The 125761-nt window shown below is 40.0% G+C and overlaps 2 protein-coding genes and 2 long non-coding RNA genes across 4 annotated transcripts; 2 read left to right on the top strand and 2 right to left on the bottom strand.

Moving 5' to 3' along the window:
• Positions 1-27692: 27692 nt before the first annotated feature.
• LOC140504442 (selenoprotein N-like) lies at positions 27693-60170 on the bottom strand. The gene is made up of 12 exons (XM_072609374.1): positions 59880-60170; positions 58852-58969; positions 52096-52238; positions 45448-45651; positions 44807-44931; positions 41911-42048; positions 40971-41064; positions 35819-36001; positions 29374-29479; positions 29106-29218; positions 28897-28998; positions 27693-28184 (listed from the first exon to the last, which is right to left on the bottom strand). Exons 1-12 carry the CDS (start codon positions 60063-60065, stop codon positions 28032-28034), a joined length of 1665 nt encoding a protein of 554 aa, XP_072465475.1. The 5' UTR covers positions 60066-60170; the 3' UTR covers positions 27693-28031.
• A 41-nt stretch (positions 60171-60211) lies between these two features.
• Positions 60212-68599, top strand: LOC140504443 (uncharacterized). Its single transcript, XR_011967106.1, has 3 exons — positions 60212-60573; positions 61571-61708; positions 68309-68599. It is a non-coding gene; the product is annotated as an uncharacterized lncRNA (long non-coding RNA).
• A 7260-nt stretch (positions 68600-75859) lies between these two features.
• On the bottom strand, positions 75860-100491 carry LOC140504440 (selenoprotein N-like). Its single transcript, XM_072609373.1, has 12 exons — positions 100306-100491; positions 99856-99967; positions 99366-99514; positions 97493-97708; positions 96596-96720; positions 94123-94260; positions 93006-93081; positions 79980-80168; positions 78994-79099; positions 78656-78768; positions 78452-78550; positions 75860-77490 (listed from the first exon to the last, which is right to left on the bottom strand). The coding sequence occupies exons 1-12, from the start codon at positions 100489-100491 to the stop codon at positions 77323-77325; spliced, it is 1677 nt and encodes a 558-aa protein (XP_072465474.1). The 3' UTR covers positions 75860-77322.
• On the top strand, positions 100479-103279 carry LOC140504441 (uncharacterized). Its single transcript, XR_011967105.1, has 2 exons — positions 100479-100578; positions 101227-103279. It is a non-coding gene; the product is annotated as an uncharacterized lncRNA (long non-coding RNA).
• Positions 103280-125761: the final 22482 nt, after the last annotated feature.

Here is a 125761-nt window from a genome sequence, read left to right as displayed (position 1 = left end):
ATCATTCTTTGGTGTTTAGAAGTCACATTCAGATCAGTTTATTATTTTTAGGAAGAGATACAAATTTAGAAGCTTCTGTTCATTATCAAAACCAACTCTGTGTGCCTCCAGGTCTTAATGGTATGCCATACCCCTGAATTTGGGTTCTGGTATAATTATATCTGCTTTCTCAGATTTTATTACTCTTTGTTTTATCAATCTTTGTATTTGACTAGAGTTACAAACTCAAATAACCTTTTCCTTTTTTTTTACCCAATGATAGAATGAATTTTGGCATGAATTTTCTTATCAATTTGACTAGCCAAGGACTTCCAGGGTAGAGTAGAGGAAGCATTCAACTGAATCCTCCAAATATTTCCCTCCAAACAACTTTAAGATAATGTCTCAAATTGAATTCTGGAGTGGCAGAGAAAATAAAAGGTCAGGGTGTGACCCTCTTTCAGCCCAAGAAAACTTAAGAAATTAGACAGAAAGATCTATGGCATAAGGGTAGAGGCTGGCCTAGAGCCCATGTAAATGAAACAGTGGAACTAGGTAGTGTGACAGAAGCAGCAGCAGCTTTAGGAGCTCTCAAAACAAAGAAGGTCCCCAGATCACACCATCTTGGAAGCACTGAAAACTTCCAAGCCCCCAAAATTAGCTCTGAAAATAGCAGACAAAAACATCTTGAAGCTAGAAATGCTTCCAAACCCCACTTCTCACCCCCTGCAGGGCACAACTTTAACATAAATTTTAAACTCAAGAAATAGAGTGAAAAACAAATGAGCACACAACTAAGGAAAGACAAAACAAAACCCTGACTATAAAAACCTACTATGATAACAGGGACAATAAAAATACAAATTCAGAAGAGGACAATGAAGTCACAATAGCTACAAGCAAAACCTCAAAGAAAAATGTGAATTGGATACAAACTCAATAAGAATTCCTTGAAGAACTAAAAAATGATTTTGAAAATCAAGAGCGGTAGAGGAAAAATTAGGTGGAAAAAAATCAGAGTCAAAAAGAAATATGAAAAGCCAATTAATAGTTTGGTTAAAAGAGGCACAAAAAATAATGAAGAAAATAGCACTTTATAAAATGGAATTGGCCAAATAAAAAGAAGGTACAAAAACTCACTAAAGATAAAATTATTCCTTGAAAATTAGAATTGGACAAATAGAAGCTAATGACTCCATGAGACATCAAGAAACAATAAAAGAAAGACAAAAGAATGAAAACAATAGAAGAAATGTAAAATATCTCATTGGAAAACTGACTGATCTGAAAAATAGATGAGATAAGATAAGAATTATTGGACTATCTGAAAGCCATGATCAAAGAAAGAGCCTAGACATCATATTTCAAGACATTATCGGGAAAACTGCCCCAATATCTTAGAACCAGAGGGTAAAACAGAAATTTAAAGAATTCACCAATCACCACATGAAAGAGGTAATGAAATGAAAACTCCCAGAAATATTATAGCCAAATTCCAGAGCTTCTGGGTCAAAGAAAAAATACTCCAAGTATCCAGAAAGAAACTATTTAAATATCATAGAGACATAGTATCATACAAAATTTAGCTACCATAGTAATGGAATATGATATTCTAGAAGGCAAAGGAGCTAAAATTACAACCAAGAATAACCTATCGAACAAAGCAGAGTATGATTCTTCAAGGGAAAAAATGGATATTTAATGAAATAGAGGATTTTCAAACATTCCTGATGAAAATATCAGAGCTGAATAGAACAAGAGAAAGCATTATCTGTAATGGCAATAAACTTGAAGCCTTCCAAATAAGAGTAGGGGTGAAGCAAAGATGGCCAATATCACCACTATTCAGTATTTTACTAGTAATGCCAACTTTAGCAAGAAGACAAAAAAAAAAGTGGAAGAATAAAAATAGGCAACAGGGAAGCAAAACAATCACTCTTTACAGAAGATATGATAATAGACTTAGAGAACCCTACAGAATCAACTACAAAACTAGTTGAAACAATGAACAACTTTAGAAAATTGCAGGATACAAAATAAACTCACAGAAATCCTTAGCATTCCTGTTTGCTATCAACAAAAGCCCAGCAGGGAGAGACAGAAAGAGAAGTTCCACTTAAAATAACTGCAGATAATATAAGATATTTGGAAGTCTATCTGTCAAGAAAATCCTAGGTACAATGTGAACGCAATTACAAAACATTCTTCATGCAGATAAAGGCAGATCTAAAGAACTGGAAACATGTTAATTACTCATGGATAAGTCAAGCCAATATAATAAAATGACAATTCTAATATAATAACTTGACAAATCTAAATCAATTTACTTATTCAGTGACATACCAATCAAACTTCCAAAGAATATATTAAAGAAGAACAGAAGGTCAACAGTATCAAAGGAATCAATAAAAAACATGTAAAGGAAAGGGGCATGGCAGTACTAGATTTCAAGCTATGTTACAAAGAGGCAATCCTCAAACTGGTATCATCTTACTGGTATTCAGTAAGAAATAGAGCGGTTAATTAGTGGGCTAGATAGATTAGGTACACAATACATAGTAGTAAATGGACAATGGTAATCTAGTGTTAGTTAAATTCAAAGATCCAAGCTTTAGGAGCAAGAACTCACCATTTGACAAAAATTGCTGGAAAAGCTGGGAAGCAATTTGGAAGAACAAGGTGAACACCAGCATTTCACACCTTATACAAAGAAAAGGTCAAAATGGATAAATGATTTAGATATGAAGGGTGATATAATTAAATTAAGGGAGCATGGAAAAATGTACCTGTCAAGTCTATGGATGAGAACAGTTAATGATAAAATAAGAGATAAGAGAGGATCATGGGAAGTAAAATGTATAATCTTGATTGCATGAAATTAAAAAGCTTTTGGACAAACTAATGTAGCCAAAATTAGAAGAAAAAGAGGAAGTGGGGAAAAGGTTTTTTAAAATTAAATTATTTTGTTTTCAGTGTTCAACAATCACTTCCATATATCTTAGATTTTTTTCCCTTCCCTCCTCTTTATTCCCCCCTCCCTCTCCACTCTCTCTCTGAGATGGCATATAGTCTTATATAGGTTCTACACATACATTCCAATTAAATACATGTTACACAGAAGAGTTAAAATGAATGGGAGAAACCATAAAACAAAACAAAACAAAACAAAACAAAACAAAACATAATGCAACAGAAAATGGTCAGCTTCTATCTGTGATCCAATTCCATAGTTCTTTCTCAGGTTGTGAAAGATATTTTGCCTTAAGAGTTCATTGGAAATTTTTTAAGTCCTTGCATTGCAATGAAGTACTAAGTCTACCAGAAAAATTCCTCGCACATTGTGGTTGTAGCTGTGTACAAAGTTTTCCTGGTTCTGCTCCTTTCACTCAGCATCAGTTCATATAAGTTTTTCCAGGTCTCTCTGAAGTCTTCCTATTCATCGTTTCTCATAGTACAATAGTATTCCATTACATTCATATATCACAACTTATTCAGCCATTCCTCAATTGATGGGCATCCCCTTGATTTCCAGTTTTTGGCCACCACAAAGAGAGCTGCTATAAATATTTTTGTACATGTGGGACCCTATCCCATTTTTATGATCTCTTGGGGATACAGTCCCAGAAGCGATATTGCTGGGTCAAAGGATATGCATATTTTGTAGCCCTTTGGGCATAGTTCCAAATTGCTCTCCAGAATGGTTGGATCAGCTCACAGCTCCACCAACAGTGTATTAGTGTTCCAACTTTCCTATATCCTCTCCAACATTTATCATCTTTCTGTTTTGTCATATTAGCCAATCTGATAGGTGTGATGTGGTACCTCAACGTTGCTTTGATTTGCATCTCTCTAATCAATAGTGATTTAGAGCATTTCTTCATATGATTATAGATAGCTTTAATTTCTTCCTCTGAAAATTCCCTGTACATATCCTTTGATCATTTATCAGTTGGGGAATGACTTGTATTCTCGTACATTTGACTCAATTCTCTATATATTTTAGAAATGAGACCTTTATCACAGACACTAATTGCAAAAATTCTTTCCCAGTTTTCTGCTTCCCTCCTAATCTTGGCTGCATTGGGTTTGTTTGTGCAAAACCTTTTCAATTTAATGTAATCAAAATTATCCATTTTGCACTTCATAATATTCTCCATCTCTTGTTTGGTCATAAATTTCTCCATAAATTGAAAAATAACTATTCCTTGCTCCTCTAATTTGTTTATAGTATCAATCTTTATACCTAAATCATGTATCCATTTGGACTGCATTGATCTATGCCCAGTTTCCGCCACACTATTATCCAGTTTTCCCAGCAATTTTTGTCAAACAGTGAGTTCTTATCCAAGAAGCTGGAGTCTTTGGGTTTATCAAACAGCAGATTGTTATATTCATTGACTACTGTGTCTTGAGTACCTAACCTATCCTAGATCAGTGGATCTACCCCTCTGCTTCTTTGTCAGTACCAAGTGGTTTTGATGTTTGCTGCTTTATAATACAATTTGAGATCTGCTTTATAATACAATTTGAGTTCTAGGCTACCTTCCCTAGCAAGCATTTGTTGTCATTAGCTCCCTTGATATTCTGGATCATTTGTTCTTCCAGATGGATACTGATTTTATTTTTTCTAGCTCTAGAAAATAATTATCTGGTAGTTTGATTGGTATGGCATTGAATAAGTAAATTAATTTAGGTAGAATTGTCATTTTTATGATATTAGCTTAGCCTACCCATGAGGAACTGATGTTTTTCTACTTACTTAGATCTGACTTTATTTGTGTGAAAAGTGTTTTGTAATTGTGTTCATATAGTCCCTGGATTTGTTTTGGGATTTGTTTAATCCCAAAGGGATTAAAATCCCTTTAAATGGGATTTCTCTTTCTATCTCTTGCTGTTGGGCTCTGATAGTAATATATAGAAACACTGATAATTTATCTGAGTTTATTTTGTAACTTTCAACTTTGCCAAAGTTGTTTATTATTTCAAGTTTATTATTGTTCTCTAAGTATATCATCATGTCATCTGCAAAGAGTGATAACTTAGTTTCTTCTTTGCCTATTCTAATTCCTTCAATTTCTTTTTCTTCTCTTATTGCTAAAGCTAGCATTTCTAATTCCATATTGAATAACAGTGGTGATAATAGACATCCTTGTTTCACCCCTGATCTTATGGGAAATGCATGTAGCTTATCTGCATTGCATATAATGCTTGCTGATGGTTTTAGGTAGATACTGTTTATTATTTTATGGAACTTTCCATTTATTCCTATGCTTTCCAGTGTTTTCAATAGAAACGGGTGTTGTATTTGATCAAAAGCTTTTTCTGTATTTTTTGAGATAATTGTGGTTTCAAAATTGTAGTTTTGTTGTTGATATGATCAATAATGCTAATAGTTTTCCTAATATTGAACCAGCCTTGCATTCCTGGTATAAATCCTACCAGATCATAATGTATTATTTTTGTTCTAAGTTGCTGTATTCTTTTTGCTAATATCTTATTTAAAATTTTTGCATCTATATTCATTGAGAATTGAATTGAGAGAAATTCTAATTCATTGAGAGAAATTGGTCTATAATTTTCTTTCTCTGTCTTGCCTCTTCCTGGTTTAGGTATCAGAACCATATTTGTGTCATAAAAAGAATTTGGTAGGACTCCTTCTTTGGCAATTTTCTGAAATAGTCTGTATAGTATTGGAATTAACTGTTCTTTAAATGTTTGATGAAATTCACTTGTAAATCCATCTGGCCCTGGAGATTTTTTCCTAGGGAGTTCATTGATGGTTTGTTCAATTTCTTTTTCTGAGATGGGGTTATTTAAGTATTCAAATTCCTCTTCTGTTAAACTGGGCAATTTATATATTTTTTAAAAATAGTCGTCCATCTTATTTAGATTGTTGAATTTATGGGCATACAGTTGGGCAAAATAATTTCTAATTATTGTTTTAATTTCCTCCTCATTGGAGGTTAATTCACCCTTATCATTTTTAATTTTGGTAATTTTGTTTTCTCCTTTCTTTTTTTAAATCAAATTGACCAAAGGTTTATCAATTTTATTGGTTTTTTTCATAAAACTAACTCAGTTTTATTTATTAGTTCAATAGTTTTCCTTAATTTCAATTTTATTAATCCTCTTTTGGTTTTCAGTATTTCTAATTAGGTATTCAGTTGGGCATTTTCAATTTGTTCTTTTTCTAGCTTTTTCAGCTGCATGCCCCATTCATTCATCTCCTCTTTCTCTATTTTATTCATGTAGGCATTCAAAGATATAAAACTTCCCCTAAGAACTGCTGTTGCAGTATCCCACAGGATTTGGTAGGTTGTCTCATTATTGTCATTCTCTTGAATGAAGTTGTTGACTGTTTCCATGATTTATTGTTTGACCCACTCATTCTTTAGGATTAGATTGCTTAGTTTACAATTAATTTTTGGTTTATCTTTCCATGGCCTTTGATTACATATAATTTTTATTGCATTATGATCTGAGAAGGATGCATTGACTATCTCTGACTTTCTGCACTGGATTGTGAGGTTTTTATGACCTAGTATGTGGTTAATTTTTGCATATGTGCCATGTACAGCTGATAAAAAGGTATATTCCTTTCTATCCTTATTCAATTTTCTCCAGAGATCTATCACATCTATCTTATCCAGAGTTTTATTCACCTCCTTAACTTCTGTCTTGTTTATCTTATGGTTAGATTTATCAAGTTCAGAGAGGGGGAGGTTGAGGTCCCACACTAGTATAGTTTTGCTCTCTATTTCTTCCTGTAACTCCCTTAACTTCTCCTCTAAGAACTTGGATGATATACCACTTGGAGCATATATGTTTAGTAATGAAATTGCTTCTTGTCTATGGTGCCTTTTAACAGGATGTAGTTTCCTTCCTTATCTCTTTTGATTAGATCTATTTCTCCTTATGCTTTGTTTGAGATTAGGAGTGCTACCCCTGCTTTTTTACATCAGCTGAAGCACAATATATTCTGCTCCAACCTTTTACCTTTATCCTGTATATATGCCCCCATTTCAAATATGTTTCTTGTAAGCAACATATTGTTGGATTATGGTTTTTAATCCATTTTGCTATCCATCTCTATTTTATGGGAGTGTTCATCCCATTCATATTCACAATTATGATTACTATCTGTGCCTTTCCCTCCATCTTCTTCCTCCTGCCCCATTTTGTGCTTTCAGTTCTCCCTTCTCCCTTCCCCTCCCCAATAGAGTTATAATTTTTGACCACCGCCTCCCTCAGGCTTTCCTCCCTTCTTTCAGCCCCTCCCTTTTAATCCCCTTTTCCCTTACTATTTCTCCCATCCCTTTTCTTTCCCCCTTCCTCTACTACTGCCTATAGAGTTAGTTGTATTTCTGTACTTAATCGAGCTTGTTGTTCCTTCCTTGAACCCAATCATATGAGAGTAACTCTCAAAAAATGTTCATCTCCCTCCCCTCTTTCCCTCTACTGTAATATATTTTTGTGCCTCTTCCTGTGAAGTAATTTACCTTTTTCTGATTCCTCCTTTTCACATCTCCCATTACAATCCCTTTGCTCTCTTAAATCACATTTTTATCATGATATCATTAACTTTATACTGCTCCCTCTGTCTATGTATATCCCTTTTATATATCATAATAAAAATACAGTTCTCAAGATTAACAAGTATCATCTTCCCTTATAGGAATGACCATATTGAATAACAAATTTTTGGTTTTTTTCCCCCTGTTTACCTTTTTATGCCTCTCTTGAGACCTGTGTTTGAAGATTGAATTTTCTATTGAGTTCTGTCTGGCCTTTTCATCAGGAAGGTCTGGAAATTCCTTATTTCATTGAATGTCTATCTCCTTGCCTGAAGTATTATGCTCAACTTTGCTGGGTAATTGATCCCAGCTTCTTTGCCTTATGAAATATTTTATTCCAATCCCTCAAATCTTTTAATGTAGAATCTGCAAGGTCCTGTGTGATCCTGACTGTAGTTCCTCGATGTTTGAATTGTTTCTTTCTGGCTGCCTGCAGTATTTTCTCCTTCACTTGATAGTTCTGGAATTTGGCAACAATATTCCTTGGTGTTTTTAGTTTGGGATCCCTTTCAGGAGGTGAACAGTGGATTCTTTCAATGACTATTTTGCCCTATGGATCTAGGACTTCTGGGCAATTTTCCTTGATGATTTCTGGGAAGATATTTTCCAGACTCTTTTTTTTCATCATAGTTTTCTGGTAGACCAATAATCCTTAGATTTTCTCTCCTGGTTCTATTTTCCAGGTCAGTTGTTTTTCCAATTAGATATTTTACATTTTCTTGCATCTCTTCATTCTTTAGATTCTGTTTGACTCATTCTTGATGTCTCCTAGAGTCATTAGCTTCTACTTGCCTGATTCTAATTTTTATCAAATTGTTTTCTTTAGTTAACTTTTGCATCTCCTTTTCCATATGTCTAATTGTTCCTTTCAAGGAGTTATTTTCTCCAGTTAGGTTTTGTACTTCCTTTCCCATTTGCCCAGTTTTCCTTTTAAATTCTTCTGTGATTTCTTTTTTTCTATTTTTAAAATCATTGGTCAGTTTTTCTTCTATTTCTCTAATTTGGCTTTTAAAATCCTTCCTTAGCTCTTCCAAGAATGCTCTTTGTGCTTCAGACCAGTTCACATTCCCTTATGAAGTTTCACATGGGAATACAATCTTAATGCTTACCTCTTTGGTATTAGCGTTTTGGTCCCTGTCCCCATAGAAAGATACTATGGTCTTTTCTGTTTTGCTTCCTACTCATAATGATCACCCTTTTCCTGGCTTTTAAAGTAGATCTCTGCCTCTGAGGCACAGGGGACTCTGTTCCACATTTCTTATACCTAAAACTTGAGGCTTTGTGTGTTGTGACCTCTGGTTCTTTCAGCTAGAAGCTAAATTGCTACAGCTTACCTGGTGCTAAACTGGCTGGTGTTGGAAAGCTGAGGCCAGTTGAAGTCTTTTTGGGTTTCCCTGGAATTACCTTGGAGCTTGCTGTGTTAAATGTGGGTGAGGGGTGGTCTGACCACAAGAGGTCTCCTCTGCTGAGCTAGAGCAGCTAAACTCAGCAGATGGTGATCCCATCTGTGCTAGTGTCTTCCTGATTCCCCTGGGATTCTGAGGTGTGCCTGGGGTTCTGGTGTTGGTGGTTGTAGGCTCCCCACCTCTCCCTCCTGGGGCACAGGATCTCCTCCTGGTTTGCTGAGGTGGGGCTGTCTGGGAAAACTTCAGTCCTGCACTGGTCCCTTTCAGCCACAGCAAGAGGGACCCTCCTTAGAGATTTTCCTAGCCTCATGGGCTAAGTGACTATTTACCCCTTCTTCTGCTCCCACTGTTCCAGGATTTTTCCTGGGGAGATATTCTCTGGGCTCTTCAAGGTCAACAAAGGGAGGGGAATAGCAATTACCATTCACTCCCCCATCTTGGCTCCCAGAAGTGGAAAAAAAAGGATTTTGTGACAAGTTTCTTTGATAAAAGCTTCATATATATATGAATATTCATATATAGGGAACTGAATGAAATTTATAAAAATAAGAGTCCTTCCCAATTGATAAATGGCCAAAGAGTATGAACAGGTAGTTTTCAGAAGAAGAAATCAAAGCTATCAATGGTCATGTGGAAAAGATGCTCTAAATCTCTACTGCTTAGAGAAATCCAAATTAAAGCAACTCTGAAGTACCATCTTACATCTTTCAAATTGGCTAATTTGAAAGAAAAGGAAAAAGACAAATGGTGGAGGGGATGTTTAAAAATTGGGACACTAATTCATTATTGATAGAATTGGGAACTGATCCAACCATTCTGGAGAGCAGTTTGGAACTATGCCTAAAGTGCTGTAAAACTGCATACCCTTTAATTCAGCAATACCATTGCTAAGTCTGTATCCCAAAGAGATCATAAAAAGGGAAAAGGACCCATATGTATAAAAATATTTATAGCAGCTCATTTTGTGTTGGCAAAGAATTGGAAATTGATGGGATGCCCATCAGTTGGGGAATGACTGAACAAGTTGTTGTATATGATTATGATGCAGTACTGTTGTGCTATAAGAAATGAGCAGGATGGTTTCAGAAAACCTTGGGAAGACATTAACTCATGCAGAGTGAAGTGAGCAGAACTAGGACAACATTGTACAGATGCAACATTGCATACAATAACAACAATATTGTAGGATGGTCAACTGTGAATGACTTAGAACTTCTCTGATAAGACAAAGGTACAAGGCAATCCCAAAGGACCCATTATGAAAAATTCTGTTCACCTCCGGAGAGAAAACTGATAAGTTGTGAATGCAAATTGAAGCAAACTTTTTTAAACTTTATTTTTCTTGTCTGTGTTTTCTTTTGCAATATGGCTAATATAGAAATGTGCTTTGCATGATTTCACATGTATAATGGATATTAAATTGCTTGCCTTCTCAAGGAAGTGGGGAGGGTAGGGAGAGAGAGAATTTGGAACTCAAAAGTTTTTAAAGTGAATATTAACATTTTTTACATATAATTAGGAAATATTTAACAAAATGAATAAAATATATTGGGAAAAAATGTGGTCAAGTAATTTGCATAGCCTAGGGGAAAAAAATGGGTTTTTTTAACTAGTTAAAGCTGCCAATAAGCCAGCATGAATCAGAAGGCAGACTCTATTAAATGCAGAGTGTGTCATACCCCACTAGCAGTTGATGGTGAATGCATTATTGACAATTCAGCAAGCAATATTTATACATTATATGGGAATGAGATTATAATAAAATTAGATAATGTTTTTAAATTGCTTAGTAAATGCCTGACACATAGTAGGCACCATATAAATGCTTATTCCTTTCTCCCTAGGGGTTTGTAGCTCAGAATTGCTTTAATCCACATTTCTTGGGTCATTTTGATGTAATCTGCCCCCCCCTCCCCCCCCATCTAACAAACTCCAATGATTCCCTGTTACCTTTGGGATCAAATACAGAGTCCTATTTGGCATTTAAAGACCTTTATAATCTGGCCCTCTCCTAACTTTCCAGTGTTCTTAGAATTTAATTGCACTCAAATACTCTGCGATGCAGTGATAATGGCCACCTTTCTGTTTCATAGCCAACACACTCCATCTCTCAGATCCAGATATTTTTTCTGACTGTCCTACATACCTGGAAAGCTCTCCCTCCTCATCTCTGCTGCCAGGTTTCCTTCAAGTTCCAGCTAAAATTCCACCTTCTGCAAGAAGCCTTAGTGGATACCCCTAACACTAAAGCCTTCCCAATGTTGATTACCTTTAATTTATCATGCGTATAGCTTGTTTATATAGAGTTGTTTGCATGTTGTCTTTCCCATTAGATTGTGAGATCCTCTAGATCATAGACTGCCTTTTCTTTGTATCTGTCCTAGCACGTAGTTGGCATTTAATAAATATTTGTTAACGGACTGACTAATTTGAAGGAAGATAGTCAATCCATGAAGCAGAAGTGAAGAGTGAGAGGCAAATGCATTTCAGCCATGGAGGATGGTCAGGTCAAAGGCACAGAGTCAGGAGACAGCATTGTGTGTGGAGAACCAGCCAGTTTGGCTGGATCAGAGTATGGGAGAGAGAGCAATGTCCGATGAGGTTGGGAAGGTAGGTTAGGGACAAGACCATGAAGCTCTTTGAAAGCTAAAACAAGTCATTTATATTTTATTCTAGAGGTAATAGGAAATACATTGAGCAGGGGAATGACATGATCAGATTTGTGCTTAAGGAAAATCACTTTGGTAGCAGAGTAAAGAATGGACTAGAGTCAGGGAGACCACATAGGAGGCAATTATAATAATCTGGGTGTGAGGTGAGAAAGGTCTATATGTATGGGCAGAGACAAGGTATACATCGTCTGGTGCAACTGGTCACTCAGAGCCTGAGTGTTCACATAAACAATCCTTTTAATAAAAATTTCTAACCCTCAGGCAAAAGGCAATACACAAAGCAATGAAAAACAGACCAGGAAAGTAAAAGTAAGAAAAGTTCTCCAGCAAGAAAATTCAAAACAATTGGCAAGGAGGTAGCTTGGAATAACCTTCTGATCTGGAAGTCCTAAAACTTATATTCTCCTTGTCCAAACTGAGTATCAAGTCAATACATCTGGGGGAGAAAATTAACTCAAACTGTTTGTTCCATAGAATCTTGGCTCACAAGTCTCTGATTAGTATTGTGGGTCTGTAGGAGTTAAATCACACCCCCCTCCCCCCCAGTTCCACTAGAGTCCTGTCTCACAATAAAGGGGCTGGATTAGAGAGGTGTTGTAGAGGTAGAAATGATCAGATTTAGCAACTGACTGGATATGTGGGGTAAAAGAAATTCAGGGATAATGCTGAAGTTAAGAACCTCAGAGACTGGAAGAACGCTGATGTCTTTGATCAGAATGGTATGTTATTGTTGGGGGGAAAAGAATAAAAATAGAAAAGTGGATCAGTGGAACACAGCAGAAATACACTATATAGCAGTAAGTGCTTGTTTTCTCATTATTTAGTAAAAATTGTTGAGAAAACTGGGAGGCAGTCTTGCAGAAATTGGATAGAGACCAATATCTTATACCACATACCAAGATAAAGTCAAAATGGATACATGACCTAGATATAAAGGGAGATATAAGAAAATTAGAAGAACATGCAACAATTTACTGATCAGACTTACAGTTAAATGAAGAATTTATAATAAACAAGAGATAGAGAACATTGTGAGATGTAAAGCGGATAATTTTGATTATGTTAAATTAAAAAGGTTTTGTTTATATACCCAAAGGGCTATAAAAATGTGCATACCCTTTGACCCAGCAATACCACTTTCAAGTATGTTTCCCAAAAAGATCATACAAATGGAAAAAGAACCCACATGTACAAAAATATTTATAGCAGCTTTTTTTGTGATGGCAAAGAATTGGAAATTGAGGAGATGCCCATCAGTTGGGGAATGGCTGAACAAGTTGTGGTATATGAATGTAACAGAATACTATTGTGCTATAAGAAATGATGAGCAGGTAGACTTTAGAAGAAAACTTGGAAAGACATATGAACTGATGCTGAGTGAAATGAACAGGACCAGGAGAAGGTTGTTCACAGTAACAACCACATTGTGCAATGACTAGCTTCGATAGACTTATCTCTTCTTAGCAATGCAAGGATCTAAGACAACTCCAAAACACTCATGATGGGAAATACTGTCCACATTCAGAAAAAAGAGCTATGGAGTCTGAATGCAGATCAAAGCATATTATTTGCTCTCTCTCTTTTTATTTGTTTCTTCTTTCTTGTGGTTTCTCCCATCGGTTCTAATTGTTCTTTACGACATGACTAATGTGAAAATAGGTTTAATATGAATGTATACATAGAGCCTATATAAAATTACATGCCATCTTGGGGTGGGGAGAGATGGGGAGAAAATTTGGAATTTATAATCTTATGGAAGTGAATGTTGAAAACTAAAAATAAATAAATTTATATATTAAAAGGTTGTGTTTAAATAAAGCTAAATTTGTCAAGATTAGAAAGAAAACAGAAAATTGGGGAAAAATTTGTAGACAGTTTTTTGAATAAAGGTCTCCTATCTCAAATATAGAGAACTCTGTCAAATTTATAAGAATATGACTCATTCCCCAGTTGGTAAATGGTCAAAGGAGATGAACAGGCAGTTTTTAGATGAAGAAATTCTTTCTTTCTTTCTCTTTCTTTCTTCTTCTTTCCTTCCTTCCTTCCTTCCTTCCTTCCTTCCTTCCTTCCTTCCTTCCTTCCTCTCTCTCTCTCTTTCTTTCTCTCTCTCCCTGAAAAAATGCTCTAAATCATTCTTGGTTGGAGAAATGCCAATTAAAACAGCTTTGAGATATAATCTCACACCTATCAGGCTGGTTAAAATGATAGAAGGAAAAAATGACAAATGTTGGAGGGTATGTGGAAAAAATTGGGACACTAATACAGTGTTGGTGGAACTGTGAAATGATCCAGCCATTTTGGGTAGTAACCTGGAAATATGCCCAAAGAATTATAAAGCTATGTTGACCCAGTAATGCCACTATTAGGTCTGTTTCCCAAGGTGATCAGGGAAAAAGAACAAGAACCTATATGTTCTAAAATATTTATATGAACTCTCTTTGTAGTGTCAAAGAACTGGAAATTGAGGGGATGCCCATCAATTGGGGAATGACTAAACAAATTGTGGTATATAATTGTGATGGAATACAACTGTGCTAGAAGAAATAATGAGCTGGTTGGTTTTAGAAAAACATGGAAAGTTTGCATGAAATATAAAGAGTGAAATGAGCAGAAAAGAGACATTTTACATAGTAATGGCTATACTATTTGAAGAACAATTGTGAATAACTGAATTATCCTGAGTACTATAAATATTCAAATCAACTATAAACAACCTACGAAGGAAGGTGCTATCCACCTCTAGCGAAAGGACTGATAAATAGTGTAATGCCAATGCAATATCCACAGCAGCCACTATGGATATGCATGTATATTTCTAGGGTAAATTCACAAAATATAAACTCTCTTCCTCAAAGATGAAACCAAAATATTTATTCAGATACCAGAAAGCCAATTCCACCATAGTAACAATGAAATTTGTACAAATTACCAATGACAAGAGAATGGCGATTCTCAAGCCTTCCCTCTATCAGGCCTCCCCACAAACAAACTCCCTTCAGCAAAGTCACTCACTCCCTCTCTCTCTCATGCTAGCTGCTGTACTCTGCTTCAGTTCCACCTCACTCTCTCTTCCTGCTGCACTCTTTCTGCTCCACCTGTTTGGCAAGCTCCTCCCATCAGCTCCATGTGACTCAGTGGACAGGGCCAGAGCTCAAAGTAGGTCACATGGGCCTATTAAGGGGTAGGAAAGAGCTTCTAATTCCCCTAACATTACAAATAGAAATATGCACAGAATGGTTTTATATACATACACAGTGTGTGTGTGTGTGTGTGTATATATATATATATATTATGTATATACAGTATATAATATGTATATGTGTGTATATGTATAAATGTGCATGTGTGTGCATGTAAAATCTGTGTCAAATGGTGGTCTTCTCTAGTGTGGAGTGGGGAGGAAAGCAGGGAGACAGTTTGGAACTTAAAATGTAGCCAAAAAATTAAATGAAAAAAGTATGTAGAAACAAACAAAAATAATACCCCCTACCTCCCAGGATTATTATGAGGATCAAATGAGAAAGGGCTTAGCATAGTGCCTGGTGCATAGATCCTTAATAAATGCTTATTCCCTTCCTCCTCCTACTTTTAAAGGAAGTAGAATAGCTAAGAATGAGAAATATAGATCAGTCAGGGTTTCAACACTCTTCCACAAGAGGGCCTGAGAGAAAGGTTGTCACTGATGTGTCATTTCTTCTGTTCAAGATTTCTAAGTCTTAGAGTAGAAGAGGCAGATTGTTAGGGCTCTAATTATACATCAGTTATGGTACAAACGTCCAACTGTTTAATCCCTCTGAAATAGAAGCTGAGCATAAAGATGAGCCGAGTCATTGATAGGAGAAGATGGAGGGGAGACAGCTAACACCAGTGAGACAGCAGGAGACACCCCAGAGGAAGAGACCAAAAAATCTTAGGGGGTGGCATGGACTATCTGGTAGAAAAAACCATTAATTAGCTGTCTGCTGCTCTAAGACCTAAATAGCTTACTTGACCACATAGAATTCATAAGATGGCAGATATTGATTCTGAAAGTTCCATTACAACACTAATCATTGCAGACTGACTTGTAGATGATGAACTGCTGGAGATGCTAGTCTCATGGAGATGTTCTTCTCACAGATCCAAAGTCAGCCTGATACCACTCGTGTTAATGGAAATGTTCTAGTCAGTTACAGAGATTTATCCAGAGCTGAGTCTCAGAGCAGATAAAGGAATCTACTAAGAGAAACTTGACTTAAAACCAAGAAATTAATGACAACACAGGTGATCAAATCACATGCTTCTTCAGGAAAGACATCCACTGCCTATGAGTTCTTCTGGCAATGGAGCTTCTAAACTGTAGGATAATTTGTGAAGAAGTAAAAATAAGCATCTTAGAAGAAGAAGAAGATTCCAGTTTGTAATATTTCATAAATGGAAATTTTTGTTCAGTCTTTTATATTACACTTTGCAGCAGGGCTTGTACAGTTTGCTAAGTTGGCCCCTCTCTCATTTCAAGCCTTCTTACCCCTTAGTCATTCTTGTGTCCTCAGTGCAGTGACACTAACCTCTTTGATGTTGCTTACACATAACACATTTTTTTTCCCTGCTCTCCCCCATGACTGGAATTCACTCCTTCCTCTTCTGTTTCCTTCCTTCCTTCCTTCCTTCCTTCCTTCCTTCCTTCCTTCCTTCCTTCCTTCCTTCCTTCCTTCCTTCCTTCCTTCCTTCTTTCCTTCCATCCTTCCCTACTTTCCTTTTTCCTTCCCTCCTTCCTTCTTTCTTGTCTTGGCTCAAATCCTACCTTCACCTTTCCCTATCTCCCTTAATACTAGTACTTATTTTCTACAGTTTATCTTTTATATGTCTTGTTTGTATATATTTGCTTGTACATTGTCTTCCCCATTAGATTGCGAACTCCTTGAGAGGACAGACTGTCTTTTTGCCTTTCTTTGTATTCCGACAACTTAACACCATGCCTGACACATAGTATGTTTGTTTACTGACATAATGTTGTTTACTGACTGATGATTGCCAATCTCTACACTGTGCTCTCAGTTCCTTTCATTTGGAATACAGAAATGGGAAGGATTTTGAAGTAATACTATATAAAATCATTCTTTGACACTGTGTTATAAATATATCATCAGATGGCTTTTGAAAAAGTCTGTTAAACATTAAAAAGAATTACTGACTACCATAAATGTTATTTTGTTTTTTAAATATGGCAGAGAAGGGCAGAAAGGGAATTCTTTATAAAAGCATTGGCTGTTTTTGTTACATTTTAAATAATAACCATTTCTTCACTTAAGGAAAATTAGAATGGAATGAAGTCTAAAATATGTTACACTGAATTGTAATTTCTCCATTAGTTTAATCTTGAAACTATTCTATTTTAAAACATTTAAAAATGCTAACTACTAGGACACACATTTTAAAAATGAGATTTTATCGATATTTTCTGTTTCTTACATCACCATAGTATTATATGTATCCCCTCTCCTGCTCCTAGAGCACCAATTCCATTTGATAGAGTATTTGTTTAGAGAGAAAACAAATCAGTACAACTGAATGATACACTGAAAAAGTCTGAAAACCTATGCAATGTGTAATATTTATGTACTTTCCACCTCCATGAAGGGGTAGAATTGGAGTGTCTTCTCATATCCTTTCATTTGAGTTTTATTTGATCTTTATAATTTTGTTTAATTAACGTTTGGTTTTTTTTGGTATTATGTTCTTTCTACATACCTGCCTCTGGCATTTCCTTCTCTAGGAGCTCTTTATACTTTACAAGTACCCCAATGTTTATTATCTCTTGGGATGGGAAAAATACACTTTCAGGAACTTGACTCTTAGGTAATAAAGCTATCAGTAAGCATTTAGAATTTCCATGTATTTCTATAGGATATTCCTCCTGGACAGAAAGAGAGAGAGAAAAAAAATTCTGTTATTCCTTATCTCATTTTGGAAGAAAGGCTTAAAAAAAAAACACAAAATCAATCTATCAGCTCTGTTTTATTTTTAAAAATTCAATTTCATTTTATTTTCAGTCCCAAATTCTCACACTTTCTGCTACTCCCCTTGGTCCATTGGGAAGACAAGGAAAACAAGCACCGTTACACATATTTATAGTTCTGTAAAACAAATCCACACATTAGAAGAGAGACAGGGGGAGACCACACACACACACACACACACACACACACACACAGAGAGAAAGAGAGAGACAGAGAGAGAGAGAGAGAGAGACAGAGAGACAGAGAGACAGAGAGACAGAGACAGAGACAGAGAAAGACAGAGAGACAAAGAGACAGAGAGACAGAGACAGAGACAGAGAGAGACAGAGAGAGAGAGAGAGACAGAGAGACAGAGACAGAGACAGAGAGACAGAGACAGAGACAGAGAGACAGAGAGAGAGAGAAGGAAAGAAAAATATGCTTTATTCTGCACTTTAAATCCATTGGCTTTCTGTTGGAGGAAGAGAGATAGTATGTTTAATCACGAGTCCTTTGGAACTGTGGTTGGTCATTCTCTTGATCAGAGTTCTTTCAAAACTGATTATCTTTACAATGTTGGTGTTCTTATATAAATTGTTCTCCTAGTTCTGTTCATGTCACTTTCATACAAGTCTTCCCAGATTTTTCTGAAACTATTCCCTTCATCATTTCTTAGAGCACAATAGTATTCCATCACATTCATAAACCATAACTCACTTAACCAATGCCTACTTGATGGGCATCTCCTCATTTTTCCAATTCTTTGCATTGTATAAAGAATTATTATAAATATTATTGTACAGAGAATACTTTCCCTATCTTTTTGGTTTCTTTGGGTAGTAGTATCACTGTATTTTCCAAGGGTATATGTAGTTTAACAGCGTTGGGAGCATAGTTCCAAGTTGCTTTCCACGATAGCTGGACTCTATGCATAATGTACATTAATGTTTCTGTTTTCCCACAGCTCTTCCAACATTTGCTATTTTCTTTTTTTTAATCAACTTTGTCAATCTGATGGATGTGAGGTGATGTCTCAGAGTTGTTTTAATTTATTTCTTTAATTATTTGTGATTTAGAGCATTTTTTAATATGATTATGGATAGCTTGTATTTCTTTCTCTGAAAACTTTATTTATATCCTTTTCTATTTATTGGTTGGGGAATGGCTTGTTTCTTGTAAATTTGGTACTGTTCCCTATATACCTGAGAAATTAGACCTTTATCAGAAAAACTGCAAAGATCCCCTCCCCCATTTTCTGCTTTTCTGAAATTTAGCTGCATTGATTTCGTTTATGCAAAATGTTTTAAATTTTATGTACTCAAAATTGTCCATTTTATCTCCTGTTAACCTTTGTATCTCTTGTTTGGTTATGAATTCTTCTATTCATATATCTGACAGGTAATCTTCTTGTTCCTCTAATTTGTTTATGATATTATATTTTACATAGCCATTTGGAACTTATTTTGGTATATCATGTGAGATGTTGGTCAATATTTAGTTTCTGCCAGGCTACTTTCCTATTTTCCTAAAAGTTTTTGTCAAATACTGACTGTTATTCCAATAGCTGTGATATTTGGGTTGATAAAATACTAGGTTGCTGTGTTTGTTTTTGTATTATATTAGATAGTACATTAGATATTCAATATACATTATCTGTTCCACTGATCAATGTCTTTATTTTTTATACAGTACCATTTTTTTTTTGATAATTACCGATTTGTAGTACAGTTTGAGATCTGGTGCTGTTAGATCCCCTTTCCATTTTTTTAAATTGATTCCCTTGATAATCTTGACCTTTGATTCCTCCACACTAATTTTATTTTATTTTTATTCTTTATAATTTGATTGCTATGGCACTGAATCAATAAATTAATTTAGATGGTCTTGTCATTTTTATTCTATGGGTTTGGCCTACCTACAAATATTATATGTTTCTCTAATTATTTACATCTGTCTTCATTTATGTAAAAAGCATTTTGTAATTATGTTCATGTCATTCATGTATTTTTCTTGGCAGGTGTTCTCCCAAGCATTTTGTGTTTTGGTAGATGTTTTAAGTGGAATTTCTTAATCTTTTTTCTTTCTGTTAGATTTCGTTGGTAACATACAGAAATGCTGATAATTTGTGTGGGCTTTTTTTTTTTTAATATTCTACAACTTTGCTGAAGTTAATTGTTTCAATCAGTTTTGTATTTGACTCTCTGGGATCCTCTAAGTAAACCAACATATCATCTACAAAATATTATAGCTTTATTTCCTCATTGCCTATGCTTCAAATTTTTCTTATATTATTCCTATAGCTAGCTTTTCTAGGACAGTATTGAATAGCAATTGTGATAATGGACATCCCTGCTTTACCCTTGATCTTACTGAAAAGACCGCTAGCTTAAAATCATTAAAGATAAACCTGCCTCTGGATTTTAGACAGACCTTCCTTTTTATTTTAAGTAAAGCATTATTTATTCCCATGCTTTCTAGTATTTTAAATAGGAATGATATATTTTATTTGTCAAAAGCTTTTTTTGAGGAGCATCTGTTAAAGTAATTATGTTATTTTTGTTGATTTTTTGCTATCAATATGGTTAATTATGTTTATAGATTTCCAAACCATGCAAAATTCAATGCAAATCCAATCTACTCAATAGTGTAGGGTCATTGTGATATATTGCTGTAGCCTGCCAATATTTTAAATTTTTGTGTCAATAATCATTAGACAAATTTGTCTATAGTTTTCTTTCTCTGTTTTGATTCTTCCTGGTTTAGGTATCAAGACCCTATTTTGTATCATAAGAGAAATTTGATAGGATCCCTTCTTCACTTATTTTTTTCCCAAAAATTTATATAGTATTAGAATTAGTCATTCTTTAAATGTTTGGTAGATTGATTTGTAAATTGATCTGGTTATGTTTCCCCCCCTTTGGGAGTTCATCTATGGCTTTCCTGTTCTGTTAAGGTATAGGAATTTATATTTTTATAAATATTTATCCATTTAATTTAGACTGTCAGTTTTGTTGGCATGTAGGTGGATAAAATATCTCCTGATAATTGCTTTTACTTTTTCTTCATTGGTTGTGGATTCACCTTTTTTACTTTTCACAATGGCAATTTCATTTTGTTCTTTATATAATCAAATTAGGTAATGGTCTATTTATTTTATTGTTCCCCTCTGCAATAGTTATCAATACAATGGTTTTTTAAATTGAAATTTCATTAATTTCTCCTAATTTTAGGGTTTCTATTTTGGTGTTTAATTAGTAATTTGTTGCTTTTCAAGCTTGCTTTTTAAAAATTCCATACCCAATTAGTTTATCTGATCTTTCTCTATTTTAGTGATGGAAGCATGTAGAGATACAAATTTTCCATATTTTGATATGCTGGCTTATTGTTGTCATCCTAATGAAATGATTGATTGTTTCTATAATTTATTCTCTGGCCCACCCATTCTTTAGGATTAAGTTATTTAGTTTCTTATTAATGTTGAATCTTTACTTCAAAGCTCCTCTGCTGAACAGAATTTTTATTGCATCACTGTTAGTAAAAAGATGCATTTAATATTTCTACCTTCCTGTATTTGTTTGTGAGTTTCTAATGCTCAAATATATGGCCAATTTTTGTGAAAGTGCCAAATAACCTGAAAAATAGGCATACTCCTTTTTATTTTCATTCAACATTCTCTAGAAGTCTATCATGTCTAACTTTCCTAAAAATCCTATTCAGCTCCTTAATTTCTTTCCTGTTTATTTTTTGGTTAGATTTATCTAGGCCTGAGAGAGGTACATTGAGGTACCCTTCTCTTCAAGTTTTATTGTCTGTTTCTTCCTATAATTCATTTAGCTGTCACTTTAAGAATTTAGATGTTATGCACTTGGTGCACATGTGTTTGGTATCAATATTCATTGTCTCTGACACTTTTTTTGTTTTAGCAAAATATACCTTTCATGTTTATATTTTTAGTTACTTCTATTTTTGCTTTTACTTTGTCTGTGATCATGATTTGTACCCCTTCCCTTTTTAAAATTTCAGTTGAAGCATAGTAGATTTTTTTTCCAGCTTCCCTTAGCTCTGTGTGTATCTTCCTGTTTCAGGTGTGTTTCTTGTAAACAACACTGTTGGATTCTGGTCTTTGAATCCATTCTGCCATCCTTGTCTATTTTATGGATGAGTTCATCCCCTTCATATTTGTAATTTTGGTTACTGACTGTGTAATTGCCTCCATCCTATTTTCTTATACCTTTCCTTCTCTTTTTTTCTTGCCTCCTCTTTATGATTCTCTTTAGATTCTGGGTAATGCTTAGCTTAATCTACCTTCTCTCTAATCCCCACTTCTCTCCCATTCCTCTTTTTTCTTTCCTGCCTATTTCCCTGTTGGGTAACACATATTTTCTATACTCAGTGGTGTATATGGGTATTCTTCCCTTCTTTCATCAGTTCACAAGGGAGTGAGATTCGTGTGTCATCCATTCCCATCCTCCACTGCTTTCTCCCTGTTATATAAACTCCTCTTTGTGCACTCCATTTATATGAGATAATTTTCCTCATTCTTCCTCTCCTTTACCTCTTCTCTCAGTGTATTCTTCTTTTCCACCCTTATATTTTTCTTTTGACATCAGCCAAACATAACATACACTTATGCCCTCTCTCAAATTACAGTGTGTCAAATATCCATGATGATGATAGATTTCTGAGATGCTGCATGTGTCATCTTCCCATATAAGAATGCAAACATTATTAAATTCTTATAATTTAGTCCTTTATGATCTATCACTTATGCTTACCTTTTTGTGGTTGTCTTGATGTCTGTTTTTGTTTGTCAAATTCTGTTTTTGAATGTCATATTTTCTACTTAGCTCCAGTCTTTTCATCAGGAGTGCTTGGAAGTCTTCCATTTCATCAAAGACACATTTCCTCCAGTAGAATTATACTCAGTTTGACTGAGTAAGTTATTTTTTATTGTAACCTTAGATCTTTTGCCTTCTGGAATATTACATTCTAAATTCTCTGCTTCTGTATAGCTGTGACTGCTAAGTCTCTTGTGATCTATACTGTGGCTCCCTGGTACTTGAATTCTTTATTTTGGCTGCTTTCAGTATTTTTTCCTTGACTTGGGAGTTCTGAATTTTAGCTAAAACTTTCCCGGCAGTTTTTGTTTTGGGGTTTCTTTCAGAGGGTACTGGTGGGTTCTTTCAGTTTCTTCTTTGATCTCTGGTTCTAAGATATCTGGGCAGTTTTCTTTTATGATTTCTTGAAATATGATTACAGCTAGACTCTTTTTATGTTCATGGTTTTAAATTTTCAATGATTTTTACATTATTTTTCCATGATCTATTTTCTAGATCAGTTGTTTTTCCTGAGATATTTCATATTTTCATTTTTTCACACTTTTTACTTTGTTTTATTGTTTCCTGATGTTTCATGGAGTCTTTAACATTCACTTGCCTAATTCCAAATTAAGGACTTACTTTTTTAAGGATCATTTATTTGTACTTTTTTTTTTTCAAGTAGTTAATTCTCTTTTCATATCTTTTTTTCTCTAGATCTCACTTCTTTCCCATTTTTTCCTCTACCACTCTCATTTAATTTTTAAAATCATTATTAGCTCTTTAAAAATTTCTGCTTTAATTCTTCTAGGAATTCTGGTTGGATCTGTGTCCAACGTACAGTTTTCTTTGAGGATTTGCTTGTAGATTTTTCAAGTCATATTTTTTTCTGTGTGGGTTTCCTGAGCATTTCTGTCATTATAATAGTTATTTGTGGTAGTATTCTTTGTTGATTTGTTCTTTCAGTCTATTTCTTGGCTTTGGGCTTTGTTAGTGCTGGCCTCTGCACACTTCTGATGTGGGAGGATGTGTGGATTGAGCTTTGTTCTTCTTACATCTTTCTACAGCTTTCTCAGCTTATGCTGAGGAGGGTCTGAAAGTTTTCAGTACTCCTAAAGTGGTGTGGTGTGGGAGTGAGATATGTTCATTGTCCTCTTGGTCTGAGCTATTTAAGTTCCTGATCCAGGTTTGGGTCTGTTGCCTTGTGTGTGATTGACTGCTGGTGGACTCAAGTCACTGTTAGCCTGCTGGATAGTTCTGTAGCTTCAGAGCAACTGAACTGCTGGCTCTCCTTTGGACTGGGACTCCTGTTTTGGTTATTCCACTGCAGGCTTATATGCTACACTAAAGCCTAGAACTGAGCCACTACTTTGCTCCTAGGATCAGAGCCATACAACTATTGTTTTTGAACTTACTCCTTGTTCAGTACACAACTAGGGTGAATGCTCACAACTGATCTTCTCTACCCTGGATCAGTGATCCGGAACTGGGTAGAGTAAGACAGAACCACCAGATGGTGCCCATTCCTGCCTCCACTGCTAGTTCTGGGATCCTCTGCCTTGTGCTTTCAGCTCTGATGCCCCTTTCTCAGTTCCTTGGTATTGAATGCTTCATATTGCACACAATCCTGGCTAGATCCCATCACCCATGTCTGCAGATCTAATCATTCTAGCCAGAATACTCTGGAAAAATGACTCACTGTAGCTTTTTCTTGACTTTACTGATCAGGGAACTTTCCCAATAAGTTCCCTCCCTTATGAATGCATTTTCCAGGTCTTATCTTCAGGCATTTCCCCAAGGAGACCCTAGCTGGGAGGGGGAAGAGGAACTGCCCCTGTACTGGCAATAATTTATAGATAGGGAAAACTTAAGGTTTAACCAGACAAGTTAAGTGACATAAATAATCAGGGCTATATGCTAAACTGAGTGGTTTAGGTTGCAGTCTCTGCTAGAAACATAGATATTTGTAACCAGATTCTATATAGTTTATAACCAGAGTCAAGGTCTTCTGATTCTTACTTCAGTGCTCTCTTACACATTCCACAGCCTCTCTAGACTTTTGGGAATTAGATTAATCCACTAAGAGGAAGGTGTACTTTCCTACTTTTGTCCCTCCTTTGGACGTCAATCATCCAGTTGGTTAAATGACTCAAAGCAATGATCATGACTGATATTACTAACCCTCTGTGGTCCTTAAAGGGGCCTACCAAGTGATTGATGTTTGGTGTTGGTTTTCAAAGGTTTTACTAAGGTCTGTGCTAGGATGAGTACTTTGCAGAAGATTTTCACTAACCAACCAATCCTGTAAGTAATAGGCTCCTATTATTTGGGTCATTTAAGGAAAAAGTCAAAAGGGAGGACCATGTGGCTTAATTAGAAACACATTAAGGAAAAAGAGGTAGGGAAAAACAAGGGAAGGAGTAATAAGGCAGTCCAATGATCCTTAAAATGACACCTTAAAAGTATGGCAGCCCACCAACCTCCCTTACACTGGGATAAGAATTAACACCTTCAAAATGGAACTAAGAAGGAGAGGGAAAAAATAACCAGGGACACCAATAGGAAGTCTTGGGTATGATGATCTTTGAACCATCAAAGGAAGGAATCCATGAGGTATAAGTTTCATGGGTGTACACTTCAATGCAGCTGTGGTTAGAGGAATGCCTGGGTCAAAGCTGCTTGAGTATTTTATAGGAAGGAGAAGGGGTCTCTTTCAGGAGAGTGAGGTGAGTTTTCTATACCTAAGCTAACAGGAATCATGAGTCAGTTAGGAAACTAAAAGTTCTAATCTATAATGTTCCAATTAGAGGAATTCTGAGACAGAGAGGTCCTAGAAGAGGGGTAGGGAAGGAGGATGGGCTCCTGGGATAGAGAGGGGGAATTACTAGGGAATAACTAGGGAACCTGTTTGATAAAGACTAGATTAGAAAAAACTAGAGGTGTTTGGGGACTTTAATAGACTCCAGATAAGAATTTTAAAAAATTTATATATATATATATTATATATTTATTTTTCTTTTTGTAAATTACACATTAAAAACAACTTCTAACATTTTTTTTAAAATTTGAATTCTAAATTCTCATTCTCTTTCTCTCCCCTCCTTAAGAAGGCAAGTAATTTAATATAGATTATACATGGGCAGTCATATAAAACACAATTCCATATTAGCCATGTTGTGAAAGGAAATGCAGACTAAACAAACCCCCAAACAACAACAAACCACCAATTAAAATAAAGTAAAAAAAATGTATACTTTTATTGCTTTCAGACTCCCATCAGTTCTTTTTCTCGAGGTGGATAGCATTTTTCATCTTTATGTCTCACAGGGTTATTAGCTTCCACTTGCCCAAATCTAATTTTTAGAGAATTTTCTTCAATGAGCTTTTGTATCTCCTTTTCCATTTGACTAATTTGGCTTTTTAAGGCATTTCTCTTTTCAGTGTATTTTTGTGCCTCCTTTACCAAGTTATTGACTCTCTTTTCATGATTGACTTGTATCATTCTTATTTCTTTCCCCAATTTTTCCTCTGCCTCTCTTATTTAGTTTTTAAAACCCTTTTTGAGCTCTTCCAGGAATTCTTTTTTTGGGGGGCCTGAAACCAAGTCATATTTTCCTTTGAGACTTTGCAGGTAGCCATTTTGAAATGGTTGTCTTTGTCTGAGTTTATATTTTGATCTTCCCTATACCATTCTAACTTTCTATGGTCAGGTTCTTTTTTGCTTATTTTTTCAGCCTGTTTCTTGACTTTTAAGTTTGTTAAAGTTGGCTCTGCTTGTCCCAAGCTTCAGGCTTTTCATACTGCTCTTTTCAGAGCTAGTTGGGGGAGAGGGGTGTCTGTAAGTTTTCAGTTTTTCCAAGGTGGTATAATCTAAAGAGAGGGGTGGTCACTGCTTTCCTGTCTTGTGCTCTGATCTGCGAGTGACCACAAGCACTCTTTCCACCTTAGAACTGTGACCATGGTCTCTGTTCCCCTGTGGGAGTGTGTTAGTATGTTAGGGCTCTTCCTTGTCCTGGGATTGTGACCCAGAACTTAGTGTGGGCAAAGTTGAGCACCTAGTGGAGCAAAGTGTCCCCCGGAATCTCTTTCTGACCATTTGTCTGATCTCCTTACTGTTTGCGGACTGAGAGCTCCAAAAGCCTTTGCTGCAATTTTACTTACCTAAAGACCACTGCTCGCCTGTTGAGGGCAGCCTGCACTCTCTTCTCACCCCAGTGAGACAGACCTTTCCAGACTCTTAGTAGTCTTAGGCTGGAAAATTATTTTACCCCACCCTTTTCTTGGTTTTGCCACTTCAGAATTTGTTGTGAGGTGTTATTTTCAAATTGTTTAGAGGGAACTTTGGGAGAGTTCAGGTGAGTCTTTGCCATTACTCTTCCATCTTGGCCCTGCCCAACCTAGAATTTTGAAATAGTTTTCACTAATATTTGGGGTCTCCTTGAGATGTAGGGTTCCCCTACTGGCCCCTGCTTTCAACTACAGGTGCCATATTTCCACAGTGTACATGTGAAGTAGGACAAGTTCTCATGCTGGCACCCAGTTTATGTTTAAGTAAAGGCCTGCGGGCCAGCCGGGGACACTGGGAAAAAAACCATTAATGAATTTAGATGCTGAGTATAGCATATAAAACAATGGGAATCAGTTCAATGCAAAGCTTTATTGCAAGCAATTGGGAAGAAGGAGAAAGGGAAAGAGGAAAAGGGGACCCAATGTATAACTCTGGCATTATCACTAACATACAGCATAGCTCACATAAGGGCCCCATTGGGAAGCACAGAGACACAGGTCCATTCAGCAGGAAGGGGGTAGGGGTCTTATACTCTGATTTGGGGTGGCCCCCTGGAGCTGGCTGATTTGCATATCAGGGGTCAGGACAAAATATTAATTTTGGGGTTTACATATCAGGAAGAGAAACAAGCTGGTGGAGACAAAATGTCATTTGGGAGATACTTATGTACTAACCTTAAAAAAATATTACTGTCAGTATTTTTTGATGAGTATGTTCTATTGGCTTACAGCCTCCTGTAAGGGAGACTCATGATGGTCTCAAGTCTAGATCTTAACAATGGTTTCCATGCACTGATTCTATAAGTTATGGCTTCCCCTAAGGAGAGATTGTCATGGCGGCCTCAAGGTCATCAGGCCCAATCTTATAACATTATTTAAAAAAAAATTCACTCCATCCAGAAGCAAAGCTAAGAGAGCATCAACAGATTAGAAAGAGGATGATTGATGATTAAGTTGCAGGAAAATAAACAAAGAAAAGTTTTCTTTGCCAAATCAATTTATTGAATTTTTGTTTTTAAAGAATGGTTTTGTAACCAGCATACAATTATATGAATCACAGAAACATGGAATATTAAAATAATTGGGGAAGGGAGGAGGAAAGAACAGGTGTTAGGCAGAATGCCCAGAGATACTACTAGAGATGTGACTCAGACCAACTTAGGTTCTGGGGGAAAATGTGTCTTAGGATACGGTAGGCATCAGAGAAAATAACCAGTAGGGGTCAACTGAGCAAAGGCACTCCTGGGCTTCCACTGACGTTTATTACTTGTGTCTTCTTTGGACACCGGCCTATGCCCTGCTCTGCCCATTAATTCTTTTAAAAGAAACTCCCCACCTTTTTCTGAAGAAAGGGCTGAGCTCGGAAAAGTCCTTCCTGCAGGAACTGCTGATACACCTTTACTGGGTGAGTAAGTACATGACTCCTTTCCTTTGAGACTTGGTATAGATCATCAATACTTATGTGGTGGACCTGAAATTCAATTGAATAAACATTGGTATTCCCAGTCCTTGGTACAGGGTCTTGCATATAGTAGGTGCCTGATAAATGTTCATTTGCAATTGAGATGATTGCAAGTGGATCTGGAAGAGGGATCAGGTTTGAGAGAATGATGAATGATCTGCCAGTTCCCTAACCCTGGGGACCTCTCCCAGGTAGCACTCCTGACCCAGGCAGAGGGCACCTAGCTCCTGCTCTTAGCCTTCCTGGCCCTCTCTTTAGCTCCCACTTCTGCTCTTCCCCTCTTCTTGGAGAGGGACTAACACTTCCAATGAGGCGCTAGAGGGAAGCAGGAAAGGATAGAACCAGAGATGTCATGAGGACACTCTGCCAACAATGCCACCCTCTGGCTCAAGAACCTATAATCACATCATGGAGCCAAACTCCTTTCCTTGGTTTTCAGTCTCACCCAATCTGCTACTAAAGCCAGGTTTCTTTCCTTATTGCCTTCTACATCTGCTCATTTCCACCTTGATGCATATAGTGTTCCCTGCCTGAAATATCCTCCTTGTCCCCCTGGATTTTAACAAATTCTACCCGTCCTTTAAGACATTGATGATATCAGAGAAAGTATATACTGTTTCCTTTGCAAAGAGTAGGTGCAAAATCCATCTTAGTATTTACTGAATCAAGAGGAAGTCTGTGGAATGTGGGCAGGCAGAGGGGGCAGGGAGAAGGCACAAACCACAGTCCCATTGGGCAGGCAGAGAAGCATCTTCACGGGGGAGTTGTATTTCTCCAGGAGGAGCTTAGCCAACTTTTTGTGAGATTCATCATCTTGGTTTTTCTGGAGACAAACAAGAGGATATGAACTTTTTTTCTCAGCTCTTTGCACTGACAGACCTCCCTAAAGCTTGCTCTGGCTGGACGGTCAGCAACCCTACCCTTGCTCACCTGAATCTCATTCAGCTCATGCACCTGAGACCAGCTGTTGATAAAATTGTTCTTGAGAAGTTTGAGGATGAGACAATTTCCCAATACTGTGTCTCGCAGACTCTGCCCAGAACCTGTTCCCAACAATAGGATGTTATTTATACTTGAGAGAATGCTGGGGGACAGTGAGGACCTCCTCCTCCTCCTCCTCCTCCTCCCCCTCCCCCTCCTCCTCTCCCCTCTCCACTTGCCCAGTCCTCTAGATCCTGCCACCCCGGTGACTCCTCACCAAAGCAGGATTGATCATCCAGGGATCCCCAGAGCACGATAGAGTGCACCAGCTTGTTTTCAGTCCTGGCTCGTTCAAATGCTTTGATAAGAGGGAAGTAGGTGACCTGGGAGACAGGAGGGTAAAGCTTCCTTAGGCCCAGGAGGGAAATGCTAGCCTCTGTCTCCAGTCTCAGAGTCCAGTAGTACTATTATGTACAACGCAGCAAAAAGGCAGTTTGTTGGGAGTAGTTAGCCATTGTAGTTTTCAGGGGATGCTGTACAGAACTGTAACCCTACAGTACAGTTTCAGGGAAAACAATTCAATTTCCTCACAGGCCTATTAGATCTTTTCTCCTGAAAGAAATCACTTAGGCATATGACTCGGAAGTGCAAACAAGTCTCCTCAATTAAAGGGAAGGTCAATGGGCTTGACCTGTCTATGCCCCAGTTTTTAGTGAGGATAAAAAGTTCTTTGAGTGGGTGGAAGAAATTATTCAAGAAGGAGGAAATTCAGGAAGGAAAATGTTCTGAAGAGGCAATGAGTGATCAACATCATGGTTGAGAGTGGGAAAGTGTAACCCAAGGGAAAAGGAGAAAGAGAAGACTACAATGTGATGGGAACACTCAAGACTCCTATCAGTGCCATGAACAACCATGATTCCCAAAGACTAATGATGATCTTTACCCCTGACACAGAGGTAATAGGCTCAAAATACAGAATGAGATTTATGGTTTTGGACATAGTCGTTAATAATGAAATCACTAATAATTTAACTAATAATGAAAAAGAAAAAAAATGGAGGGTTTTCCTGGATGTTCTGAGTTAAAAGCAGAATCCAAGGATTAATGGAAGGATGAGGGTAATGCACAGGAAGAAGAAATATTTTATGGTGGTCAGCAACTCCCTGCTGAAGGCTATTGGAATGAAATTGGACATGGCCAATAGAAAAGCATCTAAGAAGCAGTTTCTTGGTAGAGTGAGGAGAAGCTGGGCTTGGAATTACATAAGGTCTGGGTTTGTTGAGATTCCACCTCTGATACGTACTGATCGTGTGACTGTGGATGAACCACTTAATCCTTCTGGTCCTCAAACCCCACATATATCAGGTGGCACCAACTTCCTGTGGGTAAAACACCACCTGTGGCACTTCCCTTGGTAATTGTGGGAATCTTATTAGAAGATGCATGGAAGGTGCTTTGTGTAGGCTTTGCACAACAATATCAGTGTCAATTGTCAAGATTAGTCTTTTTTATTTTAATTTTTAAAAATCCAATCTTAGTTTCAGTTCTGAATTCTCTCCTTCCCACCTCCTCTCCCTGCAACCCCAGAGATAAAGCAAAAAAAACAAACCCAATTGTGTAGCCAAGTGAAAAAATTCCTGCATTAGCCATGTAAACAAGAAAGGAAAGGAAAGAAAATGCTTCACTGTCCTCTGAGTCCATCAGCTCTCTCTCTCTCTACCTGGAGGTTATTTCTAGGCATGTATTTGGAACATAACAGAACCGGATAAGATGAATCAAACCCAATTGGCTGGCAATTTGTGTGTAGAAAATTGTATCAGCACAAAAAACCTAGAAGGCATCTGTAAGGACTCTAAATTCTAGGGTAAAAACCTGCAGGACTTGAGGGCACAAGTCATGTTTTCATCATTTCTTCCATAAGGACTGGAGGAATGGAAAAGAAAATGTGGAAATGGCTGGCTAGGGAGATGTTATCAAAGCATGAGATTTTATTTTCTGTACCATGGCCTTAGAATATTGGAATGATGGACTATTAGTGAGGTATGAATGTATCTCATGAGGATGAGGCCTTAGAAGAGTGTGTTTGGGCAGAAACTTAACTGTTGGATTAACTAAAGTTGGAAGAGGAAGGAGAGAATACTTACATTTAACTATAGCCCGGGTAATAATAAGAGAGTCACAAAGGGCCACAGGAAGCTATCAAGAACAAGTCATGCCAGATCTACCTGCTTTCCTTTTTGGACAGTGTTCTGGCGATAGATCAGGGGATGCTCTCTATAGCTTGTCTAGATTTTTGCCAAGCATTTAACAAATTCTCTTATGGGAACCTTGAGGAAAAGATGAAGAAATGTGGGTTGTATGGATATGGAACGGGTTGAATGACTAGAGCCAAAGAGGGCTTAAACAACCAAAGAGGATTTTATATTTGATTCTGAAGGGAACAGGAAGCCCCTGGAGTTAGACCAAGTAAGGAAGTGACAGTCAAACCTGCATTCTAGGAGGATCATTTTGGCATCTGAGTGGAGGATGGACTGGATTGGGGAGAGATTTGAGGCAGGGAGAACAACCAGAAAGCTAATGCAATGGTCCAGGTGCAAGGTGAGGAGGACCTGCACCAGGGTAGGGTCATAATGTCAAAAGAAAGAAGGTGATGCAATACCCAACAGACTATTTGACATATCCAACTGGAAATCCTCTAGGCATCTCAAACTCAACATGTGCAAATCTGAACTCATTATCTTTCCCCACAAACATTCCCCTCTTCCTAGCTACCCTTTTACTGTTGAGGGTACCACCATCCACCCAGTCACCCAGGCTTCCAAACCTAGTTGGCATCCTTGACTCTTCCCTCTATTTCACCACTACCAATGTGGTGCCAAGACCTGCTGATTCTACCTTTATGCCATCTCTCATCTATGTCCCACTTTCACCCATCTTTCCTTTCTCCTTGCCACCACTCTGATGCAGTCCCTCATTACTTCATGCTTGGCCTATTGCAAAAGCCTTTTGTTTATCTCCCCTGACTTAGGCCTCTCTTTATTCTAGTCCTTCTCTCACTTGGATATCAAATTGATCTTCCTATATGAAAGCATGACCATGTGACTCCTCAATTAACTCCAGTAGCTCCCTGTTACCTCCAGAATCATTTATAAAACCCTCTCTTTGGCTTTTAAAGTCCTCAATAACCTGACCCCTTCCTACCTTCCCATTCTTCTTACACCTACTGGCCACCATGTTCTCTGCAACGTAGGGACATGCAGCTTCTTAATGTTTCTCTTACTCCCTCACTGACTCCAGAATGAGCATTTTCACTGGCTATTCCTATGCCCAGAATTCTCTCCCTACCTATCTCTGCCTCAGCTAAAACTCCATCTTCTACAAGAAGTCTCTCCTGATCCCTTTACTGCTAGCAAATTTACTCTACTGATGACTACCAATTTGTCTCATACCTGTACTACATCTTGTTTATACATAGTTTTTTGCGTATTGTCTACTTTGTTAGAATACAAACTCCTTGAAATCAGGGACTGTCTTTTGCCCTTCTTTGTATTCTCAGAGCTTAACACAGTGCCTGACACATAGTAAGCATTTAATGAGTACTAGTTTATTGATGGCAGAAGGAAGGAGAGATATAGGATAATAGCTAGTGGGGAGAGGAAAATAGTTAGCAGGGATGAACAAAGCACAATTAATTTTTTGAGGATGGGGGAAATATGGGCTTGCTTGTAGGTGGTAGGGAAGCAGCCTGTAGACAAAGAGACCGAAGATGAGAGAGTGGGGATGAGAGGGACATATTGCTGGAGAAGACAGAATGGAAGAGGATCATTTGTACATATACAGAAGTTTACCTTGACAAACAGAAGGGCTACCTCTTTATTTGAGACAGAGGTTAAGGAGGAGGTGTGGTGGAAAGCATCTGAGTGATGTGAAAGGAGTACAGGGGTATAGGGGAGCTCTTAGCAAATGGTCTTGTTTTTCAGTGAAATATGAGTCAAAGTTCTGAACTGAGAGGATGGGGAAGAAGAAGGGATGAGAGATTGGAGGAACAATGAAAAGGTTTGGCAAAGTCACTGTGGCAAGTGGGATAGTGTATACATGAGTGGGGTGTAAAAGGGTTGGCTTGCTGCAACAAGAACATGGTTGAGATTAGGTAGCATGAATTTGTAGTGGACCCAGGAAGCACAGTTGCATGATGTTTTCCCATCTTCTTTCAGCAACATATGAAATTAAATACAAGGCATTAATTAGATGGTGGGAGTAGTTCAAGGCTAAGGCTTGGCAGGGCAAAATCCACAATGAGAGAAAGAGCAAGGGACTTGAGGCAAGAGGACAATGTAGAGTTGAACTGGATCACAAAGGGGTCAAGATGGCAGAGTAGGATATAGAACGTGATGGCCTGGGAAAGAACCAAGGGGTCAAGAGACTGGAGGTCATGGTGAGGACGAAGAACAGGGTTAGGGATTATAAGGTAGAGGGAGAGATGGAATGACAAGGTTGTGGTCAGATAAAGGCATTTCAACATTCTTAAACATGGAAACAGCGTCTGTGGGCGTGACCATCATTGTGTTCAGATCAGCTGAGGTAGAGGACTAAGCCATGGCAAATGAGCTGAGGCACCATGAAGTTAGAGTGTCTAAGCGAATATCAGTGTGTATATTGAGGTCCCCTAGTATGAGGGCAAGAGTTGAGGAGGAGAAATTTATTAAGAAGAATGTTCTGAAGGTTAGAAAGAAACAGGTACCAAAGGATTGTTTTGTTACAGGAAGGGCCCAATTGAAATTATACCAAAAAAAATCTGCAACTGATCCAGTAAACACAGTTTTATTTTCTCCAGCTCTGCTTAGCAGCAAGAGAACAGGAGTAAAGATAGCAAATGGTTGGGGAAAAAAAGTTTATTTGGTAAAACAAAGAGCAAATTTGTTGTTTTAAAAACTGTAGAAAAAAACAGTGATGATGTCATTCCTGGAGAGTCTGTAAGGAAAGATGGCTGAAAAAGCAGAACAGCCTCTTAAATACTGTGTCCTGATGATACAATAGCAAAGGATCCTTTAGAGGAAGAAAAGGGTGGGTAATTCAACAGATTAATGTTGGTTCATGTCTGTTGGCCTGGATAAAGTACAAACTAAGATATAGAAAAACCTTCACAGGTATGAAGGGCCTTTGCTAGTGATGTTTGAAGTAACTTGGTGAATGGAAGAAGTACTGGAAAATTGGAGACCACTTGTCCAGGTTTTTAATGAGAGAAAGAAGATAGGTTCTGCAAACTATACATAGACAAGCTTGGTATTAATCCAAGGCAAAATTCTAAAACAGATTATTTAACATATGGTTGGTGAGTACTGAGAAAGAAAAGCACCGGTCACAAGTTGACAGCTGTTCACCAAGAACAAATTATGCCAGTCTTATCTCATTTTCTTATAATAGAATTTCCTACACCAGGGGCTCAGGAGAATGATATACACTTAATATATTGAGATTTTAGTGAGTTTTTTGACAAACTCTTTTGTGATGGTCACGGGGACCAGACAGGAGAGATACATACAATCAAATGGGGTCTGGTCATCAGATTTGCAGGCAACACAAATATGGGAGGGATAGAAGAATTGAAAAGGTCTCTGGTAAAAAAGATGGGTCAAATGTGACAAGATTAAATTTAATAGATACAGTATAACATCACATGCTTAGATCTTTAAAAATAAATTATACAAATATAGGATGGAGAAAATATTAGTCAGCAATTCAGGTGAACAAAAGAAGGGTTTAGTTGACTTAAGCTCAAAGAATCAAGGGAATTCTTTTTGTTTAAATAAAAGTTAAAGCTATTTAAAACTACATTAAGAAGTACAGTGTCTGAAACAAAGGAAAGGATAGTCCTCTATGTTCTTGGGTCTGGAAGCCACATTTTAAATGAGACATTGCAAGTTGAAACACATCAAGAGGATGGTGGCCAGGATGACAAGGGAACAAAAAACAATGCCATATGAAGAAATCGGGGATATTTTACCTATAAGAGAAGACTGAATAGAAGCCTTGATAGCTGCCCAGAATTTCTTTGGAGGGCTATAGTGTGGAAGAGGGATTAGGCCCATTTCCATAACTAAGATCAATGAGGGTAATTAGAAAAAAGTTTGGACTCAATAAAAGGACTGGCATGAAATGCAATGGATTACCTCAGAGACAGTGAAATGCCCAAGTGTTGAAAGAGAATCTGAGAACCACTTGTAGGAGGGTGTCATTCAGGAGATTCATGGATTAGTTAGGGATGATATGACACTTAAGGTTGATTCCAAGTCTTACATTCTATAATTTTATTATTCTAGGTGTCTTCCCACGGAGGGACTAAGGATTCCCACCTGTATATATTCTGAGTGTTAACTTGGATGCCAATTTCCTTACCTGAGGAAGCTGACACATCTCAAAGGGTGCTGGGTGGCCAGTAAGGAATGAGAACTTTTGATAGGGTCACATTTTCTATTCTAGTATTTGGTGTTGGGAGTAACAGAAAGATGCAACGTCCCTTTTGCACACTTTCCTCCCAAATCAAAAAGCATCCCTTCCATTATTCCCACTTAGAATTCTAAAAACCTTGAATCTAACTTTTATACTCCCAACTTCTGTCCTCCTTGCCAACATCCCTAGCAACTCTCCCCAATTTTTCCTAGAAGGGTCAATCTGGGGAGCTCCTACTGATTCTGTCCTCTAATTGTTCTATATGACCTTACCTTCAGGAAGGGGTACATGGCAACTCCTAGCTGCTGGGCTGCCTTCTCCCAACTTATCTCCTGCTTCCACACAATGTCCTCAAACACAAACTGGCTGGACTGCTTAGAAGGTCTTCTGTAGGTTATTTTGCCCTTCTTGTGAATCTCAGTTAATACAGAGGGTCCCCAGGACTCCAGCTCCATCTGAGAGGAGAAATAATCAGTGATGATTCTAGAAATCCCAAGTGAATTTTCCAGTTATGGTCTAAGGATAGATTAATCCTTGTGTGAGAAGGAAGTATTTTTCTGGAATTGATACTCTGCACCCTATCCTGACTGGTCCCTATGATCTGAGAAGATGTAGAAGAGGGAAGAGACGTCTTCTCACTGTCAGAGGGCAATTGGATTAAAGAGAGTAGAAGTGTGAGTGAGACAGGTCATGTTGAAAGAAAGTCAATCTGATACACTCAAGGAGAGAAAAGGATACCAATATGACTGTGTAGTTGCATTAGCTATAGATACAAGAGCCTGGATTTTTTAACTTTAGATGGTTAGATGAAAATGGCACTACAGTCCTTAGTGGCTCCCCATACAAGCCAATTAATTTGGAACAGAGAAAACTCAGTCCTTTAACCTCAAAGCATATCCCTCATTGCATGCAGCAATGCATCAAGTACATGTGTGCTTTCTTCTACAGGAAGATTTTTTCCAATTGACCGTAATTCTAGGGCCTTCCCCTATAGATTATCATCAATCTATCAGTTGACATTTTGTTGGCACATAGTTGTTTGCAGGTTCTCTTTGCTATCAGACCATGGGCTCCTGGAGAGCAGAGGCAGTGCTTTTGGCTTTCTTTGTGTTCCCAGTAGTTAGCACAGTACCTGGAACATAATACGTACTTCATGTTACTAACTGACTGACAGATGAATTGCAGGTTATAAGGGAGTAAAATATGGAGGTCTTGTTGTCCTCACTGATGGAAGAACAATTCATCAGCTACCAAGGGCAGTAACCTTGGCCTGTACCAGCAGTGGCAGAAGTACCCAGGAGAAGGATACTAGGTTACTTCCACACCTCTCATTAAAGTTAAAAGTGTTCCTGTCTCCCAGAGTCCTTCTGGCCCTATGGGCCCAAATCCCAGAGTCTGACCTCCTGGAGTAAGAAGGAGAAGGGAGGAGTTGAAGTGAAGGTCAAGGTTTGGTTTAAGCACCTAACTGGCTCTCACATCCACAACACAGAATCCTCTGTTGGTGTTCATAACTTGGCCCCTCCTACCTTTCTGGTCTTCTTTCTCCCTACTTTTCCCCATGTGCAGTGTCACTATAGTGACGCTGGTCCCCTTGATCATTGCCATCTCCCTATTTTGGGCATTTTCTCAGGCTGGATCATCTCTCCCTCCCAGCTTTCTTGGCTTCCTTCAAGTTCCAGTTAAAATTACACTTTCTAAGGCCCTTTCCCAGTGGCCCTTAATGCTAGTGTTTTCTCTCTTTTGATTTTCTCCAGTTCTTATCTTGTTTGTATAAAATCATTTGCATATTGTCTCCCCCATTAGACTGTGAGCTCTTCGAGAGCAGGGACCGTTCTTTGCCTTTCTTTGTAAATCCAAAAGTTATTAGTACAGTGCCTGGCACATAGTAGATACTAAATACATGCTTGTTGACTCAATGAACTCTGTCTCCACAGGAATTCTATACAGAATGAGAATGTACACAATGAGCTTAAGAGGAACAATTATGGAGAACAGGAAAGGTAGCACATAATTTGAGAAGAGCAAATGTTCTAACTTGAAAAAGGGAAGAGAATGGAACCTGTAAATCTGGCCCATGAGTTTGACTTTGGTTCTTGGAAAAATATTAGAATATACTTGTGAATTGATAGTCTCTAAATGACTATATGGCTTCATCAGGAATAAGTAAGATCAGACTAATCTATTTATTTTTATATTATATATTTTTTATTTGGGTTAATTAGATTAGGAGAGGTAAGCTATAGTTATAGTTTGCCTAAGTTTCAGCTTAACATTTGACAAAATCTCTCATGTTATCCTTGTGGACAAGACGAGGAAATAGGGCTAGACAGATGTTCAGTTAGGTAGATTCATAACTGGTTGGTAGAGCTGATGAAAAGGGTAAATTATTAAAAAATGAGTTGATGTTAGCGGAAGAGAAGCATAGTAAAGTGTCCCAGGGATAGATAGTGAGCCCTTTGCCATTTAACACATTTCATCAATCAAATTAAGGCATAGATGGAATGCTCATTAAATTTGTAGATGTCACAAAACTGGGAAGGATAGCTAACATTTTGAATGACAGACACAGTTTTCAAAAAGATCTCAAAAGGAAAGATTGTTGGGCTGAATCTAAGAAGAACAAATTTAATAGGGAAAAATGTGTAAAGTTCACATTTTGGTTAAAAATATCTGCTATACACAAATCCAAGACAGGAGAGGAATGACTTGATATCAGTTTACATGGAAAAGATCTAGGGGATTTAGTGGACTGCAGACTTGAGCCCAAGGTTGTATAGTAGGCAAGCAGTAGGAATAGAAAAAAGCAGCAGTTACATGGCTTTGACCCTGAAGAGTGGTTGTGCGTTCAGTTCCCAGATCAGTCTTAGGCCAATAGCCAAGGACAGGTAGTTCAGACCAAGGGAAAGCCTGAAATTCTGTGGCAGATCCCTCCAGCCAGTAGACAGAGAATGAGGCCATCATCAGTTTACTGAAACTCAAAACAAGGGCAAGATTACATTTGTATCAACCAGACTCAAACCAGGATCAGGCACTTATAAAACTCAGAATCGGAGGGCAGCAATCAGACTTTGTCCTAAATCGTACTACTTTGGGTACACTAAAAGTTTGCAGGTCCTTGGCCTGAGCTGCCCCAGAGATTCTTGAAGAACACAGCATTCAACATCCAGAGAAAAAAGTCACAGGACTCCAGAGAATGCGAATCAAGACCAAAAAAGGCCCAGATATTCCCTCCTTAAGGGCTTAGAATCTGACCTTGATATGAAGCCCCAATTCAGAAAGTACAGCAAGGTGGAAGAATTGGTAAACTAAAAACAACCATGCCCCACCCCCCAAATAATTCCTACTTTAAGGTAGAAAGGAAAAAACACTTGTGAAGTGTCTATTACACAGGTATCTTGAAAATATCATCTCCTTTGAGATACCTAAGACCCCAAACTAGAAGAATATAATTCCAAAACATCTACAAGAGAAGTCTCAAACAAAAACAGTTTGGATCAGGGCCAACTAGAGTTCCCAAAATAAACGGAGCTAAAGTTACAAAAAGAGTGAAAATGAGTTTATAAATGAAATGAGAATGCTAGAGGAAATAATTAGAAAATAAATGAGACCTTTGGAGAAGACTGGAAGAACTGACAGCTTAGTACAAGACATACACACCTTAACCCTAGTCACAGATTCCTGTAAAACTAGAATGGATCAAGTAGAATTTAATGACTTCATGAGACAACATAAAATAGTATGAAGTCGAAAGACTGAAAAATAGCAGTAAAAGAACAACTGACCTGGAAACCAAATTAAGGAGAGGTAATTTAAGAATCATTGGACTACCTGAAAACCATGACCATCAAAAGAGTCTGGACATCATATTGTGAGAAATCATAAAAGAATACTGCCCCGATCTATTAGACCCAGAAGGCAAAGTGAAAATAGAACAAAAAATCCACCTCCTTAAATAAACCTCAAAATGAAAACTCTCAAGAGCATCATGGCCCAAATCCAGAACTGTCAGGTTACAGACAAAATGCTGCAGGCATCCAGAAAGAAAGAACTCAAGTACTGAGGTGCCACAGTCAGGATCATATAAAATTTGGCAGCTGCCAATATATAGAAAGTGGGAGCCTGGAATTCTTAGTGAAAGGGAAGAGATATCCTAACTGTGGGTGATTATCTTGGCATGTTTAGAACAGAAATACCTGTGCTGGACCCTTGGAAATGGAGAGTAGAAGAATGGAAGAAAGAAATAATGAAACATGAGAGAAGAACAAGCTTTAAGCTGTCATGTCTAGGAATGAATCTGTTCACATTCCTCTAATTTTAGGAAGAGGATTATGGTTAAGTAGAAATAAAGGTTTATATAGATTTTTAACAAAGATTTTTTAAATTCTCCTACTAGTTTAATGCTTGTGAGCTAGGAACTGATCATTTCCCATAACTACACTGTTTTGGGATTTTTCTGACTTACATCCAGGAAACTCATCACTGGGAAACCTCATCATCCTGTCAGATCAAATCAGCCTTGCTATTCCCATCTCCTCAGTACCCTCTGACCCTCTTACGGGAGAGTGGAGCCACAATAAATAAATGAATAAATAACCTCCATTTAAGGATGATTTGTCTGTCTTGGCCCTGCTACGAGTACCTCCTCCCTCCATCCTTTTTCAGCTTCTTTTTGTGCACTGTCTTTTTCCGTTAGGTTCTAAACACCTTGAAGGCAGGGATGATCTTTTTCTGAATTTGTATCCCAGTAATTAGCACAGTACTGACACAGAGTAGGCATTTAGTAAATAGTTACTGACTATCATTCAGGTATTAGGCATTGCCTTTGTGTAGAAACAGAATAACCTTTGGACAAAAGAGCAGGAATGTAAGCAGATGAACAGGCAGTCCCCTCCCCCCATTTCTCCCAAGCTGGAGTGACTACTGTCACCAAAGGTATGACTTTTCAAGGGAACCAAATCTTAAGCAAATTGTTCTTGGGGAATATCCACCATTCACTTTCACACAGAGTACATTGATAGAGTCTTACCCTGGGGCAGCTAGGAGGCACAGTGGATAGAGCACCAGGCCTAGAGTCAGGAAGATCAGAGGTCAAATCTGGCCTTAGACACTCGCTAGCTGTGTGACCCTGGCATAGTTACTTAATCCTATTTGCTGCAGTTCTTCATCTATAAAATGGCACATTGGAAAAGGAAATGGCAAACCCTTCCAGTATCCTTGTTGAGAAAACCACAACTGTGCGACTGAACAACAGCTATTGCATTCAGGCTATTCTTTTCCTCTGCAGCCAGCAGGGAATTGTGAATTTGGTAGTATCACCTTCCTGTCTGTAACATTATTCCTAGTGCATTATACCCTCAATTAGAGGGTAGGATAGAACAGAATTACAGAAAAGCCCTGTCCAGTTAAGTACTAGGTTACACATACCTGAGGGAGGTAGCCAATATCCATGTCCAGTTCACTGCTGGAGTTGCCATTTTCTTCATCCTGGTAAAGCCATTCCATTTCCACATTCAGAGGCCTTTTAAGAGAAGTATATATGAAGTTTTGATGGGTTCAAAGCAGGGAGGATGGCTTACATCAATGAGTTCAGTGGTAGCAGGGCTGAAGGCAGTGGCTAAGAATATACTATTGGATGGATGGCATCAAGATGGGCAGAAACCTGGAAAGGAAATTGGGGAGGACAAATAGAGACTTGGAAGTCTGACAAACCAGAATGATTGTCTCAAGATTTTATCGTGGATGAGGGAGGGTTGTTGATGGAAAGGAAACCCGAGTTTTAGCTAAGTAAAATTCCTTCAATAAGAATAAAAGGGTAATTCCAGAGGTTGTCCTAGGACACTGCCAGAATCTGACCTATACCTCTCTCTCTCTTCTATTTCCATTTCCCATAATCTATTACCCATAAGACTGAAGTCTGGAATATACAAACATGAGGGGGTCCATCTGCTCTCCAGGATTTCTCTAAGTGAGTGGGGGCCTCTCAGAACTGATAAGCTGAGAGAATGTCATAGGGAGGGGATACTATCATATGTGATCTTCAGATCTACTACTTTGGGGAGTTTTGACATCCCAAGGTAAGGAGCAGCTATCCTTTCCTTTCCTTGGCTACATCAGAAGAATAGATGGGCTTTTAGGTTGTGCCTGTGGGCTCCCTTCACTGTTTTTTCCTTGCCAAAGCACCTGGTTCCAAATCCCTCCCAAGAGAGTATCTCTGAGAAATGAGGAAGGGAACCTTGAAAGTGACAGTGACAGCATTTTGCTGTCTAGGAAAAGTCAGGGTCCCAAACTCTTGGAATACATAGAAGTGTATCTGATGGGGTTCCCTCCCTTGGCTAAATTGCTCCAGAGGGGCTATGTAACCTACTTGTGATTGGGCACAAAGAGTTTGAAGTCACGGACATGGGAGGAATCTTTGGAGAGAATGACATGCCCAGTGAACTGTCCTGGAGAGAACCAGAAGGGGAAGAGTGGTGGTTCGTTGAGCTGGAACTCAGCATGGATCCTACGGCCAGAAAGGATAAAGTTAGGGACTCTGGGAGTTGGAAAGGCCCTCAGAAGTCATCAGATTCAAACCATCCCTGAATCCATTCCCTCCTACCTCATCCCTAAGAAGTAGTCACTCAACCTCCATGTGAAGAATCATAGAAGATAACCCACTCCATAGAATGTTAATGCTGACAGGGACCTTGGAGATAAACTAGTTCATTTGAAGGAAGTTTCAGTTTGAATACTGAAGGCAGTATTAGGAAAATGCATCTCTACAACTTAGACCTATTATTCCTAGCTCTGTTGGAGCCAAGCAGAACAAGCCTAATTCTTTTCCTACAGCATGGCCATAATGTATGTCCTCACTAAATCTTCAGGTAAAACAGCAAATTCTTTCATCAGATCTTCTTATGGCAAATTTCTAATCCTCCCACCATTCTGGGGGCTTTTCTCTGAATGTATTCCAAAAGAAGGCTTGACTAAGAATTCTGTCTGCAGATGGGAGAAACTCACCCTTTCCTGTCTTCTCTAAAAAGGCTAGCTGGGAGTTCTGTGGATTCTAATTGTAAAGTAGGACTATATAAACTAAGGAGAGAAAAGATCCTTTGCCCCAAGGGGGGGAAATTCAAAACAAGTATAGGTAGGGAGATATTAAGAGTACACTGTCTGCCCTCAATAAATTCAGTTCATGAGACCCAGATCTGAGAAAGCTGAAAGAACTGAGAGCTGTGATTCTTGAGTCACTGTCATTAATCTTTGAAGGATAATGGAGAACAAGAAGGGTACAGCAGGAAGACTGAATAAGAACAAATTTAAACAAGGAAGGGAATAGATTCTTCATGTGAGACGTAGAGTTTGACTTCGATTTCTGGAAAAATCCTAAAATATATTTTTATTTCAAAGTATTAGGTATTGAACATCTCAAGAAAGAAGCGATGATCATTGAGAGACAGTATGATTTCATCAAGAATTAGCCACATTTGACTCATTTTTTGTCAGATTTAGTCATTTGTTAGATGAAAGAAATGACACAGATTACCTAGATCTTTTCTCCAGCTTTCTGAACATGCTCAGATCACCTAACATGGAGGCATTCCCAAGGGTGCTTGGTCAGACTGCCTAACATGGAGGTGCTCTGTACTCCCTATCATAGGTAGGTGGGGTAGCCTCTTTGGCTTTCCAGCATAGGCAGTCTTTCTAAAACTAGTGAGATTGTCTGCTTGTTGCTGCTGGTAGCTCTCTTTCTGACTTAGGAGTGAGTACATGTGGGCACCAGGAATGGGTCAGAGAGAGGAAGAACTGCTGAGAAATGGGCATGGGGATGTTTTGTTCTGTTCTGCAGCATTTGTCCTCAATTTCAGGTGCCAGCAGTGATCCTCATGGGGCCTGGCTTCTCTGGGCTTCCCTGCCAGGCTGGCTGCAACATCTTGCCTAGCGTCCTGACTCTGAGGTTGCCATGGGTTGAACTCCCAGGTCCTGTGGGGATACCCTCTGGTACCCGAAACTATGAAACAAAATGAAAGCAAATATACCCAGACCCACTTCTCAGAGCTAGGTTAAAAGACAGGTTGAATAGGAGGAGAAAGTCCTTCCCTTTTTCCCCATTCAGTTCATGGTGCCCATGCTGTGAGGGAGCTATGGTGTCTCTTGTTGCAGCAGGAAGACTCATAAGACAGAAAGACAATCCCCAGCTGACAACCTCTCCAGGTTTAATCCATGTTCTGGGCAGCTAGTCAAAGGAGGCTGCTCCTACCTCTATGGTAGAGACCACAGAGTGCCTCCATATTAGGCACTCAGGGCAAGGCCCCTCAAGGGTGCTTTTTGGGTATCTTCCAAAAGGCCCTATTACATCCTCATAGAATTTGACAAAAATCACTTATTCTGTGTTTGAACCAATGAATGAAAAAGCATTTATTAAGTACTTATTACCTGCAAAGTCATGGAAACACAAGAACAAAAGCCAACATGGTCATTGCTCTTGAGGAGCTTAGATTCTAATAGTGGCAGACAAAGCGAAAGAGGGGAGTGGAAGCTAGTGTTGGATATTATGGTCTAATGGTTTAGAAAGTTCTACTTTGGGGGGTAGAGTAACACACTTTCAAGTGGATGTTCTTAACCTAGATCAAGTCTATAAACTTGTTTTTTAAAAAATATTTTGATAACTATATTTCAAAAAAATTGGTTTCCTTTGTAAGCCAATGTATTTTGTTTAATGCATTTAAAAATGTTATTCTGAGGAGACCAGAGGTTTACCCCAGCTGCCCAAGGTGCTTGTGACACAGAAAAGGTTAAGAACCACTGCTTAAAAGAGTGTGGAGAGGGGGTAGGGTTGGGGATTGGTTTTATCCTCTGGGATGGCAGATCTATCGAAAAATTCAAATGCTGCAAACTTTTGAGGCAAGACCAGGAAGGTTTGGGAAATTATAAACTATAGGAAATCCTGAACCTCTTCAGGGACTAGACTCAAATTCCTTTTGAGACAATTTCTGGAACTTCATATCCAATCTCTTAACAGAGATGCCATTTGTACAAAGTACAAAATAGTTTGTTTCTGGCCCCTGTTCTGTGTAAGTGACTAAGACCACCTTGAAGATCAAGAGATGGAAGAGATCTCAATGTTCTCCCAGAGGGGACAAATCTCCTCCTAAACTGAGGGATAACCTTAGCTTCTCCTCTGATAGCCTGGGCCTCAGTGTTCTGTCTCTTTGTTCATGACCACCACTCTAGGTCCCCTCCCCCCAGAATCTGGAATTTTGGAAGTGGGCAGTACTCACCTAAAGGCCACCATGTAGTAGAAGTCACTGGTGGCCATAAGGCAGGCCACCGTACCCTGAGGGCCGAAGCGGGTCTTCACAAACAGCCTTGGGTGGAACATGCTCAGGAGTTTATAGATCAAGTCCTGTGGGAGGCAATGGCCCAAATATCTTGGGAGTCTCCTCAAGGTCATCTCCACTCCTGGGGTTGAAATAGGTTACTGGACCAAAATACCATCTGTGCACTAAATGATGGGGACTCTTTTCCTTCAAATTGATTGGGATAATTATGTTTTTCCTGAAAGACCTTAAGGCTTCCTTCTCTCTTCTTGGTCCCTGGGGTGGGAAAGTAGTTATCTGGAACCTGGTAGGTTCAAAGTCTCGAAGAATTATCAAGGGGTCAAATTCAAGGGAAGATATAGGGAGTTGCTTTCAAAGCAAAGACACTCATATCCACAGATTCTGGACTCCCGGTATAGATAACTTGAGGTTTGTGGCTTGGGACATCAGATCTAGTGCTGGGTATATAGACCTGAGGAATTTGAGTTAGATCTAAAGTAGCCTGGGTCAGACCTGAGGCAAGAATATTGAACTCTGATCATTTAGTGAGCTTTGAGGGGCTGGAATAGGGATGGACCAAGCAATGCAGGGCCTTTTCTAACCTCTTTTGTTTTGGACCTTGGTGGATAGAAGCGTTTGGATGGGAGATGTTCTTTCGATTCGTTGGGGATAATCCACCAGGGCTCACCCAGCTTCAGATCCTCCTTTGGTGGTAGGAAGATGACAAACTGTTGGGCTGAGAACAGGCGGAGCACTATGTCAGGGACAGTCCAATTTTGAAGTCCAGAAAGAGTGAGATGAGAAACCTAGTAAAAAGTGAGAGCTACTGTTATAGAAGAAGAGGTAGTGAAGCTTAGAGACAGACCTAGGCAGGAATAGACAAACTATTGGGGAGATTTGACCCGAAAAATGGCCTAGAAACTCAATCAAGATTTTTAATCTAAGAGTCCAAACTAGACCAAGAGTTCCTATTCCAAAAGGCTCTTGATGAGAGGGCCTTAGTGCTCTCCTATACAGTGAGATCTGAGTACTTGGTCCTCTGGCTTTGGTGCCACTTGCTTTTTACCTGGTATAGAGCCTCTACTTACTTCAGATGTATCTCATAATTCTATACTGTATCTCTTCTCTGCTGCAGCCCAACTGGCTTTTTGACTTTCCCAAGAAAATATCTCAGCCTCAATACTTTTGCTTAACATGTTCTCATTGTATGGAATACCTTTCTCTCTTTTCTCTTCTTATATTTATCCTGCCCATCCTTCAAGCCCCAAGATATGGAATATTCTCAAATTTTTTCACATTCATCTCTTTCTTCTCTGAACACCTATAGTGCTTACTGTCTATATTAATTTGATTCAACAAATCTTTTTTTCTTTACAAGATTTATCTCCTATTATAAGAATGTATGCAGAGACAAATATGACAGATGCTTTACTCTCATGGTGTTTACAGTCTAGTAGGGAACTATAATTTTTTTCTTTTCTTTTTTTCTGTTTATTTATTTTTAGTTTTGAACCTTCACTTCCGTAAGTTTTAAATTTTCTCCCCTCCTTTCTCCCTCCCCAAGATGGCTTGCAATCTGATATAGGCTCTACATATATATTCCTAATAAACATATTTTCACGTTAGTCATATTGTACAGAAGAATTATAACAAATGGGAGGAACCATGAGAAAGAAAAAACAAAAAATAAAACAAAAAGAGAGAGCAGATAGTATGCTTTGATCTGCATTCAGACTCCATAGTTCTTTCTGTGGATGTAGATGGCATTTTCCCTCATGAGTCTTTTGGAGTTGTCTTAGAACCTTGCATCCCAGAGAAGAACTGAATCTATCAAAGTCAGTCATCATACAATGTAGCTGTTACTGTGTACAATGTTCACCTAGTTCTGCTCACTTCGCTCAGCATCAGTTCATATAAATTTTTCCAGGTTTTTCTGAAGTCTGCCTGTTCATCATTTTTTATAGCACAATAGTATTCCATTACGTTCATATACCACAACTTGTTCAACCATTCCCCAATGGATGGGCATCCCCTCAGTTTTCAGTTCTTGGCCACAACAAAGAGAGCTGCTATAAATATTTTTGTATGTGTGGGTCCTTTTCCCATTTTTATGATCTCTTTGCAATACAGCCCTAGAAGCAGTATTGCTAGGTCAAAGTGTATGCACATTTTAATAGCTGTTTGGGCATAGGGGAACTATAATTTTATGTGAAACCTGGACAGTATGCCAGTGTCATGCCAGGAAACTGAGCTGCTTGCATTTGAATTGTCTTAGGAAGATTCTTAAGACTACCTAGCAGGGTAAGGTACCAGACACTGAGGTCCCTACTCATACTAAACGTCTAAGCATTCAAACTTTGCTTCAGGGAGCACAGCTCCAATGGGCTGGTCATGTATATCAAATGCAAACATATGCTTGCCAAAAAGACTATTTTATGGAGAACTCACATAAGGTAAGCGTTCACATGGTGGTCAGAAGAAGCAATATAAGGACACTCTCAGGTCTCTCTTAAGAACTTTGGAATTGATTGTGTGATATGGGAAACGCTGGCACAGGACCACTTGGCATGGTGTGCCCACATCAGAAAAGGTGCTGTGTTCTATGAGCAAAGTAGAACTGAAATAGATCAAAGAAATACAAGATGCGCAAATTTAGAGAATCCACCCCAAATGTTTACACAGACTATTTGTGCCCAACCTATGGTAGAACATTCCAAGCTCGTATTGGTCTGATCAGTCATAGGTGGACCCACTGAAACTTGACTCTAGCTCAGTGATGTCATTTCGGTCCTCTTTGAGAATGAAGGACAATAACCAATATCAAATTTTATGTATATAAGAAGTATCAAAAAGAGGAAGAAATAAAGTGCTATGGGAATAAAGAAGAGGTAATAATTAGTTTCATAAATACAGAATGGGAAAGATATGGTTAGGTAGAGAATTTTGCCTGAAAATGTTCTGGGGGGGTCTTAGTGGACTGCAAGCTCAATGAGTAAGTACTCTGAAATGACAGATAAAAAAGTTCAGGTGGTCTTGGTTATAGCTTCCAAGAATAAGTAGGTGACAGTCATTCTGTCCTCTGCTATGGTTGAACCATACTTGGAATATTGTGTTCAATTCTAGGAACCGTTTTTAAAAAATCTGTATTTGTACTGATAATGTTTTCTCATGCCTTCCTTTTCAAATATATCCTTCTTCCCATGGCAAAGAGAAAGCTCTGTATTTCCCCTCTCTTGACATGAGTTCTGTTTTAGAATGAGTTTTCATTTCATTGTGCACTGATCAAGTCATATTCCTTTCCTTGCCTTTAGATTGACCCCTGGTCTCATCTGTTTGTACAACTAAAAGTTACCATTGTAAGAGAATAGTCAGAAGAAAGTATATACTGAAAATTCAAATCTCTAAAACTTTCGTAATATATCATCTTCATAATCCTCCATCTCATAGGGATAGAGTAGGCTGTAAGATACTATAAACCCCTATCTGAAAACAGTCCACTCCATTTATCCCCCCTTGTATGGAATGTTGTAACCTTGCACCTGGCAACAGTTTGTAATTCAGCCTACCTATTCTGGATATGTATTTCTTCATTCTCTTCTATATACGTTGTAGAGATGATTTACAGAGACTTCTGCTGAAACCAGAGGATGTCAGTTTCTACCATGGCTTGTAATATAAAGTTTCTTCTTACCGACTTGTATACTTTGAGCTGTGGATCCTTGTTTACTATGATACTTAATTGATACACTGGCCAGAAACTCAAGGACGTGTGGCTGAGGAGAGACTGTAAACTCCACATCTTTCTGAGGCATAGGGCTTCCCCTATTTATTTTTCCTTCAGGTAGGTAAAAAAAAAAATCTCATTTCCTTTTTGTTTTTTAATGATTCTGTTTCAGCTGACTTGTTTCCATTAGGAGTAATTATTCTGTTTTGTATTTGGCTGATCTGGTTTTGTTCTATGCCAGTAAATTTTTAGGAGAAAGGTGCTGCTATAAGAGAGAAGCAGTTATTACCTTCACTGAATGATTGCCTAAGTTATCTATGTTGTCCATGTGCTCAAATCACTTTTAAGGTTAGAATGGCCTTTACCAGACCCTCAGAAAAAGGGCCCGTTGTCTGTTTTCTCCTTTCTTTATGTGTTTCTGAGTTTGGTTTTTGATGCCTATTAAGACTGACTGCCTTCTATGCAGAGCTTCATGAGATGAAGAGGCTATGGGATAGGAGGGACAGTGGACGTCCGCCATAGGCCTCTCCTTCTTTTGTCTCTCCCTGTGCACTCCAACGGACAGGTTGGTTTAAGTGGGTTCAAGTTTCCTTCAGTTTCAGTATCTCTATGATTCATTATTCCCCCAAGATGTGTTAATGTAGGTAAGGGAAAAAATACTTAGAATTACAGCTGAAAAATGTAAGGGAGAAATTGAATGCTCCTCCCAAATTGTGCAGCGGTTTTTTCCAACCTAAACCTTCAGAGGAAGTTAAGCTAATTGATCAGTGGCTGTTTGTTCACTTTTGCCTTAAATATAGCTACTCCTTAAGAAGAGAAAAGGGAAAATGGGATGTTTTGACTGGCACATACAGGTTTGCAAAGATTTTGACTTTGAGGTCTTGTTATCTGAGGGAAGGAAAGATATTCCTGGCAAAAGGAATGTTGTTGAGCAAGGGTACAGAGCTGAGAAAGTATGGTGAACAAATTGAGGGTAGAGTGAACGAGGAATGGGAGGTAACCCTGGAAAGGCCAGCTGAGGCCTCTTTCATAGCATGCTTGCACCTCACAACCTCCATATACTTCAGATAAGAAGGGAAGCCTTTCTTTGCTCTTTGGCAGCCACTGGTGTTTTTTCTTAATCTATTAATTTCTTTATTTTTCCCACTTGATAGCATTTAATTTCTTCCAATTACATGCAAAGATAGTTTTCAACATTCACTTTTATAAGATTTTGAATTTCAGACTTTTTCTCCCTCCCTCTCCAAGACAGCGGTCACTCTGAAACAGATTGTCACTCTGAAACAGGCTATACATGTACAATCATATTAAACATATTTCCACATTAGTCATGTTGTGAAAGAAGAATCAGAATAAAAAGGAAAAACCATGAGAAAGAAAAAAAAGTGAAAATAGTATGCTTTGATCTGCTTTCAGACTCCAAAATTCTTTCTCTGGTTGTAGATAGCATTTTCCACCATGAGTCTTTTGGAGTTGTCTAAGATCACTGTATTGCTGAGAAGAGCTAAGTTGATCAAATCTGATCTTTTCATAATGTTGCTGTTACTATGTATTTTCTCTTTATTCTGATCACTTCACTCAGCATCAGTTCATGTAAGTCTTTCCAGGTTTTTCTGAAGTCTCCCAAGCATCATTTCTTATAGCACAATAGTATTCCAATACATTCATATACCACAACTTGTTCAGCCATTCCCCAATGGATGGGCATCCCTTCAATTTCCACTTCTGGACCACCACAAAAAGGGCTGGCAGCACTGTTCTTAATTCACTTTGATGTTTAAGTAGTGGTGTGTTTATTTAAAGAGTCAGAGGACATGGGTTGGAATTTCATCTCTACTACTTATTATCTTTGTGACCTTGAACAAGGTCTCCATTTATGTGGGCTTTGGTTTCCTCATTTGTAAAATGAGGAGGTTGGACAGGACACCCTTAAAAATCCCTTCCAGCTCTAAAACCATGATTCTATGAAATTTTTTGTCTTGTCTTCTGTGCTCCCCCTATGATCAGGCTCTCTGTGCCATCTTCTGTGCTGAGGGGGAGGAGGGATATTGGGCGATGTCTATGTTCCCAAGGTTTCATGTCCCTCTCAGCTGTGCTTCTGACTCTCTGGTCTTCACCACCATGACTTAACTGCCTTCTCACCCTAAGACTTCTACTAACACCTGGAACCTTCTCATCCTAGAGTTTCCCTAATACCTGGAACCTTCTTACCTTGGAATATCCTTTCATCATTCTGTGCTCCCTTACCCCTAACTCCCACCCCCATTGTTGAGTTCCTTTCGAGACCTAATTTTGAGGATGGGCCCAGCCTAGCCATACTTCATTCTATGGACTTGACAATCATGCCCCCTCACATGGGTACCCCCTCAGTCCCCCATCCCCCACTGCTTTTCACCTTTCTTTTATACATTATCTCCAAAGTTCCGTAACGGCAACAATTGTCCTTTATGCCCTGCACAAAGTAAGTACTCAGTAATGGCTTGCTGCCAGCCTACCCACCCACTCAAGTCTAGAATCCAAGAAAGGAATTCAAGTCCTTGGCTGGTAATTGTGAAAATGACTCAAAACTCTATTATTCCATCACACTTCATATCTCAGATATTTTTACAGGTGTCCAACTCTAGAGCCTTTGGTTTCTTGGCCTCCAGGTATTCTCTCTTTCCACTTTCCTGATAAGAAAGATAAGTGTTCTCTTTTCTCACTGACAAGACTAAGGAAAGTTCATCTGAGGCTGGAGTTATGGTTGGAGATAAGGAAAGGTAGGAAGGTAAGCAAACTGGGCAACGAGTTCCCTGAGATGAATTTAATATCACATATATGTAATGTCATGTGTAAAGAGCTGGTTAGGCATGTTGAGGGGCTTTTGAAAATCACCTAGGACTGCTTTTTGTTAGTCATACATTCTGGAGGCTGTGATCTGTCCAAGGTTAGGTGGAGAGTAATAATTGCCAGAGGTTGGAGTTGAACCTATGTTCTGGCATTTTGTCTGAAGCTGAATTTATTTCATTGTTAACCTGAGTTAAATATTACAAAGAAGGGAATTGTTTGCTTTCTATTTGTGCAAATGTTATTTCATTCAATATTTATCTGAGAAAAGGAATTTTGTGCTCTTCTTCCTGGTTCTCTCCTTCTAAAGTTGCATAATGCATCTCCAAGCCAACTCAAAGGACTTCTAGATCATCCATACCCTCCATTTAGCATGGAAACTGAACAGTGAATTTACATTTAGACCTTCTGAAAAGAGAACACAGGGGACCAGGTAGAGAAAGTAGAGATGGGGACTTGGGGACAGAGCAATTTTTCCACATGCTATGGGGAAAGAAACACAAAGAACTCTTCACTAAGGAAGCATTATGCCTCTACTTTAGGTTGTCTCAATTCCATCCCAGGACTAAGTTGGCATTGGGATGGTAGAGCACAATATATACCTCACAATCCCTGTTCTCTAAGACCTCACAAGCCTGTAACATGGCTCACTTCACTACTGCCTTCACTCACTACTGTCCAGTCCTTCCTTTAGACTTACCTTCAGGAATCCATTTTTGCTTTTGGACATAGTTTCTGGGAGCAGAGGCTGGAATCTGGCCATCATAGAAAATTTCTCCTCACTGAGGTCAAGTGGACGCCTTTCAGATACTTCCTCCTCAAGGATGCTGACAGATGTGGCTGCTGTGGAACAGATATGTTAACAGAATCCATTCCATCCTAGGGAGAGTTGTGAGGTTCTCTTCTGGTACCAAGGAGCAAAGTACTTCTGTTCCCCTCTCCATTATCCTATGGAGAATTCCTCTCTGTCAAGTGAGAGGGAATGTTCTCAGACAGAGAACTGTTTGGGTAGGGGGCTGCATCTTAGACTTGACTCTGTACCCCATTTTCTGTTTTCCCAATTGTAAAATGGGGCAATTTTCCCTGCCTGACGAAGTCAGGAGTTGTTTTAGGAACAATACTTTCACGGGGGTCTACTATGTGACAGATTAAGTGTACTAAGGGCTGGGGACACAAAAAGAGGCAAAAGGCAGTACCCGACTTCAAGAAGCTTGCAGTCTAATGAGTGAGATAATATGTGTGACTGGGAGCTACTGGAATTGAGTAGGGGGGTAAGATGGTTGGGCCTGTGCTTTAGGAAAATCACTTTAGTGGCTGAATGGAGAATGAATTGGAGTGAAGATAGACTTGAAGCAGCACAGAATCAGATGTGGAATTCAAGTCAGGTCTTTCTGACTCTAGTTCTAGTACTCTATCCATTATACCACCTTGCTGCACAGGTTTTGGAATGATAATGATTATACTCTAATCCCAGGTCTACTGCAAACAATCTAAATATATGGTATTAGGAAAGTCCCTTCACATGTCTAAACTTCATTTTTCTATCAATAAAAATAAATGGGTTAGCCTGTGTTTTCTGGGGTTCTTTTTCAGTTCTGTATTTCTGCTCGTACTGTTTCTAAAAACATAGATGTTCAGAAATTAAGAGGATGAAGCTGTGTATATCTGGAAACACATTTCATTTGTTGTTTACAAAAGTCATACTCCAATGCCTCACTGTGGTGTCGAGGTGACCTTGGGCTTTCAACATATGTTGGAAGAGAGCAAGCTTAGGGAGGTTCTACTGAAAAGGATTTATGTCCTCTAACTGAAGTCATGTATGGAAAGTAGGTTCTACTGAAAAGGATTTATGTCCTCTAACTGAAGCCATGTATGGAAAGGCTCATCACCCCTAAACTGGCCAGAAGTGATCAGTTTTTGGAGAATCACAACCCATATGACAAATAAATATTGAAAATAGCCCTCAGTGTGATATGGCCTGCCTCTCTCCCCTTTTGCTTTTGCAGATTGATAGGAATAAGGGCAAAAGGTACTAAGACCCACACCATTCCTGGACTATCTATAAAAATTAACTGCTGATACTCTGAAAGTGAGGTCCTTGTCCATAGTAACTAATGAGCATTGCCAGAGGAATTGAATCATAACAATATTGACAACCTCAATGCAAATGAAAACAGAAGGCAAAAGGAAGTTGCATCTAAATGAGGGTTATCTGAAAAGTTCTTGGAGAGACAAATAAAAGAATTGGTTTATAGTTCATCCAAAGGAAACAAGAAACATTATTTCATGGCCTTTCTGGTCATCTTATTGTAGTGCTCATGAGTGAGCATCTGCAAAAAGACCATCAAGAAGGAATTACAATTTATGTACCAAAATCTGCTATAGACAGTGAGGAGGCAAAGAAAACACTATGAAGAATTCAAGAGAGACTCTCCAAGTTAAACCAACATATATTTTAGTACCCAATGTCTTCCATGCAAATATAGGTATAAAGATGATGGAAAATGTGGCTCAGGATTAAGAAACAAAAAAAGCCAAAAGCATACAGTGTGTACAGAAGCCTCACCCGTATGTATTATGAATACTTTCTTCAAAAATGAAGTTGTGAAATAGATCCAGGAGAGACAACTTAAAAATTATGGGACTACCTGAAACCCTTGATCAAAAAAAAGAGCCTAGATATCATCTTTCATGAAATTATCAAGGAAAACTGCCCTGATATTCTAGAACCAGGGGGCAAAATAAATATTGAAAGAATCCTCCAATCACCTCCTGAAAGAGATCCAAAAATAGAAACTCCTAGGAACATTGTAGCCAAATTCCAGAGTTCCCTGGTCAAGGAGAAAATATTGCAAGCAGCTAGAAAGAAACAATTCAAGTATTGTGGAAATACAATGAGGATAACACAAGATCTAGCAGCTTCTACATTAAGGGATAGAAGGGCTTGGAATATGATGTTCCAGACGACAAAGGAACTAGGACTAAAACCAAGAATTACCTACCCAGCAAAACTGAGTATAATACTTCAGGGGAAAAAATGGTCTTTCAATGAAATTGAGGACTTTCAAGTGTTCTTGATGAAAAGACCAGAGCTGAAAAGAAAATTTGACCTTCAAACACAAGAATCAAGAGAAGCATGAAAAGGTTAACAGCAAAGAAGAATTACAAGGGACTTACTAAAGTTGAACTATTTACATTCCTACATGGAAAGACAATATTTGTAACTCTTGAAACTTGTTTCTGGGTAGTTGGTGGGATTACACACACACACACACACACACACACACACACACACACACACACACACACACACATAGAGAGAGACAGAGAGCACAGGGTGAATTGAATAGGATGGGATCATATCTTATAAAAAATGAAATTAAGTGATGAGAGAGAAATATATTGGGAGAAGAAAGGGAGAAATAGAATGGGGCAAATTATCTCTCATAAAAGAGGCAAGTAAATGACTTTTCAGTGGAGGGAAAAAGTGGGGAGGTGAGAGAAAAAACATGAAGCTTACTCTCATCACATTTGACTAAAGGAAGGAATAAAATGCACACTCATTTTGGTATGAAAACCTATCTTACAATACAGGAAAGTGGGGGAGAAGGGGATAAGCAGGGTGGGGGGATGATGGAAGGGAGGACAGTGGGAGGAGGGAGCAATTAAAAGTCAACACTCTTGGGGAGGGACAGGATCAAAAGAAAGAATAGAAGCAATAGCAAGATAGGACAGAGGAAAATATAGTTAGCCCTACACAACATGACTATTACGGAAGTCATTTGCAAAACTTCACAGAAATGGCCTATATTGAATCACTTGCCCTCCCAAAGAGAATGGGTGGGCAGGGAGGGAGGAAGAGAAGTTGAAACTCAAAGTTTTAGGAACAGCTGCTGAGTGTTGTTCTTGCAACTAGGAAATAAGAAATGCAGGTAATGGGGTATAGAAAGTTATCTTGCCCTACAGGACAAAAAAGAAGATGAGGATAAGGGAAGGAAGGTAGGGCAGATTGATGACAGGGGTAATTAGAATGCTTGGCGTTTTGGGGTGGGGGGAGGGGAGAAATGGGGAAAAATTTGGAACCCAAAATCTTGTGGAAATGAATGTTGAAAACTTAAATAAAAAAAATGGAGTTGTGAGGTGTTAGACACAGTGAGCACTGAATAGTATCACACACAAAAAATGAAGTTCATTTCTTAGCAGATAGGAAATTATTGATGACTGATAGGGGAGGCATTTCTTTATGAGCCATGTATATAGTCAGATTATTGGTTTGTTAGAGCAAAATTCAAAATCAGCAACAAATTAATAGAATCAAATGAGAAGTTGTTGCATATAATTAAAATATCTCCACATTGACCTCTTTAAACCAACTATTGACATTAAAACATGGGAAACAGATAAAAGAACAGTCATTGACACAGATTATCACTATTTTTCCTAAGGAAGTTTAAGCAATATAAATCAGCCACAGAGCAAGGAGGCTAAGAAAGCTTAAAAACAATCTTGGCCAGTAAATATTTGAATTCCTTTCTAAGAGGAGAAATATAGAAGATCAAAACAATATTTGTTTAGGATACAAATTCATTTGTAAAATTTTATAGAGAAAGATGGTATATTATGAGCAGTATCATCTTATAAAAGTGACAAACAATAGAGGGAATAGCACATTTATGGAAAACTTAAATAAGCCAGATCATTTTGAGAACATTTAAGGATAAATCTGAAAGGGCAAAGAATAGATGAGAAAATGGAAAAGACCTGCCAAAATTACTCTAAAAAGATATTTAATTATCAATAAAAGTGAATATACTATATTTGTACCCTAATATAACAGTCCCTGATATGCTGTATGACAAAGGCATCTGAGTATGGCTGAATCAGATTAAGATGTAATTGGAAAATATTGAAAAAATAAATATGAGTGCAATAAAACATAGATAATGTGGTTTCCTAAGGCAATACGTGACTGCAGGGATCCATTTCTATTTGAATTCTCACCATTGCTATAAGGGAGGTAGAAATGACATATAAAAAGACAAAGATGGAAGAAACAACAGGGCTAGACCAAATCTACCCAGGGCACTGAAGATGACAAAATTTTGAGGGGACTGGAGGACTGACTCTCAAGGCACCTGAGAAGATACCAAATCCTTAAAACAACCAACTAACTATGACTACTAAAAAGTGATAAAGAAGATGGTGACTACTGACCCATATACCTACTTTCCTATATCTACAAAATCTTCATGAGAATCATCTATCTATCTATCTATCTATCTATCTATCTATCTATCTATCTATCTATCTATCTATATATTGAGGGCATCCTTAACGAAAACATGTGAAGGGAACAGACCATGTTTTTACTTACAAAATTCAAAAGCAGACCATATAACTTTATAGTTATGCTACACCTGGCTAAAAGATAGAGAATAAAGCTCCCATTGTATTTATTTCATGTTAACTGCAAGAAAAGCATTTAACTCAGTAGATCAAAATGCTATCTGAAAGATTATCCTCTGGTAAGGATAAAGATATGTAACACATAATTTTGTTCAATGGTCAAATAATCATATCCATAGGGAATGTATCTGTCATTTCATTGGTTTAGGAAATTACCAGATGAGGAATCTACAAATGCAAATTGGCAGCTCCTTTGCAATTTACAGTCTTAAAAGGAAGAACTAGCACACTGAGAAACTGATTTGACCAAGATCACACAGTATTTGATTTGAGCCCAGGCATTTTGACTCTGAGGTTAGTTTGCTATACTACACTGTTTCTCTGATAAATCTCAAATGAGACACAAAACAGGAAGAAGCATGTTCACTAAGAGTTTGCTAGTTTCATAAAGGATGTTAAATTCAGAGTCCCAAAGGAAGAATAAGGTCAAGAGATGGCAAAAACTTTGTAGGTGCTCCTCTTTACGCATGACACTGCGCTGACTGTATCCTGTTCCCAAACACTGCAGTGTTATGAGATCCATAATTATTGAAGAGTCCAGCCCAACTATTTATGCTGAAAAAAATCAAAGACAGAAAGAAGGCATACTGTTCAGAACATGACAGAGACAGGTCACAGAGCTGAACTTTCTATAGTTTGGCTAGACACTGCTAATGCCCAATGAACTGGGACAATGACCCAGAGTTGAAGAGGAAGAAAGCAGGCTGGATAGCATCTGGGAAATTGCCCAGTGCTATTAACGACCCTAAGCTTTTCCCTGAAGCAAAGATCATCTTTTGAATACCAATGTCTTTCTGGTGATCCTACTTGGCTTTGAAGCATGGAATACCACCATCTCAAGAATATTCAAGGTGTCAGTTACTTACAAGGCATTAGAGAGATGCATGGTGGAATCAAGTGCCGGGTTTATAAGAGAAACAGCCTAAATATGCGATCAAGACAAGGAACAAGAAGAGAGGGTGTGGGCATATTGTGAGAATGAAGGATAACTAATAGAGAGAGTACTTGATTCCCATTGGTTCCAAATAATATCAAGAGATCTAAAGCTGGGGTTCATAAAGCAGGCAGCTGGGTGGTGCAGTGGATAAGGAGCTGGGCTGGGCATTAGGAAGTCCTGAATTAAAATCCAGCCTCAGACACTTATTTGACAGATGACCCTTGGTAAGTCCCTTAACCTCTGTCTCAGTTTCCTCATCCGTAAAATGGGGATAACAGCAACTACCTCCCAGAGGTGTGGTATCAGATAAGATAAAATTTGTGAAATGTTTTGCAATTGTTAAAGTGCTATATCAATGCTAGCTATTATTTATAACTGGGAGTCTTGTCACTTATTAAAATGTTGATAACTGTACTTCAGTATAGTTGGTTTCCTTTGTGACAAGCTTTGTTTTATACATTTAGCATTATTCTGAGAAGGGGACCATAGGTTCTCTTAGAGGAAGGAGAGTTGGGTAGACACAAAGGATCTGATACTGTATGACCTTGAACAATCATTTAACCTCCTGTCTCAGTTTCCTCATCTGTAAAATGAGGGGATTAGACTAGCTGGCCTCTGAAATTCCCTCTTGCTCTAAATCTATGATCTTGTGAAGGATTACAGAACACAGACAAGAGACACACAAGATAAGAGGGAGATGAGTTGTGACCCACAGTAGTAGGAAGATACACTGGAACACATATGAAACACTATCCTGTGAGAAAGGCTAAGATCACAATAAAGTCTGGGAAGAAAGCAGCTCTGGGAATTTGAGGGCTCATTAGTTTGCCTGTTATGCATTGCCACTGTCATCACTGATAATGATCATTAATAATGCCTAATGTTTGCAGAGCCCTTAAATAAGAAAACCTTTTAGAATGAATTATATCTTTTATCCTCCCCTTGACCTTTGAGGCAGAAATGGGATTTTTGTTTTTAGAGGGGGAAAAGAACAAGTCACTCCAATTTTCCCCCAGGGTCTTTCTCTATCAGCCCCTAGTGACTCCCAAGTACCTATTAATTTCCTAGCATTAGGCTTGAATTCTTCAAGACTGATGGACATGTCTCTGTCCTTATCCAGAGAAGAGAAGAGATAGAATCCATCTGTCCCCAGAAGCTTCTGTGCGATCTCCTGTGTCAGAACAAGGGAACAGAGAAAGACAGACTCAGCATACAAGAGGCCTCTGGACTCCCTGGGTCTTTGTTTGCTGCTCTTCTGGTCTTGGGATCAGACACAGTTAAGACCTTTTACACTTGAAGCAAACTTGAGTTGACTGGAGGTGGGGGTGGGGGAAGGGAGGGAGGCAGGAGAAAGGGGTTAGATGAGGGATGGCTGAGCTTGTGGGAATGGAGGTGGTGTTGGAAGGAGGCAGGTGTAAGGGTGAATAAGGAGATGAAGGGAGGAAGAAAGAGAATTGGGGACCCCCCAGGTAACAGCCCAGATGTCCTAGGTGAGATGGGAGTGAGCGTTAAAGGAGCAAAGGTGTCAGAAAGCAGTAGTGGGGAACAAGGAACATGGTCCGAGGGGTTGGGGGTAAGAGAAAAGAAGGTGCGGATCTCCAGGGGAAGGCTAGGCTTCACATCCAAGGACAGAAGGGAGGTGAGAAGGCAGCCAAGGTAAACGGCATTTGTGACTAACGGAAGCGGGGATGGTTCAGAGGTTAGGGACTGGGTGAAGGCTGAGCTGGAGAGGCCTGAGTGTGGGGAGCGGAGGGAAAGGGCAAGGGACCCCGGAGAGACAGATGAACCCGGAATGAAGAGAGAGGGGAGGAGGAGAGGAGGGGGAGGGGAAAGAGATGGGAGAGGAGAAGGAAGATGGGAGGGGAGGGGGGAGGAGGGGGAGGGGAGGGAAAGGAAAAACAAGGGGATGGGAGAGAAAGAGGGGGACGGGGATGAACGGGGAGGGGAGAGGGAGGGGGACATGGGGAGAAAGAAGGGGGACATGAGGAGGAGGAAGGGCATGAAGTGGGGGAGGGGACAGGGAGGAGGAAGGAGCTCCAGCGCGGTCCCGTCCCCCACCCCCTCCCCAGGCCGGGCCTGACCCGCAGCGCCTCGGCCTGGGTCTCCCTGAAGCCCACATAGCCCCGGGCGGCGACGGCCAGCAGGGCTGCCAGCAGGGCCATCAGCAGCGCCAGGTCCCAGGGGAGGTGGGCGCGGCGGGGCGGGCGGCCCCGGGGCTGCCGGGGTTGGCGGGGCTTGCTGGGCGCCGGCCTCCTGGGAAGGTCCATGATAGGAGGCCGCGGCTCGGGCTCCTCCTCCTCAGAGGAGAAAATGCCAACGGTAGACCAATGGCGGGGAGGGGGTGGGGCCAGCTGTTGAAAGAGACCAGTTAACGGCTTGGGAGGGGTGTGGCCAGAACCACTGGCTGACAGCCGGGATGGGCGGGACCGGTGTCTGATAACTGAAGATGCTCAGTCTCCTAAACTGGCAGGAGATGGGAAGCGGGCCGGGAGCTGGGGGCTGAGCCCGGGGTTCCGGGAGTGTTGCAGTGTGTGGTACTGACTATGAGGGTGTAATCCAGCCATCCAGTGTATACCACGCTCAGCCCAAGAGGAGACTCTTCCCTAAAAAATCCCATTTTTTTCAATGAACAAGAATTGATTCTCCCCACCCTCCAAAGGAAAAACAACCCCCCCTGCAACATATATGCGTAGTCAAAAGAAATTCCAAATTCCCAAATTTTGGACTCAGCAAATTCCAAACATGTGTCTCGTTTCAGCACTTTTAGTTCAGGAGGTGAGTTATTCTTCACCTATCCTCTGGAATCATTGCATTGATCAGAATCCCAAGTTTTTCATTTTTACAGTGTTGCTGACAAGTCATTCTCCTGGTTCTGCTCGCTTCACTCTGCATCAGTTTATACAAATCTTCCCATGTTTCTCTGAAATGGTGCCTTTCATCATTTCTTATGGCACAGTAGCATTTCATGTCATCTCATTCCTACATCATGATTAGTTTAGCCATTCCCTAATTGTTGGGTACCCCCTTAGTTTCCAGTTCTTTGCGACAAAAAGGGATATGGAGATTTTTGTGCTTATAGAACTTTTCCATTTTTCTTTGATCTGTTTGGGATCTAAAAATAATGATACTGTTGCTGGGTCAAAGAGTATGTAACGTAGTCTCAGCTTTGGTCAGTGGCTCACAAGGTATAGGAAGGTATTAATGATCCAATCTATTACTCTTCTAAGAGCTTCTGACAGGAAGAGATTACAGCAAGAATTGTTGCAGGTGGTTTTATTAGTGGTACATTGGCACTATTATCAGAGGCCAGTGATGGATTCCAGAGGCCAGCCACACAAGCTGCAAACATATAGGAAGGAATAAGAATGGGGAAGAAGAGTGAACAACTTGGAGGTGGTCCTGGGCACTTGGGGAGTGAGGTGATAACTGTGGATGGAAGGGTTAATTTCTGGGCATTAGGAGACCTCCATGCTGTGAAAGGACTGTTAGTGATGGTTCTACGGACTAGGGATTTGAGTAGAGTCTTTCCAAGGATCTGCAGGGATGTTCTCCACCTTCAAGGTGGCAGGGCCCTATCAAAGACGGCAGCCACTTATTTATTCATGGAAGAGTTGGTTGAACTTTCCAGTGAGCAGATACTCATAGATTGTTATTGTTTGTCCTTGGTTCTTGAAGAGGAGGGTGCTATCAGGAGGGTGATATCTTGGCTTGTAAGTGAATTGGATTTAAGTGAAGGACTGTGCAAAGTCATCACCCTCACTCTTCCCTCCAGAGTCACTTGGAGTGCAGTGGCAAGAAATAGGTCAGGACAACTGGCAGATGCAGGGGAATAACGAACCATCACCTCTGCAAATGCTGAATAAAAGACCATCTACCAGTTGTACATGGATTGTCTGAACCATATATGGAGGTAAGGGAGACCATGTTTATTAGTATAGGGTATCAATTCTTGGGAATCTCTGGGCCCCTACCCTGTTCTGACTAGCAGTTTTTAATTACCTTTGCCTTTCACCCAGGTTAATTCCTGGGTGAAATCTCTGGAAATCTCTGTTTTGACCTGCAGTTTCTAACTGCCTCCAAGGATATTCCCACATACCTTAGCAGTTTCTAACCATCGCTGTTCTCAGACAGAGATCATCGCAAGGACACTTCTGCCACACAGTTTTGGCTAGTTAATATTTGCCAGCTATACTCCCCTTTCTGTTTCTTGTGACTAAACCCTATAGGAATCTCCCTTTCTCCCCTCCTTCACTGGACATCACTGTGTGAAAAGGTGGTGTATTGTCCCCAGTTGCAATTTATTAACCCTGAAAGGGCAGGAGGACTGAACCCAGTAGAGAGAATCTGAAGAGCATGTACACTGACTGCACATGTACAGAGGCTGTGGGTAACTTAGGGATGTGGTCGCTAAAGATGGTGAAAGGGAGGAAGAAACTGAAAGGAACAATGCAAAGAGCTTCTACTGACCTAATGCTAGCAATGGTTCTTCCAAACAGGGGCTGTTTTCTGGGACAAGAACTGGCCCCTTCCACTGGGTCTAACTATAGGCTCTTTACCTGTGATGGAGCCCTAGGCCAAGCTGGAATATTGGGCTGAATTCACTTGGGTTTCCTTCAATTCTTCAATTCTGGGAAAAGGAGGAGGAGACCTGAAGGGTGTTGGAAATGGGGTAGGAAGGTTGGATAGAGTGCATTTTGCTCACACAACACGGGGTAAACAGGAGAGTGTGGGAGATAGATTGTCAGAAATAAGGACACCCTCTCCATCCCAAAGTCTTTCTCCCCTCTCTCCCCACCTTCACCTGGAGATAGAGAAGCAAGATTGATGCCTCATAATCCCTGATCTCTGCTGTCTTTTAGGCCTGAATCAGGGGCCCCCAGGGCACCATCTTCATGGTCTCTAAGTCAACTAGCATTTGTTTATTAAATGGCTACTGTGTACCTGACACTGTCAAGTTTTGGGGGTACAAAGAAATGCAAATCTCTTCTTAATTTACCTCTACTCAGCCTTTTGTATTCTTGTTTGTGGGTTTTAGAGAAGGGTCAGGGACCCCACTCTCTAATCATTGTCAGCTTCTTTCTGTCAAAGTCAGTGCCAAGTGTCACCACTACCAGGCACACACAAATCAATGATGCCCTGCTCTGGCCCTGACTGGGCTTTGTGACCTCTTTCCCTTGTGTGTGTTACCCTCCCTTGTGCAGAGTCTGGCTCCAGTGGAATGCCGCTGGCTTTCTAAATTGTGGAATTGTATCACGCATCTATTTAATTGTAAGCCTGCAGTGCAGTAGTTAGAAAACTGGTGTCCAAGTCAGGAAGATGGAGGGTTAAGTCTTTCCTCTGATATTTACTGGCTGTATGACCTTGGGCAAGCCAAGTGATCCTCAGGGTTATATGACTATAACTTGCAAAACACTTGGAGATATACTTCGGTAGGAAGAACTTCTTACACTGATGAAATCACACATCAAGAGGGGAAATTAAAAAAAATATACATATATTTACATACACACATATGCATATCTGTGTATTTATACACCACATACGTACATAACACTTAGGTGGACACATGTATATACCTACATACATCTATATATGTATGTGTGTGTATATATATGCTTTGGAGACAGGTGAGAGAAGCAGCAAGTGCTCCTTTTAAAATATATTCATGTTATAGAAATAATATATATTGTATCATTTGTGTATATAATTTTATAAAATGTTAACATATATAAAATGTGGTAGGTAAAAGATGAAATGACTGCGGAAACAAAAGCTTGATTTTCCAAGCATGTCGATTTATTAGGCAATGTATGTCAATTGCCCGACAAACCTGGACCAGATCTTTTCAGCTTTAGTCGTAGACCCTGAATACAGAGGGAGACTTTTATACATTAAAAACAATTAATCAGATAAAGCCAGTTAATTAAAAGGAAACAATTAACCAGAATACAAGATTAGGTCATCTGATTTCTATTTGGAAGAAAGATTATGAATTTTCCATGTTGGGGCCTGGGAGAGAGAACAGGTACAATTCTCTGAAATCAGGAAAGGAGGTGCCCTACTTCCCCACCTCCCAAGTACAGAACAATCAAAGGACATGGAAACAGTAACTGATTGATCAGTACAGGACCAATTTCCAGATAAGCCATCTGAGTTACTTGAGATATGCAATTGTGAGAAAACTCCTTGCATCAATCTTTGGAGCTGCCTGGGTTTCTGGTCAGCATAACCTAGGTTCTTAATTAAGGATCTCTAAGAATCAAATTGAGGTGGTCCAGTTTCCCACCCATGCAGGGCTGTGTTCAAACAGTGCCACAAGGTTTTCTGTCAATTCCCACCACTGGATAAAGTTTTCTCACAAGACAGAAGTTGGACTAAATCTATAATTGAATAGAAAGGGAACTGTGCTAGCTCCAGAACTGAGTCACAAGATGGAATCACTGTGGTTCACCGAGTCCCTGCAGTTGACCACTTTCTGGCCTAATCCTCTCAATTCCTTGAATATTATTATTTTTCTCATGTTTTCCTAACAGGTACATTTCATTTATCCTTTACTTTTAAATTAAAACTAACCCCCTTCTGGAGGTTCAAACATACAGCAGCTGCCTGACAGTTGACTCATCATCTTGCTGTATTAAAGTTTACATCTTTCACCTGCCACAAAAATCATGGGTAGGACAAAAGCTGCATCCTTTGAGGTGTCTGTCTGCTTCCTTTCTGGGGTCCCTGGAGTGATGCTCTGCAACCCAGGCTTGGATTGTGTTTTTTTCATCTCAGTGCAATTGGAGACAAATTCAAGCTTTCCTGGAAGTGAATTGGCACCAGAGGCAGAGGAGAGCTGCCAGCATAAGGAATATGGTGCTAGACTGGGAGTAAGGAATACCTGAGTTGGAATCCCTCCTCAAATGTTAAATACAGTCAGATAAAGAAGCATTTACTGAACATCTGCTTATGCCAGGCACTGGGCTAAAGACTGAGGATACAAAGAAAAAGGGGTGATCCTCAAACAAGTTACTTAACCTCTCTCAGTCTCATTTTCCTCATCTGTCAAATGGGGATAATAATAGTACCTATGTCATCTTTTTCACACAACAGTCTTGTTAAAATGATTATTCCAGTTCTGAGACTATTCTGGTTCTAGGACTCCTTGGAGATTACCTGCAACAGCTGAGCAAGCACATTTACAGGATTCTTCCAGAACCAGTGATGTACCTGGGCTAAGGCAGTTGGCCTTTAGAGCACCTGAGTGTATTCTTACTAAGTCGTCCCTTATCTTGGGCTTCAATTTCTGCTGAAACCTTTTGGTCTTTCCCTTTTCAATCTCTTGACAGAGAAGAGGAGCAGAATAGAAACTCAGTGTCCAGGTTTGTTTCTCCTAAGTCATCCTTTGCCATATTATTGTGAGGAAAGTACATGGAAAATGGTCATCTACCTGAAAGCCAGTGTGGCTTCAGAAAGGTTTGAGGAATGGTTGATATGGTGTTTGCTACCCTACATTTCCAGGAGAAATGTCAGGAGCACAATGTTCATCAATCTGACCAAGGTCTTTGATACTGTTAGCCATGAGGACTTGTGGAAAATTATGTCAAAATTCAGTTCCCCAGAGAAGTTCATTTTATTGTATGTCAGTTTCATGACAGCATGCTTGTCCGGGTTCTGGATAATGGATGATGTTCCCAGTCACCAGTGGAGTGAAACAGGGCTGTGTGTTTTCTCCCTTATTTTTAGTATGATGTTCTCAGCAATGTTGTTGGACACCTTCTACGAGGATGAAAATGGCATGAAGGTCTACACTGATGGTAATTTTTAAAATTTGAAATAGGCTATTAGTCAAGACAAAAGGTGGAGGGAGAGTTTGCATATGACTTTTTGTTTGCAAATGATTGTGGACTCAATGCAGCCTCTAGGACTGAGATACAACAAAGTAAGGATCAATCCTCTGCTGCCTGTGCTAATTTTGGTCTGACAATCAACAGTAAGAAAACGAAAGTTCTCTATCAGTCAGCACTGCATCATCAATTTGTAGAACCATCAGTTACAGCAAATGGAGAAACATTGAATTCTGTGAATAAGTTCACTTACCTTGGCAGTATACTTTACAGGGATGTACATATAGATGATGAGGTTGACACACATGTTGCAAAAGCTAGCTCAGTGTTTAGGAAGCTCTGAAGGAAAGTGTAGGGGAGAAGAGATATTAGGCTGTCTACCAAACTGAAGGTCTACAGAGCCACTGTGCTCACCTCATTGTTGTACTGTGAAACCTGGATAGTGTACCAGCACTATGCCAGGAAATTGAATTGCTTCCATTTGAATTGTCTTAGGAAGATTCTGAAGATCACCTAGTACTGGACACAGGTCCTTTCTCGAGCTAACCTTGCAGGCATTCAAACTTTTCTTCAGAAGGTGCAAATCTGAAGAGCTGTTTGAATGGCAAATATATGTTTGCCTAAAAGACTATTTTTGTTTCTGATGTCTTGGAAAAGTCACTAAAATAAAAGTTAGGACACTAGATGTTTAGTCCAGTCTTTATAATGGGAGGGGGTGATTAGGGGAAGTTCTTGTCACTGATGGTCTGGCTAATAGACTGTAAGAACCATGAAAGTAGGAACTATATCTCAGCTAAACTTAGCACTTTGACCTGTGTTCTTCAGGGGACAAGTGCTTAGCAAATGCTTGTTTAATAAATGTTGAACGATCATGGGGCTTTGGGAAAGTCACTTCTACTCTCTGACTTCAGCTCCTTTTCTGTTTAAGGGGGGAAAAAAAGGTAGACTAGGAATGGGGAGAGAGGAAGGTAGAATAGATGGGAGAGAGGGAATAAGCATCTGTACAGTGCCCACCATGTGCCAGGCACTGTGCTAAATGCTTTACGAATAGTGTCATTTAATTTAGATGATAATTTCCATTTTTATAAAGCTATAGGGTGGATAAAACATTTTCCTTACAACAAACTTAGGATAAGTACAATGATTCTTTTCCTTTCCTTTTTTTTTTTTTTTATACCAAAGGAGACTGAGGCTCTGAGGGACTAAGTCCCTGACATGCCCAGGATGACACAGCTAGTGTTCTAGCTGGAATGTGAATCCAAGTCTTTTGGAGGCAGGAGCAAGAAACTCATCATTGGGAAAACATCATCCTGTAAGATTGAATCCGTCTTGGTACTCTTACCTCATACTTTCTCCCTTCTGATTGGAAGGCAGAGCTGAGAACTCCAAAACCTCCATTTCAGGAAGGAGCTCAGAACACACATCTCATTTCCCATTTGGCTGCACTACTTTGGGGCTCCTTTGACTCCTCTGCCATGTCCTTCCCTCATTCAGGTACCTTAACCACCCCACCCCCTACAGTTTTCTTATGTGTGTCCTCTTCCCCTATCAGATTGTAAGTTCCTTGAGGACAGGGACCATCTTTCTTTTTTCCACATTTCTATCTCCAGCACTTACCAATGTTCCTGGTACATAGTAAGAACTTAATACTTATTGACTGTCAGACAACAATTTTCAGTTTTCTGAAATTCTGTGATTCTGTGAGATTTAAAATTTTTAAAAAGGCTATGTCCTGCCACCTCATACTCCTTGGACTAGAGTCCACATCACCCAAAGGAAAACTTCTTGGCAGGAAACTCATCATCCTTTGAGACTGCCTCAGCTTTGGTACTTATTCCTCACCTCAGTACCCTCTGTTCCTCTCTCTGGAGGGCTGGAGGGTGGAGGAAGTACTCTTTCCAAAGCCTCCACTTAAAGAAAACTCCCAGACCAGCCATTTCTTCATTTCTCGCCTCTTTGTAATCCTTGAACTGGACCTACCATGTCCCTAGGATAGGTACTTCCTTCCCCAGCCCCTTCCCCCTTTTCAGCTTTCTTTTGTGTGTTGTTTTCCTCCTCCCTCATTAGATCATGAGCTCTTTAAGGGCAAAGACTATCTAGTGTTTTCATTTGTAACCTCAGTGTTTCGAGTTGTGGTTGGCACATTGTAGGCTGTTGATAAATGTTGATTGATTGACTATAAGGCTAGCTTGGACAGTCTAGTATGGGCTCTGCCATTAATTTGGTGTATGTCCTTGGCTGTATTTTTTTTTTTTTTACATTTCTGGGTCTGTTTTCTCAGTTGTAAAATATGAGATTTGGACGACAGAAAGCTAAGAAGTTCCCTTCTCATTCTAGGATTCTAGATTTTCCTTTGTGTTGTTCCCAAAGTATGACTGTGGGGAAGAATAAGGATGAGATCTTACTAGCTTTTATTATTTATACATTCGTAAATTGCAACCATAAAAGTATTTGAAATTCCATTTTGTGAGAGCAGCTGAGGTCACATTAAAACCTAAGATGAAAGGATCTCTGGGGATCTGCCGAGTCTTAATCATTGGCTTGCTTGGGGTTATTCAGTGATTATTTCTCTCCTTGGTGACAGCCACCGTTAATGACGATTTCCAGCGTTTAGGCAGCACTTTGTCAGGTCCAGGGATCTTCTCATGAGTTCTCTCCTTTGTTCACATTCTGCCCTGGAGGAGGAAGTGGAGCACTCCTCAGAGGGGAAAATGAAGCTTTATAAGGTGATTCGACAATGTTTCGGCTTCTCTTCTGAGACTCTCAGCCGTGGGCTTGAACTCCTCTGGGCTGATGTACAGGTCCCTGTCAGTGTCCAGCCAGAAGAACAGGAATTGACCTTCTGTCCCCAGGGACTTCAGCACTGCTTCCTGTGTCAGAGCTAGGGGACAGACACAAAGATGATGACAATAACAATAAAGGACATTTTCAAAGCATTTTATATGCATGACAAAAGCTGTATGTGGTGTTTTGAGTTATGTAGTGTTTTAAGGTTTGCAAAGCACTTTACAAATATCTCATTTTATCCCCACAACAACCCTGGGAGGCAAGGGCTATTATTAGCTCCATTTTACATATGGGGAAACTGAGGCAGACAGTGGTTGACTGACCTGTCCAGTGTCACATCTGATCTCATTTGACTCTCATAGAAACTGGTTGTCCAGTGCTACTAATGATGAAACTGGGGCTCTGAAAAGCTGCCTACAACATGCCCGAGATCACAGAACCTCATTAAATGTTCGAGGCGGCCTTCCTGCCTCTTAAGACATCTGGGCCCAACCAGCTACGACAAGTTTCCTGGCATTGAGCCACGCTTGTGGGGTAGGGTGGGGAGATGGTTGTCTTTCCTTCCCTGAGTCAGGAGCTGGAAACCCTGGTTCCACCGAATGCCTAGAACTGATCCTTAGTTTGTCTTGGGGACCCGAGAGTACGCCGCCCACAGTCCAGATGACCCCAGTGAGGGCTCCCACTCCCGGGGCTGGGTCTCACCCGCTGAGCCCTAATCCGAGCCTTTCCGTAGCCCACATAGCCCACGTAGCCGCAGGCGGTAGCAGCGACCCCGAAGAGGACCAGGAGCAGTGCCAGCTTCCAAAATGAGCTGGATGAATGGACTGCTGGCTCTGGGGGGGCAGCGGCCAGGGCATCAGTGCCGTGCCAGGGCGGGGGCTTCTGTTCGACCAGCGGAAAGCCCCGACGGACCCCAACGAACTTGGGGCTGAGGTGGGGGTGCGTGTAGAAGGGAGGTGAGGTGGGGATGGAAGGGAAGGGAAGCCATTGAGGAGGGATGAAATATATAGAATGGAACAGAGACCTTTGATACAAGGGAATAGAAGGGAATTCACTGAGGGGGTGAGGCGTGGCATGGAATTTAGACCAGCGTGGGGATATTGGGAGGCCCACAGGAGATGAAAAGGTGATCCTGGGCAAGAAGTTGTGGACGGAAAGAATGGCGGGAACAGACCAGAAAAGGCAGAGTTGGTGGGTACGGGAGACCGCAGGAGTGTGCGCATAGAAATGAAGGGGAAAAGAAAGAGGGTTGCGGGAAAAGGGAGTTTGTACTTGGAGGCTGGTGAACCGGTCAGAGGAAGGGAAGAACAAGGAGGTGGGGGGAAGCTGGGGATAGGGGATGTGGGGGAGTGATCAAGTTTCAGGGACATTCCTTGCCTGAAGAATATTCTTGGAGCCACTTGGTTTGCCAGATGCTTATAGTTATTTATTGCGGTGCCCCCTCCCCCCACCTAGATACCCCGGCAGTGCTGAATGTCCCCCCCTTTACGTCTAGTTCTAAGCATTGCAAACTCCCCATGCCCCCAAACTGGAAGATCTGCATAGGCAAAAGAGAAAGAAATAGGGAAGGGAAAGAAATGAAAAAGACAGGGCAAGATTTTTAATGGAAAGATTAGTGGGTTTGTAATCATATGTTGAAAACTGGAATCTGATTCCTATCCTTACCTAATATCTCTATGACTTTTCAGCCTCTCCTTTTCCTTAACTTCCTTAACTTCCACTGGCACTGACAGGTTGGGTCTCCAGATGACTGCTACCACCTGGAGTTCAGGGAGTTCCCCTTGGGGGTGGCTTTCCTCATAACAATTTCCCTTGACAATCAGCAAGTATACCAATGCAGGAGTCAGGAGGACCTGAGTTCAAATGTCACTTCAGACACTGACACTCACTAGCTGTGTGAACTTGGGCAAGTCACTTAACCCCAACTGCCTCATCCTGGGGTCACTGGATTCAGATGGCTCTGGAGGAGAAGTGAGGCTGGTGACCTGCATAGTCCTCCCTCACTCAAAACAAAGTCAAGTGCAAGTCATGTCATTATTTCTCTGATGGAATGGTCTTCTTTGGCAACGAAGGACGAACACACCCCCTGGAATTCAGAGGGTTCCCCTTGGGGGTGGCTTGTCTCATAACAATTTCCCTTAACAATCAGCAAGTAGACCAGTTAGGCCTTAGAAAACATTTACTGGCACTGCTGCTAGGTTAGACTACCTCCTTATGTGCAATCTCTGTTGGACAGGTCTACCCACAATTGGACTAGTTTGGGCTGGACTAAGCTGAATTGGGCTGGCCAGGTCACTTGAGTGCTGATAGCTTGATTCTTCACTGAACTTAGCTACTGTTAGGCTGGTTTCAGGCCGGTTACTTGTCCATTGGACTGTTGTCAAGACTTAGTTGGGTTGTTTGCTTTTCTAATGGTTAGTTGCTTCTACATAAGACCAGGCAGATTGCCTGGCTCCTCACCTCTCTTCCAGGGACTATATCTCTTTTGGATAGGTTAACCCAATGGAATCCCTCTTCAGTGATAGCTTCCATCCTCACCACCTCTAGTCTTGGGCTTAACTGGTTATTTCAGTACTTTTTTCAGCAAGAGAATGACCTTTAGCCTTGGATTGGCAGAAGTCTCTCTTCTTTGACTCCCTCAGCTCTAAGGTTTGTCCCTTCCAAGCAGCAGATGTGAGAGGTCTAACTTCTCCTGTTGAGCAAGTAGACTTCAAAGTATATTACCTCAGTGAGGTACTCTATCCTTACTTATGATTAGTCAGTTACACTTCTCAGATTCCTGTTGGTGTCTTATTCAGACTGGGAGAGATAAGGGTTTTGAATAAGTCTTTGTTCTGGGCAAGTGAATTCTCTTGTTGGTCTTTTCACCTTAGCAGATGTAGAATGCTTCCTTTATGAGCCCCTTAACCAAATTGGACATTAGTTTTCTTGTCTGTGTGTTAGGGATTGGTCAATGGAATTCCTTGATCAGCTTGATGGACTCCTAAGTGCTAAGTCTTTGCTATTTTGATTACACCACTTTAACTGGGGATGAACAGATTGGCTTGGACTATTATAGGGAGTCACTCCTTTGTGCTGACCTGGAAGAGGACAGAACTTTTTTGAACAGTTGTTTTCTGCTTAATTCCTCTCCCTTTTTTTCTCCCCAAAAGACAGCACAGAGCACAGCAAACCTAGGGATGGACTAAGGCCTCTGGTGCACTGAAGGAGTAGCAAATATCTAAAGTAATGAAAAAAATCTGGGTTTTGCCCTCTTCTTTTATCATGAGTTGGTTGACCCATGTGGGTCTGAAGGAAGAAGCTTGTTGCTTCATCCACCTCCAAGTTTATCTCTCTTCCATAGAAATCTAATCAGGATAGTTCTATAGAACTTTGGGGTAAAGTGAGTCTCAAAAGTAAATTAGGAAGTTACTTGTATATCAACTCTGTGTTTCATCTCTGTTCAAATCCAAACCCTTCAGATAGTATCTTACAGCTGTTCCAGTGGGTTTCTGGAATGACAAGGGGACTCACTGAACTAATTGTTGGTGTGTACATTTCTCTTCTGAAGGGAACTCAATCTAACCTAGGGCATCTGTTTAAGACTCTGGAATAAAGGTGGAATTCAACAAAGAGGGAAAAGAGTTGTATAGGGCATTTACCATTTATTCTGAGTCATCTACATGTTTCGTTTTCTGTGGAGCACAATAAAGGCTGTCCAGTACTTGATGTGTCTGATGTAAGGCTGTGTGAGTACAGAGAAAGGGATGGGTGGGAAATACATTGGGAAGTAAATGAACATGTGGAAGTAAAATGTCAAATCAGTTTGACAACTGATAGGATATGAGGGATGAGGTAGAGAAAAGTATGGAGAATGACTGCAATGTTGTGAACTTATGTACTTGAAGGATAGTGGTGTCGTCTTCTCTACCTCTGAGCTTCTAGTACAGAAGAGAATTCTCCCATTATATTTATTGCTTGAGGGAGGGGAGGGGATAACTGTATATACTGACTCATGAAGGGAATCAATAGCCTGAACCCCCAGACATCACAAAACATCAGAGGCTGAAAGCATTTGAGGGAAAATGTAATCCAATCACCTCATTTTACCGAGGAGGAAACAGATTCAGAGGGGAGAATGACAACTTGTAGCAGAACTGAAACCAGACTCCATGTTTTCTGATTCTTAATCTAGTATTTTTTCAATAATGCCATGTCTTCTTGGATTCTTGAGTCCTTGTCCTGTAGGCTCAGGGGAAAGCATCTCCCATTTGTAACTAAAATCCATCTCCACCACTACCAGGTTACATTCTTAACCATAACTTCATTATCACTGGTTCTCTGCCCCACCCACCCCTCAGAGGCAATCTTAAAAGGGCCAGGTGTCTACAGGTTACTATTAATTTCCAAAGACATCTCAACTTATGATTCCTGTTATTACCATCTAGGTAGGAGAATAATTCAAGAAAACAAAAGGCACTTTTCTTTTCCAAGTGACTTATGTATTAGATTGTTGAGTTTGATATGAACAAATCCAACAGCTCTAGATACCAATTTGGAACTTGCAAGAAAAGTAACTAAATTTTTGTACCCTTTTGACCCAATAATCCAACTACTGAGCTCCAAAATAGCTCCTAGTAATTGCTTTCATTTCTTCATTGGTTCTAAATTCATCTTTTTCAGTTTTGATACTGACAATTTGGTTTTCTTTTAGTCAATGGAATACTATTTTTATTGTTTCCCAATATAGAGCTCATAGTTTTATTTAATATTTTTTAAACTTTCTGTTCATCTCTCCTTTCATTTTCAGATTTTATATTTTGGTGTTTAATGGGGAATTTTAAATTTGTTTTTCTAGTTTTTTTTTTTAAGTTGCATGCTGAATTCATTGATCTGCTCTATTGCATTTATTGTCTCTATAATTGATTCTCTGATCCATCCATTCTTTAGGATTAAGTTCTTTAGTTTCAAATTTTTTAATCTGTGTGTCAAAGGCTCTTCACTGAGTATTGCATTTTAGTCAACAAATCCAGTATTTCTGCTTTCTTGAATTTGTGAGAATTTTATGCCCATTATAATATAGGGTGGGTTTTTGTGCAGATGCCATGCACAGCTGGGCATCAGGCATATTTATTTTCTATTCTCATTCAATATTTTCCTGAAGTCTATCATAGCTAATTTTTAAAAAATTCTATTCATTTTCTTAATTTTTAAATTAAATTTATCTAGGTCTGAGAAGGGTAAATTGAGACTTCTACAATTTTACTATTTATTTCTCCTATAACTCATTTCACTTTAAGAATTTAGAGGCTGCGTCATTTGGTGCATTTATGTTTATTAGTAGTAATTCATTGTCTATCATACCTTTGGGCAAATTATAGCTTCCCTATTTGTACCTTTTAACTAGGTCTATTTTTGCTTCTGTTTGAGATCATGATTATTACTCCTGCCTTTTTTACTTTAGCTGAAGCATAATGGATTCTGCTCCAGCCTCTTATTTTAACTCTGTGTATATCTTTGTTTCAACTGTGTTTCTTGTAAATAACCTTGTTGGATTCTGGTTTCTAAATCCATACTGGGATCCTCTTCCATTTTATGGGTGAGTTTATCCTGTTTTCATTCACAATTATGACTGTTAATTGTATTTGCCTCCATTCTATTCTCTGATACTTATCCTTTTTACTCTGCCCCATCTTTAACAGTGTTTTGCTTTTAATTTTTTTGCTTGTTTTATTTCTAATTAATCATCCCTTAATCTACCCTCCCTCTTTTCCCCTTTCATTTCACCATTTTCCATCCTGTATAGTAGGTAAGTTGTATTTCTGTACTCAATTATGTATTTTTACCTCCTTTAACCAATTAAGATGAGAGTGAGGTTCAAATGTTGTCTACTCTGCTCCATCCCCAACCCTCTCTGTTGTGTAAACTCTTTTACACACTCCATCTATGTGAGATATTCCCCCTCAGCACTATTCTTCCTCTTCCCCTCTCCCAGTGCATTACTCTTCCCTTTAATTTCCATTCTTCTTTTGAGGTCATCCAAACATAACAGAATCCCAACCAGGCCCTTAAAATAGATTCTAAGTCCCCTGGTGATGATAAAGTTTGTAGAGGCTACCTGTATCATCTCCTCATATAAGAAGGCAAGCAGTTTAACCTTGAATCTCTTATGATTTCTTGCTCATATTTACCAAGAGAAGCACAAAAGCTTCTCTTGACTCCTTTGTACGTAAAATTTTCTTTTCAGCACTGGTCTTTTCATCAGGAATGCTTGGAAGTCCTCTATTTTAATAAAGGTCATTATTTCCCCCCGTTGGATTATACTCAGTTTTGCTGGGTAGGTTGCCTGCAAGAGTAGATCCTTTGCTTTCTGGAATATCATATCCCAAGCTTTCTGCTTCTTTATAGTGGTGGCTATTAAATCTGGTGTGTTCCTGTGGCCCCTCTTGAATTCCTTTTAGTAGTCTAATGATTTTTAAATTATCTCTCCTTTTCTTCTTTTCAAGATCAGTTGTTCTATGACATATTTCCTCCATTTTCCTTTTTTTTCTTTAGACTTTTGATTTTGCCTTTTTGTCTTATGGAATCATTAGGTTACATTTGGCCAATTCTAATTTTAAAGGAGTTATTTTCTTTAAGAACATTTTGGACCTCTTTTTCCAAGTTGGTAATTCTCATTTCTTATCTTTCTTCTTTAACTTCTGCTTCTTATTTTTGCCCTATGACTCATTTGGTTTTTAAAGTCATTGCATTTTTTTTCTCAACTCTTGCTTTAACTCTGCTAGGAATTCTCAATGGATTTGGGAACAAGATTCATTTTTTTTTTGAGGCTTTGTTGATATTTCTAGTCAATTTCTTCTTCTGGATTTGTGACCTGAGCTTCACTATTACTTTATGCTGTTCCAGATCCTTTCTCACCTCTCTTCAACTGCATTTATGTTAAAAAAAAAAAAGAGTTGGCTTGAGGCTGTGTTTCCTGCTATTTCCCCTCAGGCATATTGGTAGCTACAGTTCTGCTTAGAGATGTTGCTTTAATGCTTTACTTCATGGAGGAGAAAAATTATGGTTAGGAAGAAGTGACTTGTCCAGTTCATTGTAGACCTAAGATCAAAGTCCAGGTCATCTGATTCTCAGCCAATGTTCTCTCTACTCCACTCTCAGAACTAGCAGGTGGCTTCCATGGGATAGGACCAGTTCACTTAGGTGAGAACATGTACCACACTTTGTTCCTTTTGAGACAGTCATCTATATTGCCAAGTGATCAAAATTCACCTCCATCAGTCATTCCTCCTCAGTGGACCTCAAAAAAACCTGAGTGCCTGCAATCTTGGATTTGCTTTCAATGACCTCAAAACCATGGAGCCATAAACTTATGATTGCTAAGTGGGAGGCATGCCATTTCAAACCAAAATTTACTTCTATTGAAAAATAAAGCTAAAAAAAATAAATAGGAAGAGAAAATGAACTTAAGTTGCTGATAATAAAAAAAAATCCAAATCACTTTATTGGATTTTTAAAAATAAACAGCCAAAACATTGGCATTCACCTAACTTGAATGTATCAGAAAAGAGTGAGGCTTGGAAATAATGAGAGTGGGAGGAAGAAAGGAGATTTAACACATAACTATGGAGTTCTAGCATGCAGCTGAAAAGTCTTGGCTGATTATAAACATCCATTTTGGTCAAGAACATAATTTAGCAGCTAACACCATTCCTTTTGTTGGGAGCCTTAGAGCCAGAGGGAACCTGGGGAACCCTGAGAGTGAAACTTTAGCCAAACCCACTCTTAATTACTTCTGAGGGTCCAGCCAGCCACTACTTATATTGGATTTTGGATATATTGGATATCAGTTTTTAACTGATATTTATAATTAATGCCATGCTTTTATATAGTTTACAAGCATGTAGACAGCATGGGAAACACATAATTATTGCCATCAAAGAATTTTCAAAGCAAATGAAATAAAATTCTCCTGAGAGGGAGAATCCAAAGGATAAGAGTTCTGGCCATGGACGTTGCAGTGTTTATTCTCTTTAGTCAGTCCTCCACCAGATCTTATAAAAAGGTAGAAAGCCACCAGCAGAAAAGTCACTAGCCTGCTTATGAGGACTGCCATCTGACACTCAGGCCAAGGAGTAAAACTGTGTCTACTTGGTCAAAGCAAGCAGAGAAAATGATGCCAGGGAACTTACTCCTATTTCCAGAAAATGATTGTTTTAAAGTCCTGAGCAAGAGAAGAGGGAACTTTCTCCCCCAGTTGAGACTGTGAAGATATCAAGCTTGATCCTTCTGGGATTTTAGATCTAGCCATCATAAGGAACAGTTGCTGGGAGGGAACAGAATCTCTTTCTCCTACTCAGTGGAGCTATCAAGAATATGTCCAAATGGTGTGAAATATTACATACAATTAAGAACCTTTTATGCATACATAATGAAGTTGTGGATATATACTGGTCTTAGTCACTGTCTCTGTGGATGGATTGATTAGAGGTGGCCCAGAGCGAGGTTAGAGAATTGAAGTTACCACCAAGAAGCAAAAGACAATTTGGTTTGATGCTCTCTTAAGAAACCATTGATGACTTCCAAGTTCTTGGGGAGTTTCTTTGGGGCTACAACAACCCTGTATCACATGGTCAGAAGGAATTCTGTTACATTTAGGCACTAACATCAGGGCATTGGAATTGCAGAAGGGAGACTGAAACATGGAATTTTTGGTCATAATTGGGATTTTCAAAGTGGGTGACATTGGCTGCTTCTTAGGAGAGAGATAACTATCGGTGAGCTTGAAGTGTACCAAGGACCACTTTTACTTTAAGTCACATCCACACTCCTTGTTGTATGGGATAGAGAACAGTCAGATCTGGGAATTGGGGGAAGCTTGTTTTGAGTAAAGAATTTGCACAGTCCCTGATCCCCACAGTCTAGAGCCTTAGGGTTGGAGGAAGGCCTGGGCTCTGAGCAGTCCCTCTTTCAGGAATTCTTCATAGATCTCTGGAGATTTGAAGGACATGGGGGAGTATATAGATAAGACTTTTTCGTTTTCCCAATGTCCTGGGGGAGTCTCAAACAAGAAGTTGTTAGCATGGATGTTGTTGACCTGGGAAAAGGGCCATAGATGGGGGGAGGTGAAAAGGGAGGGAGGAAAAGGAAGAAGAAGGGAGAGGAAAAGGGAAGGAGGGGAGGGGGAGGGGAGGGAGGAGGGAGAGAGGGAGAGGGAAGGAGAAAGGAGAGAGGGGGAGAGGAATGGAGGGAGAGGGGGAGAGGGAGGGAGGGAGGGAGGAGGGAGGAGGAGGAGAGAGAGAGAGAGAGAGAGAGAGAGAGAGAGAGAGAGAGAGAGAGAGAGAGAGAGAGAGAGAGAATATTAGACATAGTGACTCAGGCAGCACCATAGGGCTTGGTTTGTCAGCTACTCTGAGGAGGTAGACAAATTCTGTTCCTTGCTTTTGAATGTTCCTGATCAGTGGGATGAGAAAGAATTGGGAGCTACTGTCCAAAGCTTGGTGAAAAGTGTCCCCCTCTTTTAGTTTTTCCTCATTCAATAATAGTGCATAAACTGCCAGAGCAATTTCCCTAAAACACATCTGTTATCAGGTTTTCATCTGACCTCCTTAATGTGGTGGAGTTAAAAACACTGAATTCACTCAGAAGATTTGGTTTTCAGCCTCCTCAATAACACATATTAATCAGCTTTGTTACTGGGATAATTCACTTAATCTCTCTTGAGCATCTGTTCCCCAAAGCGGTTTTCAAACCTTAAAGAACTATAAAATGGACTCATCACTATGATCCTCTCTAACTTGTCTAGCATATCTTCTCCTGCTAGCCATTCATCTGTACTAGGCCCCATCTTCATCATCTCATGCAGAGGTCATGGTCATTCCCATTTTGGCTCACTATCTCTCAACTTCACCTATAAAAACCCTAACCACACTTATGTCTCCCTTCATGTGCATTCTTTTATACACAATAGGTACTAGAGTAAATTCTCCTGGGGGACAGAATGGTCACTGCTGAGTCAGCAGAGTATAGGGAAAGGTAGATTGGGATGAGGCACAAACCACTGTTCCATTGGGTAGGCAGACCAGTGATTCCACAGGGAACTTGTATTTCTCCAATTGCAGTTTAGCCAGCTTCTTATAGAATTCATTCTCTTCATTCTGAGAGGAAGCCACAGTTGGAGAGGGGCCGTTATCCCAGTTCTTGGACTCGAGGCACCTCCAGAATATTCTCCCAGAATCCCATCTCCTTCCCATTCTCTTTACCAGTATCACTTTTAGGTCCTCCAAAAGGGACCAAGTACTGATGAATTTGTCATTAAGGAGGGCGAGGACTGATGAATTTTGCAGGACAGTGTCCCGAAGAGTGTGCCCTGAACCTGTTCAGGGGAAAGCAGGAGGTTATTTAGGGGAAATGGCTTGAAATAATAGTGACGTTATATTAGGGGACAGTTATAACGTCTCCCTTTTGGGTCCCATCGTAGAAACCCCTTACTTGTCCTACTTCTCCTTTTGACCACTGAAGTCCCCGTAGCTCCATCCAGAGTCTAGAATGAGACCTTCCCTCACCCCTAACTCTACCAGGAATTGGCCAGATTCCTCACCTCAGCAAGACTGGTCGTCTAGGGCTCCCCACAGAATGACGGAGTGTACCAGCTTGTTTTCAGCTCTAGCTCTGTCAAAAGCTTTGGTGAAAGGTAAGTACTGGACCTGGGGGACAGCCAACATAGAGAGAAAGGCTGAAGTTCCCTTGGATGCAGGGGTGGGGAGTGGTGGCACTTGTCCCTATAGAGGTCAGAAGTAGGGAGGGCAGGGTGAGGCTAAAAACACCCTTCATATCACAAGGACTGTTTAGCTGGGTCTCCATTCTCCTCCCCAGGGAAGCTGCCAGCCACCCCACAGAACTTTGAAAGGCAAATAAGTCATTAGGAACTCTTGCCAGGGTCAGATTGTGTGGTGGGAGAAACAACATGAACTTCTTAGGCTCTTATTTAAGGCCTTCCACAGTCTGCTTCCAATCTCTCTCTCTTTAATTCATCTTACATCCTTTTATATGCCTTTTATTTCAGACAAACTGGGTATCTGTCAATCTCATTGCTATTGCCTCAAATCAGCATTCTGTTTTCTGCCTTTGTCCATTGGTATAAGCTATCCTTCAAACCCAAAGGCACTGTTCCATCATTTCTATCCCTGGGAATCTTTGTGGCTCACCTCAAATGTCATCTTCTCTGTGGCATCTTCCCCAGACCCTTCAGTGGTCAATGTTCTCTACCTTCTCAAATTATCTTGTATTTACTTATCTGTGAACATGTCTCTCCCAGTAGAATGTGAGCTTCTTGAGGGCAGGGATTGCTTCATTTCTGTCTTTTGATCTCCAGTACCTAGCACAATGCCTTCCATATAGTAGGCACTCAAAATTATTTATTGAATTGGATTGAACCATAAAGATTTCAACTTCCCACACTAAACCTCTTTCCATAACAATGTTTCCCTCTTTCCAAGAACTCCTTTCTTTTAGCCTGGGAGCACCAAAAGCTAAAGAGGGCAGCATTGGGAGTTGTAGCTAATTAGCCCCTTTCAAACCCTTCACCTTCTTGAAGGGATACATAGCCCTTTCCAGCTGCTGGGCAGCTTCCTCCCTGCTCAGCTCCTGCTGCCACAGAATGTCCTCCATTTCAAACTGGACAATCTCCTCCGAGGGCGGACAACTGTCAACTTCATTGTTCTTCTCATCCTGAATCACGGATGGCACTGAAGGGCCACAGGCCTCCAGCTCCATCTGGGAAAGAAAGGACAGTGAGAGCTTAGACATCCCGAGGAAGTCTTTTGATTATGGACCAGTCCTTAGGGATGTGAAGAGTATATGCATGGAAAACACAGGTTTCCAAAATTTACCCTTTTGGTCCAGGGAAAATCTCAGTTCTAAAGGTACAAAATGGCACCCCATATCAGTCAGTTTGCAAATATGTGATTTGGGGGAAAGGATATGAATAGTGCAAATTTATCTACTCTACTAGAAGATGGTGGACTTGGAGAGGTATTTTCCTGCAAAAAGGATTGCAACTTTCATATGCATCAGCAGGGGTTAGAGGTGGGAAACATTTCAGGTTTCTGCTCTTTATCTCCTATCAAACTGCATTCTCATTGAGACCCCAATCCTCAAACTAGACACTGAGACAGCTAGTGAGGTACAAAGGAAGTTGCTGAAGAAGAATCCCTTTTCTGGAAGGGTCATTTGAGGTCTATATTTTGCCAACTTTGGGTTTACATGGGAATATTAAGGGTGATTACATTTGCTGGTACTCTCAGAAAATGGAGTTAGGGTATAGGTCTTCTCTTCATGACACTTGTGAAAGTCCATGGATGATTTATACACTAAAATATTAGCAGCTTATCAGAGGATAGGGGAGATATTCATTACAAACTACACCTGCTTATCGTAGGAGTTTTTGAGAGAAGAAAATACTGTGTTATGCCCTTGGGAATGGAGTAATATGAAGAAAGAGTGACTGAGCAGGACAAATACAATAGTAATATGACTTATTTTTCAATAGTTTAGTCTTAGAGGGAGTCTAATTAGAATCTTTGGTGTGATTCTGTTATGTTTGGGTGATCTCAAAAGAAGATGGAATGATAGTGAAGAGGAATACACTGGGAGAAGGGAAGGGGAAGGAAGAAGAATAATGGGTAAGATGAGCAGTGGGTGTGGGGTGGCTGGAGCATTCAACACTTGAACCTCACTCTTATTTGGACTTGTTCATATAGGGAAGTACAGAAATACACATATGGTTGGGTTTAGAAATTCTTCTTAACCTACAGTGAAGTAGGAGGGAAAGAGGTTATAAGGGGGGAAGGGACAGAATAGAAGGGAGAAGAGATTAAGTGAGGTAGTAGTTAGAAGCAAAAGAGACTCAAAGAGGGGATAGTGAAAAAAAGGATAAGTATAAGAGAATAGAATAGAGGCAAATACACAGAAGTCATTACTATGAATGTGAAGGGGATGAACTTACTCCTAAAATGAAGAGGATAGCAGAATGGATGTAAAAACCAGAATTTGCCAATGTTGTTTATAAGAAACAACTGAAACAGAAAAATACACAGAGTTAAAGTAAGGGGCTGGAGTAGAATATTATTATTCAGCTGAAGTAAAAAAGTAGGGATAGTAATCATGATCTCAGATAAAAAAAGCAATAATCGACCTAATTTAAAGCCATAAAATAGGGAAGCCACATTTTGTTAAAAGGTAGTATAAATAATTAATTACTATCAATACTGAACATGTATGCAATAAATAGCATAGCATCTAAATTCTCAAAGGAATATTACATGAGTTACAGAAGGAGGAAATAGACAGTAAAAGTATGGTAATGGAATATCTCAACTTATTTTTCTTACCTATCTCAAATAAATCTAATACAAAAGTAAGAAAGAAGTTAAGGAGATAGATAGAATTTTAGAAAAGTTACTTAAGTAGACTTCACGAAAATACTGAATGGGAATAGAAATGAATGTGCCTGATTTGCAGCTATGTATGCCACCTTCACAAAAATTGACCATGTATTAGGGCATAAAACCCTTGCAAATTCAGAAAAGTAGAAATATTAAATTATATTTAATAAAAGACCTTTGAAACATAGATTAAAATTGAAATTAAAGAGCTTAATCCTAAAACATGTGAGTTGGAGGAGAAATCATAGAAGCAATCAATAATTTTATTAAAGATCATGACAACAATTAGATAACATACCAAAATTTGTGCGATGTAGCCAAAGTAATACTTAGAGGTCAATGTACATCTTTAAATTCTCAAATTAATAAAAGAGAGAAAGAGTAGATCAATGAATTAAGTATGCCCTAGAAAAAAACAACCACCTCAATTAAATATCAAAATTGAAATCCTGAAAATCAAGGGAGAGACTGATAAAAAGGAAAGTACAAAAATCATTGAACTAATAAGTAAAATTAGGTACTGGTTTTAAAAAAAAATCAATAAAATAGATAAGCCATTGGTTAATTTGATTTAAAAAAAGAAAAAAGAAAACTAAATTACTAGTATCAAAAATGAAAAAGGTGAATTCATAACCAATGGAGAAGAAATAAAAGCAATTATTAGCAGCTATTTTGCCCAACCATATGCCGATAAAATCGACAATCTAAATTAAATGGATGAATATTTACAAAAATATAAATTGCCCAAAGTAACAGAATAGGAAATAGAATACTTAAACAACCCTAGCTTAGAAAAAGAAGTTATATAAGTCATAAATAAACTATAAAAAAAATTTCAGGATCAGATGGACTTACAAGTGAACTCTACCAAACATTTAAAGAACAACTAATTCTAATGCCATATAAACTGTTTAGAAAATAGATAAAGAAGAAGGTCTATCATATTCCTTCTATGATACAAATATGGTCTCAGTACCTAAACCAGGGATAGTCAAAACTCAGAAAGAAAATTATAGACAAATTTCCCTAATGAATATTGACACAAACATTTTAATTAAAATATTAGATTACAGCAAAATATCATAAAAATCATATACTATGACCAAGTTGGATTTATATAGAGAATGTAGGACAAGTTCAATACTAGGCACTGTTAACAACAAAATGTTAATATGTTAATAACAAAAATATTAATAACAAAAACTAGAAGAATCATATGACTATATGATTCATTCAATAGATGTAGAAAAATCTTTTAATAAAATACCTATTCCTGTTAAAAACACTAGAAAGCATAGAAATATATGGAACTTTCCTTAAAATGATAAGTAGTATCTAAAATCAAGAGCAAGCATTATCTGTAATAAGGATAAGCTGGAAGATTAGAAGATCAGGGGTAAAACAAGGATGTCCATTATCACCATTACTATTCACTATTTTGCCAGAAATGCTAGTTATAGAGATTAAGAAAAAGAAATTGAAGGAATAAGCACAAACAATAAGGAAACATCTTTTGCAGATGATATATGATGATTGACTTAGAAAATCCTAGAGTCAAATAAAAAATTAAATGAAACAATTAACAACTTTAGCAAAGCTGAAGAATATAAAATTAACCCATGCAAATCATCAGCATTTCTGTGTGTTACCAACACATAAGCAGGAAGAGATAGAAAAAGAAATCTCATTTAAAACAATTATGGACAACATAAAATACTGGGGAGTCTGCCTGCCAAGGCAAATATAACAACTATATAAATACAATTACATGATACTTTTTATACAAAGACATAAAAATAATTGGAAAATTAATAATTGCTTATGAATAGGCCAAGCTACCTATCCTGGATCACTGCTTTGTTGTGGAACTATGAGCTATGTTGTGTGGGGTTACCCAAGATGGACAGGTCATAATGGAGAGTTCTGCCAAAAGATGATCAATTGGAGAATGAAATGGAAAGTATCTTTGCCAAGAAAACCCAATGGATAATATTAAAATGATCAAAGATACTGGAAGATCAGTTTCTCAGGTCACGAGGTGTCCAGTGCACTACTGAGGAAGAACAAAAGGACAACTACAAGTAGCTTCAGAAAGAATGAAGCAGCTAGGCCAAAGATGAAAGGAAACTCAGCCGTGGATGTATCTGGTGATGAAAGTATGGTGCTGTAAAGATCTTAATATACTGCATAGGAATCTGGAAGGAACTTTGGATAGAACCAAGGTAAACTGGATATGCTCTAACAGGAGATGGAAAGATCAACATCTTGGGTGTGAGTAAACTTAAATGGATGGGAATGGATGAATTTAATTCAGGTGATCATAGTCAATAAAAGGGTAAGAAAAATAGTACTGGGGTATAATCCCAAATATGACAAAATGATATCTTTTGTAATCCAAGGCAAACACTCAACATCACAGTAATATGAGTCTATGCTCTAACCATTGATGCTGAAGAGGCCAAATTTGATCAATTTGATGAAAACCTACATCTTCCAGAAATAATGCTGAAAAAGATGTCACATTCATTATAGGGGATTGGAATGCTAAAGTAGGAAATCAAAAGAGAATTGAAATAACAGGCAAGTTTGACCTTGGAGTACAAAATGAAGCAGGGCAGAGACTGATAAGAGTTTTGTCAAGGTAACTTGCTGGTCATAACAAACATTCTTTCTCAACAACCCAAAAGGTGACTCTACACATGGACATCATCAGATGGTCAGTATAGAAATCAGGCTGATTAGGTACTTGGCAGCCAAAGCTGGAGCAACTCTATATAGACAATTAAAACAAGATCTAGACTTGACTGTAGCTCAGATCATGAGCTTCTTATTGCAAAATTCAGACAAAATGAGGAAGGTTGGGAAAACCATTCAATTGTATAGGTATGACCACCACAAGAAAATGAAGTGGAGGTGATGAATAGATTGAAGAGATTAGCTCCAATAAGAGTTCTGAAGAACTATGGACAGAGGTTCACAACATTGTGTAGGAGACAACAACAAAAAACATTTCGAAGGGAAAAAGAGCAAGAAAGCAAAATGGCTGTCTGCTGAGGCTTCACAAATAACTGAGGAAAGAAGGAAATTGAAAGGTAAGGAGAAAAGAAAGGATATACCCAACTGAATGAAGAATTCTAGAGACTAGCAAGGAGAGATAAGGCGGCTTTCTTAAAAAAACAACAGAATAGGTAAGATAAGAAATTTCTTCAAGAAAATTAGAGATATTGGCTCAGGTTCAATCTAGCTCAGATTCGACGTAGCTGAGATTCTGTCTAATCTGCTTGTCAGTACCAGTGTCACAAATGCTTTGGCTCCTTTAAGAGTCTACCCAATATGGTGAATCTCTTTGGCTGAAAGAAGGCTTGGGTTGAATGCATTCAGGCAGGACATGGTGTATGGGTATTTTGGGCACCTCAAACCTCAACATTTGTGGGTCCCTGACCAGGAAAACTGTTAGTCTGAAATTCTTCTTCAGTCAAGACTGGTTGGTATGTAAGCCTCCCCCTCTCTCTATCCCCTTTTGGTCCTACAGTTGGAATGGATCTCCAAGTACCTTGGAGGTGCTTTTTGGGCCTGACCTTTCAGGTCTCATTAGGTCAGGCAGCTAGGAGGCTTTCTCACACTCAGCCTGATGCTGTCAAGTTCTCAGTCCAGTGGTTCTTTTTGAGGCCGTGAACCTGGGCACACTTTTTGAAGCACGGAAGACAGGGACAAATGCCCTATTCAGAAATATATGCCCAATTCTTTCAATTCTCTCAGTACTAGGGAAAACTTCAGGTAGAATTTTGGGTTTTTTTGTGTCTTGTTTTGTTTTGTTTCTCTAGGCTTACTCCTAGATCCTCCTTTGCGGAGGAAGGAACTACCAGTCCCATGTCTATAATGGGTCAGTCCTTTTCAATTCCCGAAAGTTCACCTTTGGGTTGTCTTTTACAAAATTGAGAAAATTTTAGTTTCTATAAAGAACTTAAAAAGAAAAAGCTGATGTTCTTTTGCAACACTATTTGGTCTCAGTATCGCCTAAAGGGCCATGAAACATGGCCCATTTTTGGGACTTTACAACATAATACTGTCTTGCAGTTTTATTTATACTGTTGCTGAGAAGGAAAATGGATAGAAATTTCCTACATAATGGCCTTTGTCAAGCTCTCTTGGAAGTCTGTTCTCAAGAAAGATTGTAAGATGCTCATAGCTAGAGCTGTCCCACAAAGGGGCAATGGAGTCCAACTAAATGACACCCTTGTGGCCCCCAGAGCTTCAGCCCCATTCTCTTTCTTGCCTCCATTCTCACCATTCTCCCAGCTCCTATCCCCTAATCTATAACAGCCCCTCCTGCTGCTCCCCAAACTCCCCCAGCACCCCATTTCCCATGCCACCCCTTTTGTGCCTACCCCCTCTTTCCCTTGGTTTTCCTCTCCTTTTCCTTTAGCCCCCACCATTTCCTTCCTCCTTCCTCCTCCTTCCATTACCCCTCCTCCCAGGCAACCCCTTCTCAAGTCCTAGCCATGGGTCTTGCTGAGGTTCCTCTCTTTGTGGCCCCTCCCCCTGAGGCAACACCCACTCAGACCTCAGGCCCCAATCCCACAGCAGTCTCTGGGGTATCTCCCTCTCTGACCCCTTCCCCTCCTCAGGTGCCAGCTGACCTTTTCCCTTGCCAGTCAGATCCTCTGGACTTGCAGTCTAATCCAGTTCAGCCAGCATTCTCAAGCCCCTCCCTCACAAGAAGTAGGACTTCCTATCTTCCTCCCCAAGCCTTCAGGGCTTTTTCCCCTGAGGGAAGTGCCTGCCTGCCTAGGGGACAATTAGAGTGCATGTTCCATTCTCCATTTTGGATCTCATTCAGATTAAAGAGAGATTGGGGAAATACTCAGAAGATCCCATTAAGTTTACTGAAGGTTTTAGGGATGTATCCCTATAATTTGAGCCTTCTTGGGGTGATTTGTATATCCTATTCTCCACCTGTTGTACCATTAAGGAGAAAAGAATTTGGGAACAAGCCCCAAAATTTGGGGATCATTTGGCTAGCAATGACCCCACAAAATATTCCCCTGGAACAGCTGCTGTTCCTAGGAGTAACCCTGCATGGGATTATCAAAAGAGGATAGGGGAAAGAGAGACCATATGGTAATTTGCCTGTTAGAAGGCCCAAGAACTATAAATTTTTAAAAAGGTAGGAAAATTACTCAGGGAGAAAAGGAAAACCCTGCTTTTTTCCAAGACTGGCTGGTAGAAGCTATTAAGAAGTATACAAATTTAGATTCTGACTCTATAGAAGGGGCAGCAATCCTTAGCATGTATTTTATTAATCAGTTTGCCCTAGATATTAGGAGGAAACTGCAGAAATTGGCAATTGAACCCCAAACACCTCATGCCCAATTACTGGAGATGGCTTTTGGAGTCTTTGACAACAGAGACTTAGTCAAAGCAGAGGAAAAAGAAGGAAGAGAAAGTCCCAGAGATAGACAACATGCTCAATTCTTGGCTGCTGCCATGGCCAGTAAAAGACCCAAGGACTATCCTTCCAGGATACTTGGAGGAAGCCCAGCCACTTGGGCAGTGGGGAAACCTGCTTTCTATGCCATAAGAAGGGTCACTGGTTCAAAGAGTGCCCCTCCAGGGTACCCCTCTAGGGGGAGCCCCAGGAACTGATGCCTGTGGAACCATATCCATGTAACCAGGAGGGACATTGGGGGAAGGATTGATTGTCCTCCAAGCTGAAAAAGTGGTTGAGCTGCCCCCCAGTACCCTGTCCTCTAGTCTTTTCAAGATTTAGAATTACGGGGGAGCCTGGGGCTTGTCAGTGCTCCCACTTTCTCCAACTCTCACACTGAGCCCTGGTCAAAAATCAAGATGAAAGGTAAGGTTACCCACTTTATAATGGCTACATTCTCTATTTTAACCAATTACTCTGGCCCTACTCCCCCCACCCCCCCTCCTCTAGTTGGGATGTCTGCAGACATACCCACCCCCTTGTTTGCTTGAGGACCTGTTGTTTAAATACTCCTTCATTATGATCTCCTCTTACCCTGCCCCTTGTTGGAAAGAGACCTGATAGTGAAGTTAGGGAGTCAATTTTCTCTAGCTAAACCTCTCATCTCCCTTTTCCCTCTGTTCACTAGACCTCTCTGTGTTCCCCCAAAAGTGTGGGAGACAGTTGAGTCAATTGGAAATTCCTGGGCAAGCTACTTCTGTCACCCCAGCCATTGTTAACTTCTGAGATCCTAAAGCATTCCCCCATCGAAGCCAATATCCAATTAAGCTCAAGGCCTGGAAGAGACTGCAAATCAAGGCCCTGACTCACTCCCTCTAGAGTAGGGCCCTGACCAGGCTAAAGCTTTTGAGATTTTGAAAACTAAATTGACCACTACTCTAGCAGCTCTACCCAGTCTAGAAAAACCTTTCACTCTGTATGTTGATGAAAGGAAAGGACAGACTTTGGGAGTCCTAACCCATTCCACAGGACCTGATCCTAGGTGAGATGATATTTTTACTGACTCAAAATATGCTTTCCATGTCTACATGCCCATGGAGCAATTTGTAAAGAAAAGGGATATCTGACAGAAAAAAAAACCTCCTCTATCAAACATGTCCTTTTCCTTTTATGTTTTGGCCTTGTGCCATAGTCATCTTTGATTCCTTCCAGGGAAATGGTCTTTTCTCTTTACTTCTTTTGTGCCTGTTTGATTCTTGTTTGCTTAACCTCCTTGCCAGGTTTGTCTCCTCCACAGTCCAAGCCATCAACTTCCAAATGACAACTCAGGCTATGTACCCCCTGAACAGGACCCATTGAGGCAGGGACAGCAGGAAGAAATGTCAGAAGCTGAGATCTTTGCCCCTTACCCCAAAAGAAATTGGGTCCCATTTGTTTGAGGGGGAAATGTTGGAATACAGGCTCTGGGAACCCCTTTGAACTCTCCTTGAATCTTTCCATCTGGCATTCACCTGAGGCCATAAGCCTTTCATTATTGCTTTGTCCAGTTGGCTCTGGCTCCTTCCCTTTCTTGATTGCATCAAAATCCCACTCTCTTGGTTCTGACCTCTAGTTACCCCCAGTCCTATCAAGATCCTCCTTAGACTCCATTCAAGACCCTCCCTAGACCCTTCCTCCCAGACTACTAGAGCACCACTAGATCCCTCCCACAATCTTTTGGTATATAAACTCCATCTCGTCTCCATGAAGGCGCTTAGATTCAATCTGGCCCCCTTGTCAATACAAGTGTCATAAGTGCTTAGGCTCCTTAAAAGTCTACCCAATATGGTGAATCTTTAATAAATTTTGTTTTCCTTTGGTTGAAAAAAAAGAAAATTAGAGATGTTAAGGGACTTTAATGCAAAAATGGAAATGATAAAAGACAAAAATTCAAGGGCCTTAACAGAAGTAGAAGAGATTAAGAAGAGATGGCAAGAATACTGAAGATCTATAGAGAAAGATCACTGATAACCATGATGGTGTGTTTGCTGGTATAGAGCCAGACATACTGGAGAGTAAAGTCAAGTGGGCTGTGGGAAGCCTTGCTAACAATACGGCTAATGAAGGTGATGGGATGCCTACTGAACTATTTAAAATCCTAAAAAAAAAGTGATGTTGTTAAATTGCTGTATTCAATATGCCGGCAAATTTGGAAAACTCAACAGTGGCCACTGTATTGGAAAAGATCAATTTACATCCCAGTCCTAAAGAAGGGCAATGCCAGAGAATGTTCAAATTACCGAACAGTTGTGCTAATCTCATATGTCAGTAAGATTACATTTGAGATTCTATAAGATAAACTCTAATAATATGTAAACCGAGAATTACCAGAAGTGCACGCTGGTTTTTGAAGAAGCTGAGGAACTAGAAACCAAATTGCTAACATCCTCTGGATTATGCAGAAAGCAAGAGCATTCCAGAAAAAAAAACCATCTATTTCTGCTTCATTGACTACACTAAAGCCTTTTACATTGTGGATCATAATAAAATGTGGCAAGTCCTTAAAATGATAGGGAGGCACCAGATCATCTTACTTGTCTCCTGAGGAAACTATATGCAGATCAAATTTAGGCAGCATACTAAAAAGCAGGGACACAACCCTCCAGACAAAGGTCCATATATTCAAAGTTATGGTTTTCCCATAGTAATTCCAGTAGAAATGTATGTCTGTGATAGTTGAACTATAAGGAAAGCTAAGCACTGCTTAATTGATGGTGCTGGAGAAGACTTTGGAGAGTCCCTTGGAAAGCAAGGAGATCAAACCAGCTCATACTTGAAGAAATTAATCTAGAATATTCTTTAGAAGGACAAATGCTGAAGCTAAAAGTTAAATAATGGTCATATAATGAGAATACAGGGCTCACTGGAAAAGACCTTGATGTTGGGAAAGATTGAAGCAAAAGAAGAAAGGAAAGGCAGAGGGTGTGATGGATAGAGTCATGGTAGCAAAAAACATGAGCTTGGACAGACTTTGGAAGATAGTGGAGGACAGAAGGGTCTCATGTGCTATGGTCATGGGGTAATGAAGGGTCAGACATGACTGAATGAATGAACAACAACAGAAGGCCATGCTAGTATAATAAAAATGATAATACTAATAAACAAATTTATTCAGCCCCTTACCAATCTAACTTCCAACATATTACAAAATAGACCTAGAAAAAATAACAACAAAATTCATCTGGAAGAACAAAAGGTCAAGAATATCAAGGGAATCAATGAAAAAAATAAAGAGAAGGAAGTGTGCCTAGTAGTACTAGATCTCAAACTATACTACAAAGTTGTAATCATCTTAACAATTTTGTAGTGGGTAAGAAAGGGAGAGGTTGATAAGTGATTAGTTACAGAATTTTCAGAAGCAAATGAATACATTACCCTAGCATTTGATAAGTCCAAAGATCCCAGATATTGGGGATAAGAACTCACTATTCAACAAAAATGGTTGGGAAATTTGGAAAAGTAGTATAGAAGAAACTAGGCAAAATTTCTGATAGTTTCTAATATCTGAAACTGTAAGATAAGCTCCAAGTGGATACATTAGTTAGATGTAGAAAGCAACATCATAAAAACAAATTAGTGGATATGGAAAAAATTATCTATCAGGTCTATGGATAGAGGAAGAGTTCATGACCAAACAAGAGATAGATAAGTTCACTGGAGATAAAATAGACAATTTTGATTATGTAGAATTTGCACAAACAAAACCAATGAAGCTAAAATTAGAAAAAAAAAAACCAAGGAAACTGGGAATAATATTTAAAGCAAATTTCTCTGAAAAATGTCTCATTTCTAAGATATATAGGGAATGGAAATACATTTAAAAAGAAAAGAGCCATTCCCCAATTGATAAATGGTCATATGATCTGCATAGGCAGTTTTCAGAGTTAAAAATCCAAGCAATCAATAGTCATAGGAAAAGCTGCTCTAAGAAACTAATAAGTAAATGCAAATTAAAACAACTGTGAGGTACCATGTTACACCAATAAGACTGGCTAAGATTAAAAAAAAAGCAAAATCATAAATTCTAGAGGGGCTGTGGGAAAACAGGTACACTAATGCATTGTTGGTAGAGTTATGAACTAGTCCAACCACTTTGATAAGCAATTTTGAATATGCCCAAAAGCTATTAAACTGTGTGTATTCTTTGACCCAGCAATTCCTAGACAAGTTCTATACCTCAGAGAAATAAAGGAAAATGGGAAAGTATCCCATATTTATAAGCAGCTCTTTTTTTAGTGGTCAAAGAGTTAGAAACTGAGGTGATGCCCATTAGTTGAGGAATAGCTTAACAACTTATAGTATATGAATGTGCTATAAGAAACAATGAGAGGGATGAGTTCAGAAAAACCTAAGAAGAATTTCATGAACTGATACAAAGTGAAGAGAGTAGAAATGGGAGAACAATATAATAACAATGACATTGTAAAGACAACTTTGAAAGACTCATGAATTCCGATCAGGTCAATGACCAACCATAATTCCAAAAGACTTGTGATGAAATATGGTGTCCACCTTGAGACAGAGAGCTGACAGACTCAAAGAGCAGACTGAAGTATATTCTCTATTATTGTTATTTTTTAGGAACATGGCTAATGTGGGAATTTGTTTTGCATGACTAAATATATTTGATAAGATTTTGTTTTTCTTGCCTTTTCAATGTATGAAAGAAGGGGAGAGGAAGAGAATTTCGAATTGAAAATAAAAATGAATCAAAAAAATCTTTCAATACTTTAAAGGTTTCTGATTTCATTAGTGTGGTTACTCCCTGCAAAAAGTGATGAGCATTTCTTACCGTGGCTAGGCCAGTCCTCAGACAAGTCCAGGACTTCTTTGGACTTTCTACACATGACCCATGGCAGGCTATGTTCTACCAATAAGCCAAGCACTTCCTGAGTTGGGGGAATCCTAGTACCTCCTGGTAGAGAGGCTTTGGAGGCAGCATGACAGAGTGGAAAGAGCACCCTCCTTGGAGTTCAAACATTTGAGTTGGAGCTGTGTTCTAGCTCTGTGACCCAAGAGTTCTTTGATCTTAGACAACTCCCTTGATCTCCCTCTGGGTCTTAGGTCCCACATTGCTCAAATGCCAGGTTTGGACTACGTGATCTCAATAAGTCTTCTTACAAGTCAAATACTATGATTCTGCAGTTCTCAGAGACTGGATGAAACACCATCACCATGGCTATGATTTGCAAGTAGACCAGGCTTCTGGAGGAAGAGGAGTCTTCCTCAGAGCACATAGGTTGGAGTCTTGACTCCCATTCCTCTTACTTGTGTGCCTACAGGAAAGTCACTTAACCTCTGTCAGTCCAAGTTACCTCTTCTCTACATGGAGATATCAACATTTGAACTACTCACCTCACAGGGATGTAATCGGGAAAGGACTAGAAGTGGGTCTGATATTATTATTAATAATTATTAGTAACATATGGAACTTTTGAGCAGATGTTCAGCTGCCCTTACACAGGGTAAGCTTGTGGAGTCCCCTCCCTGGGCTTTGTTATCACTCTGTGTCCATAAGGGGAAAGATGGCAGGGGATGCTATAGCCTCACCCTCCTGTCCTGGTCATACTTGGCCTGGGGTAGCATAACCAGAGGAACCCTCTAGGATTTAGGATGAGAATACAATGGTAGGAGAGCAATAAGAAAACTATAGTCACGCCTTGTTCCAAGTGAAAGATATAAGGATAAAGTCAGACATACCTGAGGGAGATAACCAAGGTCCACATTTGGATTCCTCAAGGGTCCATACAACCACTGCATACCCACGTTCAGAGACCTGATGGGAGAAGTGGTATGTAGGAAAGGGTTGTATATTGAGGCAGTGGTAGTCCTGATTCACTCACTCAGTGAGGTCAGAGCTGTAATTAGAAATATTTTCATTTGGTGCAGAGGGAGGCAGGGCAGGGTGAGTGGTGGTTGCTTTGAGGACAATCTGGTCTAGTGGGAAGAAGGGATGGCATTTCCCTGGCCCTATCAAATAGTTGTGGGGGAGGCTCTTCCCACTCTTCCATACTAAATCCATACTAACTTCCATATTGACTTGTTCCTTACAATTCTGAATGAGGAAAGAGTAGAAGGTGACATCTAAGAAAATACTATTAGCTGGAGAATAGCTATGGGGGTTAAGGAATCACTAAGAATGGAGACATTTAAAAGTGTGGGAAGGGAATATCCGAGAGTAGAGGGCAAGGCCACAGTGTGAGCATGTGTAAAAGAGAGGAATGCTTCCTCAACGGGAAGAAGGATGGAGATTCAAAGACCAGACTAGAACAAAATCAGAGGCTGAGCTATGTCCTCTTGTTATCCTGACGATAGGCAGGGAAAAGTGGGTACATATGGCTTTGGGCTAAAATATAGTTTCTTGGCTGTGACAGACCTACTTGCTATCTGTTCCCCTTGTCTAGATTTTCTGAAGTTGAGGTCTCAGTATAGGAACCCTTTAGAGCTTACAGATTTGGCACTGGATCTAACAAACTAGAGGGCTTCTCCCCTGTTCTCAATCTCTGAATACAAACTGGGAGGAGCTTTATGCCTTCCAACCTCATAGTGGAAGGACAGGCTGGTGCTTCCAAGCAGCCTTCTGCTTTTCCACCCTGGAGTCCCAGTGTAATGTAAGTTGTCTATCTGCAGCTGTAAACACTGTGGCCTCCCCTCAATCTTTTGGCTTCCTCTTTATCCTCTAGAAGACTGGTTCTGGAGACAGGAAAAAGGGGAAGTGAAAGAGAATGTTGACAACAATTGTTCCCCATAAACTAGAGTCCCAAATTCCACTAAATGGGGCCCTTTCTTTTATGCTGTCATTACCACAGGATCCTACCTTTCATTGGGTACAAAGAGCTTGAACTCTTGAACATGGCTGCTATCTTTGGAGAGGATGATGTGTCCAGTGAACTGACTTGGACAGAACCAGAAAGGGTAGTGGAGTGGTTGGTTGAGTTGGAATTCGGCATGGATCCTGTGGCCAGAAAAGAAAGAGAAGGGAGCAAGAAATGCTTATCTGCAGGTGGGAGGATGGGAATACTAACACTTGCAAGAATTCCCTAAGTCAGTTTCTTTGTTTGTAGAATAAGTGGATCGAACTTTAACTCCATCCTCTCTAAGGATCTGTTAAACTCTAAATCTCTGATCCTGTGACCATTGGGCTTCAGTCAGCCTTCAGGAAGGCTTTAGTAAAGCAGTAGAAGAAAAGAGGAGTAGAGATGCCTGAAGAGCTAGAGTGGAGAGAATGAAAAAGGAGGGAGAATCCAACGGAGCAAGGAGGAGGAAAGGCACTGTGTAGAAATGAGAAGGTGGGGAGCATGAAGTGTAAGGAGAGAGTGAGAGGGAGAGGGTGAGAGAGAGAGCAGGGAGCTATCTCCACCTGCTGGAAGAAGGCATTGAACACCAACTCCAGTCAGCTCATGAGGCAGCTAGATGAACTAATGTATACTGAACACACTTGGCCTTCTGGCAGCAGGGGCCAGGCCAGTGAGTATCGTAACACATAATCTCCAGACTTCCTCGGGGTCAATTGCTCCCACTCAGTCTCTCAAAAGAGCAAGAGAGACTGTCCCTAGCTTTCCTACACTCCCTCAACCTCTATCGGATTCAGTTTCTCTAGGGTCATATGAGCAGCCAAAGGAAGAAAATTCAGCTGACTGACTGATCAAAACATCTTTCTCCAAGGTCACCAATGGCCTGCTTATTGGTAAATCTAATGACTTCTCCTTCTTCTTGACCACTCTAAACCACCTGATGCTGTTGCCCACTCCTTCCTCCTGAATACTCTTTTCCTGTCTATTTTTGTGACACCATTATGTTGGTCTGACCGCCTGCTCCTCCTTTCTCAGTTTCCTTTATAAAATGACTGTCCATGTCCATATCCCCTCCCTTAGATGTGAGTGCACCCCAGGCTTCTTTTCTGGGTCCTCTTTTTTATATGCTCCCTCTTTTTATTATCTCATCAACTCTCAATGAACATCTCTATGCAAATGATTCTTGAATCTTTCAAATGAGTTCCAGTTCCTTATAATCATTTTCTTACTAGACATTTCTACCTGGGTGTTCAATGGGCATCTCAAACTTAACATGTCCAAAGCAGAACATAGTATTATCTTTTCTCCTAAACTCAACTCTCCTGCAGACTTTCCTACTACTGTTGAGGAAACCACCATCCTTGCAATCGTCTAGGTATGAAACACTTAACAGTCATCCTTGATTCTCCATCACACCCTCTCCCCCCTTAATCTAGTTAATTCTGAGCACTGTAAATATTATTCTCCCATAATCACTAATATCTATACATCCTTTCCTCCACTCACATGGCCATTACCTTGAAGCTTTCTTCACCTCTTGCCTGTACCTCTGCAATAACCTCATTTGTCCAGTCTTCTCACAGCTACTCATTGGTATTTGTAAGGCACAGGTCTGATCATGTCACTGCTGTGGTCAAGAAGCTTCCTTGGTGACTATAGTTTCCAGGATAAAATACTATCACTTTCCTATTTGGGATTTAAAGTCTTCTGCATACTGGCTCCCTCCTGCCTTTCCAGGCTGATTATACATCACTTAGTCTCATATACTCTACACCATAACCAAAGTAACATTATTGATATTGCCAGTAAACTACATTCTATCTTTTATACCTGGTCTTTTATTAACACTGTATCGTATACCTGGAATTCTTTCCCTCCTCAACTTCACCTGATGGAACTAATAGCTCATTTAAAAATATAAGCTGCAAAGAAGGGATGTGAGATGATACCCTTACTCCACTTCTTTGCAATGGTGGGAGATTCACAGGTGTGGTATGTTGTATGTACTTTCAGACTTTTTGGATGTGTTGACCAGTTTTGCTGATTCTTTTTCTTTTTTCTTCTTTAAAAATATTTGTTATATGGGATGGCTCTCTGGCAAAGATGGGGTGGGAAACTGGGTGAAGTTTTGATTATGCTAAAAATGTCAATAAAATTTTTTTTAAAGAGATGGTTCAAGTGTAACTTTCTACAAAGGTATTTCCATTTACTTGAAAGCAGATTTGTTTCTGTCTCCCTTGCCTCCAGTAGAATATAAGATCTTGAGGTAAAGGACTGTTTCATTTTTGTACTTATATTACCAGCACTTAGCACAGTACGTGGAACATAGTAGGCACTTAGTGCTCATTGAATTGGTCTAGATGATCTCCAAAAGGGACAATCAATGTATGAAAACTGAAGCTAATAGCTGCTTTGAATCTTATGTTCATTCTGATTCCTTGTCTCACAGTGCTGCAGTTTTCTCCTTTCTTGCCCAGGAAAGCCAGAAGTGTTCACCTGAAAGCCACAATGTAGTAGGAGTCACTGATAGCTGTGAGGCAGGCCACTGCTCCCTGGGGCCCAAAACGGGTCTTCACAAAGGGCCTTGGGTGGAACATGCTCAACAGTCTGTGGATGATGACCTGTGGGAGGTAAAAGCCTAGATTACTTGGACCCCTTCTCCTCCTGGGTTTGACAGGAGGAAGTGACCACAATGAAACGTTTGTAGTAGATGGTGAGGAATTTGTTCTCCCTTCCCACTCTCCAGTGTATTGAGGAGAAACTATCTTAAAAGACTCTGATATTTCTTTCCTCCCTTGATCCCTGTGTTAGGGAAACTATCTAAAGCCTAGAAGGCACCAAATGCCTGAGAATTATTAAAGAATTGAGCTCAGGGGAAGCTACTGGTAGTGGGAAAGGAGGGAGACTATTCTTCTGATGCTAAGCCACCCCAAGTCAAGTCCTGGAGCTTGATCCTAGGACTGAAAGGGAAAGTAAATGGGTAATGTCAGGTCTGAGTAATAGGGTGAGCATCTAAGTTAAGAAGGATTCAGATCTGGTGTATTAGTTCAAGGCTGGGGAGAAGTTAGCACTGAATCATTAGATCAAACTTGAGGCAAAATGGTGAGATGGTAGCCCTGAGGTACTTGATGGTCTAGGGAAAGAAGTGAAAAATGGGTTGGGAGATATGGTTTGTAGCTGGAAAATTAGATTTTTAGAAGGTGGGCTGAATTGAATTGGATAGTTTCAAGCTTTACTCCTTAACCTCTTCCTCCAAGTCTGATCCAATCCAATCTAATCTAATTCAGCCCACCTTCTAAACACAGCCTACCTTCTCCAAATTTGTTTTCCTGGCTATAGGGAACACTGAGCATAGGACTTGGTCTCAGGCAGGGCTTAATGTTCCTTCCTTACCTCCTTGTCTTTGGGAGGTGGTGGATAGAAGCGGTTGTCAGAGAGGTATGCACCTGTCTTATTAACCATCCTGTCTGGAATGATCCACCAAGGCTCACCCAGCTTCATATCATTCCTTGGGGGCAAGAAGGCTTTGAATTGGCTGACAGAGAACATGCTGGATGATAATGCAGGGGCTGTCCAGTTTTTTAGCCCAGATAGGATGATGTCAGAAATCTGGAGGCAAAGGGCAGATGGTGAGCCAGGATCCAGTTGAGGTAAGACCTTTGAGGAGATTATACTGAAAAGATATATAGGAATATTTATATTCTCCAGAGCACAGAATCACCTCAAAGGAAATGAAGGGCTGGAGGAAACCTCACTTCTTTCTTGTTTAGCGAGTTGAGACACCTGATACCCTCTGGCACTGATGCCATTTGATCAAATAAGGGTACAGCCCATATCACTTCCTGTCTGGACCACTGACTGTTGGGTGGTCTCCCTGCTTTGTCTCTCCACACTCTAGAACAACCTCATCCAACTGTCAAATTCACATTCCTAAACAGCAGATCTGACCATGTTACTGTACCCTTCTCCCCATTTAAACCTCAGCATCCCTCTGTTACCTCCAGGATCAAACATAAAATCTGTTGTTTGTCTTTTAAAGCTCTTCATAACTTGTCTCCTTCTTACCTCTTTAGTCTTCTTGCACTTTCTTCTCCTGCACACAATCTAAGATCCAGTGACACTGACTCCCTATTTCTGGAACACAAAATCTTCCTACTCTGGGTTGTCCCCCATGCCTGGAACTCTTTCCCTCCTCTTCTCCACCCCTTGGCTTCCTATCAAGACTCAGCTAAAGTTCCTCCTTCTGCATGGCCTCCCCAGTCTTTCTTAATCTTAGTGCCCTCCCTCTGAGATTATCTTCAATTTATCCTGTCTGTATTTTTTGTACCTTATTGTTTATTATGTTTTCTTCCCAATTGGACTGGGAGATTTTGAGAGTAAGATCTGGTTTCTTTTGGTGAGGGGAATTATAGCACTTAGCACAGGGCCTGGCACAAAGCAAGTGCTTCATAAATGCTTGTTGACCTGACATATAATGTGCTTTGTAAACCATCAAAGTGTTATATACTTGGCAACTATTATTAATATCTGTAAGGAGACCATCAGCTTTGTTGTTCACAGAACTGCATAAAAAAAGGCAACAATTTTTGAGCAAAAATTTTCTTTTTTTTTTTTTTATGAGGGATTTGATTTCTGTAAAACACCCCAAATCAGGGGAAGCCAAGTCTGGTGAGGAAGTTGGATAATTTTTTTGATCAAAAAACTTAGTATGATTATGAAGTAACAAAATTGATTTTCTTTTGTGATTTTTAAACTGGTTTTAAAGGTTCTTTCTAAAGAAGTAATGTTTTGAGCAATTGAAACATTGCTAAGAGTATGTGACAACGTCCCATCTCATCTTGGTTCAACTGTTTACACAGGTTATTTGGCTGATCCATGTCCCTTGGATTTGGGGCCTCCAGACACCTCTCTCTACCTCTTCCCCAATAATTAAAGCATGGAGCCCTCTGTGCTGAGGAAAAGAGCCTGGTTTTCTTGATTTTTTGCTTGCAAGTTAGTTGTCTCCAATTTAGGAGAGTAGAGGTCTGAATACAAGGGGTACTCCTTGTCCATACTCTCCTGGTCAAGAAGCACAGGAAATTGTTCTATGTGAGATCAGGTCTGCTATAGCTCAGGAGAATTGTGTGTTCCACAGTGCCTAGTCTGGTCCTTCATCCAGCACCCCTTGGGCCTGAATTCTTACCCTTTACCTCTGCTAATTTTTCTAGCTAATATCCCCTCCTCCACCTTCCAAGTCCTCTCTCCCCCACCCCCTGCCCCCACTCACCTCTCTGAAATCATTTTTACTGTTTAGCATGGTATCTAGCAGCAGGGGCTGGAATCGAGCTACTATGGTCAGCTTCTCCTCTTTGAGAGAGGAACTCTCCTCCTTCATCAAGTCCTCAGTCTTCTCAAAGTCAGGGATAGGCTTTACCTCTATAGGACATAAGCCTGTTAGTAATCTGTTCTGCTCCTAGGATGGGTGGATGGGGGCTGTATGGTCTTGTGCAAATCACTGCCCCTCAGTTTCTCAGGAAACCATCTGTCATCTGGTACCAGATGACAAAGAATTTCTAATTCTCTATCTATCATCCTAGGGAGGAATCATGATTGAGACTTATTTTGAGAGGAGGGAGAGAGAAAAAAAGAAGAGGGGAAGGGAGGAAAGGGAAGAGGGAAGGGGAACAGTAGTCTTGGAAAGACCTCTAGAGTGGGGATCAGTAACCCTGGATCTAGTCCTGGCCCTTCCTTTCCTTCCACCTTAGCTCTGCCACTACCTCTCAGTATGTCAGTAATGGGCTTGAACTCCTCAGGGCTGATGTACATGTCCCTATTCACATCCAAAGCGGAAAAGAAGAACGTGGTCTTCCAAGGTGTCTGGGCTGCCTCCTGTTTAGGGGCGAAGGCGCAGGTGAGAGGGGCTCAGGCCTCTCCCGCCCCTGTTCTGCAGTTCCCAGGGACCTCGGAATGACACCCCGACTGGGGCTCGGGGGGCTTTGTGTCTAGCCGTTGGACAGTCAGGATCAGAACCGCTCAGGGACGCTGGCCTGCGCCCTCCTGGGGGACGTGGACAGCAGCAGGTCCTCCTAGAAGAAGCCCTTCCCAGCTCCCCCATCCTAGCCTCTGGGGATAGGGCGGGGCGGGGCTGTGATGGGCGGGGCGGGGCTGGGGCTGGGCTGAGGCGAGGTCCCGCCCCCTTTCCCTTTGCCCCGCCCCCCGGGCCTGACCCGCCGCGCCTCGGCCTGGGCCTCCCTGAAGCCCACGTAGCTCCGGGTGGCGGCGGCCAGCAGCGCCCCCAGCACGACCACCGGCAGCGCCAGGTCCCGGGGGCGGTGGGCGCGGAGGGGCGGGAGGCCCTGGGGCGGTGGGGGTAGGCGGGGCTCGCTGGGCCCGGGGCTCCCGGCAAGGTCCATGATAGGAGGCCGCGGCTCAGGCTCCTCCTCAGCCGCTCCCTGCTCCAACCGCCCACCAACGGCCGGGGGCGGGGCTGAAGACTTAAGGTTCGTTAGGGGCGGGGCCTGAGACTGACCGACAGCTGCGGAGAGCCAGGGCCTGGGGCGGGGCTCTGAGGGAATGTTAGCTAGGGAGGGGGCGTGGCCGGGGAAGAACTGACAACTTAAGGGGGCGGGGTTGGAGTGAAGTGATTGACAACTGGTGGAAGGACTGACCCGGGACGCTGGCGGCTAGCTGGGGATGGCGCAGGACCCAGTGAAACTGGGGGAAGGAAGGAGAAGCACAGGAGCTGATTGACAACCTGGGGACAGGAAGAACCAGAAAGTTATTAGGGGATGTGGAGGGGGCGGGCAAACCCACTAAATGACAGCTGTGACTTATCAATTAAATAATGATGATTTTTTTTTGTAAAGAAAGAAAACAAAATAGGAATAAAGAAAGATGGAATTCGTCTCGTTGGCTCACATGAGTGCAGCAGACTTTTATGTCGTGGTTCCCTTTGGTAATCCAGAGAAAACCAGGAGCCCGCTTTGTACAATAAAATTCATAGGAATACAAAAACCCGATCATATTGAAATAAAGATGTAGTTTTTTTCCTTTTCAAGTTCTCGAATGCCCTGAAATCTCTCTGTGGGGTCTATGAGCCATAGGGGAAGGACCCTCACCCTACCCTTACTCTCCACTTTTCATTGCAGTTGATCATTTCCTCAACTGGAGAAGAGCTCACTGACCCCGTGGCAACCAGTGCTGGATTCTTCTGCTAGTGGAATGAGCATCTTCCCTTTCTGTGCATGAAAGGAGAGTTTTCTTTTGTCCTTTGGTTTTACATCAGTGAGGGTATTGTGTTGAACTGTATCTTAAAGTATTGTATGCCTGGGAATAGCTAAGACGTTCTCAGTGCTTCATCGAACAATATGGTTGTTACCGTGTACAACGTTCTTCTGGTTCTGTTCACTTCACTGCACATCAGTTCATGTAAGTTCTTCCAAGTTTTTCTGAAATCACCCTACTTGTCATTTCTTAGCACAATAATATTCAGTTACAATTATATACCACAGCTTGTCTAGCCATTCCCCAACTGATGGGCATCTCTTTGATTTCCCAGTCCTTAACCATCACAAAATGAGCTGCTATAAATACTTTTGTACAAAGAGGTCCTTTCCCCCTTTTTTGGATGTCTTTTGGATTATAGACCTAGCAATGTTATTGTTGGATCACAAGGTATTCACAGTTTTATAGCCCTTTGTGAAGATGATACAAACAGTGCCCTAAGGGTGAGTTGCTTTTCCAGTACTTTGTGAAGCCCCTAGTTTATTCTCTAACCTGAGGGTACGTATTAAAGTTTTTTCCCCTATCTTGAAATACCATCAAACTTTCCCCTTTTCCTGGACCATAAAATTCCCTGTCATAAAATTTCCCATCTCCCTTATCTTGTGTCATCCTTCTTCCTCATCCTGTCCCTAATCTTAACCCCCACAAAAACCTCTAAAACTGCATTATCATTCTGAAACCTCTATATAAGCATAATTCCCCCAAACATCAGAGTCTCACTTAGGTTTCTTGCTAAGACACCCATACTGCTTTTTCGTCAATAAAGCTCCCAATGGCTATACAGAAGGTCTAAGTGAATTCTTCCACACCTGAACCAGCTCTACCAACTTTAAACCTCATCATTTGAGCATAATTCCTAATTACTTTCCAGAGTGGTTGGATCAGTTCACAAATTCACCAACTGTGTACCTGGGTGTGTTTTTACTAAGTCCTCCCTTATCTTGGGCTTCAGTTTCCCCTGAAACCTTTTGGTCCTTCCCTTTTTCAATCTGGTGATCATCCTTCTTGACAGAGAAGAGGAGCAGAATGGAAGCTGAATGGTCCAGGTTTGTTCATCCTTTGTCATATTGTTGGTAGAAAAGTGCTTTGTGACCTCAAAAGACCCTGGAAAGATGAACTGCTATTTTGATTCCCACCAGGCAATGATTTTAATTGTTTGTAGTCTTTATCATTTTCCCCAATCCTTAGCCAGTTTCTCCTTTTAGCTTCCCTGACATTGTTCTAACCGGCATTATGCTGCTATTCCAAGGTTCCCATGGGTTAACTGCTGTGGGTCCCATCTTTTATGAAGGTGATTTTGAGTTGTGAGGGAATTAATTCATGATCCTGTATTTTCTATTTGATTTTTCTCTCTGTTTTTATTCTGTAACCATATTCTGTCAAATCTAAAGCCTCTTTGAGGTTTGAGTGAAGCTCATGTGGGTTAAAGTTCAGTCTCTCTCTCTAAAGGCTTAAGCCTGTCAGTTAAACAAATACTTTGTTCTCAAAGCTCCCATAAAACATGATCTCAGCATTTCCTGCAAGGTTTGTATGGCATCCTTGAGAAGCTAGGATGACCTGACCTTGTCCCATCTTCAACAATTACGGTAGTTATCTGATTCCCCATTTGGCTGTAAGTCTGCCCCTGTCAGTAACTTCAGGATGCAGCTAGGATCCACAAAATTCACAAAAGCATTTCATAGAGATAGAGAGGTAGTTGTTATTCTACCTGTGGCTATGCTTACTTGTTTTAATGTAACCAATGTACCCAATCATAGTCTTGCACTTCTGTAGTACTTGTCAATTACATGATTTTTGTTCTATGTTTATAAAACTGTATTGCAACCTTAATTCCGGGGTCTTCTGGCCAGAGGCAGGGCTATTTGATCCATTCTTTATTATCAGGCTGCCTGCTCCTGTTAATAAATATCTTGCTTAGATTATTGCCTCAGTTTATCCTTTTGTTAAATTGTGCTGGAGACACTAGTGAATTTCTTGGGTAGCCACATCAACCTCAAATTTCCCCTTTCTAAAATAAGGACACTTACCATCCATTTTCAATTATCTTGGAGACCTTGTGAAAACCAATGATGGATCAACAAAAAGAACTATATAGGAGTTAAAATAGTTAAAAAAAAGAAGTAAAAAGGAAGTACTTGAGTTGTTTCTGATGTAGTTAGGACACTGGATGTTTAGTCCAGTCTTTGTAATGGGAGGGAGTGATTAGAGGAACCTCTTGTTACTAATGGTCTGGCCAATAGGCTGTAAGAACAATGAAGGCAGGAACTATATCTCAACTAAACTTAGTACTTTGACCTGTGTTCTTCAGGGGCCATGGGGTTAACAAATACTTTTAAAATAAATGTTAAATGATCATGGAACTTTGGGCAAGTCATTTCCACTCTCTGACTTCAGCTCCTTTTCTGTTTAAGAAAAAAAAGGTAGATTAGGAATGGGGAGAGAGGAAGGTAGAATAGATGGGATGGAGGGAACAAGCATCTATACAGTGGCCACTATGTGCCAGGCACTGTGCTAAGTACTTTATAAATATTATCTCATTTGATTTAGATGATAATTCCCATTTTTATAAAGCTATAGAGTGGATATAACATTTTTCATACAACAGGATGAGGATAAGTATAATTATTTTTTTTAACTCCTAAGGAGACTGAGGTTCAGAGGGATTAAGTCCCTGACTTGCCCAGAATCACACAGCTAGTGTTCAAGCTGGAATGTGAATCCAAGTCTTCTGGAGGCAGGAGCAGTACTGAAGCTTCCCCCTAGGAAGCTCATCATTGGGAAAATCTCATCATCCTGTAAGAATCAATCAGCCTTGGTACTCATACCTTCTTTCCTTCTGACTGAAAGGCAGAGTCCAGAACTCCAAAAATCTCCATTTCAGGAGGGGGCTCAGGACACACATCTCATTTCTCATTTGGCTTCACTACTTTAGGACTCCTCTTACTTCTCTGCTATACCCTCCCTCAAGTTGTGTGCTTTAACCGCCTGCCCCCCCCCCCCCCACTTCGGTTTCCAGTGTTGTGAATTTATGTACTTATTTATCTCTGAGCCCTTGGTAGAGAACAGAACTCTCCTGTTATATTTATAGCTTGAGGGAACTAGGGAGGGAGTGAGTATATATACTATCTTTTGAAGGGAATCAATGGTCTGAATTCTCAGACATCATGAAACATCAGAGGTTGAAAGGATATTAGGAACAATCAATCCAAACACCTCATTTTACAGCAAAGGAAACTAAGATTCAAGAGGGGAGAGTGAAAGACAACTTGTAGCAGAACTGAAAGCAGACTGCAGATTTTTTTTTATTCTTAACCCAGTGTTCTTCTTCTATAATGCCATGTCTTCCTTAGCTCTTGAGGACTGTCCTGGTAGGCTCAGGGGAAAGTATCTCCCATTCCTAACTAAAATCCATCTCATCCACCACTAGGTCACATTCTTAACCAGCACTTTACTATACCTCTAGTTCCCTGCCCCACCAAGGAGATCTCAAAAGGGCTAAGTATTTATAAGCCAGTATTACCTTTCAAGGACATCTCAATTTGTGATTCCTGTTAGTACTACCAATTAGGTAGGACAATAATTCAAGAAAACAAAAGACAGTTTTCTTTTCTAAGTGATTCATGTATTGAATTTATTGTTGGGTTTGTTGTGAACTGATTCAACCATTCTGAATATTGATTTGGTACTTGCAAGAAAAATAAATACATTTTATATATTTTTGATCCAAAAATTCAACTATTAAATAGTTGAATAGCTCCTAATAACTGCTTTCATTTCATATTCATTGGTTGTAAATTTACCTTTTTCATTTTCAATACTGACAACTTGGCCTTCTTCTCAAATCAGTCAATGGCACATCTCTTTTTATTGTCCCCCACCCCCAACAAATAGGTCTATGTTTTATGCTTTAAAAATTTAAGTTTAATGCTTTAAAAATTTTAAATTCTGTTTTATCTCTCTTTTGATTTTAAGATTTTTATATTTTGATGTTTAATTGATGGTTTACATTATTTTCTAATGCCCAATTCATTGTTCTGTTCATCCTTCCTTTCTTTTCTTTCTGATTGGTTCTTTAGCACTAAATTCTTTAGTTCCCAATTAATTTTTAATTGAGATTTCAAAGGCTCTTCATTGAATATAATTTTCATTGCATTATGGTTAACATAAGATCTATTTAATATCTCTGTGTTTCCGAATTCGTGAAAATTTTATGCCCTAATATAGGGTCAGTTATTGTGTATGTGTTATGCACAGCTGAGTATTAGTCATATTCCCATTCAATACTTTCCTGAAGTCTATTATATCTAACTTTTCTAAAATTCTATTAATTTCCTTAACTTCTTTCTTATTTTTTTTATTAGATTTATCTAGGTATGAGAAGGGCAAATTGAGGTTTTCCAATAGCACAGTTTTGTTTTGGTTTTTTTTTTTACTGTTTTCCTTCTCCTGAAACTTATTTAACTTTCCTTTAAGGATTTAGAGGTTACCACTTTTATCATAGAGTTAAAAGTCAAGAAGTAGTATGGAAAAATAAATGAACAACAGAAAAAATTTTGACTATAGAAAGCTACTGTGGTGACAAGGAAGATCAAAACACACACTCAGAAGAAGACAACAAAGTAAAAAATGCTCTATCCAAAGACTCAAAGAAAAATATGAGTTGGTCTCAGGCAATGAAAGAGCTCAAAAAGGATTTTGAAAATCAAATAAGAGAGATAGAGGAAAAAGTGAGGAGATAAATGACAATGATGCAAGAAAGTCATGAAAAAAGAGCCAATAGCTTGGTAAAGGAGACACAAAAATGCTGATAAAAGTAACACCTTAAAAAACATAATAGGTCAAATGGATTTTTAAAAAATGTACAAAAATCCAATGAGGAGAAGAAAGTATTTAAAAGGAGAATTGGTCAAATGGAAAAAGAGGTACAAATATTCACTAAAGAAAAGAATTCCTTTTTTAAAAAAAATTTATTAATTTAAGTTTTCAACATTCATTTCCACAAAATTTTGAGTTCCAAATTTTCTCCCCATTTCTTCACTCCCGACTCCAAAACGCTTTGCATTCTGATTGCCCCTTCCACCAATGTACCCTCCCTTCTAACACCTCTCCCTTTCCTTATCCCCATCTTCTCTCTAGTCCTGTAGGGCAAGATCAATTTCTATACCCCATTACCTCTATTTCTTATTTCCTAGTTGTAAGCAAAAACAATTCTCAACATTTGTTCCTAAAACTTTGAGTTCCAACTTCTCTTCCTTCCTCCCTCCCCACCCATCCCCACTGAGAAGGCATGCAATTCAATATATGCTATATATGTGTAGTTTTGCAAATGACTTCCATAATAGTTATATTGTGTAAGAGTAACTATAATTTCCTCCTTCCTATCCTGCACCCCATTTCTTCTATTCTCTCTTTTTACCTTGTCCCACCCCAAGAATGTTTACTTCTAATTGCTCTCCCCTCCCATTTGTCCTCCCTTTCATCATTGCCCCCACCCTGCTTATCCCCTTCTCTCCTACTTTCCTGTAGTGTAAGATAGATTTTCATACCCAATTGACTGTGTATGTTATTCCTTCCTTGAGCCAAATGTGATGAGAGTAAGCTTCACTTTTCCCCTCTCATCTCCCCCCTTTTCCCCTTCATCGGAAAAGCTTTTTCTTGCCTCTTCTATGAGAGATAATTTGCCCCATTCCATTCCTCCCTTTCTCTTCTTAATATATTCCTCTCACCCCTTAATTTTATTTTTGTAGATATGATCTCTTCCTATTCAACTCACCCTGTGCTCTGTGTGTGTGTGTGTGTGTGTGTGTGTGTGTGTGTGATCCTTCCAACTACCCAGATCCTAAGAAAAGTTTCAAGAGTTACAAATATTATCTTTCCATGTAGGAATGTAAACAGTTCAACTGTAGTAAGTCCCTTGTGACTTCTCTTTCCTGTTTACTTTTAATGCTTCTCTTGATTCTTGTGTTTGAAAGTCAAATTTTCTTTTCAGCTCTGGTCTTTTCATCAAGAATGCTTGAAAGTCCTCTATTTCATTGAATGACATGTTTTTTCTCCTGAAATATTATACTCAGTTTTGCTGAGTAGGTGATTCTTGGTTTTAATACTAGTTCCTTTGATTTCTGGAATATCATATTCCAAGCCCTTTGATCCCTTAATGTAGAAGCTGCTAGGTCTTATGCTATCCTGATTGTATTTCCACAATACTCAAATTGTTTCTTTCTACTTGCTTGCAATATTTCCTCCTTGACCAGGGAACTCTGGAATTTGGTCACAATGCTCCTAGGAGTTTCTCTTTTTGGATCTCTTTCAGGAGGTGATCAGTGGATTCCTTGAATACTTATTTTGCCCTCTGGTTCTAGAATATCAGGGCAATTTTCCTTGATAATTTCATGAAAGATGATGTCTAGGCCCTTTTTTTGATCATGGCTTTCAGGTAGTCCCATTGGGAGAAGGGGAAAAGGGAATGGCAGAATGTGATAAACTATCTCACATAAAAGAGGTGTGAAACAGCTTTGACCATGGAGGGGCAGATGGGAGAGGTGGAAAGTAGCAGTTGAACCTAACTCTCATATAACATACATACTCAGTTGGGTATTTCTATACCCAACTATGTCTATATCTATCTTGCTCTCTGGGAAAGTGGGAAGGGAGAGGAATAAAAGAAGAGGGGCTGGTAGAAGGGAGGGTAGATTGGGGTAGGTAAATCACAGAAGCAAAACACTTTTGACAGGGTGAAAGGAGAGAATGAATAGGACAAATGGGAAAATAGGATGGATGGAAATACATAGTAATCTTGACTGGGAGAATTTTACCCCAAGTTTCTCTGATAAATAACTCATTTCTCAAATATATTGAGAACTGAGTCAAATTTATAAAAAAAAAAAACCAAGAAATTCCTCAATTGGCAAATGTTCAAAAGGATATGTACAAGCAATTTTCAGACAAAGTAATCAAATCTACCAATAATCATATGAAAAATTCTTTAAATCACTGCTGATTAAAGAAATTCAAATTAAACAACTCTGAGCTACCTTACTATACCTATCAAATTGGCTAATATGACAGAAAGGGAAAATGACAAATGTTGGAGTAGATGTAGGAAAATTGAGACACTTATACACTCTTGGTTAAATTGTACACTGATTCAAACATTCTATAGGACAATTTGGAACTATGCCCAAAGGGTTATACCCATGCATACTCTTTGATCAAGTAATGACACTACTAGGTCTGTTTCCCAAAGAGATTAAAAGAACAAAAAGGAAAAGGACGTATATGTACAAAAAATATAGCAGGTCTTTTAATGATGGCAAAGAATTGGAATTTGATGGGTTGTACATTCTTTGGGGAATGGCTGAACAAGATGTTGTATATGATCATGATGGAATACTATTGTGCTATAAGAAATGACAAGCAGGATGCTCTCAGAATAACCTGAAAGACTTACATGAACTGATGCAAAGTGAAATGAGAAGAATCAAGACAACACTGTACACAGTAACAGCAATATTATGTGATGACCAACTGAGAATAATTTAGCTATTCTCAGCAATAAAATGATCTAGGACAATTCTGAAGGATTTACAATGAAAAATACTATCCACCTTCAGAGAAAGAACTGATAGAGTCTGAATGCAGATGGAAGCATACTTTTTTGTGTTTTTTCTTTGGATTTTCTTTCATAACATGATTCCCAATATACGAATGCAAACAATTTAACCTCATATAAATTCTTTTTTACACACTCCATTTATGTGAAATATTTTTCTCTAGTATTTTTCTTCCTTCCCCTTTCTCCCAGTGCATTATTTCCCCCCACCTTTTCCATTCTTCTTTTGAGATCATCCAAACATAATAGAATCCCACCCAGGCCTTCTGTTTAATTATATTCCCTCTAAGTCCCCTGGTGATAATAAAGTTTGCAGGGGTTATATGTATTATCTCCTCATATAAGAATGCAAATAGTTTTTAACCTTGTTTAGTCCCTTATTTCTTGCTCACTTTTATCAAGAGAAGCATGAAAGCTTCTCTTAACTCCTGAGTTTGTAAGAAGAATTTTCTATTTATCTCTGCTCTTTTCATCAGGAACACTTGGAAATCCTCTATTTAAATAAAAGTAATTTTAAGTTATCCTTGCTTGTAAGACTATATCCTTTGTTTTCAAGAACATCATATTCCAAGCTCTCTTCTTCTTTATGATGGTGGCTACTACATCTGGTGTGATCCTGACAGTAGCTCCTTATAACTTCACTTCTTCCTTTCTGGATGCTTTCAATATTTTAACTTGACCTGGGAGCTCTATATTTTGGCTAATATTCCTGGTAGGCTTCATTTTAGGAGTTTCTTTTGGGACAGTTGGTTATTTCAATTTGTACTCTGCCCTCTGGTTCTAATTTATAAATACTCAGAGAACCTGGGAAACAAAATTATTGCCATTAAAGAATTTTCAAAGCAAATTAAGTAAAATTGTCCTGAGAGGGAGGTGAACATCCAAAGGATGAGAATTTTGACTGTGGATATTGCAGCATTTCTTCTTTTCAGTCAGTCAGTCCTCCATCAGATCTTACAAAAAGGCATAAAGTTGCCAGCCAGAGGAGTCATTAGGCTACTTATTAAGACTGCCATCTGCAATGGTAAGGGTATTTGAATATCTTTTCTGCCCCTAATAGAGCCATGTGACTTGCTTTGAGCTTTGGTCCAGCCCATAGCTTGAGTCACATGGAGCTAATGGTGGGAGGAGCTTGCTGAATGGATGTAACAGAAAGGGTGTAGCAGGAAGAGAGAGTGAGGTGGAGCTGAGAGAGAGAGGAGGCAAAGCTGAGGCAGAGCAGAGTGGAGCAACTAGCATGAGTGAGATAGGGAGAGATTTTGTCTAAGGGAGTGTTGACCTGAAAACTTGGTTAGAGAAAAGGCAACAGGCTAAATGCATACATTTTATGATTTAATTAATTAATTAATCAATTCCCTATTAAAGACAACGGTAACATAATGCATTATGGAGCCAGAAATATTCTGGCTACCCAGTGCAGAAATCTTCTGGCTTATATACATTTTGCCATGAGAAATAAACTCTCCTAATTAAGCAAACCATAAATTCAGTAAGACAGGACAATTAACAAAGCAATGTCAGTTGGGCCTTGCGATTCCAGGCTGTGTAAACATATAGTCTCAGTGACATACAATAAGAAAATCCCACCAGGCTTCCTGTCCTAAACAGGTACTCAAAATAGCTGACACAGGAAAGGGCAAACAAAGTTTCAATTGAAATTACGACCTAAGATGTCTATATTTTCTTTACCACTAATACGCCATAACAAACATAGTATATGTCTATAGATAATAAGATATAGTGTCTTAGGTTAAAGGTCTCCTAAGGAATGTAGAGTCAGCCTTGGCTGGCTTTTGCTGACCTAGGAAGAGGCATTCTCTGAGTTTGCTTCAGAGAGAACAAAGAGATTATTCCAAAATTTTATATCAAACATTATCAGGAGCTTGTTTGGGGAGACAGCTGACAGAGGAAAGACTTGAGGATGGCTGTTCTACCAGCACTGCTAATGTGTAGAGATTTCTTTGATACTACAATGGATTGGCTTTCTGGTGTTTGAATAAATGTCTTGATTTTGTCTTTGAGGAAGAGTTTATATTTTGTTAATTTACCCTGGAAATATGCATACATATCCATAGTGGCTGCTGTGGGTTTCACATTGGTATTACAAATGGTGACAAGGATGGGATCGTGAAATATAAAGCCTCTACTTGGAGACAGGAAGGCTCTAGAGAAGGAAATGGGTATCCTGCGATGGGAGGATTTACCTTATTCCTCCTTGGCAAGACAATGGGCTAAAAGTACAGGACTGTGAAAACTGAGGACTGAGGCTACAGAAGAGCAAACCCAGAGATTTAGAAAGATGTTTGCAAGGAATTTCAATAGAACTAGGGAAAGAAATGGCAGGGATATATAGGAGAGAATGGGCATTGTTAACAAGCTATCATATTATATGTAAAAGTAGAGACAAATTGCTCGAGGAAAAGGTTCTAATGAAAAAAAGATTTAGCTGATTTGCATGAGAAGCTTTTTATACTACAGCCTTAGAACTTTCCTTTAGAAGAACAGGTTAAAAAGTATCAGGTGGTCACAGAAAAGGCAGCTGTGAGTTTAGCTCAAAAAAAAAAACCCCCACAAAACAACAAAAGAAAGATTCATGCAATCCTTGCATGTGTGGGGCCTGACTGGGGCCCAGATACCTGAGAGGAAGACACATGGGAGGAAAATGAAACACATGTAGATGAAGAGGCTTCTAGGAATGTGGGTGTATATTCAATACTATGAAGGAAGCAGGAGAACTAGGGGGGCCACAGTGTTTAAGGGAGTAACTGAGGATTTTATTCAGTAGGAAGTCACTAATATTTCAAGTTGATTTACCCCAAAATGGGAGAATCATTAGTATCTTGGATGGTGAGAATCAATGATGAAGGCACAGGAGGAGTATGGATAGATAACAGATTGTTTGAAATTCATAGGTATTAGTTAGAATCCTTTTGTACAACAAATTTTTAGGGATTATCATATTCAAGAGGGTTACAATGGAACTAATCTGTTGGCTTTAGCTGCTGAGGGATGTAGTAAACAGTATTCTATTGACTGTATGTGGCGTAAGTGGAGATAGATATTTGTTTAGAGACTGTATGAAAAAGTTTAAGGAAGAAGTAATGAAAACTGCAATAATGATTGGAAATGCCGAGGCTTATCATAGCATCCTTAACAGTTCCTTATCGAAATATAATAGTGAGGACTGCTCCTCCTACTTACAGACACCTGAATCTGATACTACTAATTGAGGAAATAGGGCACTGTCTTTCGGAGGTGTTGGATAAGATTTCATTGGTGACTTAGGGGAATGGGGGAAAGATAAATTTCCTGAAGAAAGAAGAGCAAATAGTTAGTGGATTCAAAGTCAAAATAGACTAACATGGAAATAATTGTTTACTGGTTTATTAAGAGCAAGGATAGATTTTGGACCAACTAATGAACTATATAAGATGTACTGAGAAAAGGGACTTATTATAAGGAATAGAGAAGTAAGAACTGCCCCTACAGATCCTCCTGAATCATTGTATCCAAGTTTGTCACACCTGCAGGGAGAATAGGATATTGATAAAGCCCTAGCTCAGATTAAAGACAGGATTACAGACCTCATATCAGTTTAACCATATACTGGAAAAATGGATCAGCTATTGTAACTAGGGCATTAATAGATATGGGGGCAGAGGTCTCTTATGTATGGAAACCCTGCAGTAAGGAAGATAGAAATTAGTGCAGTTCCAGTAGGTTCATGGACTCCAGAAGGACAGCTGACACTATATTTACACTGCTTCTGGTTATTATCTCCTTATTCTTTTTGGCCTTTGTTTAACCCGTTTACTAGATTTGTCTCCTATAAGAGTAGTGCCCTCCACTTGTAGATGACTGACTGTGGATATCATGTTCTGTCCAAGACTGTGACGCATCATCCTTGGACCTGGCATCGACCAAGCTCTGGATAGCAGCTAAAGAACTGACCTCTAGAATTGGACCTTGGGAGGCAGAGACAGCTCTATGTCCAATCTCAGCAAGAAGTAGTTATAGAAGAGAACTTACTCCCTTATCCCCAAGGGATTTTGGGTCCCATTCATTTGAGAGGAGAATGATAGGATGCTTGTGCTCAAGATATTGTTTTATGTGTTTATTTGGTGTTTTCTCTGTTATATTGTTGTGAAGTTATATCAATACCAGTTACTCCTAAATTCCCATTGACCTATTAATGGACATGAAAGATCTTGGGGCCAAATGTAATTGTAAGGGAATTTGAAGATCTTTTCTGCCCCTTAATAGGCCTTTGGGACCTGCTTTGAGCTTTGGCCCAGTCCACAGCTTGGGTCAAATGAAGTCCATGGTAGGAGGAACTTGCCAAACAGGTGGAGCAGGAAGGGTGCAGCTGAGAAAGAGTGAGACAGAGCTGAGAGAGAGCAGGCAGAGCAAAGCAGAGCAGCTAACATGAATGAGAGAATGAGTGATTTTATCTAAGGGAGCTTATTTGTGGGGAGGCCTGACAGAGGGAAGGCTTGGCGATGGCTGTGCTCCCTGCATTGATAAGGTGTTTAAATTTCTTTGTTACTATGATGGATGTGGTTTTCTAGTGTTTGAGTAAATGTCTTGGTTTCTTTTTTGAGGAAGAGAGTTTATATTTTGTGAATTTATCCTGGAAATATGCATGCATATCCATAGTGGCTGCTGTGCGTATTGCATTGGTGTTACCCCTCTTTGTCTTTGGGAGGTGGTGGATAGAAGTGGTTGTCAGAGAGGTATGTACATGCCTGATTAATCGTCATGTCTTGGAATGATCCACCAGGATTCACCCAGCTTCATATCATTCCTTGGGGACAAGAAGGGTTTTAATTACCTGACAGAGAAAAATATAATTATCTTACGTAAATATAAGATAAAGCAGGGATTGTCCAGTTTTTTAGCCCAGTTTAGATGATGTCAAAATTTGGAGGAAAAGGGCAGATAGTGACCCAGGATCCAGTTGAGGTCAGACCTTTGAGGAGATTATACTGAAAAGATATATAGGAACATTTATATTTTTCCAGAACATAGATCCACATCAAAAGAAATGAAGGCTAGAGGAAACTTCACTTCTCTCTTGTTTAGTTAGTTTGAGATACCTGATACCCTCTGGCACTGATGCCATTTGATCATGTGAGGGTACAGCCTATATCACTTCCTGTCTGGACCACTGACTGTTGGGTGGTCTCCCTGCTTTGTCTCTCCACACTCTAGAACAACCTCATCCAACTGTCAAATTCACATTCCTAAACAGCAGATCTGACCATGTTACTGTACCCTTCTCCCCATTTAAACCACAGCATCCCTCTGTTACCTCCAGGATCAAACATAAAATCTGTTGTTTGGCTTTTAAAGCTCTTCATAACTTGTCTCTTTCTTACCTCTCTAGTCTTCTTGTACTTTCTTCTCCTGCACACAATCTAAGATCCAGTGACACTGAATCCCTTCCTGTTCCTGGAACACAAGATCTTCCAACTGTGGGTTGTCCCCCATGCCTAGAACTCTTTCCCTTCTCTTCTCCGTACCTTGCCTTCCTTCAAGACTCAGCTAAAGTTCCTCCTTCTGCATGGCCTCCCCTGTCCTGCTTAATCTTAGTGCCCTCCTTCTGAGATTATCTTCAATTTATCCTGTTATGTTTGTACCTTATTGTTGATATGTTTTCTTCCCAAATGGACTGGGAGAGCCTTGAGAGCAAGGTCTGGTTTTTTTTTTTTTGCGGGGGAGGGAAAAGTGTTTGGGGAGTTTTTTTCTATACCTGCATCACCTAGCATATGACCTGGCACAAAGTAGGTGCTTAATAAACACTTACTGATTTGACATATAATGTGCTTTGTAAACCATCAAAGTGTTATATACTTGGTAACTATTATTAATATCTGTAAGGAGACTATCAGCTTTGTTGTTCACAGAACTGCATAAAAAAGGCAGCAATGTTGAACAAAGGAACTAGGACTGAGTAGGTCTGGCCCCTTTCAGTCTTGGTGTACATGGCAACCAGGAATTTTATGGGGGCAGAATGGAACCTCTTACTATTACCATATAGTTCCACATACCCCTCTGCAGTTTGGCCAAGTGGAGTTTCTGGGATGATTTGAAGGTACTGAAACTGCTAGCCAGAGGTATGACGAGAGAGAAAAGCATTTTCTAATCCTAAATCACAGAGGACCCTAGGATTAGGCAGCACTAGCTCCACAAGAGGAAAAGCAGTCCCAGGGTCAGCCTTAATCTTAGCTTGCGGGCTCTTGTTGGCCACAATAGCCCTGGGTCAATCTCGGCCCAAGCTGAGCTCTCCCCCTGGATTCAAACTTGGGTGTGCTGACTCCAAACCCATCCCCCAAAGATGAAAAAAAAATGAGAATCCATCCAATTTACTATAACAAAATGTTGAAAGAAATTGGATTAGATACAAGTAAGATGCTAGAGAAGGGAGGCCAGAGGGAATACTAATATCTTGAAGAGCATGTCATTTTAGTGGTTTCAGAAAGAATGGATAGGATGTCAACTTGTGGAGATTCAACAAGGTCATTCTTTGCATGAGAAGAGAACTAGCAAAGGTATACTGAGGAATGTAAAGTTTGTGTTTAGGGGTCATGGAAATAGCATTGATGTGGTAGAAAGACTTGGACTTCAAGTCTGGGCTCTATTAGTAACTGTGCGACCATGGGCAAGTCACAATTTCTTTGTCTCAGATTCTTCAGTTGTGAAATGGGGATACTGCCTGTATTGCCTATACCACAGAGGAGCTAGGTGGCATAATGGAGGGAGTGCTTGTGTTGGACATAGGAAGTTCTGAGTTCAAATTATACCTCAGATACTACTAGCTGTCTGACACTACGGCAAGTCATCTAACCTAAGGCTCTGTTTCCTCATCTGCAAAATGGGGCTGAAAATAGCACTTAAAAGATCAAATAACAAAGAGGCTTTGCAAATCTTAAAGTGCTATATAAAAGCTAAATTATACTAACATATAGGTGTCAACTATTATCGTTATTATAGGTCTAGCTTATTGGAATGCAGACTGCAAGAAGAATTATTAGTGATAGGATTACAAAAGTAGGTTGGGTCCAGGTCATAGAGGATTTTGTCATTTGACACTAAGTTCATTATTATCTTGTATTACCAATTATCTTTCCCAGTGGGTACCCTGTCTGCAATTTGGTATTCCCCTCAGTGGAACAGAGAGAAGCATAGGGTTACATACCCCTCCCAGGAGAAGAAAAGATCATTAACACGTGTAAGGGCTCAGGAGAGGTTTATTGAGGAGGAGGACATCCTAGGTACTAAACACACACCAGCCTCCCTGTCACTCTGCTTTTTTGAGGAACTGTACTGAGTCTCAGGTAGGACACATCATAGGTCTGCCTTCCTCTTCTGTCATAGGGTCTGGAGCAGAAGATGAAACGTCTGCAGTTTATAGTCAACCTCTCAACCCAGACCTAAAGCAGCAAAGGTGCTCCTCTTCATCCCCTTCTGCTTGCTGTCTGTTCTGTCCTTTCCACTTTGGGTTTTGGAGCAAAATTTTTCTTCTTTTTTATGGAGGATTTGATTTTCAGAAAAACATTCAGAATCAGTGGAAGTCAAGTCTAGTGAGGAAGTTGGATGATTTTTTTGGCCAACAAACTTGGTATGATTATAAAGTAACAAAATGGATTGTCTTTGGTGATTTTTTAAGCTGCATTTAAAGGTGCTTCCTAAAGAAGTAATATTTTGAGCAATGGAAACCTTGTTAGAGTGTACGGCAAAGTCCCATCCCGTCTGGGCTCAACTATGTACACAGGGTATTTGGCTGATCCACGTCCCTTGGTTTCGGGGCCTCCAGACACTTCCCACTGATTAAAGCATGGAGCCCCCGGGCTGAGGACACCAGCTTGGTCTCTTCCTGGTCTTTGGCTTGTTAACTGTCCCAATTTAGCATAGCACGGGGCTCGAGGGGCTTTGTGTCTAGCCGCTGGACAGTCAGGATCAGAGCCGCTCACGGACGCTGGCCTGCGCCCTCCTGGGGGACGTGGACAGCAGCAGGTCCTCCTGGAAGTAGCTCTTCCCAGCTCCCCCATCCCAGCCTCTGGGGATAGGGCGGGGCGGGGCGGGGCGCCGAGGGGAGTGGCTGGGGGCTGGGCTGAGGCGAGGTCCCGCCCCTTCTCCCTCCGCCCCGCCCCCCTCTCCTCAGGCCGGGCTTGACCCGCCCCGCCTCGGCCTGGGCCTCCCCGGAGCTCACGTAGCTTCCGGTGGCGGCGGCCAGCAGCGCCCCCAGCACGACCATCAGCAGCGCCAGGTCCCTGGGGCGGTGGGCGCGGAGGGGTGGGAGGCCCTGGGGCGGTGGGGGTAGGCGGGGCTCGCTGGGCCCGGGGCTCCCGGCAAGGTCCATGATAGGAGGCCGCGGCTCAGGTTCCTCCTCAGCCGCTCCCTGCTCCAACCGCCCACCAACGGCCGGGGGCGGGGCTGAAGGCTTAAGGTTCGTTAGGGGCGGGGTCTGAGACTGACTGACAGCTGCGGAGGGCCAGGGCCTGGGCGGGGCGCTCTGAGGGAATGTTAGCTAGGGAGGGGGCGTGGCCGGGGACACTGCCTGCTAGCCCGAACTGAGGCAGGACACAATGAAATTGTGGGGAAGGATGGAGAAGGACCGGAGCCGACTGACAACCTGGGGAGAGGAAGAACCAGAAGGTTATTATGGGATGTAGAGGGGGCGGGCAAGATCCCTAAATGACAGCTTGGAAGGGTGTGGCCAGAAACTGACTGGCTTCTTAGGGGCGGGGCTTGAGTCTGACTGCCTGTCTGGGAAGGCGAGAAGTCTGTGCAGAAGACAGAAGAACCACTTTCTGCTCTGGTTCAATAAGAAAAGGTCCAGAGGTGCTTTCGTGAGCCAGTGTCTCCAGGAGGAAGAGATGCCTCCTGGTTGTTGCGGACTCCCACATGAGGAATAAGGAGCGTGGGCTTTTCTCTTCTCTCTACCTCTTACTCCCAGACCCACGCATGGAGCTCCCTGGGCTCAGGGCAGGAGCCTGGTCCCCTTCTGGTCTCTTGCTTGCAAGTTAATCGTCCCCAACTTAGGGTAACAGAGGTCTCAGCACAAGGGGCATAAGGTAATATGGGTCATACATTTGGGAGTCAGTCAGTATGTACTTACTAAGCACCTACTATATTGCAGGCACTGGGTGATGAGTTAGAGACTCAACTCTGACCACTCCCCGTTACTGATGATTCATTTGGGGAGAAATCACAATTACGTAAAGAAACTTGTAATATTGTGTCCAGGTCTGCCTACCACATTTTAAAAGTCTTATATTTATTAACAGCTTTTGTTTACACATCACTTTTATTTCTGAATATGACCCAGTTCCTCTCCTGGGTGGGGAGACATCCCTTCTTACAAATGCAGTTCAGTTAAATAATGCCACACACCATCTGTGATAGGATAGGCAAGATTTTATACCTATAGTCCTCCACCTGTCCAAAGAAAGCAGGGGAGGGTATCACATGTCAAGATGCTGCTGATCTGGAATGAATCCAGGGAAGGGAGACTAGATTTGAGGGGAAGAAGGAGAGGGGACTCAAAAAGATGTTATTAAGGGAGTGGTTAAAGGAAGCAGGAATGTTTGCCTTGGGAAATGAAAGATAAGGGAATACGTAAGAATTGTCTTCAAATGTGTGGAGGGCTACCGTGCAGAAGAAGGATTAGATTAACTTTAGTGACTGCAGATGTCAGAACCAAAGAGTGGAAATTAGAGGGAGGCAGATATTGGTGTAATGTAAAGAACCTGCTAATAATTAGAGCTGTTTAAAAATGAAATGTCAGTCAGTCAACAAACATTTATTAAATACTTACTATGTTCCAGACTGAGTTAAGTGCTGGGGGTACAAAGAAAGTCAGTCAATAATTAAGTACTTATTATGAGTTAGGCACTGCGCTAAACTCAGGAAGAAGACTTCATAACTCCAGTCCTGGAGCTGTATCCACTGAGCCACCTAGCTGCTCCTCTTCCTGAGTTCAAATCCAGCCTCAGACTCTTCTTAGCTGTGTGACCCTGAACAAGTCACTTAACCTTGTTTGCCCCAATTTCCCCATCTGCAAAATGAACTGGAGAAGGAAATAGCAAAAAACTTCAATATCTCTGGCAAGAAAACCCCCAAAAGGGGTCATGAAGAGTTGGAGACTGAAAAAAGACTAAGCAAACTGCTAAGCACTGAACAGATCCTGCCCTAAAGGAGCTTACAATGTGTGAGAGAAGACAATGCACAAATGGAAGCTGAAAAGTGATGGAGGAGAAAGAAAAGTATCCAGTGGTGGGAGCATGATGGAGAAACCTGAAGGAGTGCAGCTTTTGGATAGGGAGAGGAGGGGGGAGGGCTGTGTGTGTGGTGGGCACACACAGCTGTTTCTCTGCTACCTGAAATCCTGAGGATGCAGGAATTTTGAGCTTCTGATCAGATGGTTATGCCAAGTCTAGGACCAAGTGTATTGAGGGGTGTAAAGTGTAAGAATACTATAAAGGTATTAGGGGTCTAAGGTGTGAAGGACTTTAAAAGCCTAATAGAGGATTTTATATTTCATCTGGATTTAAAAGGGAGCTACTAGAGTCTGGAGTGATGTGGTCAAAACTGTGCTTTAGGAAAATCACTTTACCATTATAGAGTGGAGGATGGATTAGAGTGGGGAGAGATTTGGGACAGGGAGATCAATCAGCAGGTTACTGCAGTAGTTCAGACATGGGGTGATTAAGACCTGCACCAGAAACCAGAAGAATGAGAATCTCTCCTTTCCTAAGCTCTTGCCAATTCTGCCTCTAATTTTCCATCACTGAAGAGTTCTGTGCAAACAAGTTTGAACCCCTAGTTAGAGAAAATATTTTGAACTCCAATATCCAGCAATACAAGCTTTCTTGCTATTTCTCCCATGTGACATTCCATCTCTCCACAATATATTTTGACTAGATTTCTATTTGTCCTGGAAGTCTCTCCCTTCTTACCTCAGTCTTCTGGCTTCCTTTAAGACTCAACTCAAATCCCACCTTCTGCAACAGGTGTTTCCCAGTTTCCCTCAAAGTTAGTGCCTTCCCTCTGAGTTTGCTTCCCATACATCCTGTATATATCTTGTACATGCATAGTTTTTGCATCTTCTCTTCCCCAAAAGAATGTGAGCTCCTTGAGGGTTGGGACTATTTTGGCCTTTCTTTGTATCCCCAGTATTTAGCCCAGTGCCTTGAACATAGTAAACATTTAATAAATGTTTGTTGACTATTGACTGACTTGTTGATTAACTAGATTACATCTCCCAGACCATTTTGGGGACAGTGAGTCCTAAAAGTGATTTGCTAGGAGGCTATGTAAGAGTGTAGATAGATGTCAGTGGGTAACCTTAACATTCACTGACAGAAAAAAAAGATTAACAGTCTAATAAATGTACATAAAAACAAGGGAAGATCTAATAAGTTTACATATATTCATTGTTTATGGCTAGGCTATGCCAAAATATTAAAAATGATAATATTATGCAAATTATTCTACAAATGTAATGCTATGGCACCAAATTATCAAGGGTATTTTTTGTTGTTGGTCAGTCATGTCTGACTCTTCATGATCTCATTTGGGGTTTTTTTGGCAAAGATACTGGAGTTGTTTGCCATTTCCTTTTTCCAGATCATTTTGAATATGAGGAAACTGAGGCAAACAGGGGTGAGTGACTTGCCCAGGGTCACACAGCTAGTATAAAATCTGTCTGAGGCCAGATTTGAAGATGAATTCTTCTGATTCCAGAGCTTGTGCTCTTGGCACTGTGCCACTTAACTACCCCTATCAAGGGCATCCTTTATAGAATTAGAGAAAATAAAGGCAGAAATATGAAGAAAAAAATGATAGAGGATATAGGAAAGTAATAAAAAAGTATGATTTTAAAATCATAATTTTAAATTTAAAAATAGAAAGAATAGTAATAAATAAATTTGGAATTCTTCTTGACTCCAATAGCTGCAGAAACCTCTACTATGAACAATTTGGAAATATGCCCAGAGTTTAAAACTATGCATACCCTTTGACCAAACAATACCACTACTAAGTCTATGTTCCAAAGAAATTTTTTTAAAAAGTACTTATACATGTGAAAGTATTCTTTTTATGGTGGCAAGGAATTGGAAAGTGAGAGTACACCCATCAATTGGAAAATGGATGAACAAGTTGTGGCATATGATTGTGATGGAATACTATTATGTTATAGTAAATGATGAGCAGGAGAGGCTTTCAGGAAAGCATGGAAAGACTTACATGAACTGATGCAAAGTGAAGTGAGCAGAACCAGGAGAACATTGTACATAGTAACAGCAATTTTATACAATGATCAACTGTGAATGACTTAGCTATGATCAGCAGTACAAAGATCCAAGACAATACTGAAGGTCTTATGAGAAAAAATGCTATCTAGAGATAAAGAACTGCTGCAATCTGATTGAAAGCATAATATTTTTTATTTTTTTTCATTTTTTGTTCTGTGTTTTCTTTCACAACATGACTAATAAGAAAATATGTTTTGAATGATCACACATACATAACATATCAAATTGCTTGCCTTCTCATGGGGAGGGAGAGGAAGACAAGGAGGAAGAGAATTTGGAACTCAAAGTTAAATAAAAAATGTTAAAAATTATTTTTACGTGTAATTGTAAAAAATTAAACTAAAAAAATAAGATGTCTCTACTCCAAGGGTTCTTGACCTGTTTGTGTTGAGGATTACTTTGGCCAGTGAGCCCCTCCCTCAGCATTGTGTTTTTAAATGTATACAATAAAAGTCATAGGAATACAAAGAAAAACAATTATAATTTTAAAAAGATGGAATTTTTCTCATTCAGGTTTATGAACACCCTGAAATCTCTCCATGGGGTCTATGGGCCACAGGTGAAGGACCCTCACCCTACTTTCACCCTCCATTTTTTCATTCTAGTCACTCATCTCCTTAGCTGGAAAACTTATCAAGTACCCTATGGTAACCAGAGTTGAATTCTTTTGTTAATGAAAAGAAGAGCCTACCTTTCTGTGGAATCCAGGGAGAGTTTCTTCCTTTGGTTTTGCATGGATGAGGGTATTAACAGTGGGAAATTGTTTTGAACTGGAAGTGATAGCTCTATGAGGGATGGCAGGGGTCAGGTGTAGAGAGAGCAGGAATGAGGAGATCTGGTCCTCTTTTGTGTCTGTCACAAGGGAGGGGAGGGCCCTTAGAAAGGGAAAAACCAGAGCTTGGAGCCAAAAAGCTTCTTTGGTAGGAAAGGAAGGTTTCTGAGCTGTTTGTTCCCCCTGGAAGAATGTAAGCTCCTTGAGGGGAAGGATTATTTCATTTCCATCTTTTATCCCCAACATCCAGTACCATGGGAAAATGGTTATGGACCGAGCTTGACCCCCTAAGTTTCCCTAACTGAAGATGGGGAGTGCAGAAATCTGGTCATAGAGTGAACACACACACACACACACACACACACACGCGCACACACACACACACACACACACACACACACACACACACACACTGATAATGTTTTGTGGAATTCATCCTTGGGTAGAGGGTCTTGACCAGCAAGACCCTATGTTGTTCTCAGGATGCAATGAATGAGGCAGGAGGCAGGATGTAAGGCAACTCCATTTAGTCAACTAAGGGTCAGGGTATTTAAGGGCTGTAACCACAATCACGTGCAGGCAGAGCTCAACCCATTACTTCACCATCTCATGACATTCTTCACCATCCCATGACTTACCCACGTCCTTGTACCCAAAGCAAGTAACGAAGCTTATCTTGCTCCTGAATCTAGTTCCTGAGTTCCCAGACCCAATTGCAATTTTTCTGTAAAGAACATCAGTATCTGCAGGAACATCAGTTTCCAGGGTCATGGAGACCTTTTGCCAGGGATTGAGTAAGCACAAGTCCCATGGGAACAGGCTTTGCCTCAGTTATGGCCTTGAAGGAATATTTCATATCCCTTGAAGAAAGTAAGTTCACTCTGTCCTTTTGGTGACCTCTCAAGGAACATAACATGCGCGAGTTGGCCATGTATTAATGTTTTGGGAACTAGCCACTCCCAGAACACATAGATAATACTTGGAAGATTTGGCTAATCCTCCCAGTATATGATTAATTAACTTATATCTTGTGGCCCCCGTATGGTATCTCCTTGATGGATAAAACCTGTATTCCCATGGCCATGTGCCTGACCATCTTGGAACAGTGTGCGGAGCCGTTGGCAAAAAGCCTTCTTTGTCTAGGTCCCTATAAAATCCCCTTGTTTAGTGTAAGTCCTTGGAATCTCACCCATGGAGAGGACGCTCTGCCTGGGACCACTTGCTCCCAATTCAGACCCTGAAAGCTGTATCCCGGGATTCCCCAGCTGAGAAAATTCAGGTGTTGGTGCTTCTCTGAATTGGTGATGTTTTTCTATTTCCTCTTATATCTATATTAATATTGCTATAATTATATTAGTATTAGGCTATATTAATTATTTCTGCTATAGCTCTAAACTGTTCATGCATTTGCCTTTTCTGTAAATCAATAAAATATCCAGCTTCTTCTTCTCAAATGTGTCTTATTGTAGGTGCGAATCTGAACCATATATTTCCTTAATCACACAGGCCTTGATCACAGGACTTGCGCTCCCCTTAGCCCTCTACAACAGTTAATCATTTTTGGACTTTAATAAGGGCCACATACAGCCTGAACTAATGAATCAGAAGAAGAATCTGGATCTAACAGTTTCTTTGTTCTTTGAAGTAAACTCAGTGAATACTTCTTCTTATGTCAACAAGGCTAGAGTTGACTTAGCATACCTTATGAGACCGTTAATCCGAAACACTATCTTGAATAATGGGACTTTTTCTATATCTTAATATTTGGTGGACATATACTATGTTATGGCATGTTAATGGTAAAGAAAACACAGATATGCTGGGTCATAATTTCAATTGAAACTTTGTCAACTCTTATGTTATTGTATTTACAGCCTATTCAATTAAGAAAATTCCTTCCTCATAGTATCGTTAAACACATATAGAGACCACAAATATGAGGGACACAGTCACCCTTGGATTGTCCTAAAACAGATTTAAGCCTGGTCATTCCTATAACAGTCAGTTAGAGGTTTCCTTCTGGCTCCATGGCCATGTAACTGGTAGCTTTAAGGGAATAAACAATGTGCATTTAGCCTCTGCCTTTTTTAACCAATCTTTTAGGTTGACAACACACACAGACTTTCTCTCTCTCTCTCTCTCTCTGTCTCTCTCTGTCTCTCTCTGTCTCTCTCACTCTCCAAAATAATGCATGACCTGATCCCTATCTCATCTCATTTGGGCTTTCTCTTTCAGTAAGTAAGGACACCTCTTCATAGACAGGCTCTTGGCTGGGAGGTGGGGATTGTGGGGAACAGAGAAGACAGGCTTCTTTTTATTTTATTTTTCTTTTATTAAATTTATTTATTTATTTAACTTTTCAACGTTCATTTCCACAAAATTTTGGGTTTCAAATTTTCTCCCCATTTCTCCCCTCCCCCACCCCAAAACGCCGAGCATTCTAATTGCCCCTATCACTAATCTGCCCTCTCTTCTAACATCCGTCCCTTCCCTTGTCCTCATCTTCTCTTTTGTCCTGTAGGGCCAGATAACTTTCTATACTCCATTATCTGTATTTCTATTTCCTAGTTGCAAGAACAATACTCAACAGTTGTTCCTAAAACTTTGAGTTCCAGCTTCTCCCCATCCCTCCCTCCCCACCCATTCCCTTTGGGAAGGCAAGCAATTCAATATAGGCCATATCTGTGTAGTTTTGCAAAAGACTTCCACAATAGTCATGTTGTGTAAGACTAACTATAATTCCCTCCATCCTATCCTGCCCCCCATTGCTTCTATTCTTTCTTTTGATCCTGTCCCTCCCCAAGAATGTTGACCTCAAATTGCTCCCTCCTCCCCATGCCCTCCCTTCCATCATCCCCCCCACCCTCTTTATCCCCTTCTCCCCCACTTTCCTGTATTGTAAGATAGGTTTTCATACCAAAATGAGTGTGCATTTTGCTCCTTCTTTTAGTCGAATGTGATGAGAGTAAGCTTCATGTTTTTTCCTCTCACCTCCCCTCTTTTTCCCTCCACTGAAAAGTCTTTCATTTGCCTCTTTTATGAGAGATAACCTGCCCCATTCCATTTCTCCCTTTCTCCTCCCAATATATTTCTCTCATGGCTTAATTTCATTTTTTAAAGATATGATCTCATCCTATTCAATTCACCCTGTGCTCTCTGTCTCTCTGTCTCTGTCTCTCTGTCTCTGTCTGTCTGTCGGTCTGTGTGTGTGTGTGTGTGTGTGTGTGTGTGTGTGTGTGTGTGTAATCCCACAAACTACCCAGATACTGAAAAAAGTTTCAAGAGTTACAAATATTGTCTTTCCATGTAGGAATGAAAACAGTTCAACTTTAGTAAGTCCCTTATGATTTCTCTTTGCTGTTTGTCTTTTCATGCTTCTCTTGATTCTTGTGTTTGAAGGTCAAATATTGTTTTCAGCTCTGGTCTTTTCATCAAGAATGCTTGAAAGTCCTCTATTTCATTGAAAGACCATTTTTCCCCTGAAGTATTATACTCAGTTTTGCTGGGTAAGTGATTCTTGGTTTTAGTCCTAGTTCCTATGACTTCTGGAATATCCTATTCCAAGCCCTTTGATCCCTTAATGTAGAAGCTGCTAGATCTTGTGTTATCCTGATTGTATTTGCACAATACTCAAATTGTTTCTTTCTACTTGCTTGCAATATTTCCTCCTTGACCAGGAACTCTGGAATTTGGCCACA

Source organism: Notamacropus eugenii, chromosome 5 (genome assembly GCF_028372415.1).
Source record: "Notamacropus eugenii isolate mMacEug1 chromosome 5, mMacEug1.pri_v2, whole genome shotgun sequence".
In the NCBI taxonomy this organism is placed as follows: Eukaryota; Metazoa; Chordata; class Mammalia; order Diprotodontia; family Macropodidae; genus Notamacropus; species Notamacropus eugenii.
Note: the sequence above shows the minus strand (reverse complement) of the source record. Positions and strands in the feature narration are given on the sequence as shown.

Bases quoted from the DNA above. Each gene is read 5' to 3' on its own strand.
- LOC140504442 (XM_072609374.1), bottom strand. From the start codon at position 60,065: ATGGACCTTCCCAGGAGGCCGGCGCCCAGCAAGCCCCGCCAACCCCGG. The intron at 44,932-45,447 runs GTTAGAAAAGGC...TGCCTCCCACAG, and splicing joins CAAGGTCCAAAACAAAAGAG to GACTTGATCTATAAACTCCT. The intron at 36,002-40,970 runs GTATGTGTAACC...TTCTCCTCTCAG, and splicing joins ATATTGGCTACCTCCCTCAG to ATGGAGCTGGAGTCCTGGGG.